At 42.9% G+C, this 144,179-nt stretch overlaps 3 protein-coding genes across 9 annotated transcripts in view; 1 reads left to right on the plus strand and 2 right to left on the minus strand.

Moving 5' to 3' along the window:
* Positions 1–62,535: 62,535 nt before the first annotated feature.
* Positions 62,536–75,763, minus strand: ZC4H2 (zinc finger C4H2-type containing). Of its 2 annotated transcripts, XM_077922193.1 has the most exons (6): positions 75,522–75,763; positions 74,589–74,667; positions 70,000–70,171; positions 68,855–69,027; positions 66,217–66,379; positions 62,536–65,018 (listed from the first exon to the last, which is right to left on the minus strand). In XM_077922193.1, the coding sequence occupies exons 3-6, from the start codon at positions 70,153–70,155 to the stop codon at positions 64,905–64,907; spliced, it is 606 nt and encodes a 201-aa protein (XP_077778319.1). In that variant the 5' UTR covers positions 70,156–70,171; positions 74,589–74,667; positions 75,522–75,763; the 3' UTR covers positions 62,536–64,904. The 2 variants fall into 2 exon arrangements, with proteins under 2 accessions (XP_077778319.1, XP_028570886.1); XM_028715053.2 differs by lacking the exon at positions 74,589–74,667 and having other exon boundaries at positions 75,522–75,761.
* A 6,611-nt stretch (positions 75,764–82,374) lies between these two features.
* On the plus strand, positions 82,375–119,680 carry ZC3H12B (zinc finger CCCH-type containing 12B). 4 transcript variants are annotated; one of them, XM_028714571.2, is made up of 8 exons: positions 82,376–82,687; positions 85,090–85,161; positions 89,346–89,435; positions 105,982–106,703; positions 107,798–107,937; positions 108,794–109,028; positions 109,482–109,588; positions 111,581–119,680. In XM_028714571.2, exons 4-8 carry the CDS (start codon positions 106,108–106,110, stop codon positions 112,999–113,001), a joined length of 2,499 nt encoding a protein of 832 aa, XP_028570404.1. In that variant the 5' UTR covers positions 82,376–82,687; positions 85,090–85,161; positions 89,346–89,435; positions 105,982–106,107; the 3' UTR covers positions 113,002–119,680. The 4 variants fall into 4 exon arrangements, with proteins under 4 accessions (XP_028570405.1, XP_028570404.1, XP_028570403.1 ...); XM_028714570.2 differs by lacking the exon at positions 85,090–85,161; XM_077922451.1 differs by lacking the exon at positions 85,090–85,161 and having other exon boundaries at positions 112,904–119,680.
* Positions 119,681–121,540: 1,860 nt separating this feature from the next.
* The window catches only part of LAS1L (LAS1 like ribosome biogenesis factor), a 47,863-nt gene continuing 25,224 nt past the window's right edge, over positions 121,541–144,179 (minus strand). For all 3 annotated transcript variants that reach the window (XM_077922453.1, XM_077922454.1, XM_077922452.1), the window contains exons 9-14: positions 140,830–140,915; positions 140,126–140,332; positions 138,650–138,788; positions 137,787–138,136; positions 132,376–132,520; positions 121,541–121,886 (exon numbers count right to left, since the gene is read on the minus strand). In XM_077922453.1, the coding sequence (XP_077778579.1) occupies positions 121,796–121,886; positions 132,376–132,520; positions 137,787–138,136; positions 138,650–138,788; positions 140,126–140,332; positions 140,830–140,915 (1,018 nt within the window). In that variant the 3' untranslated portion in view covers positions 121,541–121,795. The remainder of the gene's footprint in view (positions 121,887–132,375; positions 132,521–137,786; positions 138,137–138,649; positions 138,789–140,125; positions 140,333–140,829; positions 140,916–144,179) is intronic.

Genomic DNA, 144,179 nt, shown 5'->3' on the forward strand with positions numbered 1-144,179 from the left:
GTCCACACAGTCAAAGGCTTTTGCATAGTCAATGAAGCAGAAGTAAATGATTTTCTGGAACTCTGGCTTTCTCTACAATCCAGCGCATGTTTGCAATTTGGTCTCTGGTCCCTCTGCCCCTTTGAAATCCAGCTTGTACTTCTGGGAGTTCTCAGTCCACATACTGCTTTAGCTTGCCTTGTAGAATTTTGAGCATAACCTTGCTAGCGTGTGAAATGAGCACAATTTGGCCTACGGGACCGCCTCTCCTGGTATGTCCCACGGAGGACCTTACGGTCTTCAAACAAAAACACCTTGGAGGTCCTGGGCCACCGGGAGGTTAGGCTGGCCTCAACCAGAGCCAGGGCTTTTTCGGCTGTGGAATGCTCTGTCACAAGAGACTAGGGCCCTGCGGGACTTGACATCTTTCCGCAGGGCCTGCAAGACAGAGCTGTTCCACCAGGCCTTTGGCCAGGGCACAGCCTGACCCCCTCCTTTGGTAATCCTCACAGAACTCTAGCCCAATGGTTGCCATTAATTTGATTTTGAACTGATTTTAGAATGAATTGATTTTAGAATGCTGTGTTACTTTTAGTGTTGTTAACCGCTCAGAGCCCAGCTTTGGCTGGGGAGGGCGGGATATAAATAAAAAATTATTATTATTATCCGGTAGTTGGAGCATTCTTTGGCACTGCCTTTATTTGGGATATTTAGTACAGGCAAAAATAAAGGACTTCGCCACTGAGGGCATGGTTAATCTGTGGAACTCTCCACCACATGATGCCGTGATGACCATAAGCCTAAATGGCTTTGAAAAAGAGAGTTGGACAAAGTCACAGACTGAGAGGTATATCAGTGGCTCTTAGCCATGATCAGAGCAGGATGCCCCTGTATTGCAGACTTAGTTTTGAATTTGCTGGGTTTTATTGTGAAAGCTGTCAATGGCCAAATAGTTTAGAATACCTAATGACATTCCTGCACATTCTTTGCCAGTTACTAAATGTTGTTGCATGTCAAATATTGTGACATCCTGGCAGAATACAGTTGCAACTTGGTTCTCTTAAAATAAAGGGATGAAATACTAAATAAATACCAGGATGGGTACTGGTTATGACTCCGGCATTATAAACTCAGCTGAAGATTCTTCTATATTACAAGGTGTACCACAGTTTAGAGCAGACCTGAAGGTAAGGGAGGGGCATTGCTATCATCTACAGAAACTCAAATGCAGGCTTCCTTTTCCACAGAGCTCTGGTTCAGAGTGTTTCTGCTTGGCACTTGGTAAATGGAACATATTAAAGATTCTGTTGGTGTACTGCCCAGCTATTCCTTCTACCTGCGTCTGATGCTAAGTTGTATCAGATGTGGTTTACTTTTTACATATTGTCTTTTGACATGTGTAAATCCATCATTTTTTTAAAAAAAAATATTATTTAAAAACCATTTTGAAATATCTCAGGGGAACATACAATAAAATATAATATAATAAAAATACATTAACACTCAATATTACAATGCATTCTTTAAAAAGAAAAGCATAACTGTAACCTTACTGCTATATTTTTATTTTTATTTTGTAAATTTGTCCAGTTTTGTTTCGGAAATGCTTCACACATAAGCTATGTTTTACCTCATTAGCATTTCAAAAGTTGGAGGGGGGGAGAGGAATAGAAAATGAGTGTGCAACACAATGCATGTGAGCACTGTGTTGCTTTATAAAAGTGTTATCACATTGTGGCACTGAATGACATTCACTCTATTTGCACTTTATTGCTTTGTTATGATTTTATAGCCCAATGTTCTTGCCACTGCAAATAAAGTAGACCCATAGGGTCATGCTGCATGTTTATAAGTAGTGGGGGTGGCAAATATTTTAAAACAACATTGAACTTGAGACTATAAGGGGCTTGTTTTTGTGTGTAAGACAGTCAAATAATGCTTGTCTTTTATCCAGTAAATGGATTGCATTTACATTCCACTAAAATTTATGTCTAGAGATGCCTTTCTAAGATCCCAAAGGGAGCCTCAAGTAAATTTCAGAGCTGATAACATTTAAAGCAGTACAGTGGTACCTCGGGTTACATACGCTTCAGGTTACATACGCTTCAGGTTACAGACTCCGCTAACCCAGAAATATTACCTCGGGTTAAGAACTTTGCTTCAGGATGAGAACAGAAATCGTGCAGCAGTGGCGCAGCGGCAGCAGGAGGCCCCATTAGCTAAAGTGGTGCTTCAGGTTAAGAACAGTTTCAGGTTAAGTACGGACCTCCAGAACGAATTAAGTTCTTAACCCAAGGTACCACTGTACATATAACACCACTATAAACAGTCATGGCTTCCCACAAAGAATCCTGGGTACTGTAGTTTGTTAAGGGTGCTAGGAAGCTTCCCCTCAGCTATTGGGTGACCTTTGGCCAGTCGTTCTCTCTCAGCATACTTAATTGTTAATATGGAATAAAAGGGGGAGGAGAACAAATTTCCTTGGAGGGGAAGCAGGATATAAATGCTACATATAAGCACTTCAACAGCAGACCCCAGAAAGAACATTTGATTATAATCTGATTCTTCTGGGACCACTCATTTGGCTTTTGGGATAGGAGAAAGATTCCATCACTTCTTGAGAAATAATATCTCATCAGTCGCTCCCACAAAGATGTGGTGATGGCCACCAGCTTTAAAAGAGGATTAGTCACATTTATGGAGGATAAGCTGTCAATGACTACTAGCCACAATCGCTATGTTCTCACTCAGGTGTGGGAGCCAGAATGCCTCTGAAAAGCATTTGCTGGGAATTGCAAGCACGGAGAGTACTGTAGCACACTCTGCTCCTCCTTGTGACTTTCCAATAGAGGCACCTAGATGGCCACTGTGAGAACAGGATGTTGCGTTATATTAGCCTTTGGCCTAATGCTGCACCACTCTTACTGTGTTGAGAGACTGGCAAAAAAAGAAAAACCAAAGGACAATCAAGGTGCCTTATGTAGTTTCCATTTCTCATGCTGATTCCCCAAAGGTTGGTTTTCATTAATCACACCTAGATCCAAACTGGCCAGTAGAACAGAAGGGAAAATCATTTCTACTTGACACCTTTCTGGGTTGACTGGTCAGGAACTAGGAATTTCTCCTTGAGCATTTAATAATGAATGGGCAACAATTAATGATGCAAGCAAGAGAGGAGAGGGAGGCTGGGACTTGTTGCCTGGTTGACATGACAACAGAAATCACGTCATAGTGATTGTTTTGCTGAAGATTCCCCACTTCGAAATAAAGGCCAGAAACATCCAGCAGCATTACATAGGCCTTGTCCATCAGCGCTCCATCACTTGTTGGATGTTGGCAACCTTGCATGCCTCCAGCCTGCAGAGGGGAAGGTTGAGACTAACAGGCAGTCAGGGAAAATAGACTGTAGTTTCCCACTAAGCCCCTCAAGATCCATCTATTCCCTCTTCCTGCATTAGGCAGCCATGGTTGCTAGCTCCATCCAATGTGAGCTTAGAATCCAAAGCCTTGCTTGTGAACGTGCAGAAGCTGTAAGTATAGAACCCAGCAAACCTTTGTGTTTACTTTTTAAAGCAATGCTGGAGATATGTGAATAAAACGAAGAGAGGTGGAGGTGGGACTGGGTTTCTACCTGTGCTAAGCCCATTATTTCTAGGCTTTACACTTCCCTGCTTTTCCCACCCTCTCTCCCCTCTCTACTGCATTGTATTTCCTTTCGACTTACTTCAGTATGTTAAAACAGTGGATTCTTTTTGTCTTCATGATACTCTTTATGGCCCCTCAGAACCATCCATCTTTATTTCCAATAGGAGGAGGAGGAGGAGGAGGAGGAGGAAGAGGAGGAGGAGGAGGAAGAAGAAGAAGAAGAAGAAGAAGAAGAAGAAGAAGAAGAAGAAGAAGAAGAAGAAGAAGAGGAGGAGGAGGAGGAGGAGGAGGAGGAGGAGGAGGAGGAGGAGGAGGAGGAGGAGGAGGAGAGCATCCTTCTGTACTGGTATCTTCCAGATTATTTTTATATATATTTTAAATTCTCCATGAGTGCAGAAAAAGGTGATTTACTCAGGTTGCAATAGCTCAGAGCACCGAGCCAAGGGACTTTTGAAACACACTCGTGCCAGTGATGAATGGGCATATTATCTAAATGCTAATAAAGACCAAGCCACAAATTGGTTCCATTTTTCTTCATTCCTCAGCAGCCTGTAGATAGTGAATGACATTAAATATAACTGTGGACATGTTATAATACAAACGAACGCACTCTCTCTCTCTCGCTCTCTCGCTCTCTGTGTGTGTGTGTATGTGTGCTTGAACTGTGATGATTCAAACAAAAGGCCTCTCCAACCATTTCATATTACACCATCATCAGGGAAGATCTCCAGCCATAATTTAAGGAGCTGTTTGAGAAGCAGGTGCTCCTCAAAAGCCGGTGTGGTATAGTGGTTAGAATGTCAGACTAGGCCTTGGGAGTGTCGGGTTGTGGTGGGGCATGAAATCAGAAGTGGGAGAATTGTGTAAGCCACCATGAGCTCCTTGAGCTCTGGTACTGAGGCTTAAACATGTTGGAAAGCCATCATCTTAGGCTTATCAAGTGTGGGGCCTGGGTTAGCTGTTTGGATGCAGAACTGATGAGGTGTGCACTAAGGAGAAAGAAGACCTGAAGAGATCCTGATGGACTGGAACGTGCTTGATAGGAATGAGCTGTTTCTGTATTGAGGTGTCTTAAAAGTGTGATTATGTTTTATTATCAATTTATGGTGATGTATGTTCTGATGCCTTCCTTTGCTTGACTGTTATTTTTCCAGAGGGAAGCTGTATTTTGCAGTTTGTCTGCATATTTGCAGACAGACATCTGGTTCTTGTGGGGTGGTGTTATGAGTCTGTGGATTCCAGACCTCTCTAAAATTCCTGGATCCAGCAAGTGTTAGAATTTAATCAAGGCTTGGGTTGTTAAGCAGGGTGCCAGATTTCTAATCCCTGGATCCAAGAAATGTTAAAAGCTAATCAAGCCAGGCTAGCCTCCTGGGCCATTAAGAGAACAAAGGATCAAGAGGCTCAAGCAAATGGGTGCCTCCTTCCCTCAACAAATATGACCATAGTGGAGAGGTTAGGGTGTGATCTAGATGCAAAAGCTGCAGGGCAGAGAGGAAGAGCAATGGTTGATTTCCATTTCAATCCAAGGCTATGACTATGGGAGAAACAAAATGTTGTGAAACCCTCCGTTGCAAGCTCAGGTTGTATATATGTGTGAATAGACCTTATATCCAAAGGACACCACAGTCTCTGCTGTTCCTTATTCTCAAAAGGAAAAATGAATCCTGGGTAAGTGCCTGGAATGCCTGGAATCTCGCACTGCTTGGAGATTGGGGTGGTGTGCAACAGGTTGAGGCTGCTTGGTAGTTACCCAAGAAGACACTCACAGCAAGGGGGAACTCAAATTAATCTCAGAGAAGGAGCAGCTGCTGCTACAAAAATTGTTTTCTCCTCATTCTACTTTCCTTTGTGTTCTGTCTGTTCAGTTGCCTTATCTTTTAATATATGAAATGCTTGGGAAAATTTAGATGCTTTATTAGTGTATTATATGACAATATATGCATTTGATTGAAGTGAAAGCCTGGCTCAGGGCTTGTTGTTGTTTAGTCATTTAGTCGTGTCCGACTCTTCGTGACCCCATGGACTGGAGCACGCCAGGCACTTGTGTCTTCCACTGCCTCCCGCAGGTTGGTCAAATGCATGCTGGTAGCTTCGAGAACACTGTCCAACCATCTTGTCCTCTGTCGTCCCCCTCTCCTTGTGCCCTCCATCTTTCCCAACATCAGGGTCTTTTCCAGGGAGTCTTCTCTTCTCATGAGGTGGCCAAAGTATTGGAGCCTCAGCTTCACAATCTGTCCTTCCAGTGAGCACTCAGGGCTGATTTCCTTAAGAAGGGATAGGTATGATCTTCTTGCAGTCCATGGGACTCTCAAGAACTGTAGGCTCAGGGCTACAGTTAAGCAAATATGTGAACTCAAATCTCACAGAACCAAACTCTCCCTTAGTTTCTCTCTCTCTCTCTCTCTCTCTCTCTCTCTCTCTCTCTCTCTCTCTCTGCCACCAACATTTTACTGCTCTTTTTCTTTATATTGTCATGCATTTTCCCCTGTAAAAGTTTCTCAGTTGAATCCCATTTTGGATTGTTAGAATATCAGCTGCTACATCCCCCCCCCACCTTCCTTCCTTCCTTCCTTCCTTCCTTCCTTCCTTCCTTCCTTCCTTCCTTCCTTCCTTCCTTAACCAGGTGGATATTAAGCTCTTAATGAAAAGCTGAGTGGTGCAGATTTTTATATAAATGGGAAACGTCATTTCCATTGGATGACAAAATTGTTCTTTTCAAGCTGAGCTTAAGAAATGTCCACACTCATATGCAGCACACTGAAGGCAATCTGATATAACAGCACATCATACTTATTTATAGGAACAATTGTTGCATGCTCTGAGTGTACCAGTTTTGCTGATTCAAGTGCACATGCATGAAATCCCTCCTTTCCAAACAGAGATGAATCTCTGTTTCTGGACTCTCAGGTAGCTTCAGTGGCTAGGCATGCCTTTTACCAGTTTTACAGCTGCTCTTGGATGGAAGTAGTCTGGCCACTGTGATTAATGCACTGGAAACCTCAAGACTTGATAATTGCAATGTGTTTTATGTGGAGATACTCTAGGGTCTGGTCTGGAGACTTCAGCTGGTGCAAAATGCTGCAGGGAGAACAAAATACCAACAGCATGTATATCTGCAGTGCTTAAAATCTTGTACTGACACAGAGTGCTGAGAGGAGACTCCTAACAGAGGCTAAACTACAGTCCTCATGATTATTTGGGGAAAACCATGCCTGTTAAGGGGACGCGGGTGGCGCTGTGGGTAAAAGCCTCAGCGCCTAGGGCTTGCCGATCGAAAGGTCGGCGGTTCGAATCCCCGCGGCGGGGTGCGCTCCCGTTGCTCGGTCCCAGCGCCTGCCAACCTAGCAGTTCGAAAGCACCCCCGGGTGCAAGTAGATAAATAGGGACCGCTTACTAGCGGGAAGGTAAACGGCGTTTCCGTGTGTGGCTCTGGCTTGCCAGAGCAGTGGTGTCACGCTGGCCACGTGACCCGGAAGTGTCTCCGGACAGTGCTGGCCCCCGGCCTCTTGAGTGAGATGGGCGCACAACCCCAGAGTCTGCCAAGACTGGCCCGTACGGGCAGGGGTACCTTTACCTTTACCTATGCCTGTTAAAGTGCCATGTAAGAGTACTTCAAATGTATGTTGTGGGTGTGACAAGACAACCACAGCACAGAAAAACACAATATACACACCCACACATTATTGTGCCTTTTAAAAAAATAAGGGTATCACAAAATGCAGAAATAGTTAAATATTCAGATGATCTTCACAGGGGACTCATCTTCCCTTTAATAATTGTGGTTAGTTTGGATGTCTCCGGCAAGGAACTTGCCTGTGTTTTCTGTAATCCTAGGGTTGGACTCTGCCATTAAAATGAAACACAGAATTCACCAGTGTTTCCTGAGTGTACAACCTGGACTTTTTTTCAGCCGGAACTCGCCCGAACTCAGTCAGTTCTGGCCCCTCTCAGGTGGGCACCATTGCCATTCTAAGAGAAAAGGGGAGGTGTTCATAGTGAGTCCTTTTCTGGAAAAATAGCACTGTGTAGAACGATGAAGATTACATTGTAGGAGAACTAATGTCTCCACAGAGACACTATCACAAGGAAAATCTCTCAAATACCAAGGCTGCTTTGTAAACTGACCTGACCTAACTGCAGATGGAAATGCATTGGATGCCCTTGCCATTAAAAATGTTTACCTGCTGCTAGGAATATTTAAAGTTGCTAAGTACCTGAAAATGCTGAAGGTCACCTATTTATTGAGTACTTTTTCTGATTTGATTGCAGAGAGGCTATAGGATATTGCATCAAGCAACTGTTACCCCACACTTCCCAATTAATTTCCCCATCACATATACTCTGACTTTCAGGTAAGAAGCTTTATTGCACAACAGGGCCAAATCCATTTTAACTGCACAACTGGAATTTGCCATTATGTGATTGAATCCCACACCCAAATAAGGTAAAGTAAAGGTAAAGGACCCCTGGACAGTTGAGTCCAGTCAAACCTGACTATGGGGTGCGACATTCATCTCGCTTCAGGGAGCTCATGTTTGTCTACAGACAGCTTTCTGGGTCATGTGGGCAGCATGACTAAATCACTTCTGGCACAACGGGACACCGTGCTGAGTGTCCCGCCATTTACCTTCCCGCTGCAGCGATACCTATTTATCTGCTTGCACTGGTGTGCTTTCAAACTGCTAGTTTGGCTGGAACTGGGACAGTGCAATGGATTTGTTGTGTGGATTCAAACTGCTGACCTTACCATTGGCAAGCTGAAGAGGCTCAGTGGTTTAGACCACAGTGCCACCTGCTCTCTTTTACCCACAAATAGCAACAGCCTGGAAGCACCCCTGAATGTGATGTAGTTGCCTTCCTGGCTGATCTCTTCATTCTTTTATGGACAAACTCACACAGACACATCATAGCTTTTTAAAAATCCCTTAGTTATTTTTAAAGAATTGAGCAACAGTTCAAGCAAAGTAAGCGAAGGCACTCAGAGGACACCCAGCTGTGATTCAGCCATTTTGTTTGTAAGCGGCCGGAGAGAGAGTGAGTTCCATCAGGCTCTTGGCTTTATCATGGTTTTGCAGACAGTCTATAAATAGGATTTATTCGACAGCTGACATGGTTTGAAGCTCCGGCCCCTTGTGCTTCATGCTCTGTGACTCTCTGATCCACCATTGCATTATTTCTGGGAGCTGTATACCCTCTCTGGTTTCAACAAAGAGGGCTCCACTCTGCCCCTGGCACCCAGCAGTTTCTACAGACCTTATGACTTCTCTACATTGGCCCATAGTCTTGTGTCACCATGGAGACCACTGTAAAGTGATAAACAAATGGTAAGGGAAGGGGACATTTCACCTTGCAGAACTAAGACAGATGCTCATGGGGGATGGGGGAGAAAAGTAGAAAAGAAATTTCCAGTGTTGCCACCAGCTAGATTGGGAATACAAATATTAGTCCATTAGATTTATTTATTACATTTGTATGGCTGATGAGGGACGCGGGTGGCGCTGTGGGTTAAACCACAGAGCCTAGGACTTGCTGATCAGAAGGTCGGCGGTTCGAATCCCCGTGATGGGGTGAGCTCCCGTTGCTCGGTCCCTGCTCCTGCCAACCTAGCAGTTTGAAAGCACATCAAAGTGCAAGTAGATAAATAGGTACCGCTCCGGCGGGAAGGTAAACGGCGTTTCCGTGCGCTGCCCTGGTTCGCCAGAAGTGGCTTAGTCATGCTGGCCACATGACCCTGAAGCTGTACGCCCGCTCCCTCAGCCAATAAAGCGAGATGAGCGCCACAACCCCATAGTAGGTCATGACTGGCCCTAATGGTCAGGGGTCCCTTTACCTATGGCCGATAAATAGCATATGTTCTCTTGGCAGCTCACAAAACTAAACAGAATAAAAAGCAGTGTTAAAATAAAGTAAAAGCAATGTGAAAAGTATGTTGTTTCTGTCAGATAGGCAATAAATTATGAATTGCTTACGTGAAAAGCCTAGATTATTTTTTTTAAAAAAAACTTGAGTAGTTCAAAAGGCCATAAGGTTGGTACCAGGTGACCCTCTGGGGAGCCTGTTCCATTACTTAGGGTGCCACCACAAAGAAGGTCCTCTGTCTAGTAGCCACCCACCATACTTCATTTGGTAACAAAAGGCCTCTAGTGGAGATAATAAATGTTTCTGAATATTTATATATTTTATTTAGGAAACTTTATTTCCCACCTACTAACCCTCGTTCTTGAGGTGGCTGACAATATTTGTGAAACACAACAAAATGAACACTACAGCAGGGCAAAGATCTATATAAGTCCCCCCACACCCTTGTTCTCTGATGTTCTCACAAATGGTGTTCTGCACCTGAGTCTCCTGCTGTTGAAGCAACTGAATGTTATTCCCACACAGGCCAGGCCGTCCATCCTGGGTGGCTGCTCCTGGTGTTTCTTATAGCCTCAACCCTTGTGGTGCTGGAGTGATGGTGCAGCCACCCAGGGTGGCTCCTCCCAGTTCTCAGGTGTTCCACTTTGCTGGGCACAGCAAGTCAGCTAGGAAATAATGCCAGCCCATTCATCATTCTTATTCTGATTGCTACCATTACTACTATTACACAGCAGCTCACACAGATTAAAAAAACACAGATAAAATCCAAAAAGTGGAAAAGGGGAAAAAAAATACAGATGATAAAGATAGCACAGAAGTATTAAAGCCCTTTCCTTAAGAAACAATCAGTTCGCAAAGGATGCGCAAATCTTCCATTCAGGGTTCTGTCCTCTCCCACATGCTTTTTAACATCTATATAAAGCCCCTGGGAGGTGGTGGGTAGGGTTGCCATATTTTGAAGAGCAAAAAAGAGGACACATTTGCCGACTTGTACTTTTAACTATAGATCACTATGATGACACTATCCATGAAAAAGAGGGTGTGTCCTGGAAAAAGAGGACATATGGCAACCAGTGTGCAGATGATACCCAGTTCTACCTCTCATTTAAATTGAGACTAGTGAAGGCAGTGAATGTCTTGTGTGAGTGTCTGGAGGCCATTGGAGGATGGATGGCAGCTTTTGAGGTTGAGGTTGAATCCGGACAAGACAAAAGTACTATTTCTGAGGGACAGAGGGCGGGCAGGTGTGAGGGACTCCCTTGTCCTGAATGGGGTAACTGTGCCCCTGAAGGACTAGGTGCGCAGCCTAGGAGTCATTTTGGACTCACAGCTGTCCATGGAGGTGCAGGTTAATTTTGTGTCTAGGGCAGTTGTCTACCAACTCCATCTGATATACAGGCTGGGACGCTACCAGGTACAAATGATAAAATTATTTATTTATTTATTTATTTATTTATTTATTTATTTATTTATTTTTGTTATTATTATTATTATTTTGCCCAGCCCTGATTTATTAGTTTGTACTGAAACTTCTACCACCGCTGAATCAGATCTGATCCCAAAGTCTTAGGGGTTTGACTCACTGATGTCAGAATTCTGTAGCTCTTTCCATTCTGGCCATAAAACAGACATCAGAGGGAAATGTATGGTTCTTAATCTAATCATATGATTTGGCGATGCATCTTGCAGGGCGGTAATGATGCGTCTTTCTTTTTCCGCTCAGAAATTTGGTGAGTCCCTGGCTTCATACTGCGAAAGCATGCACAAGTAGTCTGTTATTTCAAAAGCTGTGAATGCCTTTTCTCTAGAAAATCTATTTCCTCTTCAGAAACAAGGGACATTGCGATGGCATAGTTCCCAAAACATGTGAGGATTAACAGCAGCAGAAGTAATGAAAGAAGATTTATGCTGATGGAGAGAAAAGAGAGGAGTGTGTGGTTCAAATTCATCTTGGCAGGCTGTCACCCAAAATGCCAAGGTAGCACCTTCAGCGCTCTCTTGAAAAGAAATGCAGAGATGGCGCCAAACCAGAAATGGCTCGTTCCAAAGAGGAACAGAAACTTCCGAAGTGGGAGGAAAAAGCAGCTGGTGATTAACGCTGGAATGGTCCAGCAGTTTCGGTTGTCTCTTTTTTGCTTTTCCAATCTTAAATGCAATTTCCCACATTTCTGCAGCAATTTTGGAAGAAAAAAAATAATCCAAAATTCTACAACATTTGGGTGAGAATTTCTCCAAATAAGCACATTTTTTGGTGAAGTTTTGACATATATTTCTCCTAATGAAATGCATTTTTGTATGTTGTTATTTTGAGTTTTGCATGAGGGATCAGTGGTGAAATGTGGAGAGGAAAGGGAGGAGAGAGGGGGAAAGGGATTCTGGCCAGGAACTGGGCCTTTTTGGTTTGCAGTCCAACCCCTCACTGCTCCCCTCTCACTCAGTGCCCACTCCCTCTCAATAAAGCAGTTCATGACCCCGCCGCCATCTCTGCCTCCTTTAGAAAGCCATATCAGCTGATGACTGCTCCAGGGCACTGTCTTGGTTCTGTTCCTGGTTCTTACAGGCGGCAACGCCTGGCATTTTACCACCTTTGACAAGAAAGTTGGCTAGAGCTGCCTTTCCTTTCCTTTTTTTTTTTCTTTTGGTCCCCTATGGGCTCCTGTGCCACCTAGCAAAGCCATTTCTCCTTTTCTCTTTCTTTACCTGCCCCCACCCTTTCTTGCTCCATCTAATATGGACTTTTCCTTGACTTCTTTGGCACATCCACTCTTGCTGCTTCCGGGTGCATAAAGCATGCAGAGCAGAACACTGCTCCTATGTCACACAAAAGCGCTCCCACCCACTTTTACTGGCTCTTAAAGGGGCTGTGGGCAAAATTGCAGCTAGGCTAAAGCTGCAGGCTTAGCTGCAGTTTTGCCCATGGCCTCTGTAAGAGAAGCTTAAAGTAGCTTGCATTTGGAATTTGGAACTCTGTGTGACAAAGCAGGAAGCTGTGATGACTTAAGAGTTTTCATGACAGTCCCAGCATTTTCATGGCAACTGGAGACCATGCACATATCACTTCTTTTTCAGGGGAAAATGAATCAATTTACCCACTAATAGAAGGTATGCAAGGAAGTTCTGCTTTCTAGCAGCCCAGTGCAAGAGACAGGAGCATGATCTTGGCAGACCCTCTGTGGAAGTGTGTGCCTTGGCATCTGCCCAATGCAGTCAAACACTGGTGCCATCCATGAAAATGACAAAAATAAATAAATGGCAGGATTGTGCTATTGACATATTCCCTCCTTATTGGTCCAGCTGTGGTCTGTGCTCTCCATCACACTGAAGCAACGAGACCCTTCTCTTATTTGACCTGTTGCAGCTGGAGAGTACCTGCACATTGATAAACAGGCTCAGCCTTCAGTCTTGCATCTAGTCCGTCAAGACACATTTAGAATTTCATTATTCTGTGGTGTGGATTTCTGCCAGCTGGTCTTTTATAGTGCAGAGGCAGGATCTGTCTCTCTTGTTAGCTTTATCTAAAATCTGACATTACAAAGGTCTGGCTTTTACTTCCAGAAACGTGTATACAGTATCCATAGAGGATGCACACCAGAAACTTGTACATAATGGGGCATAAAGTAGTTCTGTGCTGAAACCTGTCCTCCAGTTTCACAAAACTTTTCTTCCCTTGTGGAAGAGGCTTTCATTTTTTTCTACCTCCTCCTAAGTATGCTTTAGTTCATTTATAAATATATTTACTTCCTAAAATGTCTATCCCACTTTATAGCAAAAAACAAACAACAAAAATCATTCAAAGCAGTTTACAAAAGATATATAACATCAGTGGCGTAGCGTGGGGGGTGCAGGGGGGGGCAGCCGCACCGGGCGCAACATCTGGGGGTTAGGGTTAGGGGGCGCAAATCCACGGGTTAGGGGGCGCAAATCCACAGGTTAGGGGGCACAAATTACTTGCCTTGCCCCGGGTGCTGACAACCCACGCTACGCCACTGTATAACATTGAACTGATCAGTAAAAGAGCAAGTCAAAAACAACAATTTAAAACCTTCAAAAAATAATTAAAATGAATTATAAGCTTTAAAAACAAAACAAAACAGATTAAGACACATGTCCACTTTCCACATTGCTCCAATCTGCCCAAATAATAGGGCAAGCCCTGAGTAGAGATGGACAACCAATGGTGAAAGCATTGTCCTTCTTAAAGGCCTATTAATGGCTATCAGCTCCAATAGCAATGGTAGTTAAGGTAGAACTGTTGGAGACACTATGCCTCTGAACAGCGGTTTCTGGGAATCATTAGTGGTGAAAGCACTGCTGAGCCCATGTTATGCTTCCAGGCTTCTCATAGGCATCTGGTTGGCCAGCATGAGAACAGGATGCTGGACTAGATGAGCCTTTGGCCTGATCCAGCAGCCAGCCTCTTATACTTCTCTCTTTGTTTGACTGCAGACCCTCCTCCCAGCTTTCTCTGCTTGTCTCTGAGGGTGCCTTTTCAACAGCCAAAGAATGGTTTAAATGTGGCTACTTTGGGCAGGATAAATGTAACATGTAGCTTGGTTCTAAGGAGGAGAAATACGGGAATGCTTGCATGTATAGTTAGATTTTTAAAGCTTGCCCACACACGTGCCCTATTATGCTTTCATTGCAAGTAAAAATTACAGAAGCTCGGAGAACGATGAAGCATAAAGATGCAAATGTGCAATATCCCAGTGCAACCAGTGCAATATCCCACCAAATCACTTTACATGGGATTTTATTTCTCATGAATACTAGAAAGAGATGTCTAGATGTTTTAATTAAAAGCATCATTACACCCGTGAAAGGCTCATTAGAGTTTGGTCTGTTAAGGAGTTTCTTCTTCATCTTCTTAAACAATCTGGACAAAAAAAATTCCTTCCAGTAGCACCTTAAAGACCAACTAAGTTAGTTCTTGGTATGAGCAACACGGCTACCTATCTGTAACTTAAACAATCTGGGTTATGCTTTCTTTAAAAATAAAGGGACTGTCACCACTTGCTTTGTTTTTGCCTGTTTTCCTCAATCTTCAGATGCTTTTGGACTCCAACTTTCATCAGCCCCAGCCATCACATCCAGGTAGTGTCTACTGAGGAATATCTGAAGTGCACCTGAACCAGGCTTCAAAGGGGCTTGCTGTAACTGCCAATCAGCTGATCAGTGGTTACTGAGTGCTCCTTTGAGCCTTGACTATCTGGCCTGCTGGTAGTCAAATAACTTTGTGTTTCTAAGAAAGAGACCAAGATTAGCAAGGAAAAATTACCATAGGCAGCTAGATAAAGGGGGATGGGGACTTCTGTGTTTTATGTTTCATTTAAGATATCTCTGATAAATTATTATATGATTTGACAAAAATGAATTTTATTGGAGATGTGGACAGAAGTTATGGGTATTGCCATTTTACAAATTGTCTCCTATTATGCAGAGTTTGACATATAGTCCGTATATGGATTTGGCATTGTCAGTCTAGAAGAAATAGCAGAGTTGCCTCTTTTCCACATGTTCACCACTGATACCATTGGGACTTCACTCACTGGTGTCAGATCATGTACTATGCAAAGAAATATTGTCATGGGAGAAAACTAAGTATTTCAGATTATGAGACATAAAATAATGGTAACCCTATATCCTTAGATCCCCTTCATGAATCGCTGGCTTGTCGTGGCGAAGGGGCTTGAATAACTCCAAGAAACTCTGAGCTATGCCGTGCAGGGCCACCCAAGACGGACAGGTCATAGCCGAGAGTTTAGACTAAATGTGATCCACCTGGAGAAGGAACTGGCAATCCACTCCAGTATTTTGCCAAGAAAACTCCATGGGCATAAAAAAGGAGAAGCTTTGAGAAGAAAGTGAGAGTTTCTAAGGCATGCTCTGGTTCATGGGGTCATGAAGAGTTGAACACGACTAAGACAACTAAACAACAAACAACAAATATCCTTAGATAAAATAAAACTTGTTGTACATGATTTACAACTCTCCTGGTTTCAAATTATTCCATTTAAACAACTCCTGGCAGATTCACCCCTTAAACCCAAGCCACTAGATCATTAATCAAGTCTGAAACACTTTTATTAGATCAGTGCCAAAATGGAAAATGCCTAGTGTTCACTATATAGGCAAAATTAGTAGATATTTCCACTGGTCTGTTATTAGGCTTTAAACTTCCTTGGGAGAAAGAACCACACATACAAATATATGATTCTGAAAGGTCATTCAGACCATACAGGTCAGTCTCAGCTTATGTGAGAGAGTGTACATTGAAAATCCTACATAGATGGCTCCGCACACCAGTGCAAATTGCCCACATGACATCACAATGTTCTCCGAATTGTTGGAGGGGCTGTGGAAAAAGAGGAACCTTTTCTCACCTATGGCATGATGCCCGCAGGTATTCAAATTCTGGACAATGCTTTCTCAAGAAATTACCAAAACACTCAAATATCCTATTCCAACTTCACAGCGGCTTTGTTTACTAAATCTATGGGACGATCAGCTGAAAAGATTCAGCTCTCAGGAACTAATGGCATAGGTGCTGGTGGTTGCCAGTACCTCAGAAGCCCCAAAATAGAAAATCTTACAAACTTTCACTTTGGTATAAAAATCATGTGGAGTTTAGCATTAGCTAAAAAAATAACTCATAAATTATGTGTTGCCAGGTTTAGCAAAATTATATGCTGTTTGGTGGGATTTTATCATATATATAACAGTTAAGTACTCTACTGACTTGATTTACATCTCTTCCAAATATAGTGCACTGCTTTTTTATATTTTGTACTTCTATGTTAATTTTTGTTTAATATACTTCAATAAACAAATAAAAACTGTAAAAGAGTTGTTTCTAGTGGCTAGCCATAATAAATTTGCAATTCCTTGATTTGGGAGCATCCTTCGCTTTTCTGCAAAATTTCAACTAAAACCAACATTAGACTTGAATAGCAGTCTCCCCATGTCACATGGCAAAAGCAGTTTGTTGTGTTTTAAGAAAGTGAATTCCACTAAGTAGCAAAAATCCCTTGCATGTCCCTAAATCAGTGCCGGATTAGCACATTCTCACCTATATACCAGTACATATGCAAATATTAAAACTTTTGGGGCTGTATCCAACATTCTGTTAGTGAATTTTATTATTCTGCAATAGAAGAATCAGGTTAAACATTTGTGTCAGTGGAAAGTTGATTAACAACAGCTTGCACGATTTATTGTGCAACTAAGTTAGCAGTAACGTGCTTCTGCGTTTTCTTTTTCTTTCTTTTTTAAATGCTTTTTATTACAACGCAGGTGGCACTGTGGTCTCAACCACTGAGGTCGGTGGTTCGAATCCCCGTGATGGGGTGAGCTCCCGTTGCTCGGTCCCAGCTCCTGCCAACCTAGCAGTTCGAAAGCACGTCAAAGTGCAAGTAGATAAATAGGTACCGCCACAGCGGGAAGGTGAATGGCGTTTCCGTGCGCTGCTCTGGTTCGCCAGAAGTGGCTTAGTCATGCTGGCCACATGACCTGGAAGCTGTCTGTGGACAAATGCTGGCTCCCTTGGCCTATAGAGTGAGATGAGGTGCAACCTCAGTTGTCCGCGACTGGACCTAACGGTTGGGGTTACTTTTCCTTTATTACATCCCTTGAACGTGACACTAAACTTCTATCGATGCAACCTACAATAGCATTAGCTTTTCTTTTGCTGCTGCATCGCACTGTTGACTCAGATTAAACTTGTGGTCAGCTAAGACCCCTAGATCCTTTCCATGTGTACTACTGGAAAGCCAGGTGTCCCCTACCTGGTTCTTCCTGCCTAAGTATAGACTCTATACTATTGAAATTTGTTTTGTTAATTGGGGCCCAGTTCTCCCATCTCTTAAGGTCAACTTGCATCCCGATTCTATCTTCTATAGCATTAGCTACCCCTCCCATGCATACCCCTCAGATATGCATGCACAGTTGTGTGTTGTGTTTCTCTTCAGCTCCAGCTCTGTGCATTGCAGGCAGGGTTCCTTCACAAGTTCTTTGCTTTCCTGCCTGTACTCTGGCCACCCAGTCATCTCATCAAATATATGACCACAGGGCACTTCTCCCATCAAACATCTAGTCAAATAATAACCCCCAGGCCAGTCAGTCTTAATAAAAGACTGAGAAACTGTTTGGGCCAAGATGAAAACAGCTCACGTCAGCTTCCTGTGCTCCAGCTAATCTGTGCCAGGAATCCAGAAGTAGGTTACCAGCCGGCACGAGCAGAGCACTCAGCGGCTCTAGGAAATGAAGCTGCTGTTGCTATTTCCCATTGAAGCAATGCATTTTAAAGGTTGGGAAACCATAGTGAGGCTGCATTCACATGGCAGTTTATCACATTTTCACAATATTTCCGTAATATAATTTCCATGTTGCATTTGAGCTTTCACATTACGTAAAAGCCACTTCTGCAACTACAGTCATATCTTGGAAGTCGAACGGAATCCATTCCGGAAGTCTGTTCGACTTCCAAAACATTCGGAAACCAAAGTGCTCCTGCAGCCAATTGGAAGACACGGAAGCTCCGTCAGACGTTCAGCTTCCAAAAATAGTTCACAAACAGGAACAGTCACTTCCGGGTTTGTGGTGTTCGGAAGCCAAAACGTTCGACTTGCAAGGCATTCAGGATCCAAGGTACGACTGTATAGTGGAAATAGTGCAAGTTTAAAGCTCATTTCCATTTTACTTGCAAACTTTATATTACTTGCTTCTTTCACACTGCAGAATCTATTGTGCTATGGAACTGCGGCTTTTTGCCCGATATACTGGCATGTCGGGCTGAATTTCATTCATACCAGTGGGAATAGTGTGACACAATAATGAATGCCATTGGACAATGCTCCACCCTCCCCTTTTCCACACATGTGTGTTCCTGTTCCCCCTGTATTCCCAGTGAAAATGGCAGGGCAGGAAAGAACTCTATGCCAACATAACTGCCCCAATTGTTTACTCCTGCAATTTTCCAGGTTAATGGGGTTGCAATTTGTTGCTTGCCTGTGGCTGGTGGCCAACCAGAGAAGCAAGGGATGTGCCAATAGGGCTCTGTGGGTCACACATGGAAGATGATGTGAAAGAAAGATGCCCCCTTATCAAAACATTGGGTGCTGCTTTTATCTTCTCCCCTTTGCCAACCACCTCCTTTTGGACCCATACCGTATTTGTCTTAGATTCTGTTCCCATCTTTCACATGCCCTTTCAGAGTGGATATTGTTCACGGTCTAAGGAAAGTTGTGCCATATTTGCTCATCTTGAGTAAGGACAGAAGAATCTCTCAGTTTTGGTTTCTCATTTTTCCAGTCTTAAATTGAGTTGGCCCAAATTTCTGTATCAATTTGGGGGGGAAAGCTGCTTGCCCTAATAGAATCCTAGAATTGTAGCACTGGAATGGTCATCTAGTCCAGCCCCCTGTAATGCAGAAATCTTTTGCCCAGCCTGGGCTTGAACCCATGACCCTGAGATTAACAGTCTCATGCTCTACTGACTGATTTTGTCATGCGCAAGCTCCCCTCATATACACATTTCTGTAGATGCTTTTTTGTAGATTATCCAAATCATAAAGTCCAATTTTTTATGGATTGCTATGTTTCTAGTTGTTTATTGGTTCAAGGAGTACAAATTAAGTGGATCCACATAAAAATATGAATTTAGAGGTCTTTCTCCCTCATCCCTAATCTTCAGCCATCAGCAGGTCCTGAGCAACAACTGATTTTTTTTGTACATGCTCCATATCGTCATGTTCTTTGGGAGAGCAACAATCTATTGCATGAACCAGTCTGGCTGCTACACTTAAGCTAAGCGTATAAAATCAGATACAGTGGTACTTCGGGTTAAAAACTTAATTCGTTCTGGAGGTCCGTTCTTAACCTGAAACTGTTCTTAACTTGAGGTACCACTTTAGCTAATGGGGCCTCCTGCTGCTGCTGCCGCTACCACACGATTTCTGTTCTCATCCTGAAGCAAAGTTCTTAACCCGAGGTACTACTTCTGTGTTAGCAGAGTCTGTAACCTAAAGCAACTGTAACCAGAGGTACTACTGTATCTGAAACATTAATTGCACTAGTAGATAAACAATAGGAACAAATGTGCATTAACTGCTTTACACCTCCAAAACATGCCTCCCCCAAAAAAGATTCCCCAACCCATTGCTAGTCCCCTGAATTGTAAGAGGGTTTCTGAATAAATTGCTCCTTGAACTTGTTTGCTATTGGCAGAAAGCAGCAGCCTCCATGCTCTTCTTGTTGACTTCTTAAAAGCATCTGGTTGAAAACTATGAAGGAACTACAACGCTAGAGTTCCTGCAGGTTTTAGGTCTGTTCCAGCATGGCTTTTCTTAGACTTTAAAGGATTTTTTCATCCTGCCTGGTGCAGACATAAATGTTTATTGTTTAAGTCTGTTTAGCAGGCCCTTCTACAAGTTCTACAAAAAGTCATCCTTGGCCATGTCTCACGGTTAGAAAAAAAAGTACCTTAAGAACATGTCACTGAAATTAACTGAAATTGATGTGCCTACTGACTCCCCAACATAACTGAATTCCCAACAATTTTTCTCCTGTCTCTTCCTCCCACCCACCCCAGGCCTTTCCATTCCTGTTCTCATGGTAAGCAGCAGGGGCTGACTATAGGACAGTTTCTTCTTCTTTGATGATCACTCGTAGCCGAGTAAGTTTGCCTTCCATAAACACGGTTTTAACAGTGAGTCCGTAAGTGACTGTGGAGGCAAACTCTGGATCCACACGTCCTTCCACAGTGGGGACATAGGTTTCTGAGCAGGAGTTGATCACTCTGAGGGTTTGCCAAGCGTGCCTTTCTCTTAGCATGATTCTCCCTTGCATCCTGAGTTCAAGTGTCTTCAAAGCCCATGACACTTTTGGTAAAGGCTGTTCTCCAGCTGGAGTGCTCGCAGGCCAGTGTTTCCCAGTTGTAGTGTTTATACCACATTTTTTAAGATTTGCCCTGAGAGAGGCTTTAAACCTCTTTTGTTGACCACCAGCATTACGCTTTCCATTTTTAAGTTCAGAATAGATGAGTTGTTTTGGAAGATGATTATCAGGCATCGGAAGAACATGACCAGTCCAACGAAGTTGATGTTGAAGAATCATTGCTTCGACACTGGTGATCTTTGCTTCTTCCAGTACACAGGTATTAGTTCACCTGTCTTCCCAAGTGATGTGTAAAAATTTTTGGAGCCATCATTGATGGAATCTTTTGAGGAGTTGGAGATGGCGTTTATAAGTGCTCTGTATGTTTCACAAACATACAGTATGGTTGGTAGTACAATAGCTTTGTAAACAAGCATTTTGGTTTCCCTGAGAATGTCCTGGTCCTCAAACACTCTGCACTTCAATCGGGAGAAAGCTGCATGTGCAGAGCTCAGGCGATGCTGGATTTTGGCATCAGTGTCGGCCCTTGTGGAAAGATAACTTCCCAGGTAGGAGAAGTGATTTGACACTTTCCAGTGTTACACCATTGAGTTGGATTTGTGGCGCTGTAGAGGGGTTGCTTTTGTGCTTGTTGGTGGAGCACTTTGGTTTTTTGGATGTTGAGCGATAGGCCAAGCTTTTTGTAAGCTTCTGCAAAGATATTTAGGATGGTTTGGAGGTCATCCTCTGAGTGTGTGCACAGTACGTTGTCATCAGCATACTGAAGTTCTATGACAGAAGTTACAGTAACCTTACTCTTTGCTTTCAGCTTGCTCAGATTAAAGAGCTTTCCATCCATTCGATATATGATTTCTACTCTGATGGGGAGTTTCCCTTTGACAAAGTGTAGGGACATGGCAATGAAAATAATGAATAGAGTTGGTGTGATAACATAATCCTGTTTAACACCTGATCCCACTGTGAATGGTTCACTTTGAGAGCCATTGTTATGATGGAGGAGCTGAATGATGTTCACAAATTTATTTGGGCAGCCAATTTTGGCACAGAGCCTAGGGCTTGCCGATCAGAAGGTTGACACTTCGAATCCCCGCAACGGGGTGAGCTCCCGTTGCTCGGTCCCTGCTCCTGCCAACCTAGCACTTCGAAAGCACGAGATGCAAGTAGATAAACAGGTACCGCTCTGGTGGGAAGGTAAACGGTGTTTCTGTGAGCTGCTCTGGTTCACCAGAAGTGGCTTAGTCATGCTGGCCACATGACCCGGAAGCTGTACGCTGGCTACCTTGGCCAATAAAGCGAGATGAGCTCCGCAACCCAGAGTCGTCCACGACTGGACGTAATGGTCAGGGGTCCTTTTACCCTTTACCTAAAGATCTTCTCTCTCTCCCAGATTTTTTTGATGAGCTTGTGAAATTATTGTGTAAGTTCAATTCTGCCCACTTTGAAGACTTCAGCAGGTATCCCATCAGGTCTGTTGGCTTTGTTGTTTTTCATTTGGTTAATAGTTGTACACAACTCTCCCAGATTTGGAGATACTACAAGCTCATCTCTAATTTGTTTTTGTGGAATTTGTGATAGGACCTCAGCAGCTATGGGGGAGTTGTGGTTAAAGAGATGCTGGTAATGTTCTTTCCAGTGCAGTGCAATAGCTTCTTTATCTTTTAGAAGCATGGTACTATCTCCTGAGCATAGAGGGTATATGCCATGATTTATTGGCCCATAGATGGTCTATGTGGCTTTAAAAAAACTCTGTGCATCATGAGTGTCAGCTAAGTGCTGGATCTCTTGAGCTGTTTTTATCCACCAGGTGTTCTTTAGTTCTCTGGTTCTTCTTTGAACCTCAGCTTTTGTGTTGGCACAGGTTTTTTCCTTAGTGGCAGTTTCTATCTCTTTGCCAGATCTGAAAGGCCTTCCTTTTCTTGTCAACAATATGTTCAATCTCACTGTCATTCTCATCAAACCAGTCCTGGTGTTTCTTAGTTTGGTATCCAATAGGTTGTTCACAGGCTGCAATAATGGATGTTTTTAGCTTGGTCCAGTGTTCCTCGATGGGGAGTCCGAAAGCAGATGCTCCTTAAGAGTCGTTTGGAAGCAATCCTGTTTAATAGGATCTTGAAGGGCTTGAGTGTGCATTTTGCATCTTGGTTTCCTTCCTTGAAGCCTGCATTGAGGTATAATATTGATAACCATCGTGGAGTGTATTAATTGGACAGCATAGAGAAGCCATTCAAGGTGGAAAGGCAGATAATGAGGGATAGATCAGCGCATCTGGGATGAAGATAATATCCTATGCCAAAGGCACAGGTGGCTATCTTAAGTAGATGCAAGAGGACCAGAATGTTAGATGGCAGGTGGGGGTGGGGAGAAGAGCAAGGCAAAAGAGCAGCAGTGGGAGCTGTCATTGTTGTCAGTATAGCCCAGCAATAAGTGATGGTTAAAAATATCCCTCTTGATTTGCGGAGCAGGGTTAGCCTTTTCAAGGGCTCTCAGAGAGAATCCTGATGAAACTAACAGGCCTTTTCTGGGAGCTCTCTAAAATCTGCCAGCCCTCTCTGCACCACCAGCAGCCTTCTTTGTCCTTGTTATCCCTGTCTTTTCCAAAATTTGCCATGCAAGTAGGAAGAATAGATCTGGCAACAGGGGAGGCTGTGGGTAGTGGAGAATACATTTCCCACTTCCAAGTGTCCTCAGGTCAACTTGGAGGCTTTCAGCCCTTCTCAGAATCCCCCATCACCACCAAGAGCTGAGATCTGCAGTTTTTAATTCCTCATGCTTGAGTGATGTTGGAGGAAGAAAACTCTGCAGGTGCTTGCCACTGTTGCACAGCAATTGAGACTTCTGTTGTGTGTGTGTCTGTTAATTTTATTTATTTCACTTATGCAAAAATGCAAGTTTTGCAGAAGAGAAGAAGTAGAGAAAAGGGTGGTGGAGAGACACGTACCAAAGGATTAACCCATGCAGTTACTCTGGCTAATATCTTGCAACAATCAGTTTATATTACAGTTTCTTGTATAACTCCTGCAAACCAACCCAAACCTACATTTTTTCCCCTTCAAAACACTGTGGTTCTATAAAGTGCATAGTTTAACTATGGCATTTGCTCCCACAAGAGGTGGCCACTGACTTAGATCACTGTAAAGGCAAATCAGACAAATTCATGGAAGAAAAGTCTATCAGTGACTACTAGACCTGATGGTTGGGTATAGCTGGGACCAGTATGACTCTGAATACCAATTGCAGGTGATACATGCATGCAGTGCTATTTTTCTAGAAAAAGAGGAACTCAACATGAACACCTCCCTTGTTCTCTTATAATGGCAATGGTGCCCACCTGAAAGTTTTGGCTGGAAAAAGCCCTGCATGCATGAGAGAGCGTTGTGTGCTCAGGTTCTGCTTGTGGGACACCAAGAGGCATCTGGTAGGCCACAGTAAGAACAGGATGCTGGACGAGATGGACCTTTGGCTTATTTGCTTATTCCACCTTTCCTAATTTGTAGCAGGCAGCCTTATGCTGCCCAAGGCCAAAATGAGATTTGCTGCTCCAGTTATTACCAGTCACCAGCAAAAGCTCTTAGCGTGCTAACCAGACCCTGTGCATGTTGTCACTGTGGAGACAGTGCAGCTGCTCCGTGTGCTGCAGTTGCTGATAAATCAAGGTCATTATTGCACCAAAGATAGAAAAGATAAAACCCCAAGGAAAGGCATCTGATGTGAGTTATCTCTTAGAGGCTGCTGCAGCTCTACATCTTCCTGAAGCACTTGCCTATGCTAAGCTGCACCACCCCGCCGACAGCCATTAATCCGAAGTGCTCCCCTGGAAAGCTCCGACCAGACAGAGTCAATTTTTCCCCTTTGCTGACAAGGCAAATCCTCCCTCTCTCCCTCTGTTATATATATATTGGCTGTAAGTAGTGCAGAATTCTGCAGAGACACCGAGCAGATTCACCACGTCTAACACTTACAAGGATGATAGTTAATCGTGGCATCCCTCCCACCCCACATCTCAAGCAAGAGACATTATCACAGTTCAAGGACACATTCCAGCCAGCAAATTGAGAGGAACAGTGCCGGTAAGGGGGAGTGGCCTAGAGGAATGGGGTGTCCCCCTGTGTAGGGTCTCGTGGACCATATAAAGAGCCTGGAAAGCAGTAGGCATTGTGGGTAAGAACTGTGGAGCCACCTGCCTGACACTGGCATTGATGCCAATTTCCTGGACTGTGCTGGGATAGGACAGGGCCAGAGTGACCCTGTTATTACACCTACACAACCCCAGTTTTGCAGTCACCATCCAGGTATGTTGCAACAACACTGGTGTTAGGAGGGCAGAGTTGTGTGTACCATGGGGGCTGCCACTGAACTTCAGGTGTGACAGGCAGTAAACTAGACTGCTGCTTCAAGTGCAGTACAGGACGCTATACCATCACCAATGTTGGAGGTAATGGTGAATTACTAGTCTGGGCAATGTGGAACAGGTGTAGTGGTCCAGCAGACCCTCCAAGTGTCCCTATTTCCCAAGGACTTCTCTGATTTAGAGAAGCCATCCTGGTTTCTGATTTGATCCCGGAATGTCCCACTTTTCCTTAGGATGTCTTTGTTTTCATTGGAGAAATGTTGGAGGGTATGGAGTTATTCCACCCCTGAGCCATTTGAAGGCAGCCATATACAGTATAGGAAAGTTTTTCAGTGTTTAGTGTTTTATTATGTTGTTATATATGTTTGAAACTGCCCAGAGTGGTTGGGACAACCCAGTAAGATGTGCTGGGTATAAATACTAAAATTATCTTTATGGAATGGAAAGTCCCTATTTTCATCGGAGAAATGCACACACAATAAAAATATATTATAGTCTGAAAAAGTTCCTACAAAGAGAAAAATGGACAGCTATATATAACAAGTGTACAGCCTGCAAACAAATAATACATGAGGCAAATAGCATAACTCAATCAAGAGTGGACAAGGAACAGAAAAAGAACATTTCTCAGAGTATGAGTCAGATCTATCATAACCTCTCCACAATTTGTTCCTGGCAGATGGGACAACCTTGTATTATTATGAAAGTAAGAAATAAATTGAAAGCAAACCTTATCAAAGTGGTCTCTTTTAGAAGCACCCCATATTATATGGAGAGGATGAGTAAGCCGCTCTTGAAAGGGCAATATGACATACTTTGCAAAATCAGGAATCTCGGAGATAAGACGTTGGGGGCTTCCAGTGCCCCAATATTGACATCCTGGCAACCCGTAAACTAAAAAGATCTAAGTCTTTTGAGAGACGGCTAGGTTTGCATCACATTCCAGGGACAGCAACACTAAAGCAGGGACTGCTAGTAACCTCTTGCAAGCAGGCCTGTGCAGGGGGCAGGAAGCAGCTGGGTATACCTGCCCAGGGTTTTGGAAGGCTAAGTTGGTCAGCTCCTTCATGGATCACTGCCTTGCCGTGGCGAAGGGGCTTGAATAACTCAGAGAAGCTATGAGCTATGCCGTGCAGGGCCACCCAAGATGGACAGGTCATAGTGGAGAGTTTTGACCAAACGTGATCCACCTGGAGCAGGAACTGGCAAGCCACTCCAGTATCCCTGCCAAGAAAACTCCATGGACAAAGACAACAGGCATATAAAAGTTATGACGCTGGAAGATGAGCCCCTCAGGTCGGAAGGTGTCCAACATGCTACTGGGGAAGAGCGGAGGACAAGTACAAGTAGATCCAGAGCTGATGAAGCGGCTGGGCCAAAGCCGAAAGGACGCTCAGTTGCGGATATGCATGGAAGCGAAAGGAAAGTCCAATGCTGTAAAGAAAAATATTGCATAGGAACCTGGAATGTAAGAACCATGAACCTGGGTAAGTTGGATGTGGTCAAAAATGAGATGGCAAGAATAAATATTGACATCTTGGGCATCAGTGAACTAAAATGGACGGGAATGGGCGAATTCAGTTCGGATGACTATCATATCTACTACTGTGGACAAGAAACCCGTAAAAGAAATGGAGTGGCCCTCATAGTCAACAAAAGAGTGGTGAAAGCTGTACTGGGATGCAATCTCAAAAATGATAGAATGATCTCGATACGAATCCAAGGCAGACCTTTTAACATCACAGTAATCCAAGTTTATGCACCAACTACTGGTGCTGAAGAAACTGAAATTGACCAATTCTATGAAGACTTACAAGACCTTATAGAAATGACACCAAAGAAGGATGTTCTGCTCATAATAGGGGATTGGAATGCTAAAGTAGGGAATCAAGAGATAAAAGGAACAACTGGCAAGTTTGGCCTTGGAGTTCAAAACGAAGCAGGGCAAAGGCTAATAGAGTTCTGTCAAGAGAACAAGCTGGTCATCACAAACACGCTTTTCCAACAACACAAGAGACGACTCTACACATGGACATCACCAGATGGGCAGCATCGAAATCAGATTGATTATATTCTCTGCAGCCAAAGATGGAGAAGCTCTATACAGTCAGCAAAAACAAGACCTGGAGCTGACTGTGGCTCAGATCATCAGCTTCTTATAGCAAAATTCAAGCTTAAACTGAAGAAAGTAGGAAAAACCACTGGGCCGGTAAGATACAATCTAAGTCAAATCCCTTATGAATACACAGTGGAAGTGAGGAACAGGTTTAAGGATTTAGATTTGGTGGACAGAGTGCCTGAAGAACTATGGATGGAGGCTCGTAACATTATACAAGAGGCAGCAACTAAAACCATCCCAATGAAAAGGAAATGCAAGAAAGCAAAGTGGCTGTCCAACGAGGCCTTACAAATAGCGGGGGAGAGAAGGCAAGCAAAATGCGAGGGAGATAGTGAAAGATACAGGAAATTGAATGCAGATTTCCAAAAAATAGCAAGGAGAGACAAGAAGGCCTTCTTAAACGAGCAATGCAAAGAAATAGAGGAAAACAATAGAATGGGAAGAACCAGAGATCTGTTCAAGAAAATTGGAGATATGAAAGGAACATTTTGTACAAAGATTTCCATAATAAAAGACAAAAGTGGAAAGGACCTAACAGAAGCAGAAGACATCAAGAAGAGGTGGCAAGAATACACAGAGGAACTATACCAGAAAGAAATTGATGTCTCGTATACCCCAGGTAGTGTGGTTGCTGACCTTGAGCCAGACATCCTGGAAAGTGAAGTCAAATGGGCCTTAGAAAGCATCGCTAATAACAAGGCCAGTGGAAGTGATGATATTCCAGCTGAATTATTTAAAATTTTAAAAGATGATGCTGTTAAGGTGCTACACTCAATATGCCAGCAAATTTGGAAAACTCAGCAGTGGCCAGAAGATTGGAGAAGATCAGTCTACATCCCAATCCCAAAGAAGGGAAGTGCCAAAGAATGCTCCAACTACCGCACAATTGCACTTATTTCACACGCTAGCAAGGTTATGCTTAAAATTCTACAAGGCAGGCTTAAGCAGTATGTGGACCGAGAACTCCCAGAAGTGCAAGCTGGATTTAGAAGAGGCAGAGGAACCAGAGACCAAATTGCAAACATGCGCTGGATTATGGAGAAAGCTAGAGAGTTCCAGAAAGACATCTACTTCTGCTTCATTGACTATGCAAAAGCCTTTGACTGTGTCGACCACAGCAAACTATGGCAAGTTCTTAAAGAAATGGGAGTGCCTGATCACCTCATCTGTCTCCTGAGAAATCTCTATGTGGGACAAGAAGCTACAGTTAGAACTGGATATGGAACAACTGATTGGTTCAAAATTGGGAAAGGAGTACGACAAGGCTGTATATTGTCCCCCTGCTTATTTAACTTATATGCAGAATTCATCATGCGAAAGGCTGGGCTGGATGAATCCCAAGCCGGAATTAAGATCGCCGGAAGAAATATCAACAACCTCAGATATGCAGATGACACAACCTTGATGGCAGAAAGTGAGGATGAATTAAATAACCTTTTAATGAGGGTGAAAGAGGAGAGCGCAAAATATGGTCTGAAGCTCAACATCAAAAAAACGAAGATCATGGCCACTGGTCCCATCACCTCCTGGCAAATAGAAGGGGAAGAAATGGAGGCAGTGAGAGATTTTATTTTCTTGGGCTCCATGATCACTGCAGATGGTGACAGCAGCCACGAAATTAAAAGACGCCTGCTCCTTGGGAGAAAGGCGATGGCAAATCTAGACAGCATCTTAAAAAGTAGAGACATCACCTTACCAACAAAGGTCCGTATAGTTAAAGCCATGGTTTTCCCAGCAGTGATGTATGGAAGTGAGAGCTGGACCATAAAGAAGGCTGATCGCCGAAGAATTGATGCTTTTGAATTATGGTGCTGGAGGAGACTCTTGAGAGTCCCATGGACTGCAAGAAGATCAAACGCATCCATTCTTAAGGAAATCAGACCTGAGTGCTCACTGGAAGGACAGATCGTGAAGTTGAGGCTCCAATACTTTGGCCACCTCATGAGAAGAGAAGTCTCCCTGGAAAAGACCCTGATGTTGGGAAAGATGGAGGGCACAAGGAGAAGGGGACGACAGAGGATGAGATGGTTGGATAGTGTTCTCGAAGCTACAAACATGAGCCTGACCAAACTGCGGGAGGCGGTGGAAGACAGGAGTGCCTGGCGTGCTCTGGTCCATGGGGTCACGAAGAGTCGGACATGACTAAACGACTAAACAACAACAACAACAAAGTTGGTCAGGGGGCCCTTCTAGGGGCCAGATGCCTTTTCATTTGCATTTATAACCTTTTTCTAACAAAATTCTCATCCCGGGCCTCATACAAGCTTTGCAAGAGCCTGCTGGCAAGTGCTGCAATCTCAGATATTGTGGTGAAGACCTTTGTCTAGAAGGGCTCTGTTTGCACAGTTCTTTCTCCTCAGAAAGGGAGCTGAGAGAATGCTGTGGAAATCTGATGGCAAGGCTGGGGAACCTCAACCTGAGGGGTCAAAATGTCTTGTACTGAACTTGAATGGCTCCCCTGAGGTACTGGGCATGGCTTCCTGGAAGACTTGGAACTTTTTTCACAGATTAGGCTCATTTAACGAAGAATGCCCAGCATCAACTGCCTGCTTTCCTACCTTCTGTGATGATAAACGAGAGACTAACAGCTAACCTCAAAACATGAACTCTGCAAAGTTGTCCATCATCATGGTAACAGATGAAAAGATATTCCCATGTGCTGCATTGAAATAGTAATATGTTATTCCAACAACCTCAATGCAAATAAATAAGCAGATTAATCTGATTCTGACACTTCTTTAAATACTGGGTTCGTCCTATCTACAGTTGGTAGGAAGAAAGAAAAATGGGCTTTTGGGGAGCCATTTTTAAGAAATTCATGTGGTGAGTACTCATATCAATGTTCCTTTGAAACACACCTTGGGTTGCAGGAGGAATCCCAAACAGCAAGGAAGAGAGCTGAATGTTAAGATGCTCAGAGGGAGCTGTTAACCCAGCAAAGGTTCAGGGGAGACTGGGAGATTTATGCCTGTTCCTCCTCTTCCTGGTAGATTATATCCCTCTATCTGAGTTGACCCTTCCTTCCATGGAAACTCCTGGCAAGTGAGCCTTCTGGCAGTCAACATGGGTATTCCTATGGCAACTCTGACCTTCCCACTGCCAATTTAGCTCGTGAAGTCCTGGTAGAGGGGATGAAGCAAGAGGTCTGGGGATGAAGGCAGTGCTTACAATGAGGTCAAAGAGGGTTACTGGAAGTGTCCGGGCAAGACATCTATTGGGGCTGCCTTGGGACTGGAATAGGTCCTCTAGGTCCTTGGCTACAGACTGGGGTTATTTGTGGTGTCTGAAGCCTCCTCCTACTTTGGGCAGATATAAATTCAATCAATCAGTAAGAGGTCTCCTGAGGTCTGGATCAGGCATGATCCTTATAAAGTACTACAAGATAATGTATGTGAAGTACTATGAATGCTAGTAAAAACACACCATAGTGGTAGTTTTGTTATTTAGCTCAGAGGTGAGGAACCTCAAGTCAAGGGACCAAATGCAACCCCCCAGATCTCTCTATCTGGTACTCTGGATTCTCCCCAGGCTACACCTTCTCCTCAGCCACATTCCACCTCCACCCTCCTCACCATCCTCCTTGGATGCTTTAGTGCAGCCTTTCTCAACCCAGATGTTGTTGAACTACAACTCCCACCACCCCTAGCTAGCAAGGCCAGAGCTCAAGGATGATGGGAGTTGTAGTCCAACAACATCTGGGGACCCACAGGTTGAGAACCGCTGCTTTAGTGTGTCTTTGAACTCTGACAATGTCACTTGCTTTCCTGGATGGAGGGCAGAGAGGTTGTCTGAGTGCATGTAGGAACTAGCCTACTGAACAAAGTTTTTCTTTTAAAAAAAAAGTTGCCCCACCTACATCTGCCTCTGGCCCCACTTACCACTGTGCCCCTCAGTCTGAAAAAGCCCCCCTACTCCTGATTTAACTCAATGCACAGCAGATCTGTTTCAAATGTCCAACATTTCAAAGCCTCTGTGTTGTGTGAGCACTAAATCTGTGTTCCACCTACACAGCCCCACAGATAGCAACTTAACTTAAACACCAAGAAAACCCCAATAAGTGCCAAAGATGTTCCATCAATGCAACAGAAGGTGTGTGATGAGCTCATTTGCATGTTATATAAGCAAGTCTTTAGTATTACCGAAAACCCCAACTGTGGACCACACTCATCCAAGCAGGCCAGTGGACTTTCCCTTAATCTGTTTATTCAGTGCAGAATGAGAGCTTGATAAAACACATCAAGCTTTAAAGCTGTGGGATATATCCAGCTTCACAAAACCAGCATGCTGAACTCTAATTAATGTATGAAGGGGTTGAGACCATAGAGTCAGCTGTCCTGCCAGGCTTGGCCAGGTCAAAGCCCTTATCTTGGGAGGGAAAGTTACCAATCTCTTTTTTATTTCTTTTTCCATCATGTGAACAAATCAGTAAGAATGTCTGGGCTGATTGCTCCAAGCCTTGACCATCAAGTCACCTCTGTATTTCAATACAAATAATTTAGAAACATTTACCAACTTTGAAATGAAATTGTACTGCCTTTTGTTGCTATATGGAAAAGCACATGAATCTGACCTTAGAAGAGTTTAAGTGCTTTCTATGCTTAAGGGAAAGCGGGGAACTTTGGAAGCAACTTAGAAGGGGATAATTTAAATGACTAAAGGCCTATATTTCTGCTTTACTTTGCTACATGTTTATTGATTTGAACTCTCTCACACAAAAGCATACTTGCCTCAGAACGGGCTCTAGGCATCCTGGGAATTCTCATTTTATTCTTTAACCAAATTACTACTAGAATACCAACAAAAGCAGAGAGGCTAGTTCAGTTCATCCCAAATGAAATGTTTAAGCAGCAGCATTAAGATGTCTTAGCCTGATGAGTTTTGGAGGGACGGTTGTGAAGGCATCGTTGTTGCTAGATAAACCTACAAAAGAAATGAGATTGAATCATATTAGTCTCTAATGAAAATAATTCCAATTTACTCTGTGTAGGATATTATCCAAAAACATGTTTGTGCGCATGCAGAGCCACAGGCTGCTCAAGCTGCTTGTTTGTTTATTCCCCAGTACAAGGAAAAAGATACAGGGGTCTATATATTTTCTCTCATGGGTGGAAAATCTATTTTGACAGAAGGCATTGGGTGAAAAATGGAAGTTGTTTATATTTCATTGGAATAACAGAGAGCAAGAACAAATAAATTTGTATTTGTTAGTAGGAGACATATTGAAATATTATTACATCTCACATTATCTTCTAGCAGACAATGCATTTCACTGCTTCACTCTAAGTAATGTAGAAGTACAATACAAAATATCTGCATTTCTATATATCTTAACACATAAGAATTATTTTAGCATTTTAACACTCATGGCTTCCCCCAAAAGAATCTTGGCAACTAAAGTTTGTTAAGGGTACTGAGAGTTATTAGGAGACACTGAACAAACTACAGTCTCCAAAATTATGGGGGGGGGGGGGGAGCATGACCATGATAGTGGTACAGGTGTTCATTAACTGTTTGTTGTGGATGTGACCATACATTATCTGAAACTAAGTATTATCCTGTGCACAAATATTTTTTGAAGGTGACCCAGAAACTATAACTAATCCAGAATGTGGCAGCTAGACTGGTGACTGGGAGTGGCCACCAAGACCACATAACACCGGTCCTGAAAGACCTACATTGGCTCCCAGTACATTTCCGAGCACAATTCAAAGTGTTGTTGCTGACCTTTAAAGCCCTAAAGGGCCTCGGTCCAGTATACCTGAAGGAATGTCTCCACCCCCATTGTTCTGCCCGGACACTGAGGTCCAGTGCTGAGGGCCTTCTGGCTGTTCCCTTGCTGCGAAGAAGCCAAGTTACAGGGAACCAGACAGAGGGCCTTCTCAGTAGTGGCACCCACCCTGTGGAACTCCCTCCCACCAGATGTCAAAGAGAAAAACAACTACCAGACTTTTAGAAGAAAACTGAAGGCAGCCCTGTTTAGGGAAGCTTTTAATGTTTGACAGACTATTGTATTTTAATATTTTGTTGGAAGCCGCCCAGAGTGGCTGGGGAAACCCAGCCAGATGGACGGGGTATAAATAATAAATCATCATCATCATCATCATTGTGTTATAAACACTCTCCTTTTTCTTCCTCATTTTTGTAATTTATCTTTGAACAACAAAAGGAGGAAAATGGCCAGGAGAGAGTGGCGAATCACCTCTCACCCTTCCTCAATTCCTGATTGCAGTTTCCAAGCTCTGCTTTTTTCAGTTACATATACAAAGCAACCAGGGGAAATTACACAGAACTTTATGTAGCTTCTGGTTTTGACTCAGATTCTGGAAAGAAGCCTCCAGCAACAGCTATTTGATAAGGCCATCTCAAGAGACAACGTAACTCTTCACCCTGTCTGCCCAGCCAACTGCCTCCCCATCTGCCTGTATCTTTAATCTCCTTTCCTTAATTTATTAGCTCACAGCACATCAAGAAGTGACGGCAAAGGTCATCTCTCTCCTCAGCTGCTTTTGATTGGACACATTTGTCTTTCCAGTGACAGCCCGTCAAATGTCAAACATACTCCTGATGGAATGGAAGTTGGTTTTGACACAACTGGAGCTTTTGGAGAACAGAACAAAATCAATCAGCCATGGTATCTTTTCCAGTTAATTTTTTTTATATGAACGCTGCTGAAGAAAAAGATTTACTCAAGCTTCTTTTCATTTCTTAACAGCAATCCATTTTGTCAAGCACATATAACCATCAAGCAGTGGGCCACCTTTATCACATTCACCATCAAGCCTGTCTTCAAGAAATAATCGTTAACATAGCACCTAGCTTGCTTGTTTGCTCCCAGCATATATCTCCTACCTTTCCTTTTTCAACAGAAAAATTCAAGGAGTTTGTCCTCTCCCTTCAAACAGAATCCAATAAATTCTGTTTTAGATGCGTCTATTCAGTAGCCCCACCCATTTATTGAATTACCTCCTTAATTTATTCCAAAGGGTTAATTGGTAGGAAAAAAGTAACATTATGTCATCTGCATATACTGTATTACAATACTGATTTCTTCTGCCCACCTTTATTCCTCTTATCTTCTGGTCATCTCTCATTGCTAAAGCCAGACTTTCTTTAAAAGCTGTAAATGGTGGTAGTGCAATGGCAGGTGGAGGGGAGACTTGCCATCTTGTCCTTCTCCCGAGGCACTAAAATATTGGAACTGAAAATCCACTTTGGAGCTTGCATTGTTTTTTTCATTCTTCTCCCTGCCTCCCCACTGCCACCCCCATCACATCATCCTGTTTAGATTTTGGAAGCATCTTTCCAGGTTAGATTTGTTCTCCCAAGGATGGATAATTACACACACACACACACACACACACACACACACACACACACACTTATTTTAAGCCTCAACCTTTATTTCCCCAGGTGCTATTATCACTTTGCACAGTTACAGCTCCTACCTTCACTCTGGACAATTTGATTGGCAGAACATCAGCCCCAAATGAAACAACCTTTAGTGAAACATTTAATGAGCCCCACCATGACCCTAATTTAAGATGAATACTTTTTGAAGAGTGGCACAGCTAAGAGACAAAAGAACATCTTTGGTGCTCGCGCGCTCTCTCTCTCTCTCTCTCTCTCTCTCTCTCTTTCGTGTGTGTGTGTGTGTGTGTGTGTGTGTGTTAAAAAATGAGGAAGTGGGCGGGGGGAATTACAGTGGCCTCTTTCTGTCAGCGCTCCTGAGCTCCCACACTTAATTTTCCCCCCACCGCTACACCTGCTTTCATCTCTGCAAAACACTATTGCTGAATGTGTCTCACTCTTGATCATCCCCAGGTGACAATCCTGTTCCTTCATGCTCCTTTCACTTTTTGACCCAGTGCTTGCACTTCCATTTTCCTCTAACAAACTCAGCATCATTTGTTCCATAAACAAACAAACAAACAAAAACCAACACTGAGTATGTATACAAGACACAGAAAGACCATATAAGAAAAGAAGGGCTCCACAGCTTTCATTACATGCATGTCTACAGCAATAAGAAGTTATTAAGACAGTGATGGGCATCCTCCAGCACATGGGACTAATTACTTACTTACTTACTTACTTACTTACTTACTTACTTACTTATTAGATTTCTACCCTGCCTTTCCTCCCAAAAGAGTCCAGGCCAGCAAACATCAAAATTTTAAAGCAGTACAATTAAAATAAAAGCATATTATTACATGCCACTCCAATCTCTGAGCAGTGTGTGATTCCAGGGGTTCCAGGTGCTTAACCAGGGTTTGTGTTTCCTTTGGAATGGGGGACAGTAGGGACTGTGGTGTCTTTATGATATTTGGTTTATTTACTGATATATACAAGCGGTTCACAGCCTCAACACCCCAAGAGGGTCTTGCTTCACTCATAGCCACAGCCTTGGATGTGAGCAGAAATCAGGCATGTCTTTCCCTGACAGGCATGGAAAGATCAGCTTAGCCTCTTCACATGCTTGGGAGAACAGCTTTGGTCATATCCTAGCTGACCTCTTGTTATATTTTACCTTATGAGACTCCATGACTTGGACTACATGTGGGAAGTTGGAAGCAATAAATCTCTGAACAGCAGAATACTCAAGTAGTAGGTTTGCATATACTATAAAGCAGGTATAGGGGGATTTGTAACCCTCCAAAAATTGCTGGACTACAACTACCCTCATCCCTGACCATTGACTATGCTGGCTGCTGCTGCTGGGAACTGGAGTCCAGCAACACCTGGAGGGCCACAGGTTCCCCACTCCTACTATAAGTGTCTGTTTAACAAGGGCAATTTCCTGTAACACGTTGCCATTTAAATCATTATCCCTATGCTACCTTCAGGGCATGTTTAAATTTTGATTCATGTGCATGGTGCAAGTATGCTGTTCTTCAAGCAATGCTGTCTTCCAAACAACCCCCCCCCCATCTCTAGAAGTAGATGTTCAATGAAAAGATGGACAGTATGAACTTAATGGGTGGAATAAGAGGTCTCCCAGACCTCATTAGGGAACCAGTGATATCTTTCATTCATGTTAGAAAATGTCAATGCAAATATTTTCCTGGTTGTCGCTGGTTTGTTTTTGTTTTTCTTACAAAAAAAAATTTTTTTGCAAGTGCTGCCAACAGTGTAAGCAAATATGAAATCATTACTTGTCAGCAAGCTTGTAATTTTACTGCTATGGACATTGCAATAAAAATTGCAGCAACTCCCACCAATGACATCCCTGACTTTCCCATTTTGGGATCCAGGAAGCCTTTGTGGATCTTTGCCAGCACACAATATTAAATAAATAAATAAATAAATAAAACAAGTTGCCAATTGGCTTTTGTAATAGCATAAGCTCAATGTCTATGGCTCAGTTATCTTCTGGATAACATGCTGCAAACAGAAACGCCTTTAGAAGGTTTTTCTTAAATGGTTCAACCACAGGAAAACTGGGCTTCATTTAACTAGAAGAACTTTCTATTAGAGAGTGACAGAGACAGCCATGGTTCTTTGTTCACCACCCCATTGGGGAAGGGGCATAAGGCCATTAGAGCTACGTTCTTCCATGCAGCAAAATAAATCAGAAGGTTGTGGGTATCACAAACTGTTCACACTAAACTTTATAATGGTTGCATTTATACTTCCAGGCAGTGCTTTTTTTGGGGGGGGCACAGGGGTACGCATACCCCTAAACATTTTGTGAATCTTTGTACTTTTGCCCATTTACTGTATTTATTTTTCTTGAGTCAAAAAAACAACAACCACTGCTTCCAGGAAGAAGAGCTTGTGGGGTTTTCTGTGTCAGGTGCCAAAAGAACTGGGCTGCCCTCGGGTGCTATGCACCTTGATTTGGGAATGGGTGCTATTCTCAGGCTACCCCTGGCTGTTGCTTAGTGACAGAGCACACACTTGACAAACAAAACCCCCCAGCTCCCATCTCTGGCATTTCCAGTTTTGAAACAGATCAGGTGGTAGAGAGAAAGGTCTAAGACCCCAATAGAGCCACTGTCCATCAGACTAACCAATACTAGGCTAGATGGGCAAATAGCCTGCCTGGTAAGGCAGATTCCTAAGTTCCCATTTACACAACAAAAGGGATCTGAGCCTTTACACAGAAATACAAACTGAATCAGACTCTGTGATGATGACCTCAGGCCCTTCTTCAAGTGCCTCCTCTACTTGAGGTCCAAAGGGTGGCAACACGAGAACAGGCCTTCTCTGTAATGGCTGCCCATAGTGGTGCCAGGCAAAAACATTCCTCTTCAACCAGGCCTTTGACTGATTAATATTCTAAAGCCTTTTAAATGTGTTTGTGGGAGGGAGGGTTATTGTTTTGTTGTTCCTATTTCAATATTTATTTGTGCTTTTATCTTGCGTTTTTATCTTGTGAACCATCCTGAGATCTTTTGATGAAGGGTGGAATAATAATAATGATAATAATGCAGGAAGTTGTCTTATCTGAGTCAGTCCAGAGTTCCATCTAACTCAGTATTGCCTACACTGACTGGCAGCAGCTTCCCAGGATTTCAGACAGGAGACATTCTCAGCTCTAACTGGAGGACAGGGGATTGAACATGGGACATTCTGTATGCAAAGCAGATGCTCTATGCCTGAGCTGCAGCAGGACAAAAGACTCAGCTTCTACATTTTGAAATGTATTGATGAAGAACCTGATAGATCCAAAACACCTTGGATTATAAACATTTTGACATTAAACTGTTTCTTCTGCCTCCTAAGTAGAGGGCAAGCCACCCCACCCACTTTGAGACTGAGGCTCTGGGGAAAGGAAGAGTCAAGAGTTAGACCATGCCAGGGGCACAGGAAGGTGAGGAACAGACTGCCTACTGCCACCCAACTGCCATCTGCCCTGATTCAGCACTAAACTGTGTGTTTTGCTGGGGGAAAGCAGCAGGTGAAACAGAAGTGTGGATGAGCCCTAGGACACAAAACTTAGGTTAAAGCACAAACCTTACAAAGATAAACTTTACAGAGAAAGAATACATCAGCTGATTTAGAGATGAATTGGGCAGATATATGGACAAGTATATGTACCCACTTGCTCCCATCGCCAGCTCTGTGGTGACTTTTTCAGAAGTGTCAAAATTCTTCAAGGTGCAGGGGTAGCCAAAACAGCTGTGAAACTTTACAAGATCAGTGACTGCAGAATATAGAGTGTCTGTTGGGGATGGGGATAGAAAACTAGGATGGAGGTAGAATGGAATGGAGTAACATGGACAGAGGCACTTTACACTGCAAAATTTTGTTGTAGGATCACCAGAATCATTTCCTCTTTCAGCTTCCATCCAGACATACAGGTGCTCCTCCTGAAATACAGACCTCCCCTGTTTTCATTTCAAAATTGATGCAAATCCAAACTTACCCTGGAAACAGCACTTACTCGCTTGTGCATCTGCCTGCAGAGGTTATGGGCACTTCAAGCATTGTAATTGTTCCTTTCCTTTCATTATCCTCCAGTTTGCCCTAAACATTTTAAGAGGAAGAAAGATTCTAATAATTTGCTTGAGCAAATTAATTCCTCAAAGAGCTTCGCTTGCCAGTAAGCCTAAGTGTTTTGGCTCATGCCAGGAACAGCGTTTAGAAAAGGACAAATTCAGCATTCAGCTGACTTCTCTCTCTCTCTCTCTCTCTCTCTCTCTATCTATCTATCTATCTATCTATCTATATATATATATTTAAAAGTCCCTGAAGAGGAACATCATAATATTTAGAGCTGGGAAGGACAAGTGCTCCCACCTGCCATGATAATATCAACAGTAAATTGCTCCCTGGGTCATAAACTGGGGCAATGGCTTAATAACAATGTTATGTACCTGCTATGAAAGAGATGCTTTTCATTTATGTGGAACATAGCAATCGGGATGGACTGGTAGGAGTGCCAAAGAAGTGCCTCTACAGCAGCTTCTGCTGAATTTCAAAAAATATATTTTTTATTTTGTTATTACAAAATTATGCATGGCATGGAGAATGTTGTTTACCTCTGTAGGGAGAGAGACACGGGAAATGTATCCTTGTTTATTCACCTTGATCTCTCAGCAACTTCCTATACCATCAAGCATGGTATCCTTCTGGAGCTGTCTGAGTTGGGGGTGGGCAGCACCTCTTTGCAGTGGTCCCAGTCTTACTTGGATGTTAGTTTTCAGAGGGTGGTGCTTTCAGGCCCATGGAGCCTTCTGTGTTGCTTACCATGTATATGAAACAAATGAGTGAGGACATTTTGAGTTTTGATGTTGTCAGCAATATGGTGATGACCCACAACTCTGTTCATAGCTGTTAACGTTTCCCTTTTTTTAAGGGAAATTCCCTTATTCCGAATAGGATTCCTCGCAAGAAAAGGGGAAAGTTGACAGCTATGACAAGGGAAGTAATAGTGCCACTGTATTCTGCTCTGGTCAGACCTCACCTGGAGTACTGTGTCCAGTTCTGGGCACCACAGTTCAAGAAGGACACTGACAAACTGGAATGTGTCCAGAGGAGGGCAACCAAAATGGTCAAAGGCCTGGAAAGGATGCCTTATGAGGAACGGCTAAGGGAGCTGGGCATGTTTAGCCTGGAGAAGAGGAGGTTAAGGGGTGATATGATAGCCATGTTCAAATATATAAAAGGATGTCACATAGAGGAGGGAGAAAGGTTGTTTTCTGCTGCTCCAGAGAAGCGGACACGGAGCAATGGATCCAAACTACAAGAAAGAAGATTCCACCTAAACATTAGGAAGAACTTCCTGACAGTAAGAGCTGTTCGACAGTGGAATTTGCTGCCAAGGAGTGTGGTGGAGTCTCCGTCTTTGGAGGTCTTTAAGCAGAGGCTTGACAACCATATGTCAGGAGTGCTCTGATGGTGTTTCCTGCTTGGCAGGGGGTTGGACTCGATGGCCCTTGTGGTCTCTTCCAACTCTATGATTCTATGATTCTATGATTCTATTTCTTTACATTTGCAGGTGATGCAGTAGATTTGCTGGACTGATGTCTTACATTATAGACAAGATGAGAGCCAACGAACTGAAGCTCAGACCAGTTACAACTGAGGCACTGTGAGTGAGTGGTTTCCTAGACTGGATGGATGGGAGGCTGCTTGCTTTTAAAAGGGTTACACTCTCTTTGAAGTATCAGATACATAGCTTGATGGTAGTTCTGGAAGCATCACTGTCACTTGAGGCTCAGGTGATCCTGGTGGCATGCAATGCCCCTATCTGGGCAGGTATAACATAACCTCTGTGTCTACACTGTGGTAACCTCTAGGTTAGATTACTGCAATATGTTATATGTGGGGCTGCCTTTGGAGATGGTTTGGAAATTTCAGCTAATGCAGAATTCAGCTGCCAAGTTTGAGCATATAATCCCAATTCTGGCCTGACTGCACTAGCTGCCAATTACAGGCAATGACCTTTTTAGGCACGTCCAATTGATGTGCAGACATGCATGTGCACATTGCACCGCCCCCGGATGTGGCTGGGAAAGGGGGTGTAATGGAGGCCGGGCAGGGTGCGTGGGGGCAGAGCAGGCTTACATGCACTTTGCCAACATGTGCAGGGGGCAGGAATGCAATCCCCGCACAAAATGGTCCTTGCCTGCAGTTTCTGAGTTCAATTCAATATGCTGGTTTTGATCTATAAAGTGAAAAAATACCACTGTGTGATGGGATGCGGGTGGCGCTGTGGGTTAAACCACAGAGCCTAGGGCTTGCTGATCAGAAGGTTGGCGGTTTGAATCCCCACGACGGGCTGAGCTCCTGTTGCTCGGTTCCAGCTCCTGCCAACCTAGCAGTTCAAAAGCACGTCAAAGTGCAAGTAGATAAATAGGTTCCGCTCTGACGGGAAGGTAAACGGCATTTTTGTTCGCTGCTCTGGTTCGCCAGAAGCAGCTTAGTCATGCTAGCTACATGATCCGGAAGCTGTACGCTGGCTCCCTCAGCCGATAAAGTGAGATGAGCGCCGCAACCCCAGAGTCATCCATTACTGGACCTAATGGTCAGGGGTCCCTTTACCTTTATATGGTCTAATGTAAGCAAAGATATATTTCAATGCAACTGTGTTAAACAGTTTAAAGATAAAATGAATAAAAACTGTGTTACCCAAAAATACAATTAAAATGGGACTATTCTCTTGTGAGAACTTTAACAGAGAAGAGGAACTTCGCCACTGTGTCTGTTACAACCAAGTTTGTATTGGCGAAGAAATATTCCAATAAATATGCCTTCTTACATCCCTTTTATTAACCCACAGAAGAAAATCATGTTGCAGCCAGCTATTCACACTGATTAATTTAAGCTCTCAAGTATCCCATAATACCAAAGCATTAGCCTGTACTGCCATCAAGGTCAAGCCAGTTGCTCTGTTGTTTTTTTAATCAGATAATTTCTGCTAGGTGGGACAGAACACTGAAGCTTTATTTGTTTTTCTCTTTAAAAAAGCAAGGTTCATGGCCAGCAGGTAATCAGTGTTGCAATAAAGGAAAAGGAGAACAACAATAGCTAAGCTGTGTTGGATCCCCTCTGACATCTGCCTTCGGTACTCTCAAAATGAATTGAGCATAATCCAGTGATAAATTCTCCAGTACCAGCTGCACTGAGTAAGGAGCTGAGTAAGACCATGAAAGTTACTTCTTTTCCTTTGCCTCTTTGCTTTCTTGAAATCAACGTTCAACTCTATGTGTGTCGAGAGAAAACCCCAATGTCTTTTTAGAAGTCTGTGTTTACTATTTTTCTTGGAGCAGACTGAAGTTTTTGCTGTTTTGATATTGCTGTAAGTTTGGGAGTGGGTTTGCGACGGTCCTTCAGGGTGCCTCCCAACCCTGTGATTCTTGACTATTATTCTGGTGAGTACATAAAAAGAGCCCAAGGGCTCACCTAGCCCAGCACTCTGTTCTCACAGTGGTGGACCAGATGCTCCAAAGGGAATCTCATAAGCAGGACCTGAGTGCAACAGCTTATTCTCCCCACTTGAGATTCCTAGCAACTGGGGAAAGAACATCATGGCTACCAGCCACAGGTTGCCTTATCCTAAATGGATTGTTCCAACCCTCTTGTAAAGCCTTTCAAGTTTATGACCTTTACTACAACTTGTGGGGGGAAATTACAGAGTTCAACTATATACCTCCTTTGGTCTGTCCAGAATCTTGCAGCATTTCGCTTCACTGTCTCCACATTCTGAGAGCAATCAAAACATTTCCCAAACAACTTTCTACAAAACTTGCATAATTTGATAACACTCATTTCATGTCTCCTACAGCTATTAGTGTGGCTTACCCTGAAGGAAGATCTCTGAAAGCTTGGCAGATTACTATTGATAGCCTGTGACATTTGGCCAATTATATTTGTTTTATTCCTTATATTTATATCCTACCATTATTCATGGATACCAAGGCAAGGTACCCCAGGTAATCAGCTATCCAGGCTCTGAGCAGGCCTAGATCTGCTGCTCTACAACAATGTAATGGTCCCATTCACCTTCAGACTACACTCTAGGACAGGGGTAGGCAACCTAAGGCCTGGGGGCCGTATGCGGCCCAATCGCCTTCTCAATCTGGCCTGCAGACGGTCCGGGAATCAGTGTGTTTTTACGTGAGTAGAATGTGTCCTTTTATTTAAAATGCATCTCTGGGTTATTTGTGGGGCCTGCCTGGTGTTTTTACATGAGTAGAATGTGTACTTTTATTTAAAATGCATCTCTGGGTTATTTGTGGGCCATAGGAATTTGTTCATTTCCCCCCCCCAAAAAATATAGTCCAGCCCACCACATGGTCTGAGGGATGGTGGACCGGCCCACAGCTGAAAAAGGTTGCTGACCCTAGGACCATACTTTGATGTGTCTCAATGAGAGTGAAAATGGCCCAAGAAGTCATAAGTGACCAGTGGAGATTACTCACTCGTGGGCACTACTGAACAGCAAAGAGTGATGAAAAACAAGACCGTTTGAGATATCTCTTTCACCAAAAATGTATTGGGGGGCAGGACAAGCAGTGGGAGATGGAGAGATATACAGTGGTACCTCGGATTACAGATGCTTCAGGTTACAGACGCTTCAGGTTACAGACTCCGCTAACCCAGAAATAGTACCTCGGGTTAAGAACTTTGCTTCAGGATGAGAACACAAATCACGCAGCGGCAGCGGGAGGCCCCATTAGCTAAAGTGGTACCTCAGGTTAAGAACAGTTTCAGGTTAAGAACGGACCTCCAGAACCAATTAAGTTCTTAAACCGTATATGGAAAGTTCTTAACCTGTATATGGAAAGTTGTGGGACTTTATTCTGGGTACAGACGGATAAGATTACATACACACACACACACACACACACACACACACACCTCCTGTATGTGTGTGCTGCAGGTTTAAGTTTCTTTTTCTGGGAGCAATCAGATTTTGCCACATGCTTTAGTAACCTCTTGAGAGGATTACTGGAACATGTTTGTGGGTGGGTTGGGGCTGCCCCAAAGAACATTTAGATGCTTCAGTTAGCCTAGAATCGTTACATTCAGACTTTATAAAGTATAAAATTCAAAGCCTTTCACATTGTCTCTGGGCTCTCTGGGGCATCAGATAGTGTTCTCTTTCCCAGCCCTAACAATGGAATCCAAGAGCAGGAAGGGAGATATCAGCAGCCTTGAAGAAGCCCTAAGCTAAAGAATGTTTAGGGAGTAAAGAAAAAACATAAAGGGGGAAGGAAATTGTTTGGTAGGAACTGAGCAAGATCAGTAACCGCAGAATGTCGGGTGACTGTTGGGAAGAAGATGAACAACTAGGAAAGGTGGACTAGGATAGAGCAGGGTGTCACCAGCCAATTTAGATCCTTAGACCCATGCAGATGGGCATTCTGTCATGGACTTCAGTTCACTTTTCCATGAGATCTGGGTAAAAATTGGATCCAGTCAATAATCTGAGCCTTGAAAAGCACGTGATGCATCAGCACTTACACACAAGAAGACCTTGCACTCATGCACACATGGCTAGCTGAAACTACTCTGCACAGTAACATTTTGCTGCAATTCTGAATTGTTGTCTCTGTCTTACAGATAAGCTGGTGCCTAACCATGACAATGTTCTAGCGGCATGCTGGAATGTAAACAGCTAAATAGGGCTTCAGGGCAACAGAGAAATACAGCCACAGACTGTAAAAAGCTGAGTGCCCTCTCTCGCTATTCACCCCTGGGGTGTACGAACTTGGGGTGTCCAAGGACTGTAATGAGGTCAATACTATGAGGGGTTTGTCCCTCTCATAGGCGCCAACTCTATGGGGCTGAGGACAGCTCAGCCCCACCCCCCAGGTAAGCAGGAATGGCCTGGTCTGAGTCCCTCACCCGCAGTCATGAGGAGCTGGGTCCCACTGGGCCTCCCTGTGGCGGTAGTGGAGGGCCCTGCCGGGCCTCCTCATTGGCACCAGAAGGCCCCAACTGGCCTACCTGCAGTGACAGAGGGCCTTGTCAGGCCTTGCAGCCTCCTGCCAAAGCACATAGCTGTCAACTTACAGATTTGAAAATAAGGGGCCAGCAGCCTCGAAAATAAGGGACCAGCAGCCAAAATAAGGGATTTTAGTCAACCAGCTGAAATGCGAAGTTAAAAGGGACCAGATAATTTGGGAGAGCAGCCCGTTTTTAGCCCTTCGTTTCCAGAGGTTGCTGCTCAAGACACCAGCTGATGGAACACTGCAATTAAATAACTACAAGCAGCAACCACTTTTCACGCAAAACAAAGTCCAAGCTACGAAGATGCTGCTGCAGTTCTGTATCTTTTCTCTCGTGCTCCATCTGCAGCTCTCAGTTCCATCAGGCAGGGCGGGAGGGGAAATAGCGCCCAAAGTAAACTTGCAGATCAGACCATCTATGCTAGTCTACCACTACAAATCTATTGGAGAAGCGCTTGCTGTCCTTCCTCTGCTTTCCCCCTCTATGGTTACCCCTTGGAACACCTGCCCGCGCCTCCGCCTCCTCCTCCTCTCTTGAACTGCTTTCTCTATGGTTGCCCTCGCTCTCCTCTCAAGGCTCCTCAGCAATTCATAGGCCGCACCAGGCTGCCCATCTCATCCAGGTCCTTTGGCGGTGCAGCCGCAGTACGGCCTAGCGGGAGCGGCGACGATGGGCAGAGGGGAGGCCCCAGGCAGAGACACTCAGTTCGGCGGCCACGGAGAGGATGGCAGTGGAAGGGCCCGAGGCTCCTGCCAGTCCCAGCGGGGAGGGACTCCGGGGGGCCGAGGCTGGTGAGAGGAGGCCGGAGGGGGGCAGGGTGGGCAGCCAAGCAACACAGTTGGAGCCTCCTTCCTCCCTGGCCAGCAGGGAGGGAGGGAGAGAAGCTGCTTCCTTTGAAACCTGGGAAATTTAAGGGACATCATCAATAAGGGACAGCAGTGGGACACGGCACTGGGATAAGGGAGTTTCCTGCCAAATAAGGGGCAGTTGACAACTATGCCAAAGCATGTGACATCATATGCATTTGTTGCAAGTGTGGCATCACACGCAAGCGACAAGCCTCCCCAATGCCCCGTCGGAACTCATTGTACCTGGTCCCTCTCATTGCCACACAAAAGATTTAGGGAAGGAGCAAACACACTTGGTGCGAGCATATGAATGACATTTTAAGATGGCGTCACCAAGATAAAAATGTGTTATATATATATATATATATATATATATATATATATATATATAATATTTATTTGCATTTATACCCCACCTTTTCCTCCAAGGAGCTCAAGGTGGCATACATGCTTCTCCGTCTCCTCATTTAGCACAGCTACCCTGTGAAGTAGATTAGGCTGAGAGAGGCTACATGGGCATAGCCAAGAGGGAGGCAGGGGGGCAGCTGCCCCCCATATCAAGTAAATCAATACAAATACTTAATTAACTAATTAACTGAGGTTCTGCCCCCACCCCAACATAAAGCCTGTCCCCACCAACATAAATCCAGGCTATGTGCATGAGAGCCAGTGAAGACTACCAGTGGACTTCATGGCTGAGGTGGAATTCAAACCTTGGTATACTCTCTAGTCCTAGTCCAACACTCTAACCACTATACCAGATGTTTTATTAGGGATGAGTACAGGGACATGACAAATCTTTAGGCTCTGGTTTAAATGTAATTCCCTCCCCCTCCCCCCCCCCCATCTTTCTCCCACCAAACAGAAAATGGAGGTTGGATAAGGATGAATATTTTATTTTATTTTAGGTTGTGGACCAAATCCAGCTGAGTTCTGAGCCAAACTGGGCCTATTCAGAAGGACTTGGGTGTTGCATGAGTCAGGTACAGACAGATGCAGATGGCTACAGATCAGCTTGGATGGCCAAGAGCAGGGGTCATCAAACTTTTTCAGCAGGGGGCCACTCTCCCTCAGACCTTGTGGGGGGGCCGGACTATATTTTTTTGGGGGGTGGGATGAACAAATTCCTATGCCCCACAAATAACCCAGAGATGCATTTTTTTAAAAAAGCACACATTCTACTCATGTAAAAACACTAGGCAGGCCCTACAAATAACCCAGAGGTGCATTTTAAATAAAAGGACACATTCGACGCATGTAAATACACACTGATTCCCGGACCGTCCGCGGGCCGGATTGAGAAGGCAATTGGGCCGGATCCGGCACCCGGGCCTTAGGTTGCCTACCCATGGCCAAGAGCAATTCACTGCTATCGTGGTGTAGAGGCAGGCATCAGGTGGGAAAACCCCACAAAGAGACTGAGAGCTACCGTAATCACCGGGATAAGGTAGCCTCCTACTGCCTGACACTTCTTCCTGCATGGTGCAAAGGAGCAGGAGCAGAAACTCCACTGCTCAGCAGAATGGCCAATCCTGTCTGGCGCAGGGGGCTCCTTTGCAAACAAATTATCAGACAATATGCTTGCAAGGGCTCAGCTGGCAGAATTGACAACCCGCCCACGCCTGCTTTCAGCTGGAGATGAGGAGGAGAACAACATCTTTCTCCAGCTTCCAGGTGTATGTTTAATGACATTTTAAAAAAAACAAACAAACCCAGTTCATGAAACATAAGCTCCATCTCCCAAACTACTTTGGAACTGGTCCCTCAGATTGAAACCACTGAACAGATGGGGGTTCTGTGCACAGCCAAAATTTATATATTGCCTTCTTATGAAGCAGCTTGTGAAGTATTTACAGGATGAATAGTGATGAAAGAGAGAAAATAGCAGGTATCTTGGTTCAGCATTTAGGAGTGGAGTTAATTTTAAGAGGTTTGCAAACAAGTGCTGGCCAGTTTTCTGAACAAACAGTGCCCTCTTTTGGTTTGCATTTAAACACATGGTTTAAAGCAGTGCTTTTTTCTAAAAAAAAAAAAAATGTTTAGGGCTACTGTCATTTTCCTACTCATATTGAAACTAAAACTCTGAGATAATGGAGCAGGAATTGGAGGAGGCTCAGGGACTTATTATGTAGTCTGTCAGAACAGCCCATTAATTGAGAGACCCTCCTTGCCCTGGTAAGGGAATGAAGTGATAATGCAGCTTCCAAGTGTTGAGATTGTTTGTGAAAGGTTAACATAACAGAAGTTTGGGAAATAGGGAAGAAATATCAGGCAGAGGCTGGTGCTTATTTACTTCACACTAGCAGTTTAAATGTCACACCTTCTTTGCAAGATCGTTTTCATTTCTGGTTAAGAGCTCAAACAGGGCTGGGTAATCTCAGGCCTAGGGCCCGAAAGTGGCCCTCCAGGCATTTCTGTGTGGCCCTCAGAATTCTCTCCAGGCCACACCCATCACAGGCTCTGCATCACATCCTCAGTGTTTTCTGCCTGGCTGGGAATGTGCCTTTTGTTTGCCTGGATGGAGTACAGAGAAGTGTCTGCGCCTGTGCATAGAAACTAGACTAACTACAAAGATTAAAATTTGTGTGTGTTGCTCCTTTCATTTCTGGTTCTGGCCCTGCCCACCACAAGCTTATGGCCCTCAGAAGGTTGCCCAAAAAGGAATGTGGCCTTGGGCTGAAAGGGGCATTTAGTCTGGATCAAGCTTTCTCTCCCCCCCGCCCCCCAAAGCACAGTGTTTTTCAAGCTGGACAGGTAAGCACCTCTAAGATCAATGGAACATACCTGCTCACAAATTGGAAGTCATGCGACACAGCTGACCAGGGATGTGAACCCGGATCCCATAGGCCCAATTCCAACATGCTTACTACTCTACAGTGCTTTTTGCCAATTCTGTATACATTCAGGCAGCTGCTATGGATCTGGCCAGAGGATTGAGAGCCGAGGAGTTGTCAGAGGGTGTCACATGCTGATGGCAGGCCTGACAAGGATCTCCACTGGAAGCAACAAGTTGCACTTCTTAGCTGTGTAAATTACATACACAGTGCACGGTGTTTCCGTTCGCTCTGGCTTCTGTCGTGGTGTCCCGTTGTGCCAGAAACAGTTTAGTCATGCTGGCCACATGACCTGGAAAGCTGTCTGTGGCCTGAAGTGAGATGAGCACCGCACCCCATAGTCGCCTTTTACTGGATTTAACCGTCCAGAGGTCCTTTTCCTATTTTATTATTACATATATAATGTTTTATCAGCACCTACTGGTTAAAGCTGTGAATTACACTGTGCTGGCAAAAGTGCTGCTGCTTTTTCCCTTTAAAAAAAAAAAAATCCTGTAAAAATGTTTGCAAGATACAGTGGTACCTCGGGATGTGAATGGGATCCATTCTGGAGCCCCGTTCGCATCCTGAACAGACACGACAGCGTGTCTGTGCATGCGCGGGTCGCGTTTCCCTGCTTCCGCGCATGTGCATGACGTTATTTTGACCGTCTGCGCATGCGCGAGTGGCGAAACCCAAAAATAACTCGCTCCGTTACTTCCGGGTCGCAGCGGAGCGCAACCTGAAAGCACTCAACCTGAAGCGTATTTATCCCGAGGTATGACTGTTCAGAAGTGAACAATGGCTTGCCTGTTTGATATTGTATGGTCAACAACTTAAGAAAGAAAATACTGCAGGCAGAGAAAAGCAGAGAGGTTTTTTTATTTTAAAACATGCTACAAATAATGAGAGCATCATTGTACAGAAGCACAGTGGACTGGTCAATAATAAATTCTGGAATAAGATCAAATCCAGATAAAATCATACTTTTTAGGCAGCTACAGACATGAGTCGTGAATGACCACCATGGAACTGCATAGTTCATAGGTTTGGCTTTACCCCTGGAAACTCATAATGAATGGGGAAGCTTTTTTCAGATAGTGCAATGAAGAGTTTCTTAAACTGGGAAAAGGGCTAAGTTAGCCCTCCATCCCTGGGCAGAGCCAGTCAAACCATGAGGCAAGGTGAGGTGGCTGCCTCAGGCAGCAGGATCCAGAGGGTCAGCAGATCCTGATGTAGATCTTTATTCCTTCCTTGTTCCTGAGGTAGTTCATCACTCCTTCCCTGGCAGTGTGAGGGTCACCGTTTTGTGGTTCTCCTCAGATACAAAAATGTCTTGGGGCAGTCTGTGCAATGGTTAGTCAATCAGTGATAAGAAAATAAATTACAAGGGATTTTGCACATAATGGCAGCAATGGTGAAGATGGACAGCAAACAAGGCTGAGGATCTGAATAAACTGGTGCGCTCACTATATCCTTGATTCCCTGTAAAACTTGGTCCCAAAATCTATATATATGTGCAGAAGTCTGCCACATGTAGAAATACACTCCCCTGTCTTTGCATCCACACCAGCACAGGGGAGAGCAGTTGTCAAAGGATGTCACTTGCTGGCAGCAGGCCTGCCAAGGCCTGTTGGGAGCAATAAATTGAAAGAAACTATTTTTTAGCTGTGTAAGTAGCATAAATGATACTTCATCTCCACTTAGCGGTTAAAAGTGTGAATTACACTGCCCTGGTGTAAAGAAGAACAAATGTTTTACAGTACACCAGAGATTCAACCAATGTGGTTAACCATATATTATTTATATAGTATTTATTTAATCAACTTGTATGCCGCCTTTCATCCAAAAATCACAGGGTGATTCGAAAATAAACAAAACCCAGTAACTGCTTCTCCCGCAAACATATTTAATAGGCCATAGAATGTTAAACAGTCAAAAGCCGGGTTATAGAGAAACCTTTTCACCTGGTGGCTAAAGATGTGTAAACCTCTTGACCTGGGCTGTATCTACACAGATATAAAAAATGCTATTTAAAAAACACCGTGGGGCGGGGGGCGGGGAGCTCCCTAGGCAATCTGCCACTGAATTTGGATTCTGCTGTACAGTGCCATCTGGTGCCACATTTATGTAACACATTTTTAACATTATAAATTGACCTGTGCAACTGAGTCCCTGTTGAGTAGCCTGGCCACTGAATTCTACATCAGCTAAAGTTTCCAGAGTGTCTTCAGAGGCAGCCCCACACAAAATGTGTTGCAGTAATCTAGCCTAGAGGTTGCCAGATCATAGACAACTGAAGTCAGGTTATCTCTGCCCAGACAGGGGTGAAGCTGAGCCACCCGCCAAAGTTGATGGAAGGCACTCCATGCCACTGAAGCACCCTGAGTCTCAGGCAACAGCAAAGGACCCAGAAACACCACCAACCTATGTACCCATCAAGAGCAGTGTAATCCCATCAAGAGCAGGCCACCTCCCATCCATCCAGTCTAAGGAATCACTCACTGACAATGTCTCAGTCTTACCTGGATTGAGCCTCTCATCCAGTCAATTACCAAGGCAAGACAAAGGTCTGGCACATCCACTGTGACACCTGCAGATGCAAAGGAGAAGTAGAGCTGTATGTCATCAGCATATTGCTGACAGCGTATTCCAAATCTCTAGATAACCCCACTCAGCATTCATATAGATGTTTATGATGCAATGCATTGTTTTGTTTTTGACCCAAGGCAAATACATTTATTTATTTATTTATTTATTTATTTATTTATTTATAAAAATCAGGCTTCTGGTTTCTTTTATTTTATTCACTAAGATTCCTTGCTCTGGGGATTCTATTCCCCCCTTCATGGAGAGCATGGGTTGCAGTGGGGTTAACAAGACACCTCGCTGTTGCTGGGTGGGTTTGTTTAGATGTCCACCATTGTGATTGGGCTCCTCTTGTTGTTGGGGCGAGTTTGATGTTGCCAATTATTGACTGACAGCCTTAGGTTATATATTCTCTGCACGCAGTGTTGAGCTTCCTCTTTTCGCTGGGTGCATCGAATCACCTGCCCACCCTCACTAATTTTAGGGCTTTTGCATTTGACCTTGCTATGCCTGTCATGAGGTCATCTGCTTTTGGGGCAGGGGCCTGGTAGGAATTTTGTCCATTTGGCTGATTGGCTGGTGCCATTTGGTTTTTTGCCTACTGCATAGCAAATCGTCACAACTTGTAGGGTTGTGGTTAGGCATTGGTTTTAGAAAATTGGTTGGTGGAGGGGTATGGATTGGCTGTGCCTGCCCCTCCAATGCTGCTGCTGCAAGGGTATTCCATTAAAGGAATCCAGGAGCTCACCATGCTTTTGTCCGCACCCCTGTCAAGGGCGTGAGGGCCACACAAGAGCCCCTGGGAGCATTTGGGGAGAGGTGAGGGTCTGGCACCCAGCTCCATTTTCTCCCCAAAAATGTTTTTCCTTACTGACTTTGCAGATTTGCGGATGTCAGTTCTGTTGCAACCAATGACTAAGCAACCACTCACATTTTTAAAAAAATAAATTTGTGGCCAAAATTATGCCAAAAACCTTAAACAAAAATTCCTGTGTGAAGTGTGAATTCATTTGGGGGTGGCTTGGGGACCTCGACACGCAATAGACCTTTCGTAGTAATTTCCCTTTCAATCTAACATGGTAGACACTAGAGACATCAACTTAAAGTATTCTTCCTTTGCAGGGGGGAGGTGATTGATGGCCAGAAAGCATGGTTTCATAGTGCGCACCCTTTGACTTAGTAAAACGGTTTGGATCAAGCACAATTCATGAAAAGAATGAATTGTTGGAACTTGGAAGGAGAACATCTTCGCTTCTTTCATCTTCAAGGTGAAGAATCAGAGAGGGAACGGACCTAGGGAGAAGGCAATTCAAACGGCAGTTTCTTCCTTGAAGTATCTAAGCTCTGCAGACACTTTAATTGAAAGAGAAGTGCTTTTTAAAAGATTTGCTTCTCTCTTTCCAAGTTCCCTTTTCAAGTGCTTCTCACTAATAATCATATTAACTCTTTTCTTTTAGAAATGGTTTTTCTCCCCTCTCTCCCTCCACCCCCACACTCTTAAGCATGCTTATCAGCATTTGCTAACCCACAGGTAGACAACATGATGGCCGCCAGCTGTTGCTAGACTCCCATCAGCCATGCCCAGCATAGCTATTGTGCAAGGATGATGGCAGTGGCTGGAGGGCATCCCATTGGCTATCTCTGGACTACATACATACATACAGCCATTGCCTTATACACACCTGTGGTGAACTCAGGATTTAAAAGGGCAGTCCTGTCCCTCTCCAATCACATTTGGCCTCAAGATAACCTGATTTCAAGAGAAAAAAATGGGACACATTTGTGTTGTAAAAAACAAAACATTCATAGGAATAAGCTTAAGAGCATAAGAGCAGCATGCTTGATCAAGCCAATGGCCCATCTGGTCTAGCATCCTGCTCTCACAGTGGCTAACTAGATGCTCCAAATGGAAAACACGCAAGCAGGATTTGAGCACAAGAGCACTCTCCGCTCATGTGGTTTCCAGCAACTAGTATTGCCTCCAGCTGTGGAGCCAGACCATAGCCATGGTGGCTAGTAGCCATCAATAGCCGTGTCCTCCATAAATTGGTCTAATCCCCTTTTAAAGTGATCACTGTAGAAAGGAAGCAGGAATCAGACCATTTGTCCATCTAGCTTGGCATTATCTACATTGGTAGATAGTGGCTCTCAAGGATTTCAGATGGGATGTCTTCCAGCTGTATCCGAATATGCCAGGAACTGAATCTGGGACTTTCTGTATTCAAAGCAGATGCTTTAACCACTGAGCTATAACCCTTTCCACAGCTAGTGGAAGTGGAGATAAAACAGTGGTTCCAAAATCAACTACTTAATGTAGCCTAGATTATCCAGAAATGCTATTCACCAGGAGCCTTCTGTAATGCCTATTTACATGTAAGTTAAATTCAGGAAAGGTCCTTGTTATGTACTGAGTTGAATAGGATCCAAAATGCAGCAGTCTGATTGGTCCTAGAACAATAGGATCCAAAATGTAGGAGTCTGATTGGTCCTAGAACAATAGGATTCAGAATGCAGCAGTCTGATTGGTCCTAGAACAGCAATATGATTGGTCCACAGGAGCCACCCAATCCAGCTCCAGGTGGAAGTGAATCCACAACCTGATTGGCCTACAGGAGAATCCCGGAATTAGCCAATCACGTGCAGCCCATTGTGTAAATGATGTATATAAAGCAGATATTTTGGGGGAACTTTCATTCCTCCTCACCACTATAAGCTGAATAAAGAGCATGAAATCCACTCTCGACTCCGAGTATATTTCATCCTGTATAATATTAATTGAAAGCTTTCTGTTTTCAGGTTCAGCCATCTGCAGATTGCAGTGTATTGAAGTTGCTGAATGGCTGGACCTAAACATGACAAACATGTATTCAAATCCCCATTGGCCGAGGAACTTAGTGGGTTGCTTGAAGAATGCAGTACTTTGTCTCAGGCCAACCTCATGAGGTTGTTCTTAATGTGCTTGGATGAAAGGTGTGATCAACACTAGATCTAGGGCAGTGTGGGCAGTTCAACTGCACAGGTTGCCAAGTTGAAGGGGTACAAAAATGATGGTGATGATGAATATACCTATATTTATATTGGTACCTATTCAATTACAGTGGTACCTCAGGTTAAGAACTTAATTTGTTCCGGAGGTCCGTTCTTAACCTGAAACTGTTCTTAACCTGAAGCACCACTTTAGCTAATGGGGCCTCCCACTGCCGCCACGCAATTTCTGTTCTCATCCTGAAGCAAAGTTCTTAACCCAAGGTACTATTTCTGGGTTAGCGGAGTCTGTAACCTGAAGCTTCTGTAACCCGAGGTACCACTGTATTGTGAAAACGATAAATATTTAGGGAGAGGTGCCAAATTTTGTCCTCGCTCATGGCACAATATAACCAAAGTCTGCCCCTGGTGTGATGCAAGAAACACCAAATAAATAAATGTAGGTGTCACATATGCCAGGGGATGCTGTGCTTCCCTGCCATACTTTTTTAACCTCTTGCGCTCCTGCAGTTCGCATGCTATAGAAATCCAGAGTTAGTTTTTCTATTCCATTCTTCTTATGTAGCAATAAAGGACAGTTATGTGTGAGAGACCTGCTCTTGCTTCTTCATGATGTGCTTTCCTTTTACCCCTACACAACATAGACACGCCACCCTACTCACAAAGTAACCGAAACTATGGGCAAATGCAAAAGAAAACCTCTGATTGAGATGACCTGACAATTTGCATGACTTTTTCTACAGCTGCCCACTTGGCTATTGGGAAACTAGGGAGTGACTGAAGATGTGGACGGGAGATTCAGCTGACCAAAAGATTCTTATTTTATTTTAATTTTTATTTTTTGCATTTAGATCTCATTTAGACACCAAAGTGAAAAGTTATTCCTCTATGGTATGCGTAACCTTCCAGTGTTCTTCACTGCCTCATTTTCATGCTGAGCTTTATTAAATAATTAATCAATGTGAATGATTGAATAGATGTGTCCTAGATTTCTCAGTCACCCATCCTTTTTTTTTTTAAACCGCAATTCCTCATTTTCTGTCTTAATGCAGATACTATCAAAGAAATAAATGGACTGCTGTGAACAAAATGAGAAGGAAAGGCTTTTCTTTCTTATTCCCTGATGCAGAAAGAAATAGGGCGATGCAGTGGTGCTGTCACGGCCGGTCTCAGGAGCTGAAGACAAGGAACTGCACTAGCAGAATGAGGAAAAAAAGAATTTCCAGACACAGAAGCAAGTGAAATAATGCACATTGCCATCTAAAAATCTCTCTCTCTCTCTCTCTCTCTCTCTCTCTCTCTCTCTCTCTCTCTCTCTCTCTCTGCCTTTCTCTCTCTCTCTCTCTCACACACACACACACACAAAATTAGCTAAGTTTCCTAACGACACCATTGCAGTAACCACTCCAACAGAGCCTTGTGGAACTTTAAAGGAAGTTTAGGGAGATTTTCTCAGCCTAAGACCACACATTTCCTTCTGGGAAACTTTCTGGGGGCACATGCTAGTGGTGGGTGGGGTAGAAGCAGAAGTGGGTGGAGCAACAAATTTTAAAACTCACCTTTGTACAGTAGACTACCTTTAACTCACACACATACACACACCTCTCTTATCCAGCCAAGGAAGATGCACGATCAGAGTTCCAGGACACATTTCAGCCGAGCAAAAAAGGAGGGTACGAATCAGGGCAAGTGAGGACTGTGGCTTTGGGAGAGGGTTTGGGGTTACTCCTGAGGGCCAAATGGAGAGCCTTGGATGGCTGCATTTGCCCTCTATCCCCAGGCCTCATGTTCCCAACCCTTACTTTAAAGACTGACAAATTTATTATGGCATAAGCGTATGCATGAAGGCTTTCTTCAGCTGCCCTTCACACATCTAAATAAGGCTTATGTGCCATCATTTGTGGGTTAGTCTTTAAGATGCCACAAGACTCTTCATTTCTGCCATGTTCCCTGCAAGCATACGTCCCCATGCCACCCCAAGAAGGATTACAAATACTTAGGGAGTATATAAATACTTAGGGAGAAAATACTTTAAGATGCCACAAGACTCTTCATTTCTGCCATGTTCCCTGCAAGCATACGTCCCCATGCCACCCCAAGAAGGATTACAAATACTTAGGGAGCATGCTCTCAATAGCCCCTTCTACACCATCTCCACCTGAGGGGGTGATTGTGCAATCATCTTCATACACTTGGGGTGACTCTCCTCCTTTTCCGCAGTCACGGAGCAGCTACTGACTCTTTAAGGACTGCAGTCAGCTCTCCCAGCAGAGTGGAGCCACTGGAAAGGAATGCCTTCTTCAGCCCTCAGATGCCTCTGAAGAGGCTCTGGACATCCTTTCAATAACCCTGTGCAATATGAGGGTCAAATTTAACCCCACATTGTGGAGGGGTGGTGGGGGTTTTTGTGAGTGTGGGGGGTTGTGGTCACCAAGCTGAGTTCATGGCAGTTGAGGGTTCTTGGTACACAATATGCAGCACTTGTGTTTAATTAGACTTTATATGCATTGGTCGCTAGTGGGGCAGAAGGCAGGGAGTCCAAACAGTAGGTACAGCCAGAACCAAAATAGGTGGAGCCAACTAATTCTAGTTTTGTCCCCTTCCTCATCCTCCCTGCTGAGTTTTCTAAGGAGCAACATGGAGACTGAGGAGGAGGAAGCTCTCAGGAAAGGCTGTGTCACTAAAAAGAAGCAGGCAAGTTGGGGGTGACAGGCAGTGCTCCATTCACTCTAATGGACCAGCCTCCACTGCTGTTATATATGTTTTAGGATTGCAGCCATGCAATACAATCCTCAGGGCCTGCCCAGAGCATTTTGCCACCTGAGGCAAACCACAAAAAGGTGCTTCACTCCCCACGAAGGAAGAAGGGTGAGTGAAGATTGACAGCAGGAACAAAGTGGGGGCGGGGGGGAATAAAGGTCTATATCAGGATTCACTTGCCCTTGCGGATCCTGCTTCCTGAGGCAGTTGCCTCACCTTGCCTCATAGGTGGGTCTGCCCTGACAATCATACGTATTTCAGTCAGAAAGAAGAAGAAGAAGAAGAAGAAGAAGAAGAGGAGGAGGAGGAGGAGGAGGAGGAGGAGGAGGAGGAGTTTGGATTTGATATCCCGCCTTTCACTCCCTTTAAGGAGTCTCAAAGCGACTAACATTCTCCTTTCCCTTCCTCCCCCACAACAAACACTCTGTGAGGTGAGTGGGGCTGAGAGACTTCAGAGAAGTGAGACTAGTCCAAGGTCACCCAGCAGCTGCATGTGGAGGAGCGGAGACGCGAACCCGGTTCCCCAGAGTACGAGACTACCGCTCTTAACCACTACACCACACTGGCTCTCTTCTTCTACATGGGGCTTGCGCACTATAAGTATGCTTACAAATTCAGTGCTGGGCTCCTACAGCACATTCACTTGGGAGAAAGCACTATTGCACTTAGTACGGAGTGTAGGGAGCTGGCTCATTGCCAGACAGATTGTCTCAGGCCAAGGTCTTCCCCGCCTCCTGCGTCCTGATCCTTTTAACTGGCTGAGCCACAGGTTGAACCTGAGAGGCCTTCTGCATGCAAAGCATATACTCTCCCACTGAACTAGGGCTGTTCTGGGGATGGAGTTCAGTTCACATTTTAATGCAAATGTACCTAATTCTCACATCCTGAACCAGCAAACACAAACATAAACTTTTGCAGTGCAGTTCTGACATGCACACCTAAAAATGTATGGGGGAAAGTGCATATTGATGAAAATGGCATGCAAAAATGTATACAAATATGTGTGTATTGGGAGAAATCCACATGATAATAAATACACATTTTTGTATTATTAATAAAACAACAACCCCACCACCTGCAAAGTGGAGCAGAAATGGAGCAGACCATACTAAAAGGTCACTGAAATGGGGGACTGAAATGGACAGATTTGTCTGTCCAAAGGCTCATCCCAGTAAAAGATAAGAAGTAATGGGACTTTCTTCTGAAGAAACATGTGTAGGGTTGTACTATTAGTCATTAAAGGTACCATCAGTTCACACACACTATTTCCACTTGAAAACCTCTGTCTAGTGTTTAATGTATGGTTGACTTTCTTATTCATTGTCTTGTTCCTAGAACATGATCTCATTTCTTTTACCTAACAGCATAAGCTATACGCTCCATTAATGAAAACCTGATAGTTGGCATGGAGGAAACAGCAAGAAAGAGTTTCTTGCTGTAGTACTAATTGCTCTGTCAGCTAAAGTGCTTGCATTAGTCAGATGGAACAAGGAGTCAGGCCATCTGCCAAATGTTCTTCTTTGCCAATGACTTCTTTTACAAATATGGAAATGAATGATTAATTATAATATGACAATGTGCAGACTTCTTTCCTTCCCCGGACAGGTAGAATATTAATATACTTTGTGGCTTATGATTTTCAACCACACCAAGAATTAATTAACATCGTAGAAAAGTCAGATTTCTCATACATCTTAATCTAAATTGCTTTTTCAAACAAAGACCACAAAAAATCAACATAGTAATGGAACATGTTCAGCTTAATATCCCAGAAAGAGGGAATTGTATTTTATAAGAAGGTTTTTGTTCTGCTTTTACTTTATAGAAATGGCAAATGGCAAAATTGTTGCTTTGCCCTTCTGTTAAGTCCCATTGAATTCAACTGGATTTCAGCACCTGCTGAACTTTTCCACTGGAATAACTGGGACATATTTATTTTTATTTTTTAAGTGCTTAACTGTGGCTAGATTGCAGCCCTTCATTCTAATTAATTACAAATTCCTGATCATTGGTAGATCACTATTTTCAATAAATATTTTTAACTTCAGTAGATGGCCAGTTCAGAGTTGCTTAGTGTGATATAAACTCAAATATAACAGAAATGTCTTGAGCCTTTTCATACTTCACCTGGCTGAATGCTACATCATCCTATGATGGAGAACAGTAGGCCAAGGGGGGCTGTGTGTGTATCAGTTTTGGCTAATACTGGAAGCTGGAGATACAGAGGCTTATCTTGCTCCGTGCTGGACCCAAAGCTGTGGCTTGGGGATCTCCCTGGGAACCTAATGGGGAGACAAGATCTTTGGGGAATGGTCTAATAAGATCTGCTAGAGTGTTAATGCTTAGGTTGTATATATGTGTAAGCTTATTATTAAGTGAAGCCATTTGGTGGCTTTTGAGTATAAGCCACTTAAATTCTGCTCTGGACGAATAGAAAAGCTTGCTGAAAAATGATTTCTTTCTTGAGCAAGGGAGGTGGCAATGGAGAGATAATTGAAGCAGTCTGTCTTCCTGACTATTTACAAAGACAAAATTTCCAGGTCTGAAGACAATTGTGTTTCACTGAATTAAACAGGTCTAATTTTGTCAGTGCTGTGGCTGGCTTTGATGTATTAAGTATAATTGAGTTAAAGATTGGACGAATCCACTTAAAGCCTGCTGTCAAATGGTCTGTGACTTGAAACAGTCGGCCTTGTCCTCAGATTGATAGCAAACATTAGTTCTGGTCCCTTTTTCAGGTTGTGTTTCTATACTCATATTCATAATGGAAACAAGACAACTGCTTTGTAATCTTTTTTTGGGGGGGGCAAGGCACACTGAAAAGGAAATAAGAGGAAAACAATCTGTTTCCATACACAGCTTTGGATGCTTTCTTTTATTTTGAGCTACCCTCAAAGAGTCAAGAATTTGCTCTGTTATCAGAATATTTTTCAGAAAGCATCTCTCTCCATCAGCTCTCTTGCAATGGACAAACCCCATCAGGCCTCTTCACCCTCCTCCTCTGTCACCTGAGGGTATAAGACTCCCTCAGTGGGAAAGCTGGGAAACAGGGCTCTTTTCATCAGCTTTGCTGGAGGCCCAGCTCCATCAGGCAACTCCTCCCCTGAAATGGTCACTATAAAGATTGTTTAAGCCTGGGTTTGATTTTCCCCCTCTGCCCTCCTGGCCCCTTGTGTGTTGTGTTTTTGTTTGTTTAGATAGTAAACCTGCAGAGGAGAGCTGTCTTAGAATCATAGAATTTTAGAGTTGGAAGGGACCCTGAGGATCATCTAATCCAGTGCAGGAATATGCAGCTGTCCCATGTGGGGATTAAACTTGAAACTTTAGAGCACCATGCTGTGACCAACAGAGCTATCCAGTCTTGTCTTAATTGACTGCATGTAAGCCACTCTGGGAGACCTTTTGGCTGAAGAGTGGTGTGCAAAGAGCCAGTGTGGTGTAGTGGTTAAGAGAGGTAGTCTCGTAATCTGGTGAACCGGGTTCGTGTCTCCGCTCCTCCACATGCAGCTGCTGGGTGACCTTGGGCTAGTCACACTTTTTGAAGTCTCTCAGCCCCACTCACCTCACAGAGTGTTTGTTGTGGGGGAGGAAGGGAAAGGAGAATGTTAGCCGCTTTGAGGCTCCTTCGGGTACTGATAAAGCGGGATAGCAAATCCAAACTCTTCTTCTTCTTCAAATGCTCTAAATAAATAATGGTGTGTAATATAAATAATTAGGATGCCTTTATGCCTTTTCTGGTTCACCGGCATCCCTGACCCCATTGTACTACCTTGGTGGTTTTTAAGCTGGGATGTCACACGCACCTGAGCAGGGGCACTCCCTGCTTAAATGTTTATGAGCAATACTGGGGTGAGCAGAAGGCCTTGCTAGTACCGTCACCTCCCCACTTTCTCTGCCCAAAGGCGTTTAACTTGACTCTGGAACATAGGCGGGCACATCTCAGGAGCTGCTGGCACTTTGGGGTGGCTGCTGCCCCATGTGGTGAGTCCCTGAACTGCAGGTGGCAGACTTCATCAAGGAAACCTTCTGAATGGACCTTGCCCACCCAGGCTGACCGCTGGATCTTCATAGGCAGCAAGAGCAGCCCATTCCATTTAGAGGTAAAATGGGAAGGCGCTGCCCTGATTGCACACTGTCCACTGCTTGCCCTGCTCTGCCACCCCAGCTGAAGCCTCACAGTTCAAAAAACTGTAAATGATAAGAGAATTAACTATCCCAAGGATGTTTCTAAAATGTGGGTAACACAAAACAATGGATGCCTTTTGTCAAGGCCATATTTTCTTAGGGGATTTAAGGTTACACTTGATCAGAACCCAGAGGGGAATCAAAGCCAAGGCCACCAGAATTTGGTGGGAAGTCTTGTTTGCCTCTAGGACGCCCTTTAATGATGCCACACATACATGGAGGCTGCTAACACATCACATGAATTGATGGCATCATTAATTTACATCACTGCATTGCAATATGTGACAATAGTGGCCCAGAGAGTACAATACGCTGAGCTCTTTCTATATAGTACATTTGAATGGCTATTCAGGACTTCATTTCAGAGCATAGGGGACTCACTTCAGAAGTCACTGGGTCTCAGAATCCAACCTGAAGCCTAGCATAATCTGAACTCAAAGCTGGGAGTCTACCAAAAAAATCAGCATCAACAGTAGATGAAGCCTAAATCTATTAGGGAAAATGGAAGCAAATAAAATGCATTCAAGTGTGCTATATCTTTTCCAGGCTTTACAAATTTTTATTTCCAATAAAACAATACACTCTTGGCAAAAGTTAATAGAAGGCTATATATTTGGGGGAGAAGACCACAAATTTTAAAAGTCAAAAGAGGAAAAGAGATGGGGGTATCCCCAATATTCATTTAACATCATGAGGCAAACCAATTAAGACAAATTCTGCTATTAGTAAAGAAAGAAGATGTTAAAATGTGGGGTGTGAATGATAGTCAAGATGTATTCCTGGTAGTGGCAGGTTTTTTACTTAATAAAAAACCTTAAGGATGTAGAATTGGGTTCAAAGCCTTTCATAAAAACGAGTTACAATTTTGCAGTCTAGATGGAAGCATCCAGTTTCAATTAAGACCTTGCTTACTTCCATTGGCATCATCCACTGTTCTATAATAACAGAACCCAGAATTTTTTTTAATGGTTAATAAAGGGATATTATAGAATTAAGAATTTCTGCAATAATAATGAGTAAGAGTACTCTTGGTTTGAGCTTAGGTGAGTTAGTTCCTTTATAGTAAAATATATTATTAAACAGCAAGTAAAAAGAGAATTGCAACAATTCAAAAACCTGATATTGGCACACAATTTCAATGCCAAAGGATGTATGACCCCAATTTATAAAATATTAACAAAATGAATTTATAAAATATTAACAAAATGAGGCACAGGTGATCTAACGGAATGATAAAAATGTAGGGGAAATGGTTTAGGTTATGATACTGATCCCATAAAATGGAAAAGAAAATGCAGCAGGGGACATATGAAATCAATTTCAGCAAGAATTCATGAAATGACCCTTATGATCAATTTTAGGTTCCACTGGTGATAATCCCCAACCTCTCCCCCAAATGAGTGCATATTTACAATTATGGAGAGAATGTCATTCAGTGGAAGTTTTTCATGAAATTCCTAGAAATTAATTTAATATTTTTTAAAATAAACAAACAAGAATTTACACCAACCCTATCTTTAACATTATTGGGGATATGGGATGGGCCAAATCAAAATAGTTTGGAAAAAGAAATGAATTTATATTTTTTGCATGCTGCCAGGATGATTATCAAAAAATAAATAAATAGGAATACTTAGAGATTAAATAAGGATTTATAGTATAGTCAAACCAGGCCCATAGCTACTGCTGAATATTAACTCAGAAATTAAGGGCAAGCAAAAAGATTCATTTTCAACTATATAGCAAGAATTTATTTTATATATAAACGATGATAACAATGTTCAAATGCCTTTTTGAAATATGCTACTATCTTGAATTCTTAGAAACGTTTCAGCTTAAACTGAACTCTGAAAAAAGAATGTGAAGACAACATCCCAATATTTATGAACAAAGGAAATCTTTTTTAAAAGGACTTGTTACTACCATCCAAATCAACAAATATTTTTTTCAAGGAATTGTGAATGCAACCAAAATTTGGGGGGGGGGGTAATTTTGATTTTCATGCAATTGTATTGTTTTCTCCTTAGTTTTATTTTAATGTTATTGCACTATATGTTTCTGCAAAAATCCCAACACTGGCAGCATGTGAAACAGGATAGGTAAACAAAAATGGTGTTTTAATACACTGTCCCTTTAATAGCTATTCTTGACATCTCTGTAGCAACAGAAAAAAACATTTTTCCAATGTTTACAATATTAGTTGGTCTCAAAAAAGGATGCACTCTCACTTGTTCCTAAATCAGACTCTTTCTAGGCTACAAAAGGGCTAATAATAGATCCCATTATATCAGGAGTGGGGAATCGGTGGTCCTCCAGATGTTGTTGGACGCCAACTGCCAGAAGCCCCAGCAAGCATGCCCAATGGTTAGGGATGATGGGAGTTGTAGTTCAGCAACATCTGGAGGGCCACATACTCCGCCCCCATTACATCTAAGGACTAGAAATGTGAAAAGCATCTGAAGGATTCACACTTTAAAAAAATACTGCACAAATGTAAAGCAAACAGACATTTATAATTCTACATTTATGCTGAATAGCCTTTTATATAAATCATTGGACTGTGCATGGGCAGTGTAAGCCCAAATGTTAATATTCAATCACATAGCCTAGTTATATTGCTTGCTTTGTAGCTGACGTTACCAAGAACAACACAAGTTATCTCTTCACTGTGTTAAAAAAACTGAGACACTTGTCCGTGCCAGAGAACTAATTTGGCCATCATGGCATCACCACTCTGAATAAACGTCTCGATGCTGACTCAGTCTTGTCTGTTGATAGTTCAGAAGGGGATGCTTTTCTTTTCTTCATTTTGCATCACTCAGGTGGTAGCCACCAGGGCTCTTCATGTGTGTGCCATAATCAAGCACAGTAGAAGATCACAAACCACCAGTGCAGAAGACACTAGGTCCAAACCCTGATATGTGCAGTTAAAAGATGGGTATGGAACCTTCTCACCCATAAGGCTGTACTCCCTTCTGGGCAACTTTCCTGGGACTGCATGCCAGACAAAACGGGCAGAATATTAGAGCCTCTAACATTTGCACAGTAAGCTACATTTCTTCATCTACCAACCAGGCAAGCAAGAGGCATTCTCATGGATCAGGGGCAGGTTCCAGTCAGGCAAAGGCATTCGAGGAGTGCACAAATCAAGACTGGTGAGGGTTCAGCCTGGGGTGAAGAGTCTTGTAGGCTGGACAGAGGGGGCCATGTTTGGCCTGCAGATGGGAGATTATTCACCCCCTAAATTAAAAGGAAACAGGGGAAAGGCCTTTCTCTGTTGGGGACCCTGCTTGTCACAGGCTGTCAGTCACAATTCTGGGCTAAGGAAGCAAATAGTCTAACCTGAAAATAAGAGCCTGGCGGCTAATCCATCTAAGGTCCATCTAAGGCCAGCACTCTGTTCTCACAGTGGCCAACCAGATGCCCAGCAGGAGCCCACAAGGAGAACTTGAGCACAACAGCACTCTCCCCACTTGCAGTTCCCAGCAACAGGTATTCACAGGCATACTGCCTCCAATAGTGGAGGGGGACCATAGCCACCCAGTGAAAAGCAACTTCCTATGTCTCTGCAGGAGCACAAAAAGTCTTGCAGAAGTTTCAGCTTCTTTTCAGCAAGTGCCTACTTCCTTAACATTGCAAACATAAAAATGTTTTTCTTTGTGTGGGTGATACTTGCTAAAGCATTGGATGCCAAAATAGTGGTCAAATAGTATTTCTCTAAGCCAGAAGGCAAGCCTGTGTACAGGCTCCTTGGCCCTCCCCATGATTAGCAAAAATGGGGTGCATTGTCCAAATAGTAAAAATTGCAAATAATAGCACAGTCGAATGCAAGTTTGCATGAACAGATAAGATAATTGATCAGTGTTTCCAGGTAGTGCAGAATACTGATTCCCTTAACACATACCCCTGATTATAACTGGAAGAGGAATGGGTGAGTAAAGACACACTTCCCATAAAATCAGACATACACAGTTTTGCCCACTTTAAGACTCTTCAGCTCTGGAAACTAGCATAAAGGCTTGATACAAAATTAGTGGAGGAATGGAATGAAACATGGAATGGAAAACGAAGATGTTTTAGCAAGCTGAGTAGAAAATCATTCAGTTTGTTTTTCTAAAACATTAAGCATGTTATCACTGATCGGATAAAAGCCTTTGTTTTCTCTGTACCAGGTGTTCTTCAGCCTGAGGGTGGTACAGGTTCTACTTGTGCGTAGGAGTCCAAATGGTGGGATGACCAACATGTCACAAACTGTAGCACCATTGCCTCTTAATAACTTCCTATAAAGCAGAAAATCAAAAGATGAAAATAAAGTCCAAAATGAAACAGTTGTGCTTAACATCATGATAAATAGAAACAAAAGCTAAAGTCAAGGCTTGTAATTTTGCACTCGGATGGATGCTGGTCACATTTATGGTTCTACTGAAAAATGGGGCATGGTTGGGGTCTGGTTGGGTCACAAACTTCCTTGGCAGGCTTTCATTCGTCTTGCTTCCTCTTGGGCTTCTTTGGATTCCGAGAGCGGCTTTTGGCTTTGCAGAGAGGGCAGATTGGTGCATTCCGATGGATCTGCTGATGGCATGACAAGCAAGCCTGAAATACAATAAAACCATCCCATTAGGAATGTGGTTTTTCCCTGGAAAGCCAGGGTGAGCAGCTTCTTCACCTTGATGGTTCCAGACACAGCCTGGCCAAGTTTCCTCAGAAGTCAACAAACACATACCAGCTGTGAGAAACTCTCTCATAATACTGGAACTCAAGAGCCACCTGATAAAAACGACTGGCAGCAGGAGGTTACAGGACAGATGAAAGAAAGACTTCCTCATCACACAAAGCACAATCACTTGCAAGAAACATCCCTTAAGTTTATTCTAAGATGGGCCCGGACCATGTCTAAGCTTGCAAAAATAAACAAGGCTGGAGAGAGTGTGGTAACATGGGCTCATATTTCCATATACGGTGGGGGCATGAGGTAGCACAAGCATTCTGGCATAAGGTACAGTGGTACCTCAGATTAAGAACTTAATTCGTTCTGGAGGTCTGTTCTTAACATGAAACTGTTCTTAACCTGAAGAACCACTTAGCTAATGGGGCCTCCTGCTGCTGCTGCGCCGCTGGAGCACGATTTCTGTTCTCATCCTGAAGCAAAGTTCTTAACTCGAGGTAATATTTCTGGGTTAGCAGAGTCTGTAACCTGAAGCGTATGTAACCTGAAGTGTATGTAACCTGAGGTACCACTGTATTTGAAGCAATAGCCAACCTGTAGAGCCAGACCCAACACTTGTGCTGCGTTCTCTTAACATTAATATTAGAAATCTCTTCAGCGCAATGAATTAGTATGTCTTTTATTAACTGCAGCCCAGCTTGAAATTGCGCAACATCGGTCATGGAAAGAGGGGATCCCTTCTTACAACTGGATCAATAATGTATGGGAAGTGCTTTTCTCAGACCATCTCATGAGACATAGAAGAGCAGTGAAAGGGGTTACAAAAACGGATAATTCTGGTGAACTGAAAATCTTTTTTCTTTTTTCTTTTTGCATTTGTGAATAAAGGGGAAATTCCCCCCTCCCACATCTCAAGAGGGCATGTGGAGAGGAAATGCTGACTAATGACCTAGAGTTTTATACTTAGAATTTATTCTGCAAACTGACGCATGATCCATGATTTATGTGAATGAACTGTATATCAGGAATTGTGCTCAAAAATTTCTGGAGGGTGAAGGGTGCCACAATGTGTTGTTTTGCTGCTGGATTGCCTGACCACCAGTGACCCAAAAGGTGTGTCCTTACCTTCATGGGTGGGGGTTGCTGTCTGAATGTTGCTGTCTGTCTGGTGTCCTGTTTCCTGGCCACCTGTAGCTGTTGAGCAGCAGCTGCAGCCGCAGCCAAAGATTCTGGGATAGGAGGTTCCTGTGGTTCTGTTTGCCATTCAGCTTTCTGCTTTTCGAAGTAGCTAAATAAAGAACAAAAACTAATACAGGCTATGCAGAATCGCTGCCACTCTGATTCTTTCGGGGAGCTTACATTAGCCTTCACTGACCTGGTGCACTCCAGATGTTTTTGACCACAATTCCCATCAGCCCCAGCTAGCACAGCTGATGGGAGCTGTAGTCTGAAACATCTGGAGGGCACAAGGCTGGGGCAGACCTTGGCTTTGATCCAGTAGTGTTTTCCTTGTGTTCTTATGCTGCCACTCACTGACAGACACGGGGAAACAAGACAAGCCTCATCTGTGATGCACATTTAAAGCAGTTTTATAACAGTTTAAACAGGCACAGCTCCCCCCAAAGAATCCTGGGAACTGTAGTTTGTTAAGAACACTGAGAGTTGTTAAGAGACACACACATATACACTTCCTCTCCCAGAGATGCAATTCCTGGAGTGGTTTGACATTCAATCACTCTTCCCAGGGAACTCTGGGAGTTATAGTACTGGGGGGAGGTCCCCTTAACAAACTACAGCTCCCAGGATTCTTTGGGGGAAGCCATGACATTTTAAAGTTGTATGATACTGCTTTAAATGTATAGGGCAATTGAGGCCAAAAATGACTCTTCCAAAATATTATGGGGAATATTCAACTTCTGGGAGTAGTCAACTCAGAGCTGCCATTTTGAACACCTGCCATGTGTCAGGTGTCATGTTCCATCCTGAGTACCTGTTCCTAACGTTTTTGAACTACTATCTTCAAAATATATCATGTGAAGTATAAAGTGTACGGTTCAGGTATTGAATAGACTGCTTCTCCTTTCATCCCTACAGGTGCTTCCCTATATCTTTGATATCAGTAGGAAGACTCTTGATGTCAGAATGCTGGATGGAAATCTCTCTATCAAAGTGAGGTGTCAGCTAACAAAGAACAGTGTATCCCATTTGTGATAGATTTCCATCCAGCATCTCCAAACTAACACCTGGCAGTCAGAGAAAGCTACTCATAGTTGGCAAACTCTAAACTGCTTGCGATCAGCAAACTTCCCAATCTATGCAAAGTATTAGTAAGAGCTGTACTCAAGTCATCTATCTGCAATCCTGGATCTCCTCCTTGTCATTCCATCACCTGTGTGTGTCTCCTTCAGACAGCTACTTTCAAAAGCAGCAGGATGGCTAGAACATATTGCACCAAACAGGACATCACCTGCAGGTTCTGGGTAATTCAACCCATAGCACTGAATGCAGAACTGCAATATGTCATGTCCAGTACATAGGTAAAACTACAACCGACCTACACGGACATTTTAGAAACCACAAATAAGCAATTTTTACACACACATGTGGAGCAACCTGTGACTCAGGGTGGTCCAACTTTCCATACCAAATGGGCTGCAAGAGTATTTAGGGGAAGTGAATCCCTCTTGCTGCCTTCCCAAACCCGGCTAAGTGAGGTGCTGAGTTTTGGGAAGAATGCTCAAGGCTCTGGCAGGGTCTTCAGTTCTTCCCAGCTCCTTGCCAAGGCTAGGGAAGTGCTAACTGGGCTTTGGGAAGGCGGCGTGAGGGCTGCAAGGGGTTGGTGTCAAATGTTGCCAAGGGCCACGAAAAGGCCCCAAGGGCTGCATATTGGACCACCTTGCTATTACTAAACACTTCAATTCTGAGAAGCACAACCAGGCAGACTTCTCAATAATTGCTTGTCAGCAGATCCAATAGCATTGCAAAAAGGGAGAACTTCTGCATGCACATACTGGACACATTAACACAGCATGACCTCAACCATCACTAGGCTTCAGCGAAGGAGGGTCTTCTGAGCATTCCATTCTCAAAGCTCTATAATTGCTGGCTTGGGAATAGTATCATTTTTGTCACAGCAATTGATGAATGCAGAAGCCAAAATGTTTTGCTGTAAGAATTAACAATTTCTATTTTTAAGCCTTAGAGAACAATAAACAAAACCTCCAAAAACATTATCCTCAAGTAAAGAGAGATCCAAAGGGCCTTCAGAATACTGGACATAGTCCATCACTGCACCCTGCATACACATCCCCTCTTCATTGTGCTTGAGAAGCTGTTTGCCTCTCAGGACCTGAAAGCAGGTGCCTAAGCTTTTAACAAGCAAGGGACGCGGGTGGCGCTGTGGGTTAAACCACAGAGCCTAGGACTTGCTGATCAGAAGGTCAGCGGTTCGAATCCCCGCGACAGGGTGAGCTCCCGTTGCTCGGTCCCTGCTCCTGCCAACCTAGCAGTTCGAAAGCACGTCAAAGTGCAAGTAGATAAATAGGTACTGCTCCAGCGGGAAGGTAAATTGTGTTTCTGTGCGCTGCTCTGGTTTGCCAGAAGCGGCTTAGTCATGCTGGCCACATGACCCGGAAGCTGTACGCCGGCTCCCTTGGCCAGTAAAGCAAGATGAGCGCCGCAACCCCAGAGTCAGTCACGACTGGACCTAATGGTCAGGGGTCCCTTTACCTTTAAGCTTTTAACAAGTAATGTGTCAGCTTACTCAAGGGAGAGCTTCTCTTCCTCCTCACACAAATCTGGCAGCCTCTGCAAGCCCAGAGTCATCCTCAAGGCATCCACATGCTCCTTCAGAGGCTTGTACTCCTCATGCAAACGGCGGGTAGACTCCAAGAGCTTATTGAGGTCGTTCTCCGACTGCTTGATTGTGTTCTCCATCTGGAGAAGGAACAAGGCAGCATTCATTAGGTTTGTCCAGCCCCGCCTGAAATGCAGCTGCAACAAAAGCACCAGGGGGCCCACACAATGTTGAGGTTTTTACATTCAGGTGAATATTTAAAAGAGACCAATGAAACTGTGATAAAGAGAGTCATCTACAGAAAGTCCATGCTAGATTCTGCAGGAGAGCAGAAACAGCACAGGTTGTGGGAAGAGAAGCTGGAGTCAATGCCCTGAGAACCTCAGTTTTAAAAATCAAGTTTCTAGGTCTTATGGTTGTGAAGAGATGTTTGTGGACTGCTGCAGTATCAGGAACCAGAGAGGTGGCTGAATAAGATTCCCTGTACAAATTCATTTCCTGTTTATTCCTGTTTCCCCTTCTTCTGTAATTTTCCCAGTGCTGAATTTCCCAGTGCTGAGCTATCCTCTCATAGTGAGTACATAAAATACATTGATGGTGCCATAAATATTAATAATAATATTCATATTGGGCAGGATTCTAGACCTTTCTCTCTCACTCACTCTTTGTCCCTCTCTCTGCTCCCCCCCCTCCCACCCACATCAAGCATTGTAGCAAGATCATAAATAATGAACATAACATTTTCTTTTCTACCACCTTTTTGCACAGTGACAGAAAGTTCAATAGCTGAATGTTTTGTTCACATAAAAGTTGCTCTGAGTTCCCTTCTGCCTAGCCTGTCAGGGGGGAAAGTGAAATAACAAATCTTGGACAGACAACATTTTTTGCAACCAGGTCTGGGAAGCAAATGAATTCAGCACACATTTCTGAGGAGTAGCATCTAAGAGGGAAGGCACAACATTAGTAGTAGATAAGCCTTCACACTCTGCCAGGTTACTCAGGAGTACACCCAACAAATGCAAAAGTCATGCTTACTCCCAGGTAAGTATGCATAAGATTGCAACTCGAATGATCATGAAAACTCATTACCACCATGCCTGGCTGTCACTTACAACATTGATGTCAGCATGGATGAGTCTCAGTTCCTCCACATGAGCCATTTTCTCCTGCAGCAGGAGGTCCATCTCCTGTTTGTATTCCTTGAGGTGCCTTTCCTCAGATTCCAGAGCCTCGAATTCAGCCTTCAAGCGGGCCTTGATCTTCTCCATTTGCAAAGTCTTGTTTCTGGGGAAGGGGGGAGGGGATACACACAGGCACAAATGCACAGAAAATATCAAAGTAAAGCTGAGGTGGCATTTCCTGTTTGCCAAGAGGCATTTAAATCATTCCAACGACAGTCATAAATGTCAGGTGATGAGGCTGAGCTCCAAAGAAAGTGGGTTTTGGCAGCAGGGACATAGAATGGCCATGTTTTGAAGCGTTGGCTATGTTCAAATCTGGGCGTCATAAGCCGAGAGATGCACAACTGTCACACATGCAGCCCATTTGCTCCTGCGTCATTCCTTGCTTCATACAAAACAACCCCCAAATCTACAGTCAACCATAGCTTCCTGTTACACCCAACTGGGAAACAATGGTTAACCGTTTCTAATCAAGCCTGGATATGAAGGGTTAAAGTTGGCTTTAAAATCTTGACTTGTTCTGAAGCCATAGTTTCCTGGTTCTAACACTACAGGTTATGGTTAGCTGCCACTTCCTAGCTTTTCCACTCGCTCATTTTTAAATAATAAAATTTAAAGGGCAGATGCCACATACGTAGCTGCCATTTTTGGCTTCAAATGCAATTTGGCAATTTTTGACCAGTCAGCTGACTGGCATGTCAAATGTACAATCAACATATCTAACTGGCACATGGTTCATTTCTTGCTTAACAGATTACTTAATGCAAGGTATTTGGGCACAACTCAGTGACTTAGCGGGGGGGGGGGGGGGAGCACTGGTGCTTCCAGTATCAGAGGCAGTATTCCTCTGAGTACCAGTTTTAGGGGAACATGAATGGGAGAGTGCTATTGTGCTGATATCCTTATGAGCTTCCTATAGGCATCTTGTTGGCCACTGTGGGAAAAGAATGCTGGACTAGCTGGGCCTTTGGAATAACAGGGCTTTACTTATGAGCATAAAGGGATGTGAGTGGCGCTGTGGGTTAAACCACAGAGCCTAGGACTTGCTGATCAGAAGGTCGGTGGTTCGAATCCCTATGATGGAGTGAGCTCCCGTTCCAGCTCCTGCCAACCTAGCAGTTCGAAAGCACATCAAAGTGCAAGTAGATAAATAGGTACTACTCCGGCGGGAAGGTAAACGGCGTTTCCGTGTGCTGCTCTGGTTCGCCAGAAGCGGCTTAGTCATGCTGGCCACATGACCCAGAAGCTGTCTGAGGACAAACGCCGGCTCCCTCGGCCTATAGAGCGAGATGAGCGCCACCACAACCCCAGAGTCGGTCATGACTGGACCTAATGGTCAGGGGTCCCTTTACTTTTACCTTACTTATGAGCAGTTGGGACCATCTAGCTCAGAGCTGTCTGCACTGACTGGCAGTGGCTCTCCACTTTTATAAACAGGAGTCTTCACTAGCCCTGCCTGGAAATGCCAGGGATTGAACCTGGGACTTTCTGTATGTAAAGCAGGTGCTTCACCACTTAGCTCTAGCCCTACCCTGTTGGATCTCAATCCCCAGCACCACCACATCTAAGGCAGCCAACTCTTCTTTGTAGCCTCTGCCTGCTCCATACACCTTAACTTCTAGATTGCCATTTTCTGCACTGCTTCTGTTGCCCCTCTCTTCCCCATTACAGCACATCATTAGCACCAAGGCTTCAACAACAGGAGAAAATGGAGTCGTATCATATCTTTTTGCCACCTAGCTCTGCATGGGCCTCCTCAGCTGCAGTGGAAATGATCAGAGAGACGCCGTCCCTGTTCTCATTACGGCCTCACCTGAAGCCTACAATGCCGTAACTGCTCTGCCACCAGCTCTGTCGCCCCCTTCTCTCAAGCCTCATGCACTCACACTTCCAAGAACACATTGAACAAAAGAGCACACTTTTGCACACACTTTTCCTGGTCTCCTCAGTGCATTTTGCCGCAGCTCAGAACAAATGGGAGGATGAAGACTTGCAGCGATGCCATCTTCTTGTTCAGAATGGAACACGTAGCACAGTGGCAGGAGAGAAAACCCTGAGCTCGCTAACAGAATGACTGGTTTCCCAAGTCCCAAGTTCAATTTATTGCATCATCTCCACCAACACCTTCACACAGGAGGGCAGGAGTCTACATGAGACATTGGGGGAGGGGGATTCCTGCCATTCAGAGTAGACCATATTTCCTTAAGTAGGTTATATGTCTGACTCAGTATAAGCCAGCCCTATATATTCAGAGGGTTCATCTCTTTGGGGAAAATAGTGTTCTTTACAATGATAGAAGAAATGAAAAAAGAGAGAAAAGTTTAGGCTACCTCTAGCACAACTAGGATGTCAGAGGAGCAATTAAGGTACAACAGAGCATCATAACTAAGAGAGAAGGAAACCTGGGAAGGGGGGAAATTTCAGTCAAGTTGCTGTTGTTAGAAATTGAATAAAATAATAATTTGCCATTAATTTATCAGTTTTGATTTTCCCCTATGCCCTTCTCTGTTCCTGGGTCAACTTTTCATTCAAGGCTACTTGTAATGCCCTATGTTATCCCTACAAGCAAATCTGTAACCAGTGGGTTATAAAAACCCACCCTTAAATAAAGAGAGGAGAGTGTTGGACATTAGAAGCCAGAATAGTCTTCAAAATAATAATAATAATGAAAAAGCTATAGAACGATCAGTATCTCCTCCTTCATTCATCAATCTAATACACACACTCCTCTTGGAAATCATGTCTCAAAATTCACTCCTATGGTGTTTCACTTTTATTTTGGGCATTCATGTGCTGGCTGTATGACTAGATTCTCTGGGTATTTTGTATTAGAAACCCAAAGCACAATTCAAATTTGACACAATGAAAACACTGAAGTTAATTATAGAACAATAAAATCCATCTGAAATCATAAACACAACAGCATTTTTTTTAATCCAGCATGAGGGAGGCGTGGTGTCAGAATCTAACCCACCAGACAAATGTGCCTACTGTAAATAAAAGGTACAGAGTGCCTCCAGACTGTCAATTTTTTGTGTGAGGGATTTATGCAGTTAAATTGGATTAAAGAGATCTGCCACCGTAGCACAACAAAGAAATGGTCTTTCTGCAGGTTGAAAAGTGATGGGAAAATGCACTGGAAAGAGTGAAGTGAATAGGAGAAAATCTTATATGTACACAACAAGGAAATCAGGATGAAATCTCAATAAACAAGACCCCTGGAATCACAGAAATGGCCTCACATGGCACCTTAAAAGGCAAGTGTCTGGGGAGCGCTTTCTGTTAAAGAGGGTGCTACCATCAAAAAGGTCCTCTCCCCAGTAACCACCTGCCTCACTTTGTTAGAGGCTGAGGACAGGAGACCCTGGAAAAGGCCCTCTGTAGAACAGACCTTTGCTTTTTCATGGTCTGATGACTAGATACAAATAAACTAATTGGATCTCTGTAGAACAGAGGCAGCTATCCAGAAGTTGTAGACTACAACATAATCAGCACTGGCCAGCACAGCTAATATTTATGAATTATGGGAGTTGTAGTCCAAAACTGGGAGGGCACCACATTGGCTACCCCTGTACAGAAGATCTTAAGATCCAAAAATGGATGCATTGGAGAAAGCAATCCTTCAAGGAGCCTGGCCCAAACTGCTCAGGATTTTATAGGTTAATACAACAGAGCTAGAGCAACAGCGCTAGAACATCTTCCTTGCATACAAAAAGCCAGAAGTTCAACCCCTGGCATCTACAGGTAGGGCATGGAGAGACTCCCTGCCTGAAATCCTGGGGATTTCAGTGTTGGCAACTGTGTTGGCATTCTGGTCTGATTCAGTATGAGGCAGCTTCCTATGGTCCATTTCAAAATGTGACTCTGCCTTCACAAAAAGACTTAGACAAGGTAAATGAAACAATAAGAAGAGCATGATGAAACAATAAGAAGAGCATGATGTTCATATTATATAAAACACCACATTAAAAGTGAAAGAGGAATGGTGCTTTGCAAACTACATATGTCCCAGTAACATGCACTACTGTCCACTTTATAAAAATGTAAAAGGTTCCATTGCATGAAAGGGTGGGCATTCCCAGCTCATTGTGTGTGCGTGTTGGAGGGAGGCTTTAGAAAACTGCAGCAGCTGTGCTCAGTCCATTATTTCTTTCTTTTGTGTGTCTCCAATGTGCAATCTACTCCCTTAATAAGCAGGGGAGTTGATCCCCCTGCAAATAAGAGAAAGGAAAGGAAACTGACTGTGCTTTGCATCCCTATATTTACCAAGGCCCTTCTCTTTTCCACAGGAGAAGGGAAACACAGTGTGCGTCTAGAATGACACTACTGTATTTTCTGGTGAGATTTAGTCATATACAGGCAAATTGCATGGGTTGTGAAATTAAAGTTGATTTGGAACTCCTGCATAACAAAACCGCTTCCTCCCCCAAATCAAACTTTTTTGCACTGGAATGTGTGGGACAGGCACAATGTCAAATAACCTCTCTGTAAACAAATCAGAATAAATGCTCAATAAATACCTGGTGTCTAAACCTCCCTGCAAACTTGTGCAAACAAATCAGGATGAATGTTCAACAAACAGGTCATCTGGAAGGTTATCTGTGCTGGGCAGATAAAAACTTGTAATGAAGGATATACCCAAATTCACCTGTCTTCTACCTTGACTATTTCCAAAAGTGTTTCAGCTTAGGAGGAATAACATCTTCAACTTATAATCAACTTTGTTCATCGTCAGAGCTCCTCATCCATCAAAACTGCTTTATGTTGCTAAAAAAATTACTGTTTCCAATACCCAGTTACAAGGGAGCAAGGTTTATTGAGCCCAGTGGGACTTCTTCCTGAGTAAGCATGCACAGCACCAGGCTTATTAATTTGTTTCCTGAGGCATCCTTCCATAAAGAATGTAGCAAGGCAGACTTTAACACAGAACAGCTTTTTGACAACCAGGTGCCCTCCAGATGTTATTGGACTACAACTCTCACTCGCTATGCTGGCTGAGGCTGGTGGGAGTTATAGTTTAACATCTGGAGGGGACTAGGTTGGTAGAGGCTGATACAAAGCAAGTATAATGATAATAATGGACGATTTTCTGCAAATGTATGGTCCATAATTCCGCTGTGCGTATTTTATGTGCATTCATCATAAGTCAGTCTGGGGCTGCTTCCCCCTCCCCCCGTCTGTTGCTCTCAAAAGAAGCTCCATTTAAAATCCAATGGACCTTTTGTGTGACATTTACAGTAGCTACTTTTACACTAGCATAAATTAGCCACTCTTTCACAGTGGAAAAGGAAAACGGGCGCGAGGAGAAATTAAGCTGCAATCCGACGCACGCATTTTCCTGGAAGTAAACCACGACAGACACAGAAGGGCTGCATTCGGAGTAAACATGCGTGGAATCGGGCTGTATATCACCATCCTTTCTAAAAACGGCACACAAACAACGAAAGCCTTACCTGATCTCTTTGATGCTTTCAAGTTTGCACATGATTTCCTGTTCATCAGCCATGCTTTCTCATTCGCGATTTTAACCTCCCGTGGAAATGAACAAAATAATAGCAGGCAAAGAGGAGGGAGAAAGGAAAATCCAATACAATAGACACAATGTAGCCGCCCCGACCGTGCTTCTGAGCGCAAAGACTGCGGTAGGGGAGAGCGAGACCTCTCGGGACTTCGAGTTCAGATTGTAATAGCGGTCCAGGCTCACTTAGGCGGCCAAGACTACAAGGCCCACAATGCAAAGCGCGGAGCTACTGCTCTCTTTCTTCCGGCAACCTCTCTTTGCATTTGTCACAGCTAATTATGTCCAGTAGTCATTAGGAGTGCAAATGTGTGAGATGCGTTTTCCTAGAGTGTTTTTTGTTTTTGTTTAGTGGAGATTGGAGAGTGGAGATTATGGATCTTTCCATTTAATTCATCAAATGAATTAAAAACTACAACCTCTATTTGACAAAATTTGGATTAAATGCCATATAAAAATTACATAGTTACTTTGTGCTATATATAGTCAATAGACGGTAGAATAGAGTAATGTATATTGTACGAAAGGAGAGCAAGTTGCACAAAGCTATGTGTGTATGTGTGTGAGAGAGAGTATTGTTTTGTGTGAGCTTTGTGCAACATAGACAGCCCCCCTTTGTGAAATACAGTCATACCTCGGGTTAAATATGCTTCAGGTTGAGCATTTTCAGGTTACCCTCTACGGCGACCCGGAAGTAATGGAACGCATTATTTCTGGGTTTCGCCGCTCGCGCATGTGCAGACGCTCAAAATGACGTCACGTGCATGCGCAGAAGCGGTGAATCGCGACCCGCGCAGATGTGCAGTCACGGGCTGCATTCCACTCAGGATGTGAACAGGGCTGCAGAACGGATCCCGTTCGCATCCAGAGGTACCACTGTATAAACTACAGTGGTGCCTCGCAAGACGAAAAGAATCCGTTCCGCGATTCTCTTCGTCTAGCGGTTTTTTCGTCTTGCGAAGCAACCCTATTAGCGGCTTAGCGGATTAGTGCTATTAGCGGCTTAGCGGCTCAGCGGCTATTAAAGGCTTAGCGGCTTAGCTGCTAAAAGGCTATTAGCGGCTTAGTGGCTTAGAAAAAGGGGGGAAGCGGGGGGGGAAATCACAAGATTTGCAAGACGTTTTCGTCTTGCGAAGCAAGCCCATAGGGAAAATCGTCTTGCGAAGCAACTCAAAAACGGAAAACCCTTTCGTCTAGCGGGTTTTCCGTCTTGCGAGGCATTCGTCTTGCGGGGCACCACTGTAATGATTCCAATCACCTTGAAGGATATCTGTACGTTCATTCTCAAAGAGTTACAGACTTACTTTTTAAAATGAAAGCTGTAGGGAAAGCTGTAGGTTTGGGGGCTGCTGCTTACTGTGGGCTCTGTACATTCATACCCCCATTCTCATCTCTTGGCAGCCCTGCCCAACACGCCCTTTCCTTGTCTCCTTACTGAACCAAAGCGATGAGTGTTTTACTCCCTTCTCCCACTCTCTCTCTTCAGCCCCTGTCTCCTTTTTGGAAAGAAAAAAAGAGGGGCTCCTGCCTCCTTCACAATTTGTGGTTCTTGCCTCCACCAACTATCGGTTCACACAAAGCATTCGCTTTTAGTTGTTCCTTTTTATGATAAAATGCACCACATATTAATGTAGTGCAGCAGATTATTCCACTCCAAGACAGAGGGAATTAAGGTAAAAGCCCATTACCCTAGTGGTCTAGAGGCCTGTAACTGTAGCTGTGAACAGAAAGAGATGGAACGATTAAAATTTTTGCATCAGGACTTCCAATAAGGCAACACTGTCACCTTTTATTCATCTCACACTATCATGTCACATTCTTTTAAAAAGCTAGCTGCACATACATATGTGGGAGAAATATTGATTCAATGACCCTACCTAATCCGTAGTCTCTGGAACAATATGCAAAGTGAAAAACAGAAACCCCTTGAAATTCACCCTGTTCTGAATTTTGCATTGCAATTCTGCAGCCAAATAATGTATTCAAAAGGGCATATACTGGAGTTAAGTGTGCATTAAAAATACATATATTAGTGAACATAACACACAATAGCCATGCTGCCTAGGGCTGATGGGAATTGTAGCCCAAAACATTTAGAGGACACTAAGTCAGGACCATAGGAAGCTACCTTGATGTTAAGAGCTGTTTGACAGTGGAACAGACTTCCACAAGAGGTGCTGGACTCTTCTTCCTTGGAAGTTTTTAAGCAGAGGTTGGATGCTTAAAATCATGGATGCTTTAGCTGAGATTCCTGCATTGCAAAGGGTCCCTTCCAGCTCTATACTTCTATGATTCTGTTATTCTACAACAGCAGCAGCAGCAACAACAACAACAACCAGATCTATTGTGAGATTAAATATTCTGCTGCCTTTTCTGAGGAAACTGTTATGGCCCCTGTAATTCATTCTGGAGGTCCGTTCTTAACCTGTAACTGTTCTTAACCTGAGGTACCACTTTAGCTAATGGGGCCTCCCACTGCCGCCATGCCACCATTGTGCAATTTCTGTTCTCATCCTGAAGCAAAGTTCTTAACTTGAGGTACTATTTCTGGGTTAGCGGAGTCTGTAACCTGAAACGTCTGTAACCTGAAGCGTCCGTAACCTGAGTTACCACTGTAATATAATCCTTGGTTTCAGGAGAACACTTTAAAAACCCAGGTCAGTTTAGGGCTATATGTTTGGAGGATTCAGGATCCTTTGATGTGTGATTTAATTAGAGAAATTAAATGTGATTGCTTTGAGGGGGTTGAGGGACATTAGCTGCAGTGGGCCAGTGAGTCTCCTCTGGTTGCTAAGACACTGAGGGAACGAGAGCTGGCAGGTTGAGGAGATGAGGAGGGAGAGGAAATTAAGATTCCACAGAGAATGCACAAAACATGAGCAATGGCAAGGGGCTTATCCACCTTCAACAACAACATCAACAGAACTCATTTTTTCCTTTGTTATTTTAATTTTAGCCCAAGGTAACATTTTCAAGCTGGATTTATTTCTTCATGGGTTTATTCAGTTCCCCATCACATCAATGAATGCAATATGAGTCAGACTGCAATCCATAGCCCACTTAAACCATCAACATCCCTGACCACTGGTCCTGCTAGCTAGGGATAATGGGTATTGTAGTCCAAAAGCAGCTGGAGACCCAAGTTTGGGAAATATCTATATAGAAAATACTGAGTTAGATGGCAAGTTAAAAATGGTTTACTTACAAACCCTTCAAAGGTCAGATTCACGTGCTTTTCCATACAGCAATTAGAAAACACAGGCAGGAAAATTTATGTTCCAGTGTGGTGAGTGCTTCTAAATTATTTGTTTAGAATCACAAAGATGGCTTGTTTAAGCCACACATTCTGAACTTGGAGCAACTAACTCAGAACTCCTTACTGGTAGGATTTACATGGTGGAATGGAAGAGAACAAAGGCTTGCTAACCCTCCCTTCCAAGGTGAGGTGGAGTGACCTAGCTAAGCCTGGCAGGACAGCTTACTGTATGGTCTTAACCCAATGATTCTCAAACTTCTTTCTCTGGGCCACATGTTCAGAATAAAAATTTCCTTGCGCCACACCGAATGTTTTTATTGATTAGAAATACAACGGAAAACAAAAAGAATAAACTCCTAGCAGTGCTTGATTTTGAAAAGATCTCTATCCATCTTCCGGGGGGGGGGGGCGGGTTTCAGCCAGAACTCATCGGGACTCAGTTCCGGCACCTCTCAGGTGGGTGCCATTGCCATTCTAAGAGAATGAGAGGTGTTCATGGTGAGTTCCAGCACCAGTTTTTCTAAAATAAAAAAAGGACTGCATTCTGCAATATAAATAAATAAATACTACTTTGATACCATACTATACTACACTGAAATGTTTAAATGTCCTTGAATCTTTCTGCTAAACTTGCCATTCTCTCCTGCCACACTACTGTGGTACAGCACACCCTTTGAGAACCACTGCCTTAAGCCTTTCATGCATTAATTAGACTTAAGCATTTTGGTTATATGAGGCTGATTATCCCATACGGGGGTGGGTGGAAGTTGTAATCCAGTAAGGTCTGGAGGGCCACTAGTTTGCTATCCACATTGTAGATAACTTCAATGAGTTGTGATAGCTAGATACATTTAAAGAAAAATCTGCATTGCTGGTGGCTATTGACCTAGGCACATCCCACATGTTTGTAGAAGCCTTTTAAAGCAGCAGTGTGGCTCATGAAGATGAGATTTGCAAGTGGCTAAGAGGGAACAAAGAAAGAAACTCCCAATGGATGCTATTTGCTTTGGGTGGGTGGTGTGGGAACTGATGATGCTTTGCAGACTAACAGCATCAGGATGTTTGCCATCCTGCTCATGCTCAGTAGATATATTTGTGAATACAGCAAACCATGTACATGCAGAATGATGGGCTTGTCAGTGATCTCTCTCTCTCTCAAATAACATTTAAGAAAACAATTAATAAATATGAAGTCATTGAGACATACTTTCCATAAAGGTTAAAGGAGAATCATGAAATAGCTGACTCACTTTAATTTTAAAGGGCAAATCAATACGGGATAAGAGAGAAATAAAATGAGTCACTATAAAATTCATTTAATAAACTGGGGGGAGGGCGGCTAGCAGAGTTTGGATCATATCAATAAGTCCAGCTGGCTTTCTGGCAGTGACGCCTTGTGCCTCAATTTTCTTATTTATTTATTTGTACATCTGTTTCATCTGATTTCAGTAGAACCCTTGCTTCATTCTGTAAACTGCTTTGGGATCTATGATTGAGCAGTAAGACAACACAAAAATGAAACTACCTATGTATATATATGGGGTGTACAGGGGACGTGTAGCACCTCTATTGGGGGACAGGTCATGCTCCTTTGGGGGTAGTTTGTACACCTTTGGTCTCCACCCTGCTCTCAGCTCTCATCTGTGGCTCCTAGAAGCTGTCACCATGCGACCGTGGTCACACCCTGGGAATGGCTTCGACTGACCAGCTAAGTCAGGTAAGGGTAGCAGATGAGTCTCAAGCCCTTGGTGAGGTTCTGGCGGCTTGAGTGAATGAAACCAATAATGGGTCCAACAGTTTCTGATTGTGCTATAGAGGGAAGTGAGGGGCAGATGGGGCTCATCAACCTGGAAAGTTAGCCCATCTAGGAGAAGGAAAACTCTGATCCTAAACCTCTGTTGAGAAAGGCTTCAGAAGTACCGTAAATCCTGAGGAAAAATCTGTACTTGCTGTCTTGCAGGACATCTTCAGGAGAAGAAAAGGCTAAGCAGTAAACTCTACACAAATCCAGAGTGGAGTTGGATGGGTGACTTATACACCTCTGTCTGGCAACTCTTGCAGCCAAGCTGTATTGTTCTGCTTTCCTTTGGACCAACCACAGCAGTGAGATCAAGAGGGGAGTCTTGTTATCTGGGCAGCCCAGGACCTCCATGCACACTACCCAGGCTCGCCCCCCATGAAAGAGGTCACTTCAGTGCTGCTAATGCAGCAAACACAATGTGGGAGCCAGAAGTTATGAGTTACTGCTCTGTACAGACAAAGAAGGTGCTGTGATTCTCCAGTGGCTTGACATCACACCCAGGAGCACACTCCATTATCTCTCAGGACGTGTGGAGGCCAGCAACAACTGTGTCTGACAGTGAGGGCAGAACATAGCCATAGTTGCTAGCATCCACTGATAGCAGAGATACCTTGTTTGTTTATATTTCATAAAATTGTAAAAAACAAACAAAACCCCAACCCTCAAAGAGAATGAAACAATAAAATTCTTAGTAACCATCACAAGGAACTATTTAAACATTAAAGAAATCAGCACCAAACTACAAACAGATTAAAACACACACCAGCATTTGACACATCTGGGTGGGCTTGCCTGAACAACGTTTTTAGCAGAACAGATCAAAATGAAAAAATGCATGCTTGATGTCAATAGGTAAGGAATTCCAAAGTGTAGCTGCCATATCTCCCCAGACTCTGTGATCATCACCTGAGGCCTTTCTTTGTGTGCCTCACCCACAAGAGGTCTAGAGGGTGGCAACATGAGAGAATGGACTTTTATGCAGTGGTTTCCCACTTGTGAGATGCTCTCCCCAGGGAGGTTCATTTGTTGCCTTCAACCCATATATTTAGATGCCAGGCAAAAATATTCCTCTTCTCCCAGGCCTTCAGCTATTTAAACAATCCACGAACTTTTAAACTGGGGTGGGGGTACTGTTTTTGCCTAATACTATGTTATGTATTTTTGTATTTTTATATTGTAAACCACCCTGTGATCCTGTGATGAAGGGTGGTATAGAAATTTAATAAATAATAACAACAATAGATCAAGCTACTAGAAATGTGGAACAGGTATCCTGCAGCACCTCTATCAATGCCAATTCTGTTGACTGAAGTGGCTGAGTGGGTGCATTATGCCGGGAAGGTGGCCTCAAAGGCAAACCTGTCCTAAGTTGTTAACGGCTTCTTATAGACGAACACCTTGAACTTAGCCCGGTTGCGAACCGGGGGCCAGCGCAGACCTCCGAGCACAAGCTGACAGGGTCAGCAATTGTGCTGCAGCATCCTGCACCAACAGCAGCTCGCTCCTCCCTACTCCTCCTCCGCCGTCCCAGCCACCCATTGAGCGCACTGCAGCAGCCCAGTCCTGAAGCAAGCAGCCCCCTTGCTAACCTCCTAGGCAGCGCACGCCGGAATCGCGCACGGGCCAGCGGCAGCTTAGCGGGTGCCCGCGCCTGCGCAGACGGCGCGATAGCATCTTCTCGGCCAAGCCGAATCCGCCGCCGCCTCTTTCTCAGGAGCGGGAGGGGCCCGGGCACGGTTGCTAAGAGACGGCGCCCGAGCGGCCTTTCTGAGGAGCAGCCTCAGCAGTAGCCGCGAAGAAGCGGCGGCGGCGGCGGCGGCCAGGCCAGGCTGGGCCGGCTCCTCCACCTCCTGCTCCGTCCGGGGGCCGCTTCCCCGCCTCCTCGTCCGGGAAGGACGCCCCCGCCCCATCCCTCATGCTGTGGGCGCCGCGGGGCGGGAGCGGCCGCGGCGGGGCCCCCCAAGCAGAGACTCCGCCGCTGCGCCCAGGAAGAGACCGGTGAGGAGGGCGGAGGCTCTGTGCGGCAAAGCGGCCTCCGGGACAGGTGGGTACCCGGCGCCTGCCAGCCTCACCTTCGGGAGGAGTGGGGTGGGGAAAGATCGTCGCCTCCCCTCCCTCCCCCTCGCCCGCGGTAGACCCGGGAGGGGGGCGTCGAGGCTTCCTCGTGGCTTGGGAGAGCTTCCCGTTGCAGGGGCAGTGTACCTGCCTGCCTGCCCACATGCAGCACTTGGGGTTTCAAAAGAGCATTTCCCTTTTGAGGGGCTAGGGAGCTTGTCCGCGCTTATTTAGGGTTTTGTGTGCTTGTGCGTGTTAAGATATCGTAATCGTTGCTCATTTATTTCTGTTCTGTTAGTCCACAACTTGGCAAAAAAGCACACCAAACCAAGCAAACCCCCCAAAAGAAGAAACAGAAGGGTAGGCGCCTGGGGGGGAAAACTTTGGTAAGCCCCCACACCATTGAATCCAATGTGTTTTGACTATACAGTACATGATTTTAGCGTTAAGCACGATCCCTGGAATTTAAACCGCCCCCCCTCAAGTTGCAGGCTTACAGTTTTTTTTAAATATATTTATGATGGTAAGATCTCTTACCTTCTGCCATACACTCCCAACACTCTTTAAATTTTGTTGTTCAGTATTTATTTATTTTAAAAAATTGTGCACCACTCAATTTTTTAAACCCCCCCCCTCAAAGTGGTTTACAAAAACATGAAATTGTAAAATCAAGAAAGATTCAGAACCCCACTTTAAAATATGCAAACGTTAAAATACCAAATTACCTCAACTTTCTAGCATCTGGGTAGGCTTGTCTAAACAAGAATATTTTTAACAGGCGCCGAAAATAGTACAGTGAAGGCGGCTGCTTGATTTCAACAGGCAGGGAGTTCCAAAGTGTAGGTGCCACCACACTAAACAATCAAGTTCTTACAAATGCAGAGTAGGTATTATGTGGCACCTGTAATAGTGCCAATTTTTTATATATTGATTTTATTTAATTAGCATATATTTTATTGCTAACCACCCTGTGAATTTTTACATGGAAATGTTGGGTTATATGTTTAAGTAAATTCTTAGGTGCAGAATAGAGGTCTGTCCTCAGCCTGCAAGCTGGAAATATGTATGGAAAGCTGGTTAGGGCGTAAAAGATTAAAGCAAATAACTCAGCAGGACCCTCTAGGGTTAGATATAGTATACTGCTGGGTGCTGCTGGGAATTTGAAATAACTTAAAAACAATAATTAGCAATTTTAAGGTATTATTTGTTGTATTTTATTTAAGGTGCTTTCACACCACTCTTCAGCCATAACCCCTGCTGCCATTTCTGCTTCCAAATGTCAGTCATAACAGTTCATGCTTTCATTCTGAACAGACACAGCACAAAAGGAAGCAGGATTGGGAGGGAAGGGGAAAAGGAAAAACCAGGTGCTGTTTCTTGTTTACAGAGTTATTGACATGACTAACTGGCATGGGGAGATTTTAGGGAGGTGGGTGAATGCCATGTGTTTCTGGGGCAGATTACTGGGTGGAAATTGCAGGGAAGCATATTTTTGCAGAACATTAGGAGAAACAAACTATGGTAAGAGTTGTTCAGCAATGGAATATATTATCTCAGGACTCTTTTTTTGCTGAAGCTAGATGCCAATCTATCAGGGATGCTGTGGTTGCATTCTGCATTGAGTAGAAGGTTGAACTACATCCGTATTCTTGAACCTTGGGTCTCCAGTTGTTGCTGCTCTGCATCATTCCCATCCATTTTTTTGCTAGTGTTCAGGAATGATGGAAGGTGTAGTTCAACAACTAAGGCTGTTGTAGACTAAGATCTAAGGCTGAAGAACACTGGATTACTTTAGAGGATGCTAGTCATGGACTATAACAATAAAGATTGGATTTGATTACTTCCAAGGTTCCTTCCATCTATGATAATTATGTGGGGATAAGTCTAAGTTCAGCTATTGGCTTTTGTAGCTATTTGGAATCTAGGTTCATAGGTAATATTTTTCTAAACACTGGAGCAGTGGAGGAGCAGTGGACTGATCTAATCATGCCTTCAGTAGTACCAAAAGCATCTGTCTAGCCTTTGGAAAATGGTGTGTGGTTTAGATGGGCTTTTGGCTTGATCCTTCAGCTGATGCAATGGTGAAAATGAATGATATCCACTTATTGCTGCATGCAAAATCTATAGAAAGAACAAGGAAGGTTATTTTATAGGAGTTGTTTCTCTGCATGCTACAGAACATAGAATCATTAGAAATCTTAAAGGGGTACCAAATTATTCAAGAAGCTCAAAGTAGACCATGAAGAATTCCAAAAGGATTATCTCAAGAACGGATGAATGGGCATCAAAATGACATATAAGATACAACATAAGATTGTGCAAAGTGATTGACCTTGGGACACAACCCCCTGCCCTGAAATGTGTCCTTTCATTTATTCACTCTATCCCTAGAGAAGAGATCTTTGAGCTGTGGTTGGGCGCTTACTGTAAACAACAAATCTGTGTGGTCTGTTACTGAAAAAGGTGAGTTCTTTATTAGGAATTGTTAGGGAAGAAACTGAAAACAAAATGGACAGTATCACAATGCCTTTATAAAACTTACATTTAAAATACTTTGTACAGGTCACCACATCTCAAAGTGGACAGCAAAGAACTGAAATTATCACATGATTCAGGTTTGAACAGGTTCATCAAAAAGAAAGACAAGCATTTGGAACTTAGTTTAGAAAGGAGACCATCATGGAGGTTTATGAAAAAAAAATCTCACTCTCCCATAATACTAAATCCCACCAGGGGAGGGTTATGGCCTTTATTCCTTGCTTGTGTGCTTCCTAGAAGCACTTGCCTGGCCACTGTAGAAAATGGGCTGTTGGATTTGATGCATCTTTAGTGTCAACTGACAGGACTCTTCTGAGGGAATATAAACACTGCTGTGTGCAGTTACTCAAAAATTTTGCAAAACAATATTTTTATAGGTTTCAGAACATAAGATACAACATTTAAAAAGAACCCCAGTGTTAATACTTTGTATTGTTCAAAGCTTTAACCTGATTACTTACTTCAGTCACATTTTAAAATATGCTATTTTTTTTTTACTCTTTAGCAAGCTCATTAGAGTGCATTTGTGTGTGAAGTAGTTTTGTAGACTGTTTATTATAAGCATGAATTATATTTTTTCACATATCTACTTAGCCCACATTGACATCCAAATGACAATTTGTGGTCAATATGAACAATTCAGAGAACTAGTACAGTACTCAGTATAAACAGCACCTGTTTTGTTTCTTCCCACTTTGCCTTTCTTCCCACAAGCCTTTGTTTACCTTTGTTGTTCTGTACCTTCTTAATCCCTTCTTGTGGCACACTGTTAGCTGGAAGAATCAGCTTTGGAGTCTGTTGCCATTAGTTACGTCAAATATAACCTGGTGATTTAGTAAATGAATTTTATCCATGTGCTTTTGCTGTATTTTTCGCAGTAACTTTCTGCAAAAGTTCTGAAATTGCAGAACTTGAACTGAAATTCTTTCTAGAACTTTATCCAGAGAGCTATTAACTTAGTCAGAATTGTTGTTTGGTTTGTAGTTGAATGGTACCTACAAAACTAGATCCAGTGTAGCAGTACAATCTTGGGCTTTGTGTTTGGCATCCCACCTCTACATCATTCTACCCAGAACTTTGAAGAAATTTTGACAAGCACAGAACTGGCAGTGATGGCACAATGCTAAGTGCCTTAATATAGGAATGCAGAATTTGTGCCCTCCAAATGTTATTGGTTTCCAACTTCCATTGGCTTGCATGTTTAGCTTGAACTAAATTCTGCTAAATTCAGTTAGACTTACTTCCAAATAAGTGTGCATAGGATTGCAGTTTTAGAAGAGGAAGGCTAAAAAGGATGCAATCCATATCTTTGCCTTCAGACAGAATCTTGCACATGTTAGACCACATGTTAATCTCTGACTGATATATTACCTTTTCCAGCAATTGTGGTGTGCCAGAAGAAGGGAAACAGGAAAACAATTGTGCTATTTCACTTCTTCTTTTTAATAATGCCAGAACAATTTAGTTGAATAATCCATATAGTGAACCAAACCTCCAGTGTAGGGAAATCCAAGACTACATTATGAATTTTCTTCTTTGGCCTTTTAATGAGGAGGCTTATTTTATTCCAAATGCTCTGAATCTGCAGTTGAAGCTACAGGCAGCCAATTTGAAAAGGTGTCGCACTGTAACTTGAGCAAAATTGAATGTTCCACTTAGCACTTCCAACACAAAGACTGTGTGTTTTGGCTGCCTTCTGTTGCCTGACTTTTGCCATGCCTCTCCCTGTCTCTTTTAAAGGTTTATCTTTTTCTTATTAAAAAAAAATAACGGACCCCTTTGATGTCTTCTAAGCAACCTGCTTCCTTTTCTGCTAGTAATGAAATTGTGCCTAGTACCTAAATGACATGTAGATAATATGCCTGACAATTCTGTAGGGCAATTGTATATTATTCTGTTCAGCCGTGTGTTTTATAGCAATATTATTGTGATCTTTGCACCCATAGTACTTCTGACTTGAAACATTGGCCTGTTATGGCTAATAGCCCTGAATGGGGATGGGCATCCAGTCAGACCTAGTGATGTAGATCTCCATCCTTGCATATGCTCATCTCACCTATGTGTGTGGAAGCCTGGTTCCATGTGGAGGTCTACCTTAGTAGGTTTGGAAAACTGAATTTTTCAGAATAAATAATAATAATATTTTAGTATTTATACCCTGCTCATCTGGGTAGGTTGCACCAGCCACTCTGGGTGGCTTCCAACACATATAAAAACATGATAAACATGGTGTGAATTTGCTAGTCACATTATGTTTTTAGGCTCCCGAAGCAATTGACTTAGTGGTGCTCTGGCATCAAAGGAATATATTTTACCAGCAAGTGATGGCGTGACAGCTTTTTCTAAATGCATCTGTGTGGGAGACTGCTCATATGGCAAGCCATTTTTGTGAAATGGCTTTCAGTAATTCTGATAACCTCAGCTATGTACTACGACCCTTATTTATTTGTATTGCGGTGGAATCGCACAATGAGTTCTTTCACAGAATCTTTCCATGTGGAACTGCCTCCATACAGTTGCATCCTCTTGAATGGCAGCCCTGCCGGTATTTGGATATTATGGAGCATTTTCTGTAACTCCGTTAACAGCAACTGACTCATTGTCATTCTAGCTGTAGTTCTATCAAGGTAATGCTAAGGCACATATTTTTATTGTTCTACTGTGGAGGTGGCTGTGGGAGAATAAGAATCAGTAGCTGTTGCGAAAACTCATCCAAAGCCAAATGTACTTTAACAAACTACTTTAATCTGAGAGTCCTGCAGAAGAAGACGTGCCACTTAAACAAACTGAATGCCAATTGCTAAGAGCAGGCATAACCTGAGGTGCTTTCTTCTTTGTTACAATTTGTATAGTTTGCTGTTGGGTGGAGGTGGTTGTCCATAAATGTTTTTCCTGCTTAACCTAAAAACTCTTAAGCAATTTATAAGAGCGCACAGTCTTCTACACCACAAAGTAAAACATGGAATTGAAACATTCTATGATACCTGTTTTGTTTGAATAGCTTGTGGTTGAGAAAAGAAAATCTACCCCTTCCTCAAAAAAAAGTCTGTGCAGAAATATCCTTGAAATGCCCTTGGGCGTGTTGAGAGTAGCCTATTCTAGCTATGGTTGATTCAGATTAAATCTTATCAAAAGCAGCAAAATTTTAAAAATGTGTCATAATATCTACATAATTACAAAAGCAAATAATAAATAGGATGCTTTCTAACAAAAGATTGACACCACATCCTCTGGATAGAATAAAAGAGATGATGCATTGACCTCAGGGTCATACATTTGAAGTGATAGAATTTTTATTTTTTTGAGCAAACTCAAAATGTTTCACCTTTCTCCTCATCTTAGGGGTGAAAATTTGGGGTAGCATTGTAAAAGATCAGTTTCTTTTTGGAAGAGAAGCAACTCAAGACTTATTGTGCCTTTGTAATACTTTGTATACAAATGCAAAAGATGAACAGATATTTTGTGAGGAATAGGATAAGCAGAAGCAAGTATTCTGCTTTGATTTGGATTCATATAATTCCAAAATTCAAAATCCAAACTTAACTCCCTGGCAAGAAGATTAAAACAAGTGCCACTTTTCAGCTCTCCCAGTTTGTAGTTCCTCATGACAAAACTAGCTCCCACCATGGCAAGAGTTTGTGGCACATGGTCCAGATATTTGTGGATTTAGAGGTCTGCATTTCCACTTACTATGGCAGGTGTTTTATCACCCACTGGCAAGAGTGACAATTTGGGGTAGTTCCTAGCCTCACACTCTAGTTTCAAGTTGAACGCCAGCAAGGATCATCTCCACAGTTGTGCTTATTTTCAGAGAGCAAAATATAAAGACAGTGTCCACCTCAAACTCAGACCTGGAAATGAAAACTTGGCTTTCTGTTTGGCACTGGCTGGCTGATAGAATATACTGTTGATATAGTATATTACAATATTCTAGTTTAAGGTTTCTCCCCTTGTGTCTATGTAACATTTAGTGAGAGATGAAGTGGTTCAAAATATCATCTTCGACAAATATTTGAAAGCAAATCTAAATATGTGCTGTTACTGATATCTGCTGTTTGGTTTAGTTAGGTCTGTGTTTTTTAAACTTCCTTTCCTTTTTTTTAAATTAGGAATGTTTGTAGCCGCCATGTAAGCCTGAAGTATAGAGACCCAAGATATGATTCTGGCACTTTAAGAAATATAAGAGACCAGCTTTAACTGTAAGTTAAATTATTTTGTTTGAAAATGTACAATGTCTTAATGTCACTTGATTCTTAACTACAAGTCTGATGAAAACAAACTTTTTATCTGTTAGTGGACACTCCAGCTGTCATGTCTACTTGAAACTTAAGTTTATAGCCATGCAGACACAATCCTTGCTGCTTGAAATGGTGAGCTGGCTCACCTAGTGTGAAGTAAATTTGCTCATGGCAAGCTTGATGGATATCTGTCTCATGATATCTGTCTAACAATCATGACAGGATGTACTGTACTGGGAAAGTATTCTCTCTTTAATAAGGTACTAATGACTATCTTGGGACAATCTCAACTATAGAGCCACAAGTAGAAATGCCGCTTGGGGCAAGATATTGACTGTACCATCTGTTCCTAGCATGTATGAACACTTTAATTGATATATTAAGAAATTCAACTTTTAAATTGATCTTCCTACTTGTCCCTCTCCAGTGGTCTAGATACTGAAGTTGTCCTCCCTTCTTTCCACCAGGAGGCAGGTTCTGCTTAAATTCCGCTCTCAGTACAGGCCTAGATTTCATTGTGAGGGCTCCAAGGGGAGAGTGTTTCTTTTCTTTTCTTTTCTTTTCTTTTCTTTTCTTTTCTTTTCTTTTCTTTTCTTTTCTTGGGAAACCATTGTGCCCACCCTGGGCAAATGTAGTATTTTCTTAGCGATTCCACTTCTTGAAGAAAGCATGTTTTTATCTCTTTCTTCTCTATTAGCTTCCCTTAAATATACCCTGACCATAAATTATCTTTCCATTGATATATAATTTTATGGTATTACTAAAAAAAAAAATTGGTGTTATGAGCCATCAAACCTCGGAAATACACGTTCTCTGGAAGGTTTCCACAATTTTGGCTACTAGTATATAGTTCAGATAACTGTTTATTGAGTGGTGGTGGTCCTGAGGAGTATTCAATCATATGAGCCCCCGCAGCTGGAGCCAGAAGTGTTGCAGTACAGACATAAGCTTACTGCATTATCTGAGGTTTATGAGAAGTAGGTTTTAGTTTGTTGTCCTTTCCCAGGCAACCAAGGGGACAGCTTGATGTAGAATAGTGACGTTAAGATGGGGGATTCAATCACATAATTAAAACCTCTTTGAATGCAGTGTAGGACTGCAGCCTTTGTAGTCTGTCAGCGTTCTTGTATCCTTTAAATACATTTTTTCCCTGATGGGCAAAAATGAATTAAGAGAATACATATGTTACCACCTGTCTGTGCTTAAGGAACAAAAGATTTGGATAGAGGGATTATGTTATTTGCATTATTAACGCTAGACAATTTAACAAATCAAACAAAACTGTGTATCTTTTTTTAAAAAAATGGTTGTTTCGTGTCCATTAAAGTTGGTATGCAAATATTAGGAATATCTCTCAGGTTTGTTTGTTTTTAAATTTAGAATTCACATTGAGACATGAACCATGGAATGTGTAGCAGCTGTTTATTTAGTGCTAGCAGTTTCAAGCATGCAAATAAGTGTTAGGTAAAAATTTTGTGTGATGCCATCTTCAGTAGGAAATTATCAAATGCAAACTTGTTTGGTAGAGGTAATATTTTAGAGCTAGGAGAGTGAATTAAACAAGGAGGGGGAGAACCATGTACATCACATTGAACTCATTGGAGGAAAAGGTGGGATATAAATACAATAAATAAATATTTGCTCCTGGCTAGCCTCCTTCTGTACACAATATGAGTCATGAATCGCCCCTTTTCTCAAGCCATTGCCTCATCTTTTAGACATGCACCGTTTTCAGTTCTCTTGGAATCATGTTTCTTCCTGATGCAAAAATTGGAGATAGGTGTGTAAGATAATTAGATTGAAGAAATAGATCCCTCCCTTATTTTAAGAAGTGCATTTTTTTTATTTGCAAAATTCTTGAGGGTTATGGTGGTGGGAATAGGCATTTTGTGGCTCTAAATACAGTGGTACCTCAGGTTACATATGCTTCAGGTTACAGAGTCCACTAACCCAGAAATAGTACCTCGGGTTAAGAACTTTGCTTCAGGATGAGAACAGAAATCACGCAGCGGCAGCGTGGCAGCAGCGGGAGGCCCCTGAAGTAGTGCTTCAGGTTAAGAACAGTTTCAGGTTAAGAACAGACCTGTAGAACGAATTAAGTTCTTAACCCTAGGTACCACTGTACTAGTTAATGAGTACAAAACAAGCAAAACACACACACACACAAAATTCCAACCCCATAGGAATTCCTTTTCTATAGATTTCGTTGATGAATGCTGTCAATTTTTCCTGGGGTTAGTGATCTTTCTCCTAATAATATGATGATATGAGTAATTTAGGCCAAATTCTGTAGTAGCAAAAGCCTAGATTTTTTTTTATGAAGGAATAAGAATTATCTGGAATGAAATGTTTTTGAAGTTTGTGGTGCGGATAATTGATTAAAGTTCTGATCAACTTTATACTCTTTCTGTCTCAATGAGATTGCCAGTTCTCTGGCAGAATCCCACATCACTCCAATAACATTTGAGCGATGGAGTCCTGTGGGGCAGGCTGTTGCATAAGAGGTACCCATGTTCCATGTCTATAACCATTGCTGTCCCAGTATGGGTTGCTGGCACTACTTTTGGCAGTGCCTGACCATTCTCTTACAGCAGAGGTGGGAAACCTTTGATTCTTCATATGTTGTTAGACACCAACTCCCCTCAGTCCAGCCAGTATGGTCAATAGTTAGGGATGATGGGAGTTGTCATCCTGCAATATGTGGTTCCCCATCCATTTTTTGCATGATTCTATCCTTCACACATTACTTCGGCAAGGTGGGATCCAAATATTGCTACTCAAGTAACATATGACTCTGGTCATAGTCTTCTGTTGTTGAATGAAATTCCAAACCTATAATTTAATACATAGTTTTGGCCTGCAAAGAACTTATATTCACATTACAGTATTTCTTTTTCCTTGTGATTGGTTGCTTTTGAAACAGAAACTGGTTTCTCATAATTTGTGACTGAAAAATTCCTAATGATTTCACTGGACTCTGAGTGATTATGGGCTGCTTGAAAAAGTTTAAATCATCAGCATGTAAATCAAATGCCTTCTTCATAAAATGGTTTTTTAAATGTACTTTGTATCAGGATAAAACAGTGTTGTGAACAATGATTATCTGCCTTTATGCCTTAATTCTTCTAAGAACTGGAGCTCAAATTGTGCAATTGAAAAATTATTATTTTTCATCCTGTTAAAATCCTGTTGTGGTATATAATTACTGGGAAAGCATTTTTATTTTATTACACAGAAAGGTGTATTGATACTTGAGGTACAGTACTATGTGAACAGAATTCAAGTGCTTTGGGAACACTTGTTCTTTTTGAATTGCATTATCAGCCCTACCAGTCAGTCGTGACTCTGCTGAAAAACGGTGTTTAGGTAAGGATGCCCGGTTGCTAAGCAATGGACATTAGAGGCTTAAACGTTTAAAGCTGTAGTGCAAAGTTTCCCTCTTTGAGTGAGATATTTTCACGTTACAAATTGGAAGGGTTTTTTCTTCCTTAAACTGCTATTTAAATATGTATTTTATATAAGGAAGACTATAATAGCTCCAAAGTTATGAAATTTTGCATAATTGGAGATGATTTTATTTTTATTACTGTCTCTTACCATCTTTTAGTCTGTTACTTACAGATGGGGGGAAATTTACCCATTTCCAAGTAATAGTTTTGGTGGTATTTAAAGGCATTTTAAAAATTCTGCTTACTTCAGTATTAGCAAGCAATATATAGCAGCAACAATTAAATATGGAGGGGAAACTAAAGGATTGCTTGGTAGCTCATGAAAGAGATATGCTAGAGATAATGCAAAAGTTGATCACATCTATTTCACTTCACATTTTCAGTTCAGAAGGTGATAATTCGATGGGTCAGCAAGAGGGAGCAGAGAATCTCTACTTGTCTTGGTTAAAAGATAAAATAAAAATAGCAGGGGATTGTTTTTTGCCTTGACAGGGTACATGTTCCTGACCTCTTTCTCAGGACCTGGATAATGTGGTATGGTGAGCAAGGCCAGGTTTGCAAAAGAAAAGTAGACTTGGCTTGCCTGTGGCAGGGACTTCAGAGATGAATGAGAAATTGGGAAGTAGGGTTAGGGAAATAACTGGAAATCTCTATCCTTCCACTGACCTGTCATTCAAAGATGTTGATCTCTTAGCTAGCAACTAAATTTTGTGTCAAGAAAACACATTGCAAAAAAACAAAAAAACAAACTCAAAGCCCCAGGTCAGAATGGACTCCTGCTGAAAGACTGTGTGGCTAGGAATATTCTCCATTGTTCAGTGAGGCCCAACTGGACCTACCTAGAGTGTTCAAGACTTGTTCAGCCCCAGGACTTCCTATTGGGTGCCCTGTTGGTCTCTCAAGCTCTAGCCTTTCCCTCCTTTGGCCAGAATGATGTCATGCAGTTGAACACTTGTCTGATAGCACTGTTGTTTGTTTGTTTTTAAACCAAACTCAAATACTATGTAAAAAATCATGATGTGGGGAAAACCTTGAAGCTAGTCATCACTTCTCATGATTCTTGTCACCCCATTGCTGTACTGCCTCAGCTCTTCCTTGCCTCCTGGAGGGGGCAGCAAACCACAAGAGCAGGCGCGGAAGAAAGCAGCCCACCCAGAAACTTAGCAATATAGATGTCACAAGCATCTTTTTTTAAGCACAGGTACCGGGCTGGTACATGCTTGAAGGAGATGCTGGTCCAAGCTGGCTCTGGGCTTCTTTCTGGGAGCCCCCTTTCTTCTTCTTTTCTCCTTTTGGACTCTCTTTGCCAGCAGGACCTGCCTGAGGGCGCCTCCTGATACTCAAGCTCTTCTGAGGTCTTTGAAAAGCAGGAAGGTCTTTCTGCTTCATCTCCCCAAAGCCTGCCCCCCATGTTGCTGCCCAACCCTGCCTTTTGAATAGCTTCTGCGCTCAGCCAGGGCGCACTTGGAAACCACTGCTTGTCCTGTGGAAAAATACACTGGGGTTATTTACCTCTGAGTTAAAAAAAATAAAAATAAACATTGCCCTGTTGTTTAAGCCCCTTTCCTCCGTTCTTGCCTTCTGTGTCCGTGTGGATGTCTGTGTCTCACCCCCTCGTAATGTTCCCTATTTTCTCCTCCCTATCCTTGAACTCTCCCTAATTCTCCCCTCGCCCCTTTGCTTTCTCACACATTTGTTCCCCCAACCCTATACTTCCTTATGTGTTCCTTCCTTTTTCTTCCCTCCCACCCCCACTGGCAAAAAAGGAGGGAGAAATGTTTTTGTTTTTATTTTCTGGTGTTTACATAGTTCCAACCTTATTTCAGACATTGTGATATCATGATGTTTAGCTTTTGATACATCACCATCTTAAATACCAGACATCACACAGCCCTACCATGAACTTCGCATCTCAACATCTGGGCAGGTCTGTTTGGGTATAGAAAGTTCTTAAGATTGTTCTGGCCAGAAATATCAACTGACCACTTACACGGGGCTTCTTCCCTGTTCACTTTCCATCACCATCTGTTTTGGTTTTATTTCTTCACCCTTCTCTTCATTTGGGCTCCCCCCACAGACATGAAATTAGTTTGAAGACCACAGGTTCCCTACCTCGATGAAAAGGGAAGGGAGAAAGAAGCTTGCTGAGCATTAGGTATGCCATATAGATAAAAACAGTATGGGAAGAAGGAGCAAGCAAGAGGTAAACATAGCAATTACCATACTTTTCTGTGTATAAGACTATGTTTTTTTACTCTAAAATAAGGTTCAGAATCTGGGCTTGTCTTATACACTGATAGTATCTCCCCCCCATTTTCTTAAATCAGAGTCCCCCAAAATAGGGGGTGTCTTGTACATGGGGGTGTCTTATAGATAGAAAAATATGGTTTATCTGTTCTATTCTGTAAGCAGATGTAGTACATTTGTAACCTGCCATATAATGCTGCATTTCCAAAGCAAAAGTTTGACTTGCCTGTCAAACGATTCATTATAGCAAGCTCTAACTCTTAACACCTGCCAAAAAGTCTTCTGCTTCCTTAACCAACTTTGCCCACCCTGTTTAATAATCTAATTGCCCCCTGCTCTTCAGCCCACCTTTTCCTGTAAATCGTTTGGCTAGGAAGTCTCATCTGCAGCAGAAACACATGTAGGGTGCGTTTGCTCACACTTCATTTCTCTGTCTTTCCCCCATTTGAAATGGGGGAAATAGATTCACTGGGGAAGAGCCCCATCCCTTTGGGAGCTTATATTGTTCTGTAATATGTCATGTGCATTAGAATTTCAGTATAGTTGAGTAGCATGGCTTGGAGAGCAAGGCTTCTAATATTTTAGGAACAATTGAGTTATGCATGCAGCATGGATGCTTCTAGCCATGATAGCAGTGCTGTGCCATTGCAGTTGAAGGCTTCAATGCTTCTGAATACCAGTTGCTGGAAACTACAGGAGGGGAGAGGGTTATTGTGCTTTAATCCAGTTTGCAGGATTCCCACAAGCATCTGGATGGCCACTGTGAGAACAGGATGCTGGACTGGGTGGCAACTGGCTCTGGCCTGATGCAGCAGGCTCTTCTTATGTTCTTACACTTGCTCTGTTAGTGCTTGGGGATATCATTATGCAAATAAGTATTAGGTAGGAATTTAGTGTGATGACCACCATTCATGAAAGTAGTAGGAAATCAGCACAGGCAAACTTACTAGTCAGAAATGTATTTTAAAGCTAGAATGATACACTCTTGGATACACTTCCTGCCCTCTCTCCACTGTCTCACACCAGTTACAGAATGCTCATTTTCTCACAACATTGAGAAACATATTGCCCTTTAGTTTAGACAAACTCTTTCTGTCTCTTGGAGAAATTGTGCGTTTTTTCCTGATGGCAGAGGAGAGCCATGGAAAAATTGAACAGAAGCAGGTGCTTACGACTTGGAGAAAGAGAATCTCTTCCTCCCACCATTCTCTTTCAGGAAGTTCAAAAAAGTTTCAGGGAGTTCAAAAAATTTCTTGCAAAGCTCTTGAGGACTACTTAAAAACAAATAGTAATGGTAGGGGTAACCAACCTGATGCCCTCTAGATGTTTTAGACTCCAATTCCCATCACCTCCAATCAGAGTCGGTAATAAAGGAGTTGTAGTTCACAACCTCTGAAGAGCATTGTGTTAGCTACCCCAGGCTTTTTTCGTGGCCCTGAAGAATGTAGTTGTAGTAATAGTAGTAGTAGTAGTAGTAATAATAATAATAATAATAATAATAATAATAATAAAATTTAAAATCCCATAGGAATCCCCTTTGGTATATGTTCCCATGATGGTGTCAATTTTACCTGAGGTTTGAGGGATTCCCTACTGCCACCAAATAATAGTATGATTATGATAGCTAATAATAATTTTGATCAAATTTTGTAAAGGCTAAAGCTTAGATGTGACAGAGACTTAACGGTCATCTAAAGTGGAATGCTTTTTTGAAGTTTGTGGTGCAAATAGTTAACTAAAGTTTCCAGATATTTTTTCAACTGTTGCATTTTAGAGAAAAACACATTTCTGTTCCATGTGGGACAAGCTGGTCACATGAGTGATACCCATGCCACATCCTTACAACCACTGTGATAATACAGGTTGCTGACTGATGTGGATGATTTCGATGTGATTCCATCCTTTACATGATATTTGGAACCATGTGGGATACAGGCATAGGGATCTGCCATGCCAGATACTATTGAATCTGTTGATGGGCTTCTATTGTTGTAGACGGTTGAGTAAAAATTCTAACTCTTTGATTTAATTAAAAAAAAATGCCCCCAGAAGAATATTTGGGAGCAACAAATTGCATCTCAGAACTTATCATTAGAAAATTCCTATTGATTTTGTTATACAGTCAATATGTTAAATCAGGCTGATAAAGCTGTCTTTTCTGTGCGGATCTAACTTCCCCCTATTTATTAAGATGTCGTAGCACTATAGCAACATTAAAAAAAAAAAACAATTTAAATAATTACTCCCTCATAATCACTGATTTAGAGGCAGTTGTGATTCTCACATCAAAGTGCTCCCCCCACCTGTCGCCTTTTAATGAAAAAATGACACAGCTGAATTTTCTTGTTAATAGTCTTTCAACCACAGTTGACAATCACTTAAAAAAAGAAGAAGCAAGATACTCCTGTGAGTCATGGAAGTGGGTGTGTTTCTGCAGAGAGCAGCTTTCGTAACACCAATCCACCAATCTGTCACCAGAGTCGGAAGAATAGAACACCCCTGCACACAGGCTCTGCTTTGCCAAAGAGCTATCTTCTTTACTACCAATGTGAGTTACAGCTAAGCTGCTGCTTTCTTAGAGGCAAGTGGAAGTGAGTATGCTAGCTGTAACAGTAACATGTGCTTGGAGATGAATTCCCCCCTGTAGTTTGCTTTTCAAATCTTGTTTTTGATGTGTGACAAATCTTAAGTGCCTGTTATTCATAATATTGTGGTTCAAAGGAGGCAGACTTCAGTAAGTAGTGTGTGTGTGTGTGTGTGTGTGTGTGTGTGTGAGAGAGAGAGAGAGAGAGAGAGAGAGAGATTTTTCTGAATTGTTGCACCATGCTTGACGTCCTAAAATATGGAAACAAGTTGAAAGTGTGCATGTTGCAAAAATAAAATAAAATGTACATGTGCATAAGATTAATGCTGGAAAAAGAGGATCTTTTGTTAAATTTTGAGTGTATAGAATCTAATGCCCCACTTGGGGGACTGGCAAGTTAACACTTGGCAAGAGCAATTTGCATAAGAGAAAAGACAGGAGGAAAAAGAGTATTTTAACCCTTCCTTGTTAAGTATTTACCCTTATACCCTTTCTCACAGTGTTATTAATTGTTTGTATTCTTGTTCATTGTTTACCTCAGAGATTTAATATTATTTAAGTATAAAAGCTGGTTGGGGAAAGGGTTTGGGGGAGATATGGCTGACAGGGAAACGGATAAGTGCTCCCCTTCTTGAGATTGCTTTGCAACAAGCAGCCTTCAGGCACCTTATACCCCTTATTTTAGATTAGGTCAATCTGCACCCGTATAGCTTATGTTTGTTTGTTGTTTAGTTGTGTCCGACTCTTCGTGACCCCCTGGACCAGAGCACGCCAGGCACTCCTGTCTTCCACTGCCTCCCGCAGTGTAAAGTTCACCAGTAAAGATAAAACACACTATATGATTACTTAACAAGGTATTGGGTGGTACATGCTACAGGTGTTCAACAAACTTTCAAACTTTACATCACTGTGATACTTTACTAAAAACTAGAACAGTAAATTAGTGAGCCGGTGAGGTAACAACTTAATCGTTCTTCAAGATTATGTTTGTGCAAGCATCTTTTTTGTTGCTTTTCATTTCATTTCTGTTTGTCTCCTTCCACAGCTAAGAATTATGTGTTTAGGTTTTTAAATTATTTTAATAGTATTGCTTTACATCCCTGCAGCACACACAAGTAACTTATTTTAGTCTACAAAACACCTGATGGTGACTGTAAATATCAGGGGTTGTGTAGGGTCACACATCACCCTCTCCTCTACACCCAGTATAAATTGCAGGGGAAACAGGTCTGTAGTGACTGTAGGACTTGCACAAAATCAGCTTTAAAAAAAGGAATAGGTAATGATCAAGGAGGATAACAACTGGGATGAAGCACATCTTGAGTTGAATAAAGAAACACCAGGAGATACTTGCCCAAATTGTGTGAAAGTTACTCCTCTTTAAGGGATGCTCTGCGTGCTACCAGATCCCTGTAGCAAAATTCCCTTTTGATTTGTGCACACATGCTTGTTTTATGCTTCCTCTTGAACCATGTGCCCTTATTTCTCTACAAAGATATCTGGCTACACCACATTGCCTATTATAAGTTTGCCCATGTGGGAGAAGAAACGGCAAAGTAAATTTCCAGGGCAGAGAATTTCTGATTCTTAGTAAGTTATATGGTCATATGTGACCCTGATTTCTGCTAGGCTGAGATGGAAGGGACCCTCCATTGCTATTCAAGGGTTTCATGATATACAAAAAAGGTAGTTTGCTTGCTTACACAGAACTCTTCATGACTGTATGAATATATTTTACTCTAGTTGTACGTCAGCTCATCAGTTACTGATTACCATTAACCAGCATCCCCGCCCTTTTAGGTGGGGAGAAGTGACAATAAAGTCACTTTTCTCAACCAGTTTTTTCTCTATCTCTTCAAGGAGCTTCAGGTACTTCTGACTCAAGGTAAATGAGCCATGAGGATCAATGGTGTAGAGTCCTGTCCTCAGCTTTCTTTTTTCTGTTGTAGTGTCTTCATTGGTCACAAAGCTGTATCTTCTGTTCTGCCTAGAAGTGTGTCCTTGTGTAGCAGGTCTGGGCAATATAAAATGCTAAGTGTCCAAAGGTGGCAGGGGCTTCACATCACTCAGGCTGAGGATATCAGCAGACATCAATACATAAAAACATACATTTGATGGGCACCTTCATGAAGGCGGACCCAGAAGTAAACATCTTCTATGATGCTTTTTAAATGCTTATGAGATTTGTCACAAACTTAAGTAGCGTTCAAAAATTTCATGGTAACTGACAGGATTCAGTTACAGTGAAAATAAACATTTCGTTTTATTTTAGCTGAAACAATCTATTTGGTGAACCTCAGCATTTTAAAATTTATATTTGTAGAAGCATATGCACCCTCATCTTTTGGAAGGCAGTTCAAAGTCATAAAATAAATAAAATATTTACACTTCTATAAGTTACATCAATCTGTCCAGTTTCTTGAGTATGATTTCCAAATGGCCTTGAAGTGAAATGTGAATCACAAATGAGCCCAAGGTACTTAGATAATACCAAATGCAGAAATCGGGGAAAGAGGGAGTCCAGAAGCCCCACTGAACATCTGGAGGGCCACAAGTTCCACACTTGTGCCTTAGGACACAGGATTTGCAGAATAAATAATTTTACAGCAGAGTTGTCTGTGTCTTCCTTTTTGGAAGGAAACTTTCTGGAACACAGTCATACTTGGAGCAGGGTAGTTGTTGCATATGCTGACGTCTGCTTTCAGTAATGTGAAGGTTACATCCATTCACAGAACGCTGTGCACAGTGACCTTTTCTGCTGCTATTATCACACTTCTCCAATTGCTATTCTAATAGCTAGTACACTTGGGTGTGGGCCTTCGTACAGCCAGAGGTGTGTGGAATACTGCATGATTTATGTCTAGGAGGTGGAAATGAGAAGAGTCCCATAGTAACTTGACTGCAAGTGGAAGTTTGTTTCGTCAGCTTAGAATCTCCCCTTATTTGCATTGCTAGCCTCAATTGCTAAGGAAGGGATTCACTTATTCAATAATTTAGCATTTCACTTGCTGTTTCAGAAAACAAGGGCAACAGGATACTTTTAAAATTAGAACAAACAGGCTATATTGTAAGGGTGGTGAGCCCATTTTGAAGGCCTGCCTTGGGACCTGATCTTTTCTTGAATGTTCTGCTAGTGGGAAAATGCAGATGATCCTGTCAAAGCTCCTGTCTAGCTATAAGATGGTGAAATGAAATAGGTAGCTGACACAATCACTCCTGAGCCTCCTCTCTGGCTTAGTGGTGTCCATGTGGTTCCTTAGAATTTTGGGCAGCTTTGGGCTATGAAGCAAACTACATGAAGGCTAGAGCTCAAGTGATACAATTCTTTATTGAAAGCTGACTGAACCCTGGCTAGTATGCATAAACATGCCTACCATGTTCCAGTGTGGGCTACGAGGAAGGCACATTTTGCATTGCATCCTCAAGTGGTCAGCAGACAGTTATTTTGAATGGTCCAGAGGTTATTGACTCCCACTGTAGAGGAGGAATCTGGAGCATTTGAGGACCTGCTGCGACCAACTAGTTATACATGCTGAGGATAAATTGGCTCGAATTCAGAGTGTTGTTGTTTATTAAATGTCTATACTGCCCTTCATCTGAGGATCACAGGGTGACTTGCAATATAATGCATGGAGTACCATTGACTCCGCAGTTCCAGATGAAGGTACCCAATGCCACAGTCAGTGATGTGCTGTGGGATCAGTTTGAACTTATGCAGTCAGCAGATGTGGACAAGGTGCTAGCAGTTGTACGTCTGACCATTTGCTCTCTTGACCTCATTCCCAGCTGGCTTATTCAACCTATCAGAGTTACTTTGACTAGAGCATGCTGCCTTGAAATAGGTGGTGTGTCCACTTCTAAAGAAACTTACTGTGGATCTCTTGGATTGGAATTGATCCAACTGAACTATTGATCCTCATCTCTGACCTTTACAGGGAAAGGGACAAGGGGAGTGTTACCTTGCTCCTGCTTCTTGATCTCTTTGTGACTTTTGATGCCATTGACCTGTTAGCTCTGCTTAGGACTACATATTCAGAGCCATCAGTTTTGGTAGGTTTCACAAATAGAGCAGCTGTGATAGATAAAAATGAATGACACTTCCATGCCTGTATCTTTAATGTGGAAGATTCTTGAATCTTTGTACATACTGCTTCTTTAGATAAGGCTGTTGAAAACCTTGGTATTATCAGCAGAGTAGTGGAAAAAACAGCAACTATTGTGCCAAAAAAGTTCTGGCAAACCAATGCTGGAAATGTGTCACGGTGCCTTGCATGAGGAACTACTGATAAAGCAGAGTCCCAGTTCCCCTCCCTCCCAGATAGTTTGTGATAGTATCTCTAGATTTTATGCATAAAAGTCCACCCCCTTGGATCCATTGCTGAAAAAGCTAAAAGGTTCACTCAGTACTCCGTTCGGGGAGAGAGAGGAGATTGCTTGTTTTCTTCTTCTTCCGTGTTGCCTGCTATCTGCCTGGCTTTGCTTAAGCTACTACGAAGCCTATCCGACTACCCTAAAACTGGTGACTGAAATTTTATTGACTCAATATGCTAAAAAATGTTTCATGGCTGGGTGGGCTACAGTTATGCTATTTACCTTCATTGCTTTGGCAGTTTTGTTAGATATTGGACCTGGAAAGGGGACCAGTTATCTTGTGATTTTATAAGCTATGTGACTTCATTGCTCAGTTCAGTCTTTTTACATTATATTTTAGGTTTTGGCACTTTGCTTTTTTTATTGACTATGGCATAGTCATGATTTATTTTAGTTATTGAGAGTGAATTTTTGTTTAATTATTATTTGGTGGTATTTTGAAAGTTAATTTTAGTATGTATTATTATATCCTATATGGATTATTGAATATTCCTTTTTTGATATAAGTTGTTCATTTTAAAGTCAATTTTAAATATGACTTAATTGCATTAGATCATATTATTATGATGTGTGATCTTTTGTATATTTTGTATTTGTATAATTTGTTGTTTCTACAGCTTATAAATTGCCTTCTGCATAGCAATATAGAAAGGCAGTATCCAAATTAAAAGTGAAATGAAAATGAAGTGCTGCTCAGTAGTTCATATGCAAATTATATCCAGTTGTTTTAAGTTGTTTTAAAACTAATTATGCATGTTGCTTCATGTTCAAATATTTTATTTTGTGTTATTTTTATTGATTTCATTTTCTATATAACTTCTACATAAGATCTATATCATTCATTATTCCATTTCATATTATTTTATAACATTTAATAATAATTTTAAACTTTTTATAGCAATAAGCTGAGTGATTTGTTACAGTCATAAGTTCACAAATCTGAAGTTTTATTGTATAAACTTTATTCCCTATTACATTGGGTTGCTACTGAGCAAAATCAAACCTTGATTGGAATCTAATGAGTATTGGCATATTGGCCGGTTTGTGGTATGGTGTGCACTGATGCTGATTGGATCACCAGATTAACAGTATCCTTGTGGAATGGGAATTGGGGGCACCAACCTCAGAGAGGACCACTAGGAAGGTGCATGGCACTATTTTATCTTTAATACTATTTAGTAAATATATAAAGCTCCTGGAAGTAGTCACTAGGCGTATGGGGGCAAAGTGCCATGTACTCTGATTACATTGAATTCAATGGGACTTGCTGCTTCGTAGGGATGTATAGGATTGTGTCTCAGTCATTTTAAGGCATAGCATCTCAGAATGTTCTATCTATCCCTTGAAAACACATAAGTCAATTGTAAGTTCTTTGTGGAGGACACTTAAACACAAAACAGGTGCTTTTGATCTCCTTTGTGTACAGGAGGGAGTAGGGGAGCATATACTAAGGGGGGGGGGAGAAGTAGCAGGTATGGTGGCAGCATATTTGGCTACCCCTCAGCAGCTATTTCCCAGATAGTTCTGTGTTCCCTTAAACAGCTGTTGCAATTATCTTTCTCACTTCTTAATCTGCTGCTAAAACAGACAAATTGTGGTGCAGGGCTAAAAAAACAGTGTCTACCAATACATGTCATGATATAACATTGGCCATTCAAAGCACCTTACCTTTCCCCTTTTATGGTTGTTTTGCCAAAGATCTGCTTCCACATATAATGGATGTGAAGTGGTCATTGAAAAGAAGTTTTTCAAAAGATTAATGTCAGTTTTGAAGAGGTTCCACAAGTACAGTTATTTTTCCAGTTATGTTTCTCTGGCAAGGAAAGTGAGGAAAGGTGCCATTATGTTTTGTTTGCCCTTGTACTGATATTCAGTAGTATGTACAGTAAATAATATGCTTTTAATATAGGGAGATACATTTGCATTAGCAGAATTCATTCTTACCACGCTTCCTCTTGACTCCAGTGACTTGCTTTGATTTTGCAGAGTGTGCCTTCTTTTTCTCTATTGGAGGAAGAATGAATAAAGATTTATACTTTGAAATGAAACAGTTATTTGATTTGGCTTTTTAACAGTGTGGATGAACAGTTCATTTTAAAAAAAGAATAATGAACAGCTGAGTAAATATAAAATATACAAATGTTCTGAGTTCCTAAATAGGTCTTTGTTTCTTAATACCTCAGAGCATACAGGAAAGAAAATAATACAAAAAGGGTTGGGAGAAGTACTCTGGAAATACATCTGGAATTTCTTGCATGAGGCCCTTCTCATGCATTTCAGTCATCAGCCATAGAATCCGGAATGCTTTATTCACATATAGATCACTGCATAGCTTTTGGGGCCAACCTTCAGATTCCGTTTTTGAACAGAGATGCTGCACACTATTGTGCAGCATTAGCCATACTCAGGTACCATGATAAGCCATAGTTCCTACAGTGTCAAGGATGGGGAACCTCTGGCCCTGCAGCAGTTGTTGTGCTTCAGTTCTCATCATCACCAGCCAGCATGGCTAAATAAACGGTCAGGGCTAATGAGAGTGGGAGTCCAACAGTGTCTGAATGACCACAAGTTCCCCATCCCTGCATTATGTGAGCAAATCGTTTTAAGCTGTGGGCTGTTACACTCCGTCTTTTCTTTTTCACCCACAAGGAGAAAAGCAGAAGCGCACCCCCTTCTCTGTTTAAACTAATTACATGGTTTCGAAAGATGTCCTAACTGGTTTGCCTTAATTATGGTTAGTGAGAACAAGCCAGGACCAATCTGTGGTTTCAGATCCCTGCTTGTTCTGAATTTGAATTTAAACAAACAACGCATAGTTATTACCAATCCCCTTTTAAAGCCGGCTATGTTAGTGACCATCATCACATCCTGTGGTAACAAATTACATAGTTAAATGATGTGTTGCCTGTCTTGAATCTCTTGCCATTCAGTTTCATTAAATGATTCCAGGTTCTAGTACTATGAGAAAGAGTACTATCTGTCTCTTTTCTCCATTCCATGCATAGTTTTTATAAACTTATATCTTGTTCTCCACTATTCACTTTTTTCTAAACTAAAAAGTCTACAATGTTGTAACCTTTCACCTTAATGGAGTTGCTCATTTTGGTTGTCCTTTTCTGCTCCTTTTCCAACTACACAGTATCTTTTCTGAGGTGTGGTGACCAGAAATGTGCATGGTATTGTGGTTGGTCTGGGGTAGTAGGATTATTCAGTGCACCCCATATTCTCTTTAGGCATTCTTTCAGTGTGTGAAGGTGAACTTTCTTTGTTTTCCCTGGTTTGTGAGTACAGTTTCTTATTCACAACAGCCACTGTGACAAGCAGCTATCTGACAGGGCATTAACTTGAAACAGTGAATTTACTGTGTGGGTGGTGTTGGTATAATTGCCATCACTGGCCCAGTTCATATGCCACATTAAACCATATTTAAGACTATAAACTGTTTAATATGAATGAGCAGCGTGCTGCTCAGAATTACAGAATCATAGGATTGTGGAGTTGGAAGGAACTCTGAGGGTCATCTAGTCCAACCCCCTGCAATGCAGGAATCTAAGTGTGCTCCCAGTGTGCTCCTCTGCAGATGAAACAAGCCAGAGTCTTGTCATGTTTGTGTTTCTTTCCCTGAAACAAAATATGAGTGTTAACCAATGTTAAAGTTTAATGTGATGTGCAAACCACGCCTCTGTATTAAATGCACTTATTTTGGAGAGTGAGGGTAAGGGAATTCAGTTTACTTGGAAGTAATACAAACTCTATTGTATTCAAATTATCTAAAAATGTGTTTTGTAAGATTCATAATTATTTTGCATTAGTCAGTAAAATCTAATTATGCATGTTGTGTATTTTCATAATGCAGGGACATATTTCTGGCTTGGGGTATATCACAGATCAAACCCAGCCTAGTGATGTCAACAAGATGCAGTGGCGTACAACTTCTGGGCTACTTTGGCCATAAGAGAAATCTGGCCAGAAGGTGAACGTGATGACGGCCTGGTCTATGGTGGAAAGGCTGAAAATGGAGAAGAGCCGCTCCCAAGAAGAGAGGACTAAAGAGCAAGATGGTGGGGATCGTAGCACCGAATCTGAGGAATGGACAAGCTCTGAGAGTGAACCTGAGCAGCCTGGCTTCAGGAATAGCTGCAGCAAGGCACAGTTGAGGGATAAAGAGATTTCCCACAAACCACATCGACAACTTTGCCGCTCTCCTTGCTTGGATCGTCCGAGTTTTTCACAGAGTAGCCTCCTTCAGGATTTGAAACCGGAAGAGAATAAAGCAAACTTGAGTCAAGAATATCAATCTAAACTTGATTTTGCTTTGAAACTGGGGTATCCTGGAGATCAGATTCAAGCTGTGTTGAACAAGCTGGGGGCAGATGCTCTTACCAATGACATTTTGGCTGAGCTTGTGAGACTTGGAAACAAGGTTGAGAATGAAGGACAAGCAAGTAGTGGAAATGCCACTGGTCCTGCAGGTACAAAGGAGGTTGCTAGTCCTGAGCTGTCTCTGGAAGATGAGGTGGTAGACAGCTCTGACAACTTGAGGCCAATCGTTATTGATGGAAGTAATGTGGCAATGAGGTACTTTAGTAGTAATAGAATACTTCTAAGAAATGCACTAATTATGCTGCATATGTATTTGTTTGTTTTATTTCATATACACACTTTGCTTTTCTGTTATTAAAAACAACATCCAATTAAAAATGATAGCATAATAGATTTTAAAAGGCAACATCTGTAACTCAACTGAGATAGCCCTTTTAATCAACCATGGGAGCTCAAAGACCTGTTGAAGAAGATGAGCCTTAAGTCTACACACTTGTATTTAAAAACTAAAAATTGAGCTGTTTACAGTGGCGTAGCGTGGGTTGTCAGCACCCGGGGCAAGGCAAGTAATTTGCGCCCCCTAAGTGAGAGAGAGTGAGTGAGCCAGGTAGGGGCAGAGAGCTCCGAGTGCGAGCGCCCCCCCCCCAGATGTTGCACCCAGTGCGGCCGGCCCCCCTGCACCCCCCATGCTATGCCACTGGCTGTTTAATAGATTTTTAGGGCTGTAGTCCTGTATATGTTTCTCTGAGAGAATTCATTGGGGCTCCATCTGAGTAGACATACATAGGACTGTACTGTTCATCTTGTACAGTGTATCACAGAATAGAAAATCTTTCCTTTTACTTGAGTAATTAAAGTCCAATGGAATTTAAAGGCCTATTCTTATAGGTAAGAATGGAATCACTTTAGTAAATTCTCAAGGCATTATTCACTCTCTGAAATACATGTCTGAAAAGCAGTTTAAAATTTACAGACAATTTGCTGAGCACAAGAGTTGTAGCAGGGGTGGTTACAACCCATTGAAATAAAATTGTGTCTTTCTAAAGTGGGTACTAAACTTCCAGAAAAGGTTTCTTTCCTTCTATAAGTCTGCTTAATGCTATTTGCTAAACTACATTTTAGTCCCATCCATATTCCAAAGAGCTCAGGGTGGTGTACATAGTCTAATGTGAGGTAGGTTAACCTGAGAGACAGTGAGTGGCTTTAACTGAGATTTTCCTAGTCTTAGTCCAACACTCTGCCCCACTACATAACACTAGTCTCTCTGGCTTTATGTATTTTAGAAAAAACAAATCTCATTGCAGTACTTATGATCAGTACTTGCTAAACTAACTTGTTCTGTTTTTCAGTCATGGCAATAAAGAAGCATTTTCCTGTCGGGGGATTCAGTTAGCTGTTGACTGGTTTCTGGAGAAAGGTCATAAAGATATTACAGTGTTTGTGCCTACATGGAGGAAAGAGCAATCTCGACCAGATGCACCAATTACAGGTGGCAAATCAAACATACATTTGTTTTCTTCAATTGCCATTACTAGGACGAGGATAATTACTGTGCTAGACACTGGCTTTTCTTGGAATGGGGCCAAGGACCTGAATCAGAGCATTTGCTGTACACACATGCATGGTAGTTGCTCATATTCTAAGCCACTAGATTGTTATTTTTTCTTAATTTTTTTACACTTCATACTTTAAATCCGTGCTGCACATAAGCCTGCAAAAGTTACTAGCCTGCAGAAGTATTAACAGTCCTTCTGAGGGATGACAAAGGAGCAAAAGTCTATGGCATTTCTGTGCTGGGAATAGAGGACTAGCCTACTTAGTTTCTGTTCTGGGCATGGATGGGAGGGCTTGAGTGCTCCATTCCTCCTCTGCCATTCCACTTCACCTACATGCATTTTCCCCTCACCTGTGTCTGCAAGGTCATTCCATACAAGGCAGCTTTACAGTTTTTTGTTGCATAGACTGAACCATAATATAAAATGTCATGGTGTATAAACTGAAACAAGTTTAACTGTGAGATTATTCCCCAGAAGGGAGACTCTTCAGCCTTGTGCCCCAAGGTGTTGCTGGAGTAAAACTCCCATTATGTCCAGCCATCTCAACCAGTGACTAGGAATGATGTGAGTTGCAGTCCAAAAATATCTGGGGACCCAAGATTGAAGTCCACTGTTACAGAGCAAAGCACTGGCACACCAACTTTTATGCTCTTGGGGAGTGTGCAAACACTTCTTCTTGTACAATTCTTGAAGAATATCTCAGATACTGAGATAAACATAGAGAGCAAGCATATTTCTATATAAGGGACTTTGCTATTAACAGTTTCTTATATAACCCTGGTTTTTCAGATCAAGATATTTTACACAAACTGGAAAAGGAAAAAATTCTTGTTTTCACCCCATCTCGAAGAGTTCAAGGGAGACGGGTTGTCTGTTATGATGACCGTTTCATAGTGAAACTGGCGTGTGAGTCTGATGGCATCATTGTGTCAAATGACAATTACCGTGACCTTCAAAATGAAAAGCCAGAATGGAAGAAATTTGTAGAAGAACGGCTCCTGATGTATTCTTTTGTGAATGATAAGTAGGTTTCTTTATTTACAAGTAGAATAGTAATGCTTAATGTTTATCTGGTGAGATTTGAGTATTTGACTTCGTCTACATTTTCATAGATCCTTAAACAGAAGCTGCCTGGTAGGGCAATGTAAGACCATTAGTGACTCCCTTTTGTTATTCTCTTTTAAACTAGAATGCCACACACCTATTTCATTTTTCTGCACAGAGAAGGGACTCCAGTCCCCTATTGATTTCGATTGGCCTTTCTCCACTGGTTCCTACTCTACAGTTTCCTTTCTGAGATGGTGTGGGGGGAGCTGATAGAGATTAGTTTGCCTTCAGGCACCTGCCAAGCTCATAGCTATGGCCAGGTTCAAACTGGGTATTTCCCAGCCTTTTCCTAACCATTGTATTGTTACCAGTCTACCATGTCAGGTAAATTTAATACTAGCAGGTAAAACTGGTCTCTTGGTTTTTCCAGGTTTATGCCACCAGACGACCCATTAGGACGCCATGGCCCCAGCCTTGAAAATTTCTTAAGGAAAAGGCCTGTTGTTCCTGAACACAAAAAGCAACCTTGTCCTTACGGTGAGTGTGTCACACTTGACTATTTTGGGAATCAGAATAATAAAATTAATAACCTTGATAAAAAGCAAAAAATCATAGTGGGTCATCTGAGGTGTTTTCTGTATTGGAAATCATGTAAGAAGCTTGAGTAGGACAGAAAGGTGTAGCATGCTTCTAGAAGTGTGGGGACTGCTGAGTGCACTGCTGAGTTAAGAAAAAAAAAGCTTTCATGGTTAAACCAAAGACATGGTATTAGGTAGGTAACTGGCTCTTGCTTGCTTGATCTTGGCATTGCGTACGTGTGGCTGGGAGCAGGGTGGGGAGAAAAGAGGAGGACTCGGAGAGGGACTGCAGTTTGGGCAAAGAGTTAAATTTCCTCTTACCTCTTTGCCACATGTGACCCAGAACCATCCTTCCCTTCTCTTGCACCCTGCAGAAACTAAGAATGGAAGGGCCAATCATGTGTTTAATGTCACATCTTGGCTCTGTTAATTTAGAGCAGTGGTTCCCAATCCGTAGACCACAATCACATAATGAAAACTACCATAGATGTATCAACATTTTCAAAAGTAGGGGGTCTATGGCTTGGCTTTTGCAGTACTTAGCTAATTGTGAACCACTGATTTAGAGGGATGTTTACATGCATTAGCATTTCTTGGAAAAGTCTGGAAGAAAATACAGTTGGAACTTAATTTGGTGTTTGGAAATATTTTCAAAGCTCTCCTGTGCTCAAAAAGTCATTTAACTAATCCAGTATTAAGGCCACAGAGAGTCAATTAACAGCTGTAAACCACCCTTGATTATTATTTTTAATTAAAGGGCAGTATTCGTTAAATAAAGTTTTAAAGCCCAGTTAGATATTTGACAATTAAACCTCTCCCTCCCCTTGTTCATTTTCAAGCTCCCAGCGCATCCACAGTCAGCAGATCCATTCTGTTAAATTCCTAATGAGTAACACTATGTGGTCTTGGCTGAGAGACTTTTACTGCACAGTCTGCACAGTCTAATGTGCATGTCTACTCAAAAGCAAGTCCCACTGAGTTTAATGGCAATTACTCCCTGTTGTGCATAGACCTGTAGCCTAAGGGATTTACATATTCACACTTGCATTTCACTTTCATAACACCTTTGTGTCAAAAGTTAATCAGAGAGATGGTGACCTAAAGGCACATCATGTGCACGTTTTAAAATATGATAATGCATGAAGCTGACTGTTTAAAAATAAAATCAGGGATCATGTGGAAGATCTTGGAGAGTTGCTGCCAATCATAGCAGACAGTGTTAGGCTTGATAGATTAATGGCCCTAATCTGTATATGGTGATTCCCTGTGCTTCTATGAGTGGGAATTTAAACCTGAGTCTTTATTAGACTCACACCAGTACCTGCTCTTGCTACCTTCAGGGAGGTTTATATCACTTAAGTAAGATAAATAGATACAGTGACTGGATTGTAGAACATATATAGCACATATTTGGGTCTGCTAACAAAGGAAATGTGATGGCTGTTAATAGTTCATTCTAGCATTGACTGTTACAATGCATTTAAAGGACCTTGGGTTGTATCCATCTATGTCATGTTCCAAATTGACTCATTGAAATCAGTGAACAAGTTAAGAATTGTATCCAACTAAGTTTTATTCATAGTAGATGCACTGAAATTAATGGACCCAAATTAATCATTTTCATTAATTACAATGGCTTACTTTGACCAGGGCTAGCTAGCATTGGCTATAACCTTTACTCATTACTAACTTGAGTCCATTGAGTTCAGTGGGTCTAGTCCAGGCATTCCCAAACTCGGCCTTCCAGCTGTTTTGGGACTACAATTCCCATTATCCCTGACCACTGGTCCTGTTATCTAGGAATGATGGGAATTGTAGTCCCAAAACAGCTGGAGGGCCGAGTTTGGGGATGCCTGGGCTAGTCTAAGTATGACTCTGACACAACCTCCTGTGCTTAGCTAGATATTGCTTGCAAAGACCATGCCTAATATGGGAGATTTTTCCCCAACAGGGAAGAAATGCACCTATGGACACAAGTGTAAATATTACCACCCGGAACGAGCAAACCAGCCCCTGAGATCCGTAGCTGATGAGCTTCGCATCAGTGCCAAATTATCCGCTGTGAAAACGATGAGTGAAGGAGCACTGGCTAAATGTGGCACAGGAGCAGCCCTTTCCAAAGGGGAAATAACTTCAGAAGTGAAGCGCATTGCTCCCAAACGTCAGTCAGATCCAAGCATTCGGTCTGTTCCTGTGGAACCCGAAGATAGACTTTCAATGGTGCGGAAGTCTGAGGCTAATTCTGTCCCCTCCCTTGTTTCAGCATTAAGCGTCCCAACCATTCCACCTTCCAAAAGTCACGCTGTTGGGGCATTAAATACCCGGTCAGCAAGCAGCCCTGTACCTGGTTCATCTCAATTCACACATCAGAAATCCTCACTAGAACACATGGCCAGTGTACAATATCCTCCGATCCTGGTCACTAATAGCCATGGCTCTTCAATGAACTATGCAGATCAGTACCCAAAGTATGAGTCTTTGGGGGACCATGGCTATTATTCAATGCTCAGTGACTTCTCCAATTTGAGTATTAGTAGCATGCATAGCACAGATTACTATGGGGCTGATGTAGACCAAAGTTTATACTCAAGAAATTCAAGCCCCTGTCCAGACAGTTGCTTAAGCCATACAAGCAATGATTCGTACTCCTCATATACAGACTTATATATGGGTCTGGGGGATGGGAGCCCAGAAGACAGTGTGAAGGTTCACCGACTCCCACCTCAAAGCCGCCTTCAGCCTTTCTCCCATGGTTATCATGAGTCCTTAACAAGAGTTCAGAGCTATAGCCCTGAAGGGTCTAAACATATTCACAAGCATTCACTTTCCCATTTAGCACTGCACATCCAACACCCAGTTGTTGGGGCTAGGTCCAGTTGCCCAGGGGACTACCCTGTGCCTCCAAACGTTCACCCATCAGCCACTACCCAGCCAAGTCGTGCCCTCGTTATGACGAGAATGGATAGCGTTTCTGATTCGCGTCTTTATGAAAGCAATCCCACACGACAAAAAAGGCCACCGCTCTGTCGAGAGCAGCATGCCAGTTGGGATCCATTGCCATGTCCGACCGATACCTACCCTTACCATCCCTACCCACTGAGCAACAACCTCATGCAACCATCTTATGAGCCTGTAATGGTGAGAAGTGTTCCAGAGAAGATGGAGCAGATCTGGAGGAATCCTTGGGTTGGAATCTGTGGTGATCCACAAGAACCACACATAATCCCAGAGCATCAGTATCAAACCTATAAGAATCTCTGTAATATTTTTCCAGCTAGTGTTGTCCTCTCGGTGATGGAGAAGAATCCCCACATGACAGACGCACAACAGTTGGCAGCTATGATTGTTGCCAAATTGAGAACAGGACGTTAATAAAGATCCTTCATTTTGAATTTCTAAAGATAAATAATTGAAAATTCTGTACATTCTGGAGATCTCTAAAAATGACAGGTGATATGCTCTGTTTGTTAAAAGGTTTTAATTGCAGTATACAATTCTGTATATTATTGTAGTGATTATATTTAAAATATGCATGAAGCATTTTGAAAAAGCAGATTGTATAATAAATATGAGTATTTAATGATTTTTAAAGCAGGGATTTTTGAAAAAGGCATTTTACAGGAAGTGCATACCTTATGCATGGATGTATCATTTATTGAATCTAAAAAGGTCATATGTTGGTATGTCCAAAACAGGTCCTTCAAAACAGCAATTATATTGCATGACTCATTGTATAGTCTTCAGTATTAACTGACATATGTTGCTCCAACATAACATTGGGTTTTTACAATAAACTCTGTGCACTTGGACATCCTCACAAGCAGAAGCCTGCTCTTCTTAAATATCCTTCACAGAACTACAATAAAACAAGCCCAGTCAGTTGACATGCCTTGTGTTTCACAGAGGGCTTTTGCACCTATCTAGTGGCTCCAGCATGAGGCGGCTTTTGTGGGGAGGCTTAGTTCTCTGGGGAATACACTTTTTGTGCAGTGGAAATACCTTTTTGCACATGAGGAGCATTGCCCAACCTTGAAGGGAATGGGGCTGGGGCTGGGAAGCAGTGAATGTTTCTCTTGGACCTTCTAGATAGCTTGAGCTTCTGCCCTTTGGGAAAAAGAACATGGCCGGCTTGCAAACATGTTAATAATTCTCAGCTAAATACTGTTGTAATCTTTGCACTGTTACCATAGGCGTGTACAACACATTTCATTAGGGTGTGCACCCAGGGATTTTAAGTTTTAAGGTGAACATTTCTTGAATATATACTCATACTCAGTCACAAAGGACATTATTTTTATCTATCAAATTAACTAAGGAAACTAAAACTTAATTAAACTTACTTTTTAAAATTAACAACTAAACCTTCCTTTAAATATGCAAACATAGAAAATGAGGCACAAAATGCCAAATCTGTGGTGTAGTGATTACCAAGTGTATACAAAATACAGTCAGTTTTCATGATCTGTATGAGCTAACCCAAATTGACCAAAGCAGATTAAGATTTTTTCATGTTCCTGTTGTGTAGAATGGGACGTTGCCCACCAGATGTGAGTAACAGGTGGTGAGTGGAGCTCTGACAGAGACAGAGCTCTGAAACAGAAACAGATACAAGCAGAAAGAAAAGGCTGGAATGGATATGCAACTTCTTCTTGTCCACTTCTAGAGACAAACACAGGCAGACACTGCCTATACATTCCAGTTTTATTTCAGCCTTTTAATCCTGCCTGTGTCTCCCTTCATCTGCTTCCCTACTCTCCTCTCTTGCACCTTTGTCTCTCCCTGCCCCACTGCTTCCCCAGTGGCAGCTGAGGGAGCTGGGTTGCCACTCCATACTCTATCCTCATCACAATCCAGTTTTGTTTTGTTTTGTTCTGCTAAGCACACCAGCATGCCCTATGTGCACGCCTATGGCTTTTACAGATCATTACAATTGGCATTTCTAGCCTTTTCAGTACAGTCCAGAAAGCAGAGAAGTTGTAGAATCTGCAATCTGAATTCTGCTTTCCTGTTCTTGTGCGTTGACCAAAGACATGCCGAGAACGTGTGCTGGAGGATGCCAATGAACAAATATGCAAAGTAGTTTTAAAAATCCAGTTCATTTTTATTAGTGTTGGACAGCAGGCTAGTTTTCAAATGGGTGCTCTAGAATTGGGTTTACTGCAAACTTGCTTCAGTTTTGCACTTTGAAATCCATGCAAAGGTGAGCATTTGCTTCCTGGAACTCCCTGTTTGACAGGCCAGAATCATCATTCTATGGGTGGCAATGTTTGCACATGAGTATCCTTTGCTCCAGGGTGGGCAATTTAGTAGCTAAATGTCTCCTATAAGAGGCATTTATGGCGGTGGTGGCTCTTTTGTTTTCTTTTTTAAGGCTGCACTGACTGGACACCCTTTTTAAATCCAAATGTGTATTTCAACATTTTGAACCACTACTAACTCGATATGTCTCGAGCTAGGACTTGTTGACTTCTACTGTAGTTTTTTTTCATGAAAGTCGAGAAGGCCTGGTTTCTGGCCTTTTGTTTCTTCATGAGAAGGTGTGACACTGCCTAAATGTTTCTTACTATGAAACACACGGAACGTGAGGCTGCAGTCAGGGTTGTTTCTGGTGTTTTGATAATGGCTTGCAAGCTGCTTTTGGGTTATATGTTGATCCCAGTCTAAAAAAACCCAAAGGAAACCCCAAGCCCTCTACTTGATTGATTGCACTAATCCTAAAATGGCTGCTGGTGGCCCATTTCTATTTTGTGTTGAGTACACTTCAAGAGGGATGTGCTTGCATTAAGTTGGACAGCTCAACAGGTGGTAATAATTCTGTCACATGCTGATCCAGTCTGTTTGCCTACAACCACACAGGGTGCAGAGTGTTTGGGCTCAGGATGGGCCAGGCAGTGCCTATAACAGCATGCAGCACAATGGTGGCAAAAGGGTGGGCAAGCAAACTTTGCTAGCTTGCTGTGCTTCTGCTTGAGTGCACAACTGAAGACCCAAGACTGTTGGTAGGTGTTGTCTTGACACACACTTCTAAATGCAGTACAAGATGAGGATATTGGTTTACCTACAGTATCTTTGTAATCTCAAGGTCCCCTGCCTTCATGATGCCATAATCGGTTTTCAAAAAGTGGTGCGAGTTCAAATGCTGAGCTCAAAGTGAGTAACAATAATCACAGTAGCATTAAAAAACATGAAACATTGCAGTCTATATTATATCAAATGCAGTCGCATGCAGGTAAAGGAAACAACAAAATCATACTAATTGAAACAATTACTACTATTCAATAGTAATTCAAAATATAGGAAAGAGTGGCTGACCACCAGCCCTGTGCCAGATGGCATTCTTTGGGAAGGGGCTGCTGCTTCACTCAGTGCAGGGAGCACACTCCCAGGCATTTATTTTCAAGTGTTAGAATACCTGGGGGTCTAATGATGAAACACAAAAGTTGCTGCTTTTTCCAGGTAGCTACAGAAAATTGTTGCTGAAGAACTAGTGGCAAACAGGTGGTTTGTCATGGTTGCAGGTTGGGTTTCAGCAGGAGGCTGAATCTGCATTAGAACAGAATGGCACACACCATGTTGGCTTGCGGTTATGTGGGCTGGTGTCCAGAACATCAATTGTCCCCTCTCATCTTTTAAAAGCAAACAGCAGAAATGCAGATCAGCCCTGTAGCTTTAATCTGTGCACCAACATAACCCTTAAAGATACCTGCATTTAAATCTGGAAAACATCTTTTAAAAAAATAAAATTGGCCAGCTTTTGTCAGAATGGGATTCCTTTATTGTTGCATTTATTTTATACTTCCTTCGTGTGGTGTAAAAGCAGCTGAGAGCAACGCCTCAAATATCCAGAAACGACCTTTTGTTTGTTGATACAAATTGTATCTTTCTTGATTGTATAAAAAAAAAATGTACAAAAGCCATCTCTAGATTAGCTTAAATATTGTATTTTCATCACTATGTTTGTGGCACTGTGTGTCACAGGGGAGTAGCCCATCACAGATTATGAACCTTTTTATTTAAAATGGGCACTTAACAATTTATAGAAAAAACAAAGGTAACTTTTCAAATCCACTTTATTACTATAATGTGCACAGCTAGTGTGTGTGTTTAAGAACACTACTCTGCATAGGTTATATTAAGTCTATTTATTAAATGAATGCATTCCTGCAATTGATATTTTTTGTAAAGCATCAGTGTTAATAATATTGATGTTAATATTTGTACAGTTACAGTAAAATTGCTGTACATCCTGCTTTTCTTCTTAACAAAATAACTATTGTATGATTTAGGTCCAATAAGGAATTTTGTGTGCTCACAATTTCTTGCATGGAAATCAGTTTCTGTATGTATAAAAATGGATGTTCTCCATTTTATTCCTATGTTAAGGCAAACTCTTGCAGGGGATCTTGGAAGAGTCTTTTTAGCAAACCTAATGTTGGGCTGAAATTACCTTGAGAGCTTTTATTGGGTTCTAAAATATTTTACTGTTCCCGTCAGTAAATGTTTTTTGTTTGTGTGCGTGTGTCAGGAGGTTTATATATTGTTTTGTTCTGTATTGAAAAACATTTCAAGCCTTTTTTGAATGCTTTCTTGGGAAGAAATATTGCTGTGAAGTTGAAGTGGTTTACTGTAACACAGCTTTTCCTAAACAATGGTTCCCAAATTTTTCTGCTGTACAAGGAAGAAGTGAATGAAAATTTTGAAGCAGTATGCAAATCTTTTGCCTGTCAATTATCTTTCATCAGTGAAACTTTTTTATATATGTTTCCTTTATGCCTTGATCCACTTCTCTTTTTCTCTTTCTCTCTTGGGAGACTTTCCCCATGCCAGTTCAAAACTGACATTTCACTGCCTTCATCTCTTATTGCAGAATTTCTTCTAAAAGTAGAAGGGATGGTATAAAAACAAGTCACAGTCGCCTACATTGTAAATATAAGACTTTACTTTAAAATGCTCTTTTTGAGAGTACAGTATTTAATTTTTTTAAATTGTGTACCAAATAACTACAGAATATGTATCTATATATAAATTTAAAATAGCCCAGGTAACAGCAATCTTTCACTTGTAAAATATTTTAATTTTCTCTTAATTTATTATTGAAGAGTAGTTAATGTTCAGTTAGGCAACTGAGTTGTGTCTGAAAAACCCAAAAGGTAGGTTAGGAAGCAATCTTAAGTAATTTTGTAAATATTAAATGTTGTTCTGTGTTTCTGCTTGTACACACATATTTGACTACTATTAATCCTATTGTACTATTGAGCTGCAGTATTTTGCTTTTCTTAATTTGTAGAACTAAACATAACTGTTTAATTGTTGTAAAAATTTATAAAATCTCTTTGGGTTTTTTTGTTGACCCAAATATAATGTAAGTCTCAATGACAAAGAGTGAAGATAGACTTTACAGCCCATTGCCCTGGTCCAGCAAGAGCAATGCAAACAGGGAAGCTGGCTTCCACAAGTGCAACAGAGGCAGGTGGTACATCATGATAGCAATCTAGACTCCATTGAATTAGTTGGATGTGCTGTTTTATGCCGAAGAGAATGCACATCCCCATGTCGGGGCAGTGCAGCTACAGCTGGGTCAGGGCCAGCATGTGGTGTCTGTAATCAGTGTAATATTTTGTGCAATGTTTTTCTATACAGCTGCATGTTTCAGGCATCCACAGGCATGGGCATGTGTGTAAGTTTTGTAAAAAGTTTTATATATATATATATATTAAATGGCTGAGATAATCGCCAAAGCAACATCTTGCAGGGGACAGAAAACATGCTTTCCCTTTAAAATGTGAAAATCAATGCTTACACAACAGTGGCCCTGTTTTCATGTAACTGCAAGCCAAAACAAGAATGAGCAAGCGTGTGGGTACCCAGAGTGAAAATCTGGTCTTTCAGCTGATATGCTACCTGGAGCCAACCTTACCTGCAGCTAAGCCATAAGTATGTTGGATGTGGGTCTGAGCTTTGTGGCCTGTCTTCCCCCAACAAACCATGAGTGGTAAAGAAAGAACATACCTTATATGTTGGGAGCAAGACAAACCACATATAACACTAAGCCAAACTGTGCCTTAGCTCTGGGTATTGTGGTAGCAGAAGAATAGGCAGAGTGAAATGGTTGCGATTTTCACTATGGGTATCTGCTGCTTGCGGAGCCATAGTTTGGCTTAGTGTTAACTATGAACCGGGCCTCTTAAGAATTGTTTTCTTGCAATTCAGTTGTAGACATTTCTCTGCAATACTTAACCAATGACGTACTGTAGTGACTTTCCACAGGGCCTGATACCACTCAGCAGCTTCATAGTACCAATGAAAAAACAGCCTTTTTTCACTAGAGTGGATTCCTTAAGAGGTGTATGGTGTCAGGGCAAGACAAGACAGTGGCACAAATTTGAACCCATACTTGTAGGGTTCACTACAGAGAAGTCATTAGTGCCAAGTTAGTCACTTGGATAAATAATCTGTGAAGTGTTGGTATATTTTGATCTGCCAAATAATAGCTTACAAGCATCACACGTACAGGACTTCTGAATGTTTTTGTGTTCAGCATTACAAAAAATGTTAGAAATCTTGCCAGAAATTGTAGTCAATCAACCACTGCTGATGAGTCACCATGTTAGCGTAACTTTAATAGGAGCTTTACAGAGTCCACTGAAATAAGTGGATAGTCAGCAACAGAAATAAGTGGATATTCAGCAATCACCAAGTTCGTGACTTTGAGGATCTTTTAATTTTCTGTGACAGGGCTGCAATGTATATGCGCATGTGCACACTAGTACAAATGTCACTGTCATTTCATGCTCAAAGAATGCAAGCACCCATTTATTTATGAAACAGCTTAATAGTCACTTCCAGCTTGCTTGGATTTTGACCTTTAATTTTCTGGTGAGTGGTGTGGGCAGCAAATATTTCTGTTTAAATGCATCTCAAAGGTGGTTATGGTGGGGGCGGAAGGGATCCTTGTTTTCTCCACTCCACCCCATTAGCAGGTTTTGTGTAGATGTTTTGTATCTAGGCATTTATATTAATGTATTCAATAAACTGAGTCACTTGGTCAGTACCTCTCAAGTCTCTTGTGCATTTCTTTTTGTGGCCAATACCCGCCAGTCTAAATCTTGCAAATTTGAAGTTGTATTGAAGCCTTAAGCCATAGGTCTTAAACCAGTGATTCAGGACCCACGTGCCAATCTCTCAGCCAGGCCTGGAGGATGCAACCTTTTATTCTCTTTCCTTTTGTGAGATTTTCCCCCCCATTTTGTCCCAGCCCAGCCTTGCCTCCCCACCCGCTGCTGGAAACATGCTGCCTGGCCTTGGAAGAGGATTTTCATCCTATTTCAGCAGCCTTGCCTCCCCACCCACTGCTGGAAACATGCTACCTGGCCTTGGAAGAGGATTTTCATCTGATTTCAGCTGCCTCACTGATCTTCACAATACAGTGGGTTGTGGCAGGAGGCCTATAAACCATAGAAACGAGGAGCTTGAATTACTGCTGGTGGGGTAATCAGTGAGTGAATCCAGTAGCATCCAATTCTAGAGCAAGCCTTGTAATGTGATGGTTTATTCACTAATAAAGGCTGCTACTCCACTTGATTGCTACATTTGATTTGGAATAGAGGGGTTGGGCAGGAAGAAAAGGTGGGAATCCCAGTTGAATTGAATGGGTTCATTCATGCATTAAGTCTACTGAGGGTCCAGTCCCCTTTAATGTTTTATATCTCCCTGTCTCTCATCCATCCAAGTTTGGATCGGATTTCTATTGCTTTGCTGTATGGGTTAAATTCTCTGAAGAAATATAATTTGGGAATAAGAATTCATGGGTTCAGCTAGGGTAGGGCTTATCTTTTTCCTTCCTCCCCAGGTAAAGGTATGCTGATAGGATTGTGGGCAATTTCACAGCCTGATCCTTTGGGATAGTTTACCCAGTTTTAACCTTCATGTGCTTCCTCCTCGAGAGGTCCAAAGGGTGGCAACATAACAGGCCTTCTCTGCAATGGCTTCTTGTCTGTGGAATGCTCTCCCCAGGGAAATTCGCCTGGTGCCTTCATTATACACCTTTAGGCGCCAGGCAAAAATGTTCCTTTTATTGGGGGGTGTTATTAGGTGGTTTTTATTTTGATTATACATATTGTGGTTTTTATGTTGAGCTTTTCTGTGCCCGCCCTGAGACCTCCGGGTATGGAGTGGTATATAAATTCAATAAATAATAATAACCATGGTTGGGGCTTAGGATTGCTATGCGTTTCCTCAATAACACCTGAGGGTTATTGCAGTTTTTCACCCAAATCTGAAATGGCAATTCTAATCCAATTTACTTGGGAGCACACCCCGCTGAATAAGTAGGACTTTCTTCTGAGTTGGCATGGGTAGGGATGCACTGGAGTGCTTGCTTACAGAATGATTAGCCATCTTGCTCACTGCCTTCCCATAAATGCTTATTCAGAAGCAAGGTCCATTCATTTAAATGGAGCTGCCTCCAAATTAAGTGGGCTTAGAAGAGCAGCAAACAATTGCAGACTATGTTAGGTTCTGAGGGTACTAAAGCTACTACAAATTTTCCCCTCTACCATTTGAGTTCAGGAAAGTTGACACAAGAAGAGGACAGATGGACAGGTGATTGTGAGAAAGGGAAAGAAGGGAATCTATTGAAGGTTACAGAAATAGGAGGCTCAGCTTCCAAGGGAGTGATAAGTTAATATGCAAGTTCTATGCCTGTCTACTTCTATTTCTAAGGCCTATTTATTTTAATAGGACTAACTCCCAAGTAAATATGTACAGGACTGTAATTTTTATATTTCAATATTTGATTGAAGATTTATATTGTTTAGTTTCTTTTTAAAAAAGAATTGTAAAATGGCAAGACTTTCACATGTAGTAAACAAAATAGCATGCCAACACCTCAGCACATGATATGTAATAATAATAATAATACTAATAATTTTTATTTATACCCCGCCCTCCCCAGCCAAGGCCAGCCGGGCTCAGAGCGGCTTACAAGCAATTATAAAACAAGTTGAATGATTACAACTTAAAAACAAAATTAAAATACAGCATTAAAATACTGAAACATTAAAATATTAAAATATTACAAATGTGGAACATATATGTATGTGACACTTGTAGTAGTGCCAATTCCGCACAGTATATTCTTCTGCACCACCAGCACATCATCCACTTGTTAGAATAGTTGAAGGTCATTTTTGATCTTATGGAGATCGCTCTGGGTCCATAATAATCCCTCAGCAGCAGAGCCACCCCATTCTGAAGAGCTGTAGGAGAAGGGGGGAAAACAGCTTTAAAAACAAATTTTATAAGCAAAAGGGACACAAACACATACCATACTTTTTGTGTATAAGACAAGGCTTTTTATTGTAAAATAAGGTTTAAAAACTGGGGGCGTCTTATACACGGGTAGTGGGTACAAATCCCATCATCCCTAGCTAGCAGGACCATTGGTCAGGGGTGAGCTGGGGACCCAAGCTTGAGAAACACTGGACTTACCTATTGAACTCAACTTAAGATATACTAGTGAAGAGTGTTTCACAACTATAATCACCTTTGCCCTCTCCCAGGATTAAATAATGGTTACTTCTGAATGTAAATTCCACATTGCACACACAGAAAACTGCCCAACAGCTGTTTTGTTCTCTGGAGGAAAGAAGGAATTCCCCTAACAAAATGCAAATACAACCAACAAGGGACCTGCCAGTGCCAGAGCAGAAACTGATATTTTAACAGAACCATCCTTGGTTAAAAAGTAAATACAGCAGAAGGTGCTTCCAGACAACTTGTTTATTCAGCATTCATGCATCTCTGTTTGACTATATTAGAAACATTTATTCTGGATTGTTTTCAAGGGTGATAGAATATTCTGCTACAGAAAAACTGTTATCCCACACTTTCCAGAGCCCAGCTTCGGCTGGGGAGGGCGGGATATAAATAAAATTTTTTATTATTATTATTATTATTATTATTATTATTATTATTATTATTATTATTATTATTATTTCCCCATCACCTTCCTTACTGCGAGAAGTCAGATCTTTTGGGGAAGTGTGTTTGCTGCATAAGACTTCCAAATCAACTATAATTTTGCGAGCTGAATTCATCAAGATGTGATTTAATCCCTCCTGGACACAGTGACAGCCTGGGAACGCCCTGTGTTCAGCAGGATTTGCCTTCCCTGCTTCTTTACCATGAAATTCGCAAAGTGGTCAACAGCATGTGCAAACCACAATGAAAAGTCCAGCTACAGCTTCATAAAGCTAACATCAAATCAGCCAGTAAGACAGGCAAAATCTGCCCTCCTAAAATTAACTGGCCACTGTGAGGTAAGGTTGGGGTATGCACCTACATATTGGGGTAAGTATCTCAGGTATTCCACACCCAAGATGCTTAGAGCTGGTAAACCTGCTTAAGGCTATAGCCTTAAGACACATGCCTGCTTCATGTCTGCAGTGGTTTCTAATATCTAACCCCATCAGGCCACATGTGTGTTTTTAACAAGTAGGGACAAGAAAAGGTTGAAAAGCACCTACAAATTTCCCTAAAGCCAGATATAGTAAAGAATTCCCCTAATGCTAGAGTCGAGCCAATCTCATGTTCAAGCTTCTGCATAATCATAGATAAATGAGAGCCTTGGAGAAAAGGTGGAATAAAAAGGTAGCAAAATAAAACATCTTGCCCATGTCTCAACATGGCTTGCCAAGTAACACAAATGATTTAACGGAAGATATGCCGTGGGGCTGGTCTACATATGCAGCAGAGCAAGTCACCAGAATGCTGGGGTGGTAGAGTGGACCGTACCGCTTCAGACAGCTGATAAGGGATGCCGGTTTTGGTACCCAACACCTCATCACAAATCACAATAAAAAACCCCACACAACTGCAAAATGACCTGCAGTTAAACAAAAACAAAAACCAAGCATGCTAGGAAGTTGCTCCCTATTGTGCTAGCATTAAGGTAAAGGTAAAGGTACCCCTGCCCGTACGGGCCAGTCTTGACAGACTCTAGGGTTGTGCGCCCATCTCACTCAAGAGGCCGGGGGCTAGCGCTGTCCGAAGACACTTCCGGGTCACGTGGCCAGCGTGATGAAGCTGCTCTGGCGAGCCGGCACCAGCGCAGCACACGGAAACGCCGTTTACCTTCCCGCTAGTAAGCGGTCCCTATTTATCTACTTGCACTTGAGGGTGCTTTCGAACTGCTAGGTGGGCAGGAGCTGGGACCGAACAACGGGAGCGCACCCCGCCACGGGTGCGCTCCCGTTGTTCGGTCCCAGCGCCTGCCATTAGGGTAGCATTAAAAATTGTGAAGCCTGAAGTCTGCAGTCTGTTCTCCCACACCTGAGAACTCTACCACCTCACTCTGTCTTATGCATAGATCAGGCTGTGGTGCAAAACTGAGTGAACACTACAAGCAGAATCATAGTAGAAACAGAGGACAGGCTGCATCTCCACTATAAGATGAAACAAGGTAGTTGGAAATAGCATACTGAGGCACAGGATGGCAGAATAAAATGCTTGTCACAGCTGGAATGTTTCCAACTCATCACTTTCAGGGATGGGACTGGACATTTTAGTTGAGGGCTGTAGTTCAGTGGCAGCACATCTGCTTTGCATGCAAAGCATCCCAGGTTCAATTCCTGGTATCTCCAGATAAGCTACGAATGTACCTTGTCTGAAACTGGAGAGCCACGACTAGCAGCCTGACTAAAGACAGTTTCCTATGTTGTAAAATGCAGAGAACTAATAACGCTAGGACGCGGGTGGCGCTGTGGGTAAAACCTCAGCGCCTAGGGCTTGCCGATCGCATGGCCGGTGGTTCGAATCCCCGCGCGAGTTCCCGTCTTTCGGTCCCAGCTCCTGCCCACCTAGCAGTTCGAAAGCACCCTTAAGTGCAAGTAGATAAATAGGTACTGCTTTATAGCGGGAAGGTAAACAGCGTTTCCATGTGCTGCGCTGGTGCTGGCTCGCCAGAGCAGCTTCATCACGCTGGCCACGTGACCCGGAAGTGTCTCCGGACAGCGCTGGCCCCCGGCCTCTTAAGTGAGATGGGTGCACAACCCTAGAGTCGGACACGACTGGCCCATATGGGCAGGGGTACCTTTACCTTTTTAATAATGCTAGACAGCAGATAAAGATGGATAGGCTCTGCACAAAGCAAACTATCTCAACCCCACAGGAGAGACGTCCATCTATGACAGAAAGCGAATGCTGCTGCTTAAGTGCTAGAATGAAGGCTACTTCCTGCTGCAAGGCCCACTTCCACCTGGCCCACGGGGGTGGGGCCCACGCTCACTTGAACAGCGAAGAGGCTCCTGGGAGGCGGAGGGACATTGCTGGAACAACTCTTGGGTTGGGGCAACTGGCTAAAATGTTTTGAACGGTTCTACTTTTGGTTCCTCTGTTTCATTTTTGTTGGGTTGGTGTTGGTTAAGTTTAGTTGGAGTTGGTGGTTACTTTAATTTGGGTATAACTGCAAACTATTTATTATTATTGCTATTGGTTTGTCGCTTGTATAGGAGATTTTGTTTTTAATGTTTGATGTTTTGTTTTTTTATATACCCAGTCAGATGGGTGGGATATAAATTTTATTATTATTATTATTATTATTATTATTATTATTATTATTATTATTATTATCCTCAGTGAGCATTGCTACTGAGGTAGTCACTTGCAGTCCAGCGTCATTGGGAGAGGCACAGCACTGACTACACTTGTCATAAACTGGACATCATGCTCTTTGAAATTAAAGCACAAAGATTTTTGCCCCTTTCTAGGGCCTGTGTGCCCCTTAAATCTGCTCTAGGGTTTTCCCCAACCCTGTGGAGACTGAGGGATGTCCCCTTGCAGAAATTCTTGCACAGACATGTTAGTTAGACAGCATCTGGGGTTTCTGCGACATCTCTTGGAGCAAATTATAGCCCAGGTAAAGCAAGGCGCTTTGAGGAAGTGAGGTTTCTGCCCATCCTCCAAGTTGCAGGCATCAACAGCTCCCTTCCACAGTGATTTATTTCAGAAATCAGCTGCTTCCTGTACATCATTTGAGCCCTTCCTTTTTTGCCCGCAAAAACAGTTGGGGGAAGACAGAGGGGGTAAACCCATCCTCCCCACCACACAGGGAGGTGCAAAGTCTGTGAGAAAAAGAAACAGAGGACCCAAGGTCCTTAAATTTCCCACTCAGCCCACAGGGGCTTAGTTCTTAAAAGAGACCTCATAACCAGAGTAACCTCTTTCCTTTCCCTTCCTCAAATAGACACATGCGACCACAAAATTCACACCTCATTGCTAAAGCAAGACCTCATGCTTCTCTTTTGCACTCTCACAACAACAGCAGCAGAAGCCTCAAACAGTGACGTAAATCAAACCTCAAGGTGGGGGAAAGAAAGGCGGAAAGAGAGAGCATCACATACCCTAAGAGGGATGATGTTTTGAAATGGACTCAAGATAAAAACAAAGAACTCTTGTTAGTCAGTCTATGTTTAGAAACTGAATGGTGGAGGGGGTTTCTGCTACTTATGCAACTGAGGAATGACTGGAAGACAACAGAGAAGAATCTGTAGGTATGAAGAAAAAGGTCAGTGCTATTAACAAATGCATTTATGCTGGTTATGTCCAAACTGAAGCAGACTCATTACTGCTCTTATAATATCCCTGCAAAGCAGGTCACTATTATTATCTTCATGTTGCTGATTGGGATGAAGGGACAGGGTGCTTTCATGGCAAAGGTGAAGTTCAATCCAGATGTTCTGCCACTCCATTTCTTGGCCACTGTACTTAAGCCAACCCTGTGGTTATTATATCAGTTGTGGCAACTACCACAGAAGTGAATGCTTGGGTGTTGAGTATGCAGTCTGGTTGGAGATGTTCTGAGGCAGGGCCTTCTCAGGAGTGGTTCCCTGTTTGTGGAATACCCTTCCTGGTGAGGTGCACCTGTCTACCTTGTTATTAATGGTCAGGAGGGATTTAAAAACATTTGTTTTTAAATCCGGCATTGGGTGGCTGAGATTGTTCCCAGCAATCTTGAAATGATTAGCCATCATTTAAATATGTAACTGTTTTGATACATTCTTAACCTTTTAACATGTTCTGAGTTTAATTTTTAATTCTATTGTTTTGCTACTTCAATACTTGCAGCACTGGATGCCTTCTGGTAGAAGGATGGGATGAAGATTTAATTAAGAACCAAAAGCCCATCTAGTCCAGCAATCTGTTCTCAACTATAGCTACTCAATATGCCTCAAAAGGAAGCAGAAAAGCAGGACTGGACCACAAGAACACCCGTTATCAGTCATTAATGATAATAATTTGCCTGCTTCCCGATCATACATCCCCAGAGGTAAAGGGAAAGATAAATGACCCCTGGGTGGGCAAGTCCAGTCAAAGGCGACTATGGGGTGCGGCGCTCATCTTGCTTTCAGGCTGAGGGAGCCAGCGTTTGTCCAGACAGCTTTCTGGGTCATGTGGCCAGCATGACTAAACTGCTTCTGGCGCAACGTTACACCGTGATGAGTGCCAGAGTGTACGGAAACACCATTTACCTTCCTGCCACAGTGGTACCTATTTATATTTTGAACTGCTAGGTTGGCAGAAGCTGGGACAGAGCAACAGACGCTCACCCTCTTGCGTGGATTCAAACCACCAACTTTCTGATCGGCAAGCCCAAGAGGCTCAGTGGCTTAGGCCACAGCACTACCCACATCCCCAGAACAGCAAGGGGGAGGTTCAACAGCAAGACAGCATAAATAAAATAAAATAAATGCACACACTGGAGTGCCCCAGGGCTATCTGCTCCTCCATCCTTGCTGCTGGCAAAAAAATCTACTTGGAAGGGCGAGAGAGGCAAACTGCCCTCTTCAACAATTGTTCCCGCTCACCATTCTCGACAAAGGAGCAGCATCTTCATGCTCCTTCAGATGGATCTAGTATTGCATGAATGTTGCACTAAAAATGAAGCCGAACTGGGGCACGCAACCATTTCTGATCATCTAGAAAAGCTCAATTTGGATGTCAACTATTTTCTGTACATCTCTGCCTTCAGTTGTGTGTCAAACAATTCTGCCCTCGCCACACACCGACAGGAAGAAATCAACACCACAGCAGGATCAGAGTTAGAACAGTTAAGCAAGTGGGACAGGAGTGGCTATAAATGGCTACAATTGGAGCAGCTGCTGTGGCAACTGACATTATTGCTCTGGTGACAAAATGATGGAAGTTCACAGCACTGGCTCAAATGGACAATTAGGAGCCACCCTGCTGGAAACATCCAACTTTGGGGTAAAAAACTAACCATAAATAGAAGGCCTGCTGCAGAGACCTAAAATAGATGCCGGCCAATCTAGTGTTCAGATTAGTGTTCAATCTAGTGCTCAAACCTCTGGAACAATTTTGTAGCAAAGCCTCTATTGTAACATATGCTATTCCCCAATCCTATCTGAGGTCCTTAGGGCAAGAAAAATATTTGTAACTTGGGCTGTTAAAGGTAAAGGGGCCCCTGACCATTAGGTCCAGGTGTGACCGACTCTGGGGTTGTGGCGCTCATCTCGCTTTATTAGTTGAGGGAGCCGGCGTACAGATTCCAAGTCATGTGGCCAGCATGACTAAGCCGCTTCTGGCGAACCAGAGCAGTGCATGGAAACGCTGTTTACCTTCCTGCCGTATTTTTTGCTCTATAAGACGCACCAGACCATAAGACGCACCTAGTTTTTGGAGGAGGAAAACAAGGGGGGGGAATTTCTGAATCTCAGAAGCCAGAACAACAAGAGGGATCGCTGCGCAGCGATAGCAGCAATCCCTCTTGCTGTTCTGGCTTCTGGGATAGCTGCGCAGCCTGCATTCGCTCCATAAGACGCACACACATTTCCCCTTACTTTTTAGGAGGGGAAAAGTGAGTCTTATAGAGCAAAAAATACAGTATTTATCTACTTGCACTTTGACATGCTTTCGAACTGCTAGGTTGGCAGAAGCAGGGACCGAGCAACGGGAGCTCACCCCGTCGCGGGGATTCAAACTGCCAACCTCCTGATCAGCAAGTCCTAGGCTCTGTGGTTTAACCCACAGCGCCACCCGCGTCCCTTAACTTGGGCTGTTACCAGATTGCAGAAGTCTGAACCACACAAGTTTTTTTAATCAATTTGCTTAATAAATAGGAGTGAACATGGATAGAAACTAATATTCAAATGCTGTTTATTTATGGTCTACCAACCACAGATAAAATAAAAAGTTACAGAATGTGAAGCATTTAAGATGGCTAAAAGCAGAAAAAGCTATCAAAGATTGCTACATTTATGAATTTTGCAACTTGCTCCATCATTCAAAAAGTTCAAGCCCTCCATGAAAGTGGTCAAGAGAAATTCTGAAGGGCATTCAATGAAGGACTGTGTAATGGGGCATATCAGTTCCTATGTACACTTGTAAAAATGCTTTAAAAAAAGAACAGGTAAAATATACGTCTTTGTTGTTGAAAGTGCACAAACTTTTACTTATAGGAGCTTTGTAATATATACCCCCTAGAAGCTTTGAGGATAAAGCATTCGTCTGAGCCAAGGAAAAATGTTTTCTGTATTTAGGAACAGACAGAAACTTTAAATAAGACATCCCATTCCTAGAATTAGGACATAGTTAACCAAACAATTGGGTTAAGGCCTCTGGGCTCCTGAAGATCAATATCATTTCATATTACAAACATTTATTGAATATATAAATTGTTCAGACTATTGCGGTAATCCACCCAGCACTCATGAGAAAACGTGGTGTGATCTCAGAGTAATCAAATGAAACTTTAACATGTGGCATAATAATATAATAATAATAATATAATAATAATATAATATAATATAATATAATATAATAATATAATATAATATAATAATAATATAATATAATAATATAATATAATATTGTCAGAACTAGCTATTTGTTGTTTACTGTTGTAGCAATTGTTTTCTCAAAATTTATCTTCTGTACCATGAAAATAAATAAAATCATTATTTAAAAAAATATGATTCTATATAACAATATACTTGGCTTGCTCACCGTTCATGGGTCAGCTTAGCCAAATACCATCTTCACCTACCTGGTGCCCTTTTGACACTTTGGACTATGACTCCTGGCAGCTCCAACCTAGCACATGTGTGGTGGCTGGAATTGATAGATGTAGTAAAAACATATGGGGGACACCAGATTGGTTAAGGCTGGGCAGTTCCTTCACATGAAGGAAAAGAGTGCCTTTAAAGAAAAGCGGAAAACATGTAGGCCCCAATTCAAGTAACACAGCATGCTGGCTAAGCCCAGTACAAGGGCTTCTGCTAGCATAATGGTGCTTTCTCTCCACTCCTTGTCTGTATTTGCTCTGGAGGGTTGCCGAGACCCCCTCAACAGTGCACAGGGAGAAAGCAGGGGATCATTCTGTCTGGCAGAACTGCTAGCATGGACAGAATGATCAGATGAGTGTGGCACTGAATTGCTCTCATACTGTTTTTGTATGTTACATACAGGGGTTGCCGCAGATAACAGTCAACTGTGAGGGAGGAGGGAGGAATAAATGCTACTGGATGACAGGGAGAAGGCAGAATTGCTCAACACCTACTTTGCCTCTGTCTTCACCCAAAAGGAAAGCAATGCCCAACCTGATGATAACAGAATAAACGATGCAAGTAGGGAGCTGAAGCCCAAGATAGGAAACAGGTCGTAAAGGAACATCTAGCTACGTTAAATGAATTCAAATCTCCAGGGCCTGGTCAGCTGCACCCAAGGGTACTAACGGAGCTCATGGTCGTAATCTCAGAGCCTCTGCCTATAATATTTGAGAATTCTTGGAGAATAGGTGAGGTCCTTGTAGACTGGAGGTGGAGAGATGTTGTCCCTCTCTTCAAAATGGGGAAAAAGAAGAAGACCCAGGTATCTACTAACCAGGAAAGGGTCTAGAACAAATAATTAAATGGTCAGCTATGAGTACTAATACCCAGCATGGGTTTCTCAAAAACAAGTCATGCCAAACACATCTCATTTCTTTTTTCAATAAGTTACAAGCTTGGTAGATCAGGTGAATGCTGTGGACATAGTGTATCTTGATTTCAGTAATGCTTTTGACAATGTCTCCCATGGTACTCTTGCAGAGAAGCTGATAAAATGTGGGCTAGATGAGATAACTCTTAGGTTGATTTGTAATTGGCTGCCTGTCTGAACCAAAGAGTGCTGTCCTGGGCCCGTTGCTGTAATAGTACCAGTCTATTCTGCCTTGGTCAGACCCCATTGGGAGTACTGGGTCCAGTTCTGGGTGCCACAATTTAAGAAGGATAGTGACAAGCTGGAATGTGTGCAGTGGAGGGCATCCAAGATGAACAAGGGTCTGGAAACCAAGCTGTATGAGGAATGGTTGAGGGAGTTGGGTATGTTTAGCCAGGAAAAGAGGAGACTGAGAGCAGCCATGATAGCCATCTTCAAATATCTCAAGGGCTTTTGGGTGGTAAGAGCTGTTTGACAGTGGAATAGAATGGTCTCTCTTGGCAAGTGGTGGACTCTCCTTCATCGGAGGTTTTTAAGCAGAAGCTGGATAGCCAATGGCTTTAAGCTACAAGAAATACTAGACTGCAGACAGGCTTTGAACTTCAGCTTCAGTTTAACTGCTGTAAAACACCCAAAGTCCAAGGTGCTGCATAAACAATGCTACAAATTTTCACTCAGCAATATAGCATCCACAATTAGCCCTTGCTTTCCTTCTACTTCCTTTGGAGCTAGAGAGGTGGCCAAAGATCTTCCCTGTAGTCGCAGTGGGATTCCTGTCTCTTCCCCAGCTCCAATGTTGGGAGAAAGGCTGGTGGAGGCTTTTTTTGTCACTGTATTGCTAAAGTGCTTAGAAAAAGGATGGGCAGAAGCTAGATTTGAATCTACAGTAGATCTCTGGGTAGTTTATCAAATTTCTGTCCCACCCTTTGCATCAGTCTCCAGTTGGTGGATCTCAAAACTCTAGCAAAAAACAAAAGTCGACCCTCATCTAGAAAGCCTCAATCACACAGAGCCAAACAAGCAGCCTCCCAACACACACTTTCAGCACCAAACTTAACATAAAAAGAGTCCTGCTAGATCAGGCCAAAGGCCTATATAATCCAGCATCCTGTATTCACAATGGCCAACCAGATGCCAAGCAGGACCTGAGTACCACTCTCCCCTCCTGCAGTTTTCAGCTGCTGGTAAGTAGTTTATTTTTAAAAAAATTGAGGGGACTGGAGGAAGGTTGGGTTATTAAAACATCTGTTAAAATGAACAAATATGCGTAACATCCCTGAGTCTATCTTCACAGGCCAAGGACAAATAACATATGATGCTGTTTTATTCCTGGAAAGTTAAGCAAGTGCAGATGGGGAAGCTGTCTGAGTGACAGACATTCAAGGAAACACGTGGAAGCTACTCTAGGCTACTCGGAGTAAAGAGCAGTTCCTAAGGAATGAACCAAGTGAAAGGGAAAAGTAATGTTCAAAACCCAGCTTAGAGAGACATAAAGAACAAAACATGACACACTGTCAATTCACAGCCTGTGCCATTCCCATGGATTTTATTACATTTCCTCTGATCCTCCCCAATATAGCATCCACAGCGCACACCCTCCACACCTTCTGATGTCTTAACAACCCCCCTGTGAGGTATGTTAAGGTAAGAGAAAGACTGGCCTGTGTGTTTTATGGTGGAGACAAGATCGAGCCTTTCATCTCTTTTATTTAGCACTGCAAGGGCCCATCCAGGCCTCAGTATGTTACTCACGTGGCATTGGGGGTGCTATTCCTGCCTCCATCCATCAACTGGTCGTGTGTCAACATCACGGAGTAGTTCTCCACCAGCAGGTTGTCAGGGTCATCTGATTGGTCAGGCAATTTCCCCAAGGGATAATTTCCCCACTTCACCCAATCTGTGAGAGAAGACACAGATAATTCAGCACGATCAAATGCCTTTCACCTGGGGTTAGTCTGTTCATACGGACTATGAAAAAAATGTGGTACAATATTATTGCAACCACAGAGCCTAGGACTTGCCGATCAGAAGGTCGGTGGTTTGAATCCCCGCGACGGGGTGAGCTCCCGTTGCTCGGTCCCTGCTCCTGCCAACCTAGCAGTTCGAAAGCACGTCAAAATGCAAGTAGATAAATAGGTACTGCTCTGGCAGGAAGGTAAACGGCGTTTCCGTGTGCTGTTCTGCTTTGCCAGAAGCGGCTTAGTCATGCTGGCCGCATGACCCGAAACATGTACACCGGCTCCCTCGGCCAATAAAGCAAGATGAGCGCCGCAACCCCAGAGTCGGTCACGACTGGATCTATTGGTCAGGGGTCCCTTTACCTTTACACAGGAGTTCGGTTTCAAGGGTGCTGAATATACACGAAAAGCATGTATACCCAAACCCCTGGAACGGCTAAGGACTGCAATACCTCAAGGACTGCCTCTTCCCATATGATCATCTTCTCAGGCCCTTCTTTGTGTGCGTCCTCTTCGAGGTCCAGAGGGTGGCAACACGAGAACGGGCCTTCTCTGCAGTGCCTCCCCGTCTATGGAATGCTCTCTTTAGGGAAGTTCATTATACACCTTTGGGCACCAGGCAAAAACGTTCCTTTTTAACCAGGCATTTGGTTGATCTTATTGACATCCAACACCCTTTTAGAATGTTGCTTGGAGGGTGTGTGTGTAATTGCTTTTGGTTTGATTTTAAATGTTGTGGTCTTGTTGTGAACCGCCCTGAGACTTCTGGGTATAGGGCAGTGTATAAGTTGAATGAATGAATGAATGAATGAATAAACCACCCAGCAGCTAGTGGGTGAGTGGGGGGGGGGAGAGGGGGGCCTTGCCCAGCAAGCTTAAAAGCTCTTTATGTGTGGGGTAACCCAAGTGGAGCTCTGCCCTGCTTGGATTTAACTTGCATAATTTCAACCAGCTTGCCTTCAACTGAAACTGAGCAAATTAAATATGTGTAAGATGTGATCATGCTGTATTCCCGGTTTTTCCTCTCCACAGAGATCAACGTGGGTTAGAATTGAGTTAAAATGTAAGTATGTTTTACGATGGATGGGAAACCTCTTTCAGTCCGAAGGCCACAATCCCTCACAGGCATCCTTCTGGTGTCACATGCCAGTGATAGGTGGGTCTGGAGGCAAAATTGTGTGAAGCCACTTTTTGCATGGCTGGAATGTCTCCTACTCCATGAACTCAGAGGTTGCACACCCATTCCTCTCTACCCTCCATCCAGGCAAGCAATGAACATTGCAGCCAGGCAAAAGCAGGGCTGGTGTGGCCTGGGGAAGGTGCATGGCCTGCAGATGGTCTTCTGGGGGTCATATTTGCCCTTTGGGCTTGAAGTTCCTGATCTCTGCTTCAGAACATCAATAATCGTCAACCCTTCCAAACAAGCACTGAGAGACCAACTTCTTAACATATACAGCCTATGCATGGAGATAATAATAATAATAATAATAATAATAATAATAATAATAATAATAAAATTATACCCCACCCATCTGGCTGCATTGCAGCCCACCTTATGGCAGGCTGCAACTCTACACTGGGTCAGCTTCAGAGTGAGACTTGCATCACTCTAGCCTTGATCTAGCTTGTTTCATAGCCTGGAGCTCCCCAGAAGACAAAGAGACCAATTGGGCTCCACAATGTTGGAGAGGATGCTCAGGAACAATCATGCCAACTATTCATTTCATCTTGGCATTGCATAGACCAGTGTTTCCCAACCTTTTTTGGGCAAAGGCACACTTGTTTCATGAAAAAAATCTCGAGGCACACCACCATTACAGCCCCGTGACGTCAGCGCGCAGCGTCACGCCGGGAGGGACGCACGAAAGTGTAAGATTCAATTTTTTCCCCTCCCCCTTGCCTTCCTTCTGTGCCAACCGCCAAAAAGCCAAGAATCGTGGGACCGCTGGCGGAGGGGGGGAGGGCGAGCGGAGGCAGCGGCAAGCCCCGTTCCTCCCCATCCGCCCCATTCCATGCAAGGAGCGCGAACAGGTGTGAGAAGGGGGTCAAACCTGTGGGTCGGCGCCGGGGAACCTCCAAGCTTTGGGGGTGGGGGGGAGGAGGCAGCAAAGCGAGGCAGGAAGGAGAGCGCGGCTTGGCGAAGTACTCGGCGGCGAAGGCCAGCAGGTCCGGCGGCCGGTGCCGCAGCACCTCCACCGTGTAGCCCTGCAGCAGCTCAGTCAGACCCGGCGGGATCTCGATGCTCATCTTGTAGCCGAGGCGCGCGGGAGACTCAACGGACGGGCCCGGGAGAGAGAGAGAGAGAGACACGACGGAGAGAGAGCGGGAGTCCCTGCTCGCCGTCACCACCGCTACAACTACTGTGGCGGTTGGTCGTGGTCGCCGCCGCCGCCCACCTCTATCTATCTCTCCCCCTCAGCTTTCTACGCGGGCCTCGAGCTGGAGGTGGGGGGTGGCCGCCGCCGCTTTCTCCGCCTCCAAGTCCTGCCTCCTCCTCCTCAAGCCCTCCGTCAGCCCTGAGGGAACCGCCGCGCTCGCGCCGCCGCTCTCTGACACGCGAGAAAGAGAAAGGAACGGAGTGGCGGGGTAGTCGGGGGAAGGAGGGGCCGGAATGGAAGCGCGAGGCGAGCTGCGCATGCCCAGCAGGAAGTGGCGGAGAACGCCACAGAGAGAGAGAGAGAGAAGCAAGGGAGGGCGGGGAGTGGGCGGGAACACGCTTCATGCGTCACAATAACGGACAAGAGGCGCTCGAGGGATAGATTAGGACCTAATTTGACTTTTACAAAAAAAAAAAAAAAAAATCTTTCGAATTTTCCCCACGGCACACCAGGCAACATCTCGCGTTGGGAAACACTGGCATAGACAATCCTGGATTGTCAGCTTTCTTAGCTGGAAATCCCCCAGATCATTCTAGAAACACACACAGTTCCATTAGTTTCTAAAGATGGGTTACCCCATCTTTAGGTGGGAACTACCAGTGTCAGTCCAAAACTTACCCAATGATGGTCTGACCTTGACAAGGGAGTTCATTGCACACTCACACAAATCCTTGGGTCCTTCCCTCATATCATTTCGAGCAAAGCATATATTTCCCTCATATCATTTTGATAAATGATATTTCCCTCATATCATTTCGAGCAAAGACCATATCAAGGGTCCAATGTGTTGGACCAATGGTCTAGATGAGAACTTTGACAATCTGTTTCTTCAGCAGAGCAGGGCAGCAAATGCAGAGCAGTGTGATTCTACTTGACCCCCCCCCCCACTTTGTCAGTTGAATACAAACTTATATGTTGAGTTGCCCACAAACATCTAATTGATGCAGTGAATGAGGTGCAGATCAGTTCTGAGCTGTAAACACACTTCAGACTGAGCCATGATTATTTCTGGATAAACCAGCTCAAAATATCCTCACCATTCCGCCCCCCAAAAGAAAACAAGTGTGTGGGTGACACACACACACACAGAGAGAGAGAGAGAGAGAGAGAGAGAGAGAGAGAGAGAGAGAGAGAGAGAGAGAAAGAGAAAGAGAAAGAGAAAGAGAAAGAGAAAGGGGGAGGGAGGGAGAATGAATGAATTTGGGTAGTTTCTAAATGAGTGGAGCATTGAAAGCAGATTTTTAATATCTCTTTGGGGCATGTCTAACACAACATTTCTGGAAACTTATTGGGCAACACACTGGGTAACTGCCTGGGAAACTCAATGTGTACTACTTGAGCAATAAGGAAATTAAAAAGATTATTAGAGAGAGCTGGAATTAATACTAAATCTAGTAACAGGTGCTTGAATGAGGCTGACTCAGCCTAGGGAAAAAAACAAGCAACATTCATAGCTCAGAATGATTCTCACAAGCCTGGGCATTTTGCACTGAAGACTAGACTGACGCAGAGAATACTTTCTTTTTTTAACATTAGAACTCAGCATCATCCAAAGAAATTGAATGGGCCACTCAACACACAAATTAACTTATAGGACTGCACCTGGGGTCCTGCAGGCAAAGCAGATATTCTACCACTGATAACTTACAAGAGAGGGTCCTCTTTCTCTCCCTCCACCAACTCATCCCCCCATGTGATTTTATCACCTCAGAACATACCGTATTTTTCGCCCCATAGGATGCACCGCCCCATAGGACGCACCTAATTTTTTTGGGGGGGGGGAAATAAGGGAAAAAAATTATTTCCCCCCCAGGTACGGGGCAGGCGCGGGGGAAGCCCGAGCTTCCCCCGACCCCAGAACAGCCTGCTATCCGCAAGCCTAGGGAGCCGCGCCAGTCTCCCCAGGCTTGCGGAGAGGTGCACGAAGCCCGGGCGTGCTCTTCAGCGCGCACCAGGCTTCGGAATGCAGGCAGCTTTGCGCTACCCTCCGGAGCTCCGCGCGGCTTCGCGCCGGGATCCGGAGGGTGGCGCAGAGCTGCAGTAAGCCCTGGAGCGCAGGCAGCTCTGCGCCACCCTCCGGAGCCCCGTGCAGCTTCGCGCCGGGATCGTGAGGGTGGCGCAGAGCTGCAGGAAGCCCTGGAGCGCAGGCAGCTCTGCGCCACCCTCCGGAGCCCCGCGCGGCTTCGCGCCGGGATCCGGAGGGTGGCGCAGAGCTGCAGGAAGCCCGGGAAAGCCTGAATTCGCCCATAGGACGCACACACATTTCCCCTTCATTTTTGGAGGGGAAAAAGTGCGTCCTATAGGGCGAAAAATACGGTACTTAGGAAGCTGCCTTGTGCCAAATCAGACCATTAGTCCACTGTCTAAGGCAACAGCTTTCTATGGTTTCAGATGGGTATTTTCCAGGCCTACCTAGAGATGCCTGGGAATGAACATGGGACTTTTTGAATGCCAAGCATGTGTTCTACCCTCCATAGCTCCTGCAAAGTTCTATTTCCTCTGATGCAGCAAAGGCCCCTGCTAGGCAAAGAATGAAACTGTGGGCTCAAGTGTCTCTGAATCACAGGTGCTTAGTTCCACCCTTTTCTATCTCCACTCAACTGTTTGGCTGTAAGTCGCTTTGGGCTGCCCAGGGTAAGAGGAAGTGACTCACAAATCCAATAATAATATTAACAGTCACCACTGCCACTACCACCATTCCACATACTTGCAACTACTAATCATGATGTGTACAGATACTCAAGACAATGCCAGATGTAAGGCTGGAGACACTCCAGACTGCTTCTTGTTTCTTCCCTTCCCCAGCAAACCAAAAGGCAATTTTTACCTGGGCTGACCTGCCAGACCGACCCAAGCAGAACCATCTTTCTCTCATCAAGATATCCAGGGTAGAGATGTGCTGCCTGAGCTTCTCCCTCTTCCTCCTCCATCTCTTCTTCTTCTTCAATATCTCCCAGCGGCCACTCATGCTTTGTAGTTCTTTTGGCAAGCCCTCTGGCCATATTGCTCTGCTTCACTTGCCACTGTAAGCTCTCCACAGTATAAATAGGCTGCTTGCGGAGTTCTGGGATTGAGCCTGGGCTGGGAACGGTGTCCTCTTGGGTGTAAATAGAGGTGAGGTAGAGAAGCAATTCCTTGGAATCTGGAGGCAAAGGCTGATCCAATTTTTCCAGAATCCTGAGCCCGGAAAGAGAGACATGTGGAGAGAGTGTGATGCAAGGGCAGAACAACTGCTTTCAAATGAGTTGGCCAAAGCAAGTTAGTGTCTAAGAAGCCAGCTGGGCATAATAGGTGCCAATAAATTCCATACCTGCGAGTTTTATTTTTCTATCTCGGTGTGGAGCACACCAAACCACCACACTCCTTGCAAGTGCACCACACTCTCATGTGAACCCAAGCACAGAACTAAGCAAGATCAACTTGAGAAAGTGCAAGGGACAGAGAAAGGGAGGCTAGGAAGGCTTCATTTGATACCCAAGCCTGAGGATCCCCATCTCTGCCCTTGAAGAGTACTTCAAGTAAAAAGTCCCATCTCTTACCTGTGTCCACAGGGCAATGAGGAGCCAGTTCAGAGGCTGAAGTATTGGCTGCAAATCATGTTGGTTTCCTGAACTGACTCTTCTGCACTAACACCCTGAAGCCCAGGTCTCCACCACCGTGCATATTCCAGTGAATGGCTTACATACTTACATGTGCATGAGATGAAGACTCGCCCAGCAAGTAGCTTCTAGGCAACAATCAAGGAGTTTTTGCCACTGCAGTGAAACATTTTGAAGAAATGGCTCTGGGGTGCTTTCGCTATTTGTGTGGGAATGCATTGACTTTTTCTCTTCATGCAGAACCATGAAAGAAAAAGAAAAGAGACACTTAGCTGGCAAAGAAAGAGTGTGTAATCAAATGAGTTGGATTTGAAAAAGGAAGGCCTGGGTCAAAATTCCATATCTGCCATAATGTGGCTTTGGGAAAGTGTCACTTTGTCTCAGCCCCAGTTGTCTTATCTGTAAAATGGAGCCAAGAGTAGCTGATTTAACAGTATGTGTTTTAAAACAGAAAAACAAGTAGATGGAGAGCCAGTTTCGGGAAAACCTCAAGGAGCAGGTTTGTCAAATTTTACTAACAGAACAAGGCATTGGTGGGAGCCAGACTGATCAGAACAACAGCAGTTCACTTGCCATCTAACAGATGGCTTTAAATGGTGATTAGACAAATTCATAGGGGCCAGTTCTATCAAAGGCTATTTGTCAAGTGGAACTTCCATAATCAGAAACAGCCACTTTGAATACCAGTTGTTGTGAGGGACAGCCATTGCTTTCATGCTCTGCTCATAGACTCCTTCAGAAGTTAGTCCCTGCTAAAATAAGAATGTTAGATTAGATGAATCTTTGGTTCAGTGCAGGACTATCCTTGTGTTCCAATTTTTGAGGCTTAAGCAAAAGGTATCATTAAAAGGAAGAAAATGAGGGTGTAGAAAAGAGCCCTACAAGGAGAGCAACTCCTTTCCAGATTTATAGTAAATGTGACATTGCTTGGTTTTCCCATTCGCTAGTTCCCACAAAACTGCAAATGTAGTTGGCAAGGAACATTACTTCACACTAATGTGTGAATTAACACATTAATGTGTTCCCTCAACCTTCAAGGCTGCGTACACAGAAAGTGTATTGTATTGTACTTATTCTATTTGTCTTTTTTGTATGTGGTATATAAACACATAAAATAAATAGCAAAAAATATTTTTCCATATTGGTTTGCATGTTTTAGATCAGCCTTCCTCAACCTGGTACCCTTCAGAAGTTCTGGCCTCCCACTCTCATGGCTGATAGAAATGGTCATCAAAACATCTGGTGGGGACAGTTACCTTAAATGTTTATTATTATTTGTTTTATTACATTTATATCCCACCTTTACTCCATGGAGCTCAAGGTGGCATACTTAAGTTCTCCTCCCCCCTCCCCCTTTTTATCCTGTGTGGTAGGTTAAGCTGAGAGCGAGTGACTGGCCCAAGTGAACTTCACTGCTGAGTGGGGACTAGAACTCTGGTCTCCCAGGTCCTAGCCCAACTCTGTAGCCACTACACCACCCTGGCTCTCAAAAAATGTTGCTGTTGATGATGAGGATTAAACAGCGCTTTCTGTTGCTTTTTATTCCTGAAAAGGGTACAATACTCACTTGATGGTGCGCTGGTCTCTAAAATTTTTGTGAGCCACCTGATGAGATAGTCTGACCGGAGTTCGGTAATCGAGAAGAATTTCTTCAGCTCACAGAACAGCATCTCGGCCAGAGTCTGTGTGAAGTCTCTAGAGTGCAGGCCCCTCAGGAGGGGGTACCAGAAGCAACCAAAAGACTGAGGGATTCTAAAATCCCAATCCGCGGTTTCTACACCACCACCAAGGGGAGAGAGGAAAAAAGTTATTCAAACAACAACAACCAGGTAATATATTGAACACCACCACATTCCCTTAATTTTCCTCAAGTTTTAAAGTTATATTTCTGCATGATTATTGTTACTACTGTTATCAGCAGGAGGGTGTAGAACCACAATCATAAGGCTGTATCCAATGCTAGCTCTACTCAAAGCAGAGTCACTGAAATTAATAGACATGATTAACTCAATTTCATTAATTTGAAAAGGCAAGGTGCAGGGCAGTTTACTACTTTCTCATTCTGTCTTTGCCCCCTCTCCACATTCCACATAATTTTTGACTATGATGGCAACTGAAAGCTATTAATTTATATTACTTAAAAATGGTAATACGGTTTCCAGTTTGCTAGGATGTAGCACAGATTTGTTTTATTTATTTTGAGTGGTCAACTGCTGAAACCATGTGCACACATCTGTCAGCCAAAAGAAAAGAGAAATCTAGAGCACTAACCTAGATGTTCAATATTCAAGATGTTCAGCTCTTCCGTGGTTGGGATGAGAAAGCCATCATCAAGCAACACTTCGATCATAGCCTCCCTAGAGTCATTACAAATCTCAGTGAGTTTCCTTCCTTCCGCTCTACCACTCCATATGAGCACCAGACACCATTGGTATAACCCAACCTTCTTCAATTATGCTTATTTAATGCCATACCATTAGAAAGAACAAGGCTTGAGTAGATTGCACACTTCCTCCTTCGCTTCTGATCTTGGTGTAGCTATTAACCTTAGTTCATTGGTACATTCCAATGGCCAAATGACTGTTTGCACCTGCCTACAAACTAGGATCCAATCACAAACCAGAATTTCTTCTCATCTTCATATGCTAGGGAAATGGAATGTTTTCCTTATGCCATTCCTGTGGGAGATTAGCAGCCAAACCTAACAAATGCATATTCTTCCCACATAGCATGAGAAGGGGCTAAGTCAATGGAGCTGTATTGCTGATAGGCAGATACTCAGACCATAGAAATACAAGTGGTAGAAATGGCTCTATGTGATGTCATTTCCCTTCCTCTCTTGGAGAGGAAGCAACATATAGTACTTCCTGTTCCTCTCTCTCTCATCCTTTGACCAGCCATGAGGGCAGACGGGCCCTCCGCTTGCTCCAGCGTCAGGCATGTGCTATACTGCCTACGGGATATTTTTTTAATGCTGCCATTGCTGTGAACCAATGCATGATTACAAAGAAAGTAAATCTTATTTTAAATATACTTTATAAGTTGTTGCCTGATTGTTTGTTGAGTGGGATAAGAAGTGAGAAGGTAGCTTATTTCATTAGGTGGACTTGCTCAAAATGAGCCTTTACAGCCTAATTCCTATGCTTTTAGCATAGGATTTTTTGCTGCCAAGGGTGGAATGTTAAAACTGTTCAACCCACACATGTGGCCCGGAGGGATATATTGCAATTAATCTATTTTCTTCTACCTATTAAAACTCATCCCACAATTTCATAGTTTGGTATTACATCTGAAGAATGTTTTTGCTTTTCTGTTCTGGTTTGGAGTGAAGCTGCCAGTTGTGGAAACCAAAATTGAGGAAAGGAAACACACATCCTACACTTACTTCCAATTCTCCAATCTATTGCTGAGAGGATCGAACCAGCCCACTGATAAATCCACAATAATACAGTTTGAGTCTCTATATAGAAGTTCAATAAAGTTGTGGGGGTTTCAAAAAAAAGGGGGGGAGGAATCTGTTTCTAAAACAGGAATATACTACAGCTAATAAAAGAGGATGGGGAGACAAATCTCATTTCTGGAAGTGTCATATAATAGTGTTAGTTTCTAAAAGGAAACTTCTAGTTGGAAAGGGAACATGTCATTGTAGTCAGTGCATCAGTTCCAGTTGCTGTAAATAGACACAGCCTCTCCCCCAGGCTGTAAAAATAGCAGCTTGTACTATAATTCAAAAGGCATGTTTCTGCAAAAACTGGGAAATGAACAACAGATCACAATGAACAAGGGGTAAGTAGGCCTCTGGTCAATTGCTCAGGGACTGCTATGATGCTGCTATGCTGGAGCAAATTATAAAACAGCATTAATTCCATGTTCTCTGTTCCCTCCCACCTACCACCCACCCCTTTACTATTACCTTTCTGGCACCGAAACCTGGAAGCAGGTCGGAAAGGTGAATGCAAAAGATCTCAGGTTTTAGTCTCTAGCAGCAGCTCTCCAGATTTTCCCAGCACTGTCTGGGGATGCCAGAGATTGAACCCGGGACCTTCTGAATGTAAAGCATGTGCTCTACCACTTGAACCACAGTCCTTCTCAAAAGGCATCAGTGAAGCTGGCTCTCACTTCTTCTATCAGAAGCATCCCTGAACAGTACCAGCCCTGCCTCCACTGCCGCTGCCTGCTGCTTTTCTCCACTTGACCTTCAAACCTGTTGGCGGATAAGCAGCTCTGAAGTGGAAGACTTACAAAAGAGAAGCAGCAGGCAGGGGGGGAAGGTTAAGCGCATGGACATAAACACAAACACTGCTTTTTGAAACTGTCTCTCATATATTCCATTTTTATCCTACCTCAATCTCATGATCAAGGACATTCCATCCATCCCCACAGGGCCTGCTCTGGGGATGTGGTGGTACCTCATCAAAATGCCCTCAGGTGGGTCCCCTCCATTGCTGGGCCCCTGCGGCAATGGTAACAACACCATTTAAAGTCTCTACAAATGTTGTGGTGCAATGCTTTGTCAGGGGGCATTGCAATGCACTGGTAGAAGCTGGTGCTTATTCAGAACTTCATCTATGAAATAATAAGGGAGACTGCTAGAGCTGACATCCACAGCCGCCCAGGATGGCGTGTGGTGATCCCAGCCAATGACCAGCCCCACGCCCTGGGGTGTACAAGCCCCTTATTTAACAAACAGGCATTTCTGCCCTGATCTGGCAACAATGGAAGGCTGAGATTACTTCTTTAAAAGGGAGGGAGAGAAAGAAGGAGAGATGCACTTGATCATATTCCCGCACCCTTCATAAACATACTTTTCTTTACCCTGGTAATTTTAAGAAAGCAAAAGCCACCCCCTCTTCACAAAGCCTGTTCAGAGCCTGGAGAAGTCCTGCAACAGAGAGAAAGTGCTCAACTCCTGGCCTCTAAAAAGCTGCAGGCTATTTAAAACAGATGGTTTCAAGCTTGTGGAAGGTAATGGGCCCAGCTCTTATCATGTCTCTGAAACCAAGGAAATTCTTCCCAATGAAATGGGGAACCAAAACTTGAGTTTCTTGCTCAGTCACAAACCTCAACCCTCTGTGGAACTAGCTCAGGTGACCCATGGAGAAACCCCCTTCCTGGTTTCCATGCCCATCCATGTCCAGAACAGGTGCACCTTCTCTCCATATGTATATATATACAGTATATACAGTATGTGTGTGTGTGTGTGTGTATATATATATATATATATATATATATATATATATATATATACACACACACATACACACACACACACACCCCTCCCAGTAGCCCAGTTCCTGCTAGAACACCAATGTGACTAAGAACCTTGAACATTAAACTATCAACATCTTGAACAATATGACCTCAGTGATATTACAGTATTCTATTCATTATATAAATTTATATACTACTTTTCATATTTAAGTACCAAAGCAGCATACAACATACAAACACAATAGACCATCAGTTGGTGTTGGATAACAACTAGCTCTTTTTTCTTTTCTTTTTTAACACTGAGTACAAATGAATGCTGCAGACTAGAGATGCGCCCAATGCTCCCCACTCTTGACCCCCATGCATTTAAAAGGAGCACCTGAATGAAGCCTACACATAAACTTCTACAT

Source organism: Podarcis muralis, chromosome Z (genome assembly GCF_964188315.1).
Source record: "Podarcis muralis chromosome Z, rPodMur119.hap1.1, whole genome shotgun sequence".
In the NCBI taxonomy this organism is placed as follows: domain Eukaryota; kingdom Metazoa; phylum Chordata; class Lepidosauria; order Squamata; family Lacertidae; genus Podarcis; species Podarcis muralis.

Excerpts from the sequence above, each read along its gene's own strand:
- ZC4H2 (XM_028715053.2), bottom strand. The coding sequence starts at position 75,574 with ATGGCTGATGAACAGGAAATCATGTGCAAACTTGAAAGCATCAAAGAG. Across the intron at positions 70,172-75,521 it reads GAAAGCATCAAAGAGATCAG|AAACAAGACTTTGCAAATGG; the intron begins GTAAGGCTTTCG and ends CCCCTTCCCCAG. Across the intron at positions 69,028-69,999 it reads TCCATGCTGACATCAATGTT|ATGGAGAACACAATCAAGCA; the intron begins GTAAGTGACAGC and ends TTCCTTCTCCAG.
- ZC3H12B (XM_028714572.2), top strand. The coding sequence starts at position 106,108 with ATGACGGCCTGGTCTATGGTGGAAAGGCTGAAAATGGAGAAGAGCCGC. Across the intron at positions 107,938-108,793 it reads ACCAGATGCACCAATTACAG|ATCAAGATATTTTACACAAA; the intron begins GTGGCAAATCAA and ends CTGGTTTTTCAG. Across the intron at positions 109,589-111,580 it reads AAAGCAACCTTGTCCTTACG|GGAAGAAATGCACCTATGGA; the intron begins GTGAGTGTGTCA and ends TTTCCCCAACAG.